The sequence below is a fragment of the Perna viridis genome, chromosome 13, assembly GCF_037379345.1.
Source record: "Perna viridis isolate PV_CMFRI_1.1 ecotype Kerala chromosome 13, ASM3737934v1, whole genome shotgun sequence".
NCBI lineage: Eukaryota > Metazoa > Mollusca > Bivalvia > Mytilida > Mytilidae > Perna > Perna viridis.
This window is the reverse complement of record NC_142457.1, coordinates 22,219,832-22,364,010: the sequence shown is the minus strand read 5'-3', so window position 1 is coordinate 22,364,010 and position 144,179 is coordinate 22,219,832. Positions and strand designations below refer to the sequence as shown.

Here is a 144,179-nt window from a genome sequence, read left to right as displayed (position 1 = left end):
TCACCAACAAGATGGCATCAAAGCTGATTCCGTATCCATGACTGACAGCTCACAGGTGGTAAAAGAAGATGGAAGTGGTGTGAATAAATCCAGTATGATCCTGCGGCCACGGTACCTGAAAGCAGACAAAGAAAAGGTGACATCAAATAATTCTCATATTATTGAGAGTGAAAAGATGTTTGACATGTTCAACTTGGCATACCAACAGCACAGGGAAACACCAAAAACTTGCAAGAGGCCATGGATTGAGCCACATAGTGACATAAAATGGGGTGCCTGTATCATGTTCAGAGTTCGGTGTGCAAACTGTTGGTTTGCGACTCCAATATTAGCAAAGTTGTACTCAGAATTTGAAAACAACAAGCCAGGGCCAAATACAGCCGGTACTAACATTGCACTAGTTTCAGCAGGACTAGATAGTCCAATAGGAAGCACCAAGACCCAGGAGATTTTAGCGCGTGTAAGTGTTCCACCTCCATGCAAGAGTGGTATGCAGAGAAACACCAATCGAATTTCTAAAGTTATGGTAAAGCAGAACAAGGACAACATGAAAGATAAGTTGAACAAGTGAAAGCATACAACAAAAAGAAGGGACAACCAGAAAATGTGATAGATGTGACCTTAGATGGCAGGTAACCAACTGCAACAAGGTCCAGCAGAAAGAAACCAGGGTTAAATGCATCACAGGCACAGATGCTTGCGATTGAACAAAATACTCCATGGAAGTTTGTAGCCGCAGCATCTTCACTAAACCAGCTATGTTGGAAGGGAGCTTGGCTCAGAGGAAAGGGATTTGATGCAGAGTGCCCAGGCCATGAAGGTTGTACTGCTACCCTTCATAGAACTATACCAATATCAGAATATGCCATGGGAAAAGAAATTGGAAATCAGCTTGCACTGCAAGGTATGCTTATCCATGATACTGAACCAGTTAATGAATGAATATAACAAGGACACAGAAAAAGTTTGTAAAAAACTACCTACCATCCTTTCAACTACAGTCCAGTGTTATGGTGGAGACTGTTCATCTTGCCTTAAGGAGTCTGTGGTATGCAAAGGTACAGTCAGTGGTAACTGGTACATCAGATCCTTTTACCTCAGCACTTACAACATCACTGTGCTGAAAATAGATGAAATTGATGAAATTATACAGCTAGAACTACTGAAAATGATACTTAGAGAGGAAGCAGTTAATAGCATGAGAATGTTCCACACAACAAATAAAAAAGAAGGAGTTCATCGTGCATTGAGTGTGTGTTTACCAAAAAATGTAACTCACTGAAAAAACATGGAAGGATGTTAAAACTGTAGCATTGCATTTGCTCGAAGTATGCTTTCATAAAACTCCGAAGTGGTCGGTTTCAATTTATTATATAAACTTATAAATTTGCCTCAACGGATCGCTTTACACAATTATGACAAATTAAAACAAAAAATCAAAAACAAAAACAAAACGACCACATTACTTTGTACAGAACACCCAATCAAGTTAACAACGAAACTTTATTAAACCCAGTATATTTGTTTAAATTTTGTCATCTGCAATTGTTCTAACATAAAGCATGCAAAAGCTAAATCTTAAAAAAATGTTGCAAGTATCATTTATATTCTCTCCAAAAAGTAGTAAAAGTCTTTTTATACCATATCAGACTTTTTTTTATTTTATATTTTAGAACATTGTTCCACGTATGTGATAAACATGGAAAGACTTTTGTTATAGTGTGATCATGCTAAAACAAGTGTGACCTGTTCGTACGCATTCTGGTATTGGGTTTTTACTTGCTTCGTCTGAAAAGAAAAGAAAAGTGATTCCAACATTCGATCAATGAAGAACTTGATCATTTTTTTTCTGCAAATTCAGTTTCCAACCAATCGCAACTTCTCGGTCAATCTCGCGGATTCCGAGCATAGCCGGGATTGGCCAAAGGTGTACTGATTGGTTTCCAACTTGAGTCGTTTAGACCACATTCTCATTTTCCCTTGGTCGCGTAAGTTACTTACTTACTTTGTACATGAAAAAAGTTGTGTTTATTCAAAAAATATAATACATCGTTGTTTCTCCAAAAAATGGTACACCTAGATATGATTATATAGTTCTTGGTAGAGATTCCTCATACTTTGTAAAAAAATAATCCCAAATCCTCTTCCAAATATACAGAAAATGTTTTCAAAATGCTGGAATTTTTTATCGACAACATATTTGTTCAGTGTGGTGGGCGCGTTTTTCAACAAACGGTCGGTATTCCAATGGGAACAAATTGTGCTCCTCTACTTGTTGACCTATTCCTACACTCTTATGAGGTTGACTTTATAGCTGATCTGATCAGAAAGAAAGAGCATCGTTTAGATAGATCCTTTAATCTCAGTTTCCGCTATATAGATGACGTACTTTCGTTAAACAATCCTAGTCTCGGGGACTTGATACATCGCATCTACCCCAAAACCTTAAGATCAAAGATACTACAGAAACTGTAAAGTCAGCCTCATATCTTGACCTACACTTAGAGATCTATGGTAAAAGAAAACTTTCCTTTCATCCGTGGCAACAGCCCTGGATTACATTCTTTTGATTACCGCTATAACCTTGTTCCTTGATTATTCTTCAGTACCTGCGTATGGAGTTTTCATATTACAACTCATAGGTTATGTCAGAGCTTGCCATAACTACGCAGACTTTTGGAACGCGCTACGACTCTTACAGTTAAGCTTCTGAAACAAGGTTATGTTGCTATAGGATTGAAGTCATAACTATAGAAGTTTTATGGCCGCCATCATGTACTCGTGGACCGTTATCTTGTATCCATCTGCACCATGAAAACTGATTTGTTCATCAGTCATAGTTTTCTTTTCCTCTTTCGTCTACCTTGACTTGACTTTTTTATGAGCATCTCGCTTGGTGTTTCTAGAAAAACATTGGACATTTACCCTATCGGTGTACATAGTCCATGCGCCCAGGTTTTATTGGAGTCCGAGTTGCTCATTTGCTTTTGTTACTTGTGTGTATTGTTTTAGTTAATTAATGTTCTTTGTTGTGTATATCTATTTTCCATGTTTGGTCTTTGTCCCTGGATTATTTCCTTTGATTTCAGTAGAAATGTTTATTGAGGTTGATAATATATGAATAAGAATAGAGACACGAGAAGAAAAAAATCGGTTCTGGTTTAATCCGTAAAACATCAGAATTGTGTTTTTTTACTAGTTTGATAGAATCAAATTTTCTCATAAAACATTTCAATGTATTAAAACGGAATAGATTTTACTCGTAAGGGTTTACACAAAACGGAACTTCTGTCGTTTGTCGTTTTCCGTAATCACCTATTTTCACTGCGTTTCCTTGCTTGCATAAAATAATTCGATATGGTCACATTTGTCAGCAAATAAGATATTTCCACCATAGAGTCATGATTCTCTACATCATATAAATTTTTGTGTTTGATGACCCTTGTTATCATTACGTTAAAATCAGAAATAATACACAACCATCGCACTGTTTCCTACGACTCTGGTTCTTGTTTTGCTGATAAGCGTGTATAGTCAGTGGCGGATCCAGAAGGGGTGCAGGAGGTTACTGCAGAATTTGTCATTTTTTGTGTAAAATTGACAGAAAATGGCATATAATGTCCTAGCACCCTCTTTTTCTGAGGAACCCCGACTAGCACGCGTCTTTTGGACAAGTCTGAATCCAGCCCTGACAGTACACATTTGTACCAAAAATTGCATTGTATTTATGATTTGTATTCTTTTAATTGTCGATAACACTGCTCTTAAGATCATTAGAATGAAATCAGTCTACATTACTTTGATGCTTAGATGAGATTAATACAAACGTTCTAATGATTTGTTAGAGTTGTGTCCCTTACTCTACGGGTACCCTCTTCAGTTATTAGCTTCCTCCTCGTTTGTATTGACCCATTTTGTTATATCATTCTCTCATTTCGTTTTTTTACCTTAGGCCATGAAGTAAATGTAATTCCAGTTCTATGCTTTTGGTGGCTCCTTTTGTGAAAAAAAATGTTTCTCTCTATCATTGGTTTTAAGGTATTATAAATTGTGGCAATAACTCTTAATACATTTCATACAACTTCTTAAGACTAATGAAATATAAAGGAATCATTTGACCAACTAAAAGGTTTTTTTTCCCTATAATTTATGGTTTTTAAGATATTAGGTTAAAACTGCAAAAAGCATCATTTTTGCTTGTCAAGAGCACTTAATAAGGAGTCATCCAGCAACTTCAGCCCAAAGAACCTTGCAGGCCTTACCAAAGGTACCATTTACTCAATTCCATGTTTCTATATAATATGAGTATCAGTTTGAATTTGCTTTTCAATATATTAGCATATAAAATGCTTCAAAGACACAGCTTGATATATCTACAACTGAAGATGTGGACCCTTAAAGAATAACAACAGAAAAATGGTCAAAGAACTTAAAATTTGTAATACTTAACTTGGTCATGATTATATTGATAAGACAGACCAATGAACTAAATGCTTTCTAGATTCCCATTAGTTTTTCTTGAGGTCAGCATTTTTCTATAGTTTGAAACATGCCAGCAAAATATTCTTGGTCTCTTTTGAGGCCTACTTATGAAAACATTCTAGTCTATACCTAAAATCAATCCAAACCTACCTTTTGTCTTATAGAACCTTGTGATACCATTTCACAGATTTGATAAGTTATTGTGTGGATACAAGGGAAACGTTTTATGGCCCCTACAAACTAAACAATTCCAGTCTCAACCCCAAAAATCAATCCCAGCCTTGCTTTTGAAGTCTTGTGCTTTGACCCTTTGCCTTACAATTTCAAGGAGATCCATACCCTTTTATTTCAGTTACTCTCCAGACTTCAGGAAAATGTTTGTTTCTGACCACTTACATGTATTCCTAATTGGTTTCTCCATATATCAGGAAAATGTTTGTTTCTGACCACTTATTCCCAATTGGTTCAAGTATAGACCTGTGATTTATTACAGATCTGGTTCAAGTATTGACCCTAAAAATCAATTCCAGAATTCCAGCAGCACACCATTTATATGTTGCAAGTTTTTGGGAGTATAAAACTTGTGAACACATCATTCTTGCCTTTCAAGGCAATAATCTTATGAGTCTACCTTAAACTCGGAAACGTAAAATGGTAGGAAATCTCTCGCAGAAATTTAATTTAAAAGCCACGTACATTTTTAACAATCGGCTTACCTCTTCTAAAACTTGAATTATATGAGCATGATCAAGAATTACATGCTTGGCTTCTAACAATTCATTTTTGAGTGTTTTTGTGGTCTGACATTATTTCAGATGTAAAAGTACTGATATTGCACAAAAGAAGCTCTATGCCTTTGCTAATACCGTTCATATCTCTTTGTTGAGGAGTTGAATCGTTTATGAACATCTTTCCTACAAAAGAAACAGATTTTTATTGCCGAAAATTATTGATTATCATCACTAGATTTCAATATGCACTCTTGTTCCGACGCAATCGGTATTGAATTCGATTTGACATTACGTTATATCTATGATGTGTAACCATGGCAACGTAACCGATTGAGTTTCAATAGACATAAGTGATAGCAATCGTGAAATTCGAATGCTCCGTTAGGGGGCGTTTGTGTCCGGAAGATCAGTTTTAGTCTCGTTTATATATTGAATTATGTATATTGAATAATTGAACCAATAGACCTTTCTGTGTTAAGTTTATTAGCATGCCCAATATACACTTCCGCGAGTTAGGACTTGGGTAGAACAAAAGGATACAAGAGTGCAGTTATTTGTAATGCATTTTCCACAGGGTACCTATGTAATTAATCTCAAGAAAACCACACAAAGGAGGAAATGGGTTGCAGTTCCTGAAACTAGAAAAGCACAGCTTTCATTTGCACAAAAACATTATGGTCATTCATCAAAAGTTGACCTAAATTTAAGTTGTTATGGACTCTTAAAATTCAGCACAAAATGCACTGGAAAAAAAAATGAAGCATCTAGATTTCATTTATGAGAAATAATTTCAACCCTATAACATATTAGTAATTATTACTAAAATAAAAAATAATCATAAATGGGTAAGCTATGAAATGAAAATAAATTTCAAGCCAGGTACCACCTTGTATTCAATACTCAGTACCATGTTGGGGTAAAAAAAGTTACCGGTAGAATGTAAACAAATAATTGCACTATTGTATCCAAAATAATTTTCATTATTAAATAAAGCGAGACAATGCGTCATTATTTTTTTCTCAAATATAACGTCGTTTACAATTTACAATGACTCACATGTATTTAGATTCTAACATTTTACAATCAATATACAAGTACGCTATGTTTTAGATCATTCGAAGGGAATCGAGTATGATTTCACGCTAATAGCCATTCCGTTTTTTTTTTTCTTTTTTTTTTTTTTTTGCATTGGTATCCTACATAGTAACATCTAAATGAACTGTCCCATACTACCATACATCGTGTACTAAGTTACAGCCTTAGATTAATCCTACGAGGAGAAATGACCCGGCCAGCGAAAGCTATACTTTATATAGCCTAGCTGGCCGAATGGTCTAGGGCGCTGGACTTTGTGCAGGCGGTGTTGCCATAGATGTTACAGCAGTACGAGTTCGAGTCCCGTGGAGGGAACGACCAAAACTTTGCATCGCAAATTTGACAGTTCTAACATCGTTGGGAATTTTTCAGACCTTTATATACGTTTATATATCTTCCTGTATAAATTCGATCCGATGGAGCAGTGTAGCAAATAGAGTCGTCACATTCTGAGACGTTTGTATATATATATATGTATATATATATAAATATATATATGGACCTGTTGAATTACGTTGGCCTCGGACTTCGTCCGCTGTTAATATAATCTGAACAGGTTCATATATAACGCACTGACTTCGTTAAAGTCCATAATTGATAATTAACACATAAGTCATAGCTATCTGTGATTGGCGTATTGATATTCGCGTTGTGACGATTTGGAGGGAGAATATCCGAAAGTGAAATTATCCAATTTATTTCACGGTGTGAATTGTCGATTTATTTTACACTGGGAACAATCGTTAAATCACCACTGTCTGAAGAACTATGTATGGGTACCAGATTACCATAAATGATCCAATGATAATGCTGACAACATGTTTCATTTTCGATTGTTTTCTGTAGCCGAATGATTTGGCCAGTTCTTCTATCAATTTCATGCATTTCAAATATTTATCATCGTTCCATTCCGTAAAGTTACAATGGACCCATGGGTTTTGTGCATCTTCTCTTAGCTAAAGTAAAAAGTCATCATTGTGCTCTAAAAAATCCAAAAATACTGACTATATAGAAATGACAAATTTCGGTATATTGTTTGCTCTCAACTGTAGCAATAGAACCAAATACGTAGGTAGTTCAAGATTCAAAATTAATCATTTACAAAAAGAACTCAAAACTGAAAATATCGAATAAGCCTATAGGGTATGCAAGTCTCGTCATGTGACTCCATGATTTCACGAGAACAGTTCCTAGTCTGCCATTCAAAAGCATGGAGATAAGTCATTTAGAAAGCGTTGAATTCAGTGTTAAGGGCAAACATCGTTTTGTGTAAAAATGCCGATGAAGACATAATGATATATATATATTTCTACATGATAAAGGTATTTAGAAAAATCATAAAATGGAAGATTTTGCATGTTAATACAGCGTTTCGAGTACCCGGAAGTAAACAATTAAATGCAGCTCGGTCTTCGGTTTTTAATACGTTCTACGTCGGACATTGTGGTAAAGAAAATGAAACTAGAACGATACTTACTTACCCTATTCCAGTCTCTGTAAGTTCTATTTTAGTATGTCAAAGGAACAACATGGATGTAGTGCCATGTTTAATTCAAGGAATGCACACCCTTGGTGTTTAATGGTAATCGAATTTTGTTCAACGACAAATATCGGTAAATAATTATGATAGTTCGATATCAGTCAAGTTGATACGTATACTTTCGGGAATCTTCGGTACACCAACAATGGAATCGACCCAGTGACTAAGGGCAATTAGTTTGCAAAAATATCGCTCATAGTCGACGTCCCATAAATGTAGCATGCTGAAACATGAATTGGGTAATGATGTATGTTATTCGAACGTGTTTGCAAATGCAATATTGACGCAATAAGTCTCGTATTTCTTGCACCTGTTCCAAGTCAGGAATGCCAGGCATCTATGATATTGTACATGTACAGTGTATTGTTTCGTTTTCACTTTCAGTTTACTTTAATGCTGCTGGTGTTTATGTGGGCAACTACTAATACTTCGCTGTACTTGTCTAAAATGTTGTTTTTGGAGCCAGTTGCAGCCAATCCTGGTGTGTGATGGTTTCCTTGTCATTCAATGAAGACCCATAGATTGCTTTGAACTGATATTTTTCGTCCCATTGAGGTTATTAACTCTTTGACATATTCACCATATCCATTTTCGTTATATCCAATACTCTTTTTGATCGAGACAGCACCCATAAAAAAAAGCGGTGCATCATCAAGAAAGTCATTATGAGAGTACAAAGTCTTACGTCACTTATAGGTAAAGCTACGTTTATCAACTTAAAAAAAAATAAATTGAAGATCAGAGGGTACAATGTGTAAGACTGATACTTTGAAAAATGTGCAGACTGGGACTTCTTCGATTATAAAAGTTATTGAACCGCTGGTTTTCCAACATTATGTCTATGTTATAGGGGAAATTGGAATCCATGACGACCCGGAATCCTCCTAAGATGATCGAAATCCTTTCAATTTGTCCTAGTAGAAATTGGATTTCCGATTTGCCCTAGGAGGATTCCAATTTTCCCTGTAATATCTACAAACAATATTGTGCTGCTTCTATAAAAATCACATACCTGAGTCACAAGTGCTCTTACAGGCCCTGGAAATTTGTCAACGTTTATTATTAATCCTAGCATTGCGGACAAATCGCACGTGTTATCAAATGCCGTAAATTGTGCCATAAGTGACTGTAAAAACAGCTTAGACTGGTCCACCGGATTTTTCATTTTCACTTTAAAGTCACATTTCTTCAAATCTTTGCCGTATTTGGTTTTATTGTCGTTAATTACATCAAAGCTCAAAGTTCTGGAAGACCTGGGAGACAGCTTTTTGAGGTAATTTGGATACTGTTGACCGCCAATGTTGTGAATGGTTTTCAAAGACGACCACAATTTGTGCATGACTGTCTCCACGTATTTTCGTAATGTTGGTAATATCATCGATTGAAGAATAATGCCAACCAGAATCCATCTTTTCTTCTCGTCGTCCATCATAAAAAGTTTGTCTAAGAAAAACATTATAAACCACAATCCAGAGTCCAAACTTATGTTCATTATTGTATTTATCTGATGCATATTTCATGTTCGCGAAAATGTGGCTTTTGCATGGATCAAATCGAATACATGTACATGTAAGGAGAATATGTCATACTTAGAAAGTAACAAAAGCAAATGAGCAACTCGGACTCCAAAAAAAAACTGGGAGCATGGACCAGTTGCACCGGTAGGGTAAGCGTCCTCTGCTTGAACCTGTACAATACTTCCGAAGGACATAAACATAACATGAAAGATTCTGTGGTACTGGGAAAATAATGAAACATCCCGAGTTGGGTTTTAGGCGGATCATCAACTCTATGACCTTACATCTTACACAATTAAGAATCATGCACATTTCTTAAAGTTTACCTGTGACTTTTGGCCATTTTGTAGGTATTTCTGTACCCTTTTTCCTTATTTCTTCTGACAGAGACTGCTTGTAGATAATGGTACTCGACATCATGGTGTCTACATTCATTTAACATTCATATCATGGTTTAGAGGAACGAATCCAACGTGCCGTGTCATAAGTGACTGGCTTGAACCCTAAATGCTATATAAAACAGAGACTTCCATTAAAAAATAAGATAAATTTTCGTTCTTTTTATTTGTAATTTTCTACAATTCAATATAAGATAATTATGCACAATACGCCATTTCATTCCAAAACACTTTTTCGGTAGCCATTAAGTCACCGGTATTTAGCCAATTGGGAAAAAATTGCCAGGTAACTCGCGCTGACATAGAAGATCATGTTTTAAAAATGTCAAGGCATAAAATGAGACACTATACATTCATCATCTGCGCACTCTACATGTGAGGTATGGTAGTAGGACAGACCGTCAACACAACAGCCCAGCCACTAGTAGGACATACTCTGACCGAGTTCTTCACTACCACACCAGGTGGTTCTACTAACCACTAACATCAACCGTGAGAGGCCTGCATTGATATTCAAGGTCAAAAACCCCAATCATCACTTTATCATATGCAAGTTCATAATCCACCCACTTTGTGTGAGGGTATTGAGTGATAGTCCTTCCGTTGCGTAGAAGGTCACCTAGTATATCCTATCCGTTTCTCTTTCTACACCACTGACTGTAATTGAATGTAACTTTCACAAAATCTTTAGTCTCATTGCATTGTACACGTCCTATTTCAGATTTCAATTCATATCAATTAAGATGTCGAACGGTACCTGTTTCAAATTGGGAGTGTGGGGTATTATTATAAGTTAGTGAGAATAACGTACAGTTTTATCAAGTTAGTGAGAACAACTTTTGAAGTTTTTGAAATTTTGTTCCTTTCTTTGTCTCTTCACTCAACGATGGGCTTCCGTGATAAGTTTATAGGGGAAATAAAATATGTTTAACTAGAGGATATTGAAATACCAAAGCTTAAAACGCGGTGAAATCTGTAGCTGTTACAAACTTCAAAAAAGGCAACAGAAGAAACTTAAGCACTTTTCTGTATAAGAATCAGGCAAAATGTGTATAAGGTGTGGCAAATTAAGAAAAATGCGCAGAAATGTTATTGTTTTGGTCGGGTATTTATACATCATAACCTACAGAAATAAGCATAAAAGTGTTAGTAAATTTTATTCTTTTTAAGATATTGACAGGTTACATTGTTGATATGTACTAAGGACAAATGGCGGAAAAATAGTACCGCACTGTTTCCCTGTAACCAATCCAAAAAAATGTTTACGTCACAGATGCTTCAGTATTACTTTAGATAGTTATTTGTTTGGTTTCTAGTATTAAATGCGTTTTAAGCAAATGAAGGGCCAAATGGAGAATCATGATGTGCAACCCATTGCCCTATTCTGAGACAGAATAGTACTTGAAAGCGAGGGTGAACTCTGGCGTTTCGGATTAATGAAGAGTGCATGTTGCGCGTTCTGTAATATACAATATTGGAACGGAACACTCCTAGATAAGATTTTGGTCGATCAGGTCATGACTATTGGAATTACGATCTAATATATCGTCTATATGACATATAATAACATTTTCCAAGCAGCTTGTGCGCCGTAAGTTATAATTGCTCGTATGCAAAATGAATCCTTGGTTACGCTGACATATAAACTGATATTAAAACAGCTCACTGAAAGTAAATATCGCTTCAGCTTTAAAGTCATAAAAATTCTTATCAGACTGAATATTTGAAAAATACGGCTTTCACTTTCTTCCCTGTAGATACATGGCGATGTTAGAAATTCTTCATTATATTTCAGAAAGTGAAATGGCCGTTGATTATAACTTGGGTCATTATAATAACCAAAAATAGATAATTCACCAAACATGTACAACCTTACTTGAGCTATGTATCGGTAATTCAGAAAATGCCACTGTAAAATCGAATGTCATGAACAATGTATTTAGTGATTAATGTTAAAAACGTACGTCTTCATAAATCTGATCGTTCGAAATGCAGGATACGTATAATTATACTCAAATCCGATCACCTTTATACAATGCGCAGACGCTTTATTCCGGATTGTCCCACTTCTGAAACAAAATCATAGTTATGACTGTCCCACACAAAAAGTTCTGATTACCCCACAAGTAATTCAGGGTAGAAAATTGCTAGACAAACACATTAAATATTTTTTTTCAAATGATTGGTAGACTCAGATTTTTTTCTTGTCAATTTTTAAAAGTTTTAAATTTGAACATATTTTAATTTATAATTCCCTTAATAATAAACAAAACTGCAACAAAATACGTTTAGGACACTAATTTTACGAAATCAAATATATGTGCACGTATAATACAGAGGACATTAAAGATTATAATTCAACAGTCAATAATTAATCACTCATTGGCTACATTAGTATATAATGGATCACGACAAAACCATTAACCAAAGGACCCAAAACAGTATTGTGACGTCATAATTTACGATCAATTTCACACTTACGACTTTTTGTGAAAACGGCGACAGAACTATAACTATTACCTGGATCGGAGGAGGACACGATTGCTTAAAGAATATGATTTAGCACCCACATCAAAATATCTACACCATGAGCAAGTACCACGAAGAAGAGCAAATTGCCTATGAAGTTACCATAAATTAGTACCAAGCCGATGGTATCAGACTAGCAAACCCCAAAAAATACACACTGATCAACACTAGACTTCAACAATACAGAACTATGAAGTTGCAGTGACCAAATACACAAACATGGCTGCATATGTGTTACATTATTTTGTAAATACTTTATGTTTATGACTTAACTTATAGTGTCATAAATGTGATATTGACATTATGAATTTAAAATAAAAATATTAAATATTGAAAGTGTTATATAAAATTTGTCATTACTACATGCAGCAAAATGACAATCAAAACAGTTCCCGATCGTTCATCATTATAAATTCTGATTGTCCCACATACCGTTCCCTCAATGACCCACAAAAAATCTTACCTGAATTACCTGCAATTTTCCAATGTGGGACAATCAGGAATACCCCATGCAGACAGTGGTGGGTGTAGGGGGTTCCAGAAGTTTAGCTCACCTTGCCAAAATTCTCATGAATTAAGCACATATCATTTTCTTCTCGTGGGGAAGGGGAACTGGGATATTTTCAGTCAGTTTTTTTTTTTTGCGCCAGCGCAAAAATAATTGATTTTTTTACAGCAGCAACCGGAAGTTAAAAGAAAATATTTGAAAATCTAAATTGTTCAGTATTAAGTAACTAGGGAATTATTGAATCATTTTAGTTTTTTCTGTTCAAGTAAATGTAAGTGTATAAAATACACCATACCCATGTACCGTTGATACGTAATACATACTGCAGAAATATCCTCAAACTTCAATACCAGACACCCCCCGGCCCTGGAGCACAGTCCATTTGGCACTTGTTTCTGTTCAATATCTTCATACATTTTGTAACTCAGGTATAGCTAGTCAACTCTTTATTAGTTAATTCCTGCTTTTATATGTGTCAAACTAAAAAGAAACAATGTGTTGGTTTAATATTCCGTATTTGCTACTTGTTTGTTTGTTGGACATTTCGCCTTATTCTCTCAAAGATACCTTAATTTCCAAAACAGGGTTACTTTTTTTTAATCTGAGCGTTTACTTATTCTGCATATTAAAAAATAAAAGAACTGGGTTTTTTTTTCCGACGCAGTCGGTATAATTTCACTTTTTACCCTTTGACCTTAATGACGCTCTTCTATGGAAACGCAAGCCACATGATCGCAAATTTGCATTGCGTGTCATATGTTATATTTTTCTTGAAAGAAAAATGTGGAAATTTAGAAATGAAAAGAAAAAAAATTATTGCGTCGGTTATCTTCTTTTTAAGGATAGTACTTGTAAAATTTCTAGACAGCATCCACATTTTGTTTGTTTATGGAGAAAATAATGAAATTCAATATATTATTCAATATATAATTATATATCTCAAAGTGCAGCGGCAAAACAAGGGATCGAGTCTCTGAGGTGGAAACCCTCTTCTGTTAAAAAATGGAAAATGTTGATAATGTGTGCAAAAATTGTAAAACGATGATCAAATGAAAGTTTGGAACAACCCCACCCACCCTACCCCTTATTTGTTTTTTGGGTTTTTTTTTAGACGCCCTGGAGAAGGGGACGAAGTGATAACTTTCAACAAGTTAAATATAAAACGAATTTTATGATGCAAACTTTCTAGGGAGATAAACCAGTAAAGTCAGTTCATGTCTTGTAAATGTTTCATTACGTAATCCAGTGGTGAGAAGCATCTCATATCAGGGAGCATACCCGAATTCATAGGGTGCGAACCCGGCTTATGCCCCCCACCTATAAAATTGGGGGAAAATTCTTTTTGCATGAGATCTAGATTTTTCATAAATTTTGCCAATTTCCATGCTTGCCTTCGCTAGGCCTTTCATTTTATTTACGCCTCCAAAACATGAAATTCTGGATCCGTCCCTGGGGAGCGGTTATTAGGTCTACAGAGAAGACTGCAATTCAAGACCAACAATTTAATTGAACACATCAGTTCTCTCTTTTATATTTAATTCAGACGAAGTTACGATTCAAAAACAACGTATAAATAATGTATATGAATCAATTTGAATTTGGAACACATAAAGCAAAAGACAACCCTATGCCTGTCCTCTTGGTTGTGAGTATGTAAACTAAGTTGATGCAGTTTGATATCTGTCTCCCTGTCCAATGACCATAGAACAACTTACTGGACTCACTGAATAAATGGATCGGGTGTTGCGCGTTTCGGCTTTTCTCCTACATAGAACCTTTACAAACGCACGTTTGATACGGTCGTTCTTAAATCCATAGATCACCCAGTTTACTGAGGAATTCCCCACTGTTAAAAAGCTACTGTAGCTTCTCGCAATTGAAATGTGTTCATTTCCTCCAAAAACACTGCTGCTCTCCAACGCAGACAAAATTGTATACGGAAGCCAAGACAAGACGAAAATGACCAAAACGGTAACAAACATTTTCGCTTTTTCTAGAGATCTTTGAGAGCGAGACGCGGAAACACATTTTGAAAGAGATGCACTGGTACTTTCATTATTGTGCGCCTTTTTTATTGCCGTTCTAACAACCGAGAACATAAGTATGAACGTTATAGTTAATGACGTCACGTATACCAGTGATAACATTGTGTTGTATCCTGTTGCTATAGGTACCAGCCATCCTTCGGTACATTTCTCGGTTTCGTTCCAGGAATTCCAGCCAAAAAGTGGCAAGTGTGCGATTGACGCCGACGCCACCCATGATATAGTTATTAAAACAACAAGGTAGTTCTTCGAAGAGGTTAGGTGAAGAAGAGGCTTTGAGATAGCTAAGAATCGATCTATCGACATTAGCAATAAGTTCAGAATCGAGGCTCCTACAACCCAGATAGCTAACGAATTCCGCAGTAAACAAGTTATTTTGTATTCTTGAAATTGTGGGAAAATGTAGGCCACGATATCGTACGGCATGTACAAAAGTCCGCATAGAAGGTCCGCTACAGCCAAGTTTGCCATCAAAATAAAACTCCTTGTGTGAAGGCTCCTGTTTGCCCGGATGCAATGGATTAAAAGCGAATTTCCAAACACTGTTGGAAACACAAACACAATTTCAAAAATAAACGTTGCAAATAGGTACCGTTGGTGCCATTCAAGACCTTGAGTTGAATTGCTCATTTTTAATTTTGATTATTTCCAATGATTGTTTTACCAGAATGAGTAGTGACTGGCGATGAAGCTAAAACAAGTCCTTCAACGTTTGTCGTCATATTGGCTTTTATACGTAAATATTGCAGTGAGTCGGTTATCATTTTTAATCCAGCTATCCATTTTCCGGATAATTTGATTAAATCGGACTATACAAACCTTTATTTTATGTTGCAAATAATATATTTTCTAAGAAAATATTATTTTAATGGGTTTTTAACAGAAAAGCGGTTTCCAATGCTAGACCTAATTTCCTTGACGGACAATTATTTTATTCTTTTTAATTCTGTCCATGAAAATATATCTACACTTATTACTCCTCATGAAACGGTCATTGTCTGGAGTATCTATTCAACTATGATCTTAGAAATATTCTAACACAATCCTGTTCAGAAATTAATAATCGGGATGTATATATGATTGAAATGACGACTTTTTGTTGAGCTGACTGGCATAACATATGAACGTAGAAAAAAAACATACATTACACACCTTTCATGTATTATATTTTTAACACGATTTTTAGTTAAAATGACAAAACATTACAAGATATCTATCATATACACTCCTTGAAACGTTCACGTTTCCCATTTTTACGTTCGTGCATCGTTTATCGTGCGTTTATGGTGCACTATACAGTTACATTAAGGCGCACTGTTTCGCACACCAAGTTACCCCGGTCTAATTTTGTAAAACTTAAAATTAAAAGTTGAAATTTGGTGGATATATTGTTTAAATGTAGATAAGCATTTATACATAGACAGATGTAATATATGTTATGGGAAACAGGTGTAATTTAAATGAAAAATGCTATGCGGAACGTTTCAGTCCCCTGCCGTATTAGGTTCTCTCCTCAGCATCAGATGGCTGATTTTCAAAATACCTTATTTCGCACGAACTTTTGGGACTAAAATTGTGAGAGAATGAATCGAAAAGGGTCTTATTATTTTTACCTTTTTTCCACCTACTCCATGCATGCTTTCATCCTGTGGTAGTGTCTAAGTGCCTGATATTTTATAAAACATAGTATTTGTCTGTTAGTTTTGGAAAGGCACCTCTGATTTGTACTAAAACTCAGTAATATTTTTTCAGTATGTTTCCATGGCTACTATTATTTATTCATTACAATATTATTATTTTCATCGTTCGCGTATCGTGCATCAGAACGCACGCAATAAGCGTTCATTTATCGTGCGTTTGGTTCAAGCGTTTAGCTTGCGTTTAGGTATCGTGCGTGCGGGAAACCTAAACTTGTCAAAGAGTGCATCTATTTTAGATGAGTACATTTGTCCCAGTCTTCTTATTGCATGCAACAGAAATTTTGCTTGAAAAACATAGTGAGATTTGAGTAACCTCTATTATACCTACCTGTAATAGACCATTTTGTGACAGTGGGATAGTCGATAAGCCTGCGTGGAGCGTGCCCAAAGTATACTTCCGCGAGGAAACTTCTTTTGTTCTACCCAAACCCGTCTTCTCGGAAGTGTATATTGGGCATGCTCATAAACTTACCATAAATGGGTCTATTGGATTGTTCGCTGGCTATGAATTGATCTAAATTCACTCTGGTTATTCATTAGTCATTTAAAGAGTAACAAAGGGACCAAGATTCTAGCGGAAATCAAAAGAATGTTATTCAGGGACAAAGACTAGACATGGACATGGAAAGCAGACAAACACAACAAAGAATATAAAGTAACTAAATTATACATACAAAATAACAAAATTAAAAACTGGGAGTATGGACCGGGTGCACCGGTAGGTAAGTGTCCCTGCTTTTCTAGAAATACCCGCAACCGATGATTATTGTCAATGATTTATGTTAAAGCATCATGTTGCATTCCCTTAGCTCTTGAAAGTAACATATCTGCCATACACAATGCATACATGTAACCCCGCCTTTTATGCAAAGTAGAAGTGTAACCAGTTAAGAGGGAAAAGCTCTGTGTGTATGTCTGGATGAATTGCCACTTCGCGTTTGTTCAGTTGTACAATTTTATCAATTTCAAAAATGTCATCAAAAGTGACTTTGATTAAATCAACACATGAAGTTGATATTTAGACATTCAGAAAACGAAAATTAAAAATCTCTGTAAATTTATCAATTATGCGAACATTTACCAATCAAAATGTTGATAAATCGAAAACATCACGTAACATTAATAAAACGGAAACAAAGTATACTAAATAACATTATATAATTCATTTGAATTATTTTCCTTAAACATACTCACCGATTCGCTCACCTATCACAATTGTTCGGATCTATACTTACACCGATATTCATGTTTTTATGAAGACCATTTTTTTGGTAGAAACAATTAAAAAAAACGGAACGAAAATATGAAAACTGGCTTATGTCTTCTTACACCCTTATTCTTCGCACTAAGCAAACCACAAAATACACACCGGAGCATGCATTCAGAGCTGGTTCCGAGTTTATCCGACAAATTGTTCCTAGGATCGTCATTGGCTATGACTTACCGACGGAGTCAGTTAAAATGTGCAGAATTTTGTTTAAATTCGGAAAAGTGTGTGGTGTTTGCCTTCAGAGCTGATGATAAGTTATGTGCGCTTTATGGAGTCGGTTTTAACAGCAGCACCAGTAACCTTACTAGCGCCACTGGAATGAGGTTTTATTATCTCTTTCAAGGTTGGTATCAATTTTGATAAAAAGAAGCTAAGACAATTTTATCCAGGATATTTATTTTTGTTCAATTTCTTAACCGACATGTCAAAATAAAATCATAATGGTATTATTTTCAACAGGATCAATAGTTTCCTTTTTTTATAACGCATGTGTTACTAATTTGTTTCAGTAGTCATGTGGCCAATTTTAGTTGAAAATTGAAAATTTCAGAATAGCGATTGGTTCTAGAATGTTATTCAGTTAATAGTTAAGGTCTTTCCCATTTGGATGGGAAGATCTTCTTGTATTTCTTCTGATTATTATTATTCTTTTTTTCCGCCAGACATTTTCCCAAAGTTTTGGCAGAACGTATCACGACAAGATTTTGACAATCTTTTGCAATCTGACAGAAGACTTTGGAATTCACCCTGTGAGACGTGATCATTTGTCGGTCCAGAGTTATCTGCCCCGTAGCGGATAAACTAATTTTGTAAAAATTTCTTAAACCGTTTTAGATGAACACAAACCGAAAGCTCCATATTTTTTTAGAAACCCGGGGCAGTACTATTTGACAGAGTTTCGAAAAGATTTGAGGTTTCCCTGGTTACGCGATTTCGCGACCTAAAATGAAATTATTCGGTTGGTTACTAAACTTTTAAACCGTAAGTCCTATAGACTTGGGACCTTCACTGTTGATCTTAAATGATTTGCAGTATTGTGTTTGCATTTCTTGGTTCTTTGTCAAACTTTGATAAGATATTTTACTTCATTTGTATGATCATTTCTGAATCTCTATTAGGAACTTTTTTGATGTAGTTTTTTTGTTTGTCTTTATAGTGTGAGTTATAACTAATGGTAACGCGGTATTTACTGTCTGAATATGTATCTATATAGTAAAAGTCTCCACCGACATTTAGAACTATATTAGTGGTGTCTTTGTCGGTTTTGGTTATTGAAAATCACCTCTTTCTTTGAAAAGTGGTGCACACGTTCAAAACAACAGTTCTTACCGTAATTAATGCATTTTTTATAAAACTAATCTTAAAAAAAAAAGAATATGGATAAAGATTTTTCTAAAGTAATCCAGCAATCATGATTTATGTAATGAAAATGTGATAATGGAGTATGATTGCCTCGGGTAATTTCTTAGCTGCTTTTAATCAGAAACCTTCACTACTTTTATTCAAAGCTTCAAATGAATCCATGAATGCATATTTAGTTGCATAACAAATATTTATTTTATTTATATCATTTTAACATATGCGATCAAAGCGCCGTAACTCCAAATTTTTAAGTGGAAAAATGAATCACGGAAATAAAGAATAATGAAGTTTAAATTTCCTAGTATGTTCTTACTTTTCAAACTGATGACTATCATTTTCTACGGCAAGGATAATTTAATTAGAACTTTATTTTTTGTCGTGACCTCCAGTATTACCTTTTTGTTACCTCTCCCCTTCGTCGATGTGTTCAAAAAGTTGTAGAATGTATTCACCATTTGCGTATCGTTTCGATAAATAGTACAAATTAAAATATTTTATTTTGAAAATATTAGTGAAGTAATAATTCTGCAAACGATTATAATGAATTATGAGCATTTCTAATATTCTCACACTTATCCTTTGAAAATAAAAACAATAACAAAATCAAGTACCATACTTGAGTAACGATGAACCATGGTGCAATATTATAAAATAGCCGCAGTAAGACTTGACATCTCTTAAACAGAAATGCGATAAATCTTCTTATTATATAGTAATAACTATTTCCCTATTCAAATCAATAGAAAACAAAGCATGCAATATATCCCAGTATTTGCACGCAAACTTTCATTCGTAACCGGAAAAATTCGTTCTGAGACGTTCTGAATACGTTTTTAAATTTATTGCACTGTTGTCGTCTGCTTAACGAAAAGGCTGAACGGGATGTATTGACAGGTTGTTACAAAATGCGGAATTTGAAGAAATACGTCAAGAGGAGGCAAATAATGCTGTATTGAATGTTGACAGACAAGGAGTCAAAGACTTTATAGACAAGCAGAAAAAGGAATCTGTATGTGAAGGTCAGCGGTCAGCGCACGGCGAACTTTGAATCGTTACTACCACCCGTAAAAAAGTTCAAGCGAATACTTCCACTGGATTTATCACAGTTCCCACGAATAAAACTCACTTAAAATGTGTTTTGAACTGTTCAACATATTTCTGTGTTTGGTAAAAGTTATTGTGATTCCAATTTTCTTTCAAAAAATACAAACAAAAAATGGATTCCTCTCAATTTTACTACAATTTATCAAACAATCGTAAATTCATATTGCACTAGTTTATATATTTATTATGCATCAGATTTGAGTTAGTGCTATAAAACACATAGAACGTGGTCAAGTGCATTATATCCAACAAATTAGTATAATATTAACAGAAATATTTATTACTATATAATGAAAGGGTTATTCCATGAATACTGGTGAATATTGTCACTCGCAAGCTCGTGCAATATAATATTCTGCCCCGGACGATATTCACCAGTATTCATGCAATAACCCTATATTATAAGACAATAAGTAAATAATGTTAATACATGCGTGAATGTTAGTTTCTGAAAACTGTCTTTAAAAGTATACTTCCAATACATTTTTTTTCAAAAGTGGCCTTAAACCTATCACGGGCACATAAATCGGGGATGTCCAGCTTTTTGTCAGTAAAAACCACTATTTACGATCTTTAAATGCAAAACATCCCCATGTATGGTCTAACAATTAAACAACAGCATAGCGAGAATATCACGATAAATAAACATGTATTAATAATTTTCAATTGTCATTAAAATAGGAAAATCAAAGTACTCATGTACTGAATCAATTTACATTGACTCTTTTAGTTGCCTTAAAGTAGCAAGAACAGAGACCGAATTCTTGGTTATCAAAATATTTAAACAGTTATTGTACAGTAATTTTGTAAAGTCACTTTGTTCCGACATTTTTGTTCCAACTTACACAATGGAGGCACATTATTCACACTTAAACACAATACTCATACTTTTGTAGAGCCTTAAAAGTACGAATTTAGAGTTTACAATCTGAGTTTTATTTTGACCACATTTGTTCAATACACACTCAAATAATACCTTTACAATGCATAATTCTAGGTTAAGTGTGTTTTAGTACTTCATAGAGGGGTGGCCATTTGACCTGGAAGTGACCATTGAAACCTTTTGCTTGGCAATACTTTATAATTATCTCCCTTTGAATTTATCTATTATCATGAAAATCACAAGTTTATTTTGTTCTTAACTAATTGTATTGATGAAATTGACAGGGAAAAATAGTTTATTACAACACAGTTACTACAGAATTCATCTTTCTTATAAGAATCATAACTATTTTGCAAATTTAATAATTGTCAAAAACCTCGCCTTTTAAAATATTCAAAAAAATAAATGCTGTCGATCGCGCCGTCTCCACAGGCTAGAACACAATAAACCATTAACCATGAGGCAAAGGTCATTTCTCATTAACATGATAGTGGTCAGGAGAGAATTGGTGGGAAAAACCTTTCAATTGTTCTGGAACAATTGACCTTTTAATTGTTCTTTTTTTCGAATTCATTACAATCGTACGTTTTTGTTTTGTTTTATTTTCGTTTTTGTTCGCTTGGTACAATATTGTATGGGAATATTACACACTAAACCTTTAGCTACCGAAACTACATTGCGGGTCCAAAATGTCATTAAATGGGATCCGATCCAGAAATTCATAAAATAGGATGATTGGATTGGCCCTTTAATTGAATATGATCAGAGTGCAAGTGATAGCCCAAGGAGTAAAGACAAAAGAGACATTTCCAAAGCATCGAGCGATGATCAAAATACAAAATATTACAACGGAACCTCACAGATATACTTTATGCACATATCAAGGAATTAGGGATGCTAGGGTTCTTTAAAAAAAAAATCGAAAAAAATTCTAGCTCTGATTTGTGGTCAAACAAATTTTACCGGTATCTTGAACGAATGTATAATGTCGCCGAACATGTTGCTCTAGAGAAAAAGTTAATTTCCTGGATAAAAATCATTCCGCCTCCACCCCACCGGCGTAGAAAAATTTAAGTAGCACTCCACATAAGAGTCATACGAAATGTGATTCGTGGTTGGAAAACCTACATATTTTTGTTCTTGATATTTTGTTTAAAATGTCATAGAAAGTAGCATGTGGTTTTTCATATAACCCTTGTTCACAGGAGATAAACATTATATAGAATGCACTGTAGATTTCAAAGTTAAGGGAGATAACTCTGTAAAACTCTGACACTCAAATACAATAGATTTTTTTGGATTTTCAATGCTGATTATCTCCTCAGAGTAAGCAGATATGAATAAATAAATGCACATTTCACAAAATAATTCCATAAAACAACAAAAATAAAAATATGTAGCCTTTTTGGGTGTACCATATTTTTCAGATTTTGCATGATTCTGACAAAGGCTGCTACTCAAACAATCAATGCCTTCAGCGCAAGTACGGCATGCCCTGCCTAAAATTCTTGTCAAAATTTCAAACATATTTGTAACTCTCGCCGTACCAATCGAGATTTTGGTAATATGTCATTGTAGTTTCTACGATTTATAATATTTTTTTAATTTATCACAATACAGCGTATGGAGCATCCAGACTGTCTAAGAGATATTAACTGCAAACATACATTTCAGTTTTTAGTCTGATATGTATTTTCTTTCTAGTTGATGGCAAAATTAAGAGCTGCACCACTCACAGTGGAATGACAGGAAGTTGTTTCAATTACTGCTTCCGGTATTTATACGATCATGATCGCTTTTACTACTCAAAATGGGCGGATATATGTGCGCAAAATTATAGTGAGACAATGATAAAAATCGATTCCTGGGATAAATTGAATTGCATAGAACAAATGATTGGTAAGTACGTTGTAACCATTTACGGTGAGTCGGTGCTCAGGTGTTTGTCTACTGGCTTCGAATGTCGTGGTCGGGCGTTTCATTCTAAAGATTTTCAACATAGCAGTCAGCGCTTCCTCGCTAAGCGCGCGGCATTTAGGAGTAAGAGTAACTTGTTAGGTTTCAAAGTCAGAATAATGTGTCCAAGTGGGTGACATCCCTTCTTGCATGTTGTCGCTTCCATGTGCAAGCAAGTTAAATTCCAGCCTAGAGTCTCAGACAAGTACAAATCAGGATCAAATTTATTGATAATTTTTTTAGTCGCGAAACGCATGAATTGTCTGCCATTAGACGTTAAAAACAATAGGCAATAAGCGACCTAACTGCTAACCATGCACCGTGAGAAACGCAGAATTCTTTTGTCATGTACATTTTACTAACATCCATTTTCAGGGCCGGATCAAGACACTTCGAAAAGGGGGATGCAAGGACATTATATGCCATTTTTTTGTCAATTTTACACACGAAAATGACAAATTGCTTCTGGATACTTCACTTCATTCTTCGTAAGCAAATCTGTATAACGAATAGCAACAATAGACTTTGCAACATAAAAATAAACTATATATGCAACTTCCGTAATTATTATTATCATTTGTCCTTTTTATAAAAACCATGCTTAAGGAGGTAGACCTAGGGTAAGGGACACAAATCATTGGAATGTTTGTATGCAGCATTATACATCCGTCTTATGTAAGCACCTATTTAACTTGGATTGATTGTATTCTGCTTCAAACAAAAGCTAGAGAGGCTTTGGTGAAATTGAATATGGTACAAACATATCATTGATTTCAAGAGAAATGTCCCTTACCCTAGGTCTCCCTCCTTAAGTCAGAAATTTTGGTAATTACTAGGTAAATAGCTTCTGAAATACGTATTCCACAAGACACTCTCAGACTCACAATACGTGGTCATACTCTAACAATTTCTTTATGATTTTTCAGATCCCATTCTCCAAAGCAGTGGCGTGTTGATACAGGGAACGTATAATTTGACGTCATCAATATGGGAGTTTGATGATGGAACACCCATGTCATATTTCAACTGGGATTTAGGCGAACCAAGTGGATTGGAGAAGTACATTGCATTACTCAAAGTCTTTGATTATAAATTTCACTCATTCGGACCTGATGGAGTTGTTTGTGAAATCGAATTAATTAACATTTAAGCAGCTTATGTTATTATACTTCATGTCAATTTGCTGAATTTTGATTGGTTCATTACGAAATTAATATTCTGGGAGATATCACATGGCTCAGAGGGTGATGGTGAAAACTGAACTGCTTCCGGTAAAAATCAGGTACCAGTTCAGTCTTTATTTATGATACTAAATTCACTACGAATCTGTACCTAGTAAACATTTCTAATCATATTGTCAAATTTAAAAGTGCCTGAGGTTGGAACTGAAAAAGAAAGTGTTCAAATGAGAATTTATGCCATTGTTGTCCATACACTGCGTTCTTGACTTTGTTTGTGTTTGTTTGTTTGTTTGTTTTTCTTCTTGTTGTTGATAAATCTGTAAAGATCTATTGTAACAATTGGATTCAATAACTGTATACAAGAAAACTTAAAACAGAAAAAAAAACAACAAAAACAAACAAAAACAAAATAAAAACATAAAGTATCTTATTAACATTTGTGTTTGCGAACAGAATTCTTGACAGAGTTATTGTTCTTTATTTTGAGTGATATTTTTTTTAGCGCCACCTCGTGGATAGAACTACTTTGAGTCGCGTATGACAACAATTGCGTTTTTTTTTTCAGGAAGAAATCTCTTTTCTGCATCCGAGGTTATTTTTATAAGTGTAGCGAAAACAGCCGAGTAGTTCAAATTGGTCCGCCATCGATACATTGAATGTTTCATCCACAGTTTACGCTTACGGTTTCAAATGAATGCAAACTTGGAAGAAAATAAAACAATTTTAATGAAGAAAATAAAGACAAAAGACAAACATAGAAAATTGATTATTAGGACTTTTTTTTGTTTTGTTTCTTTCTGTTTTCTGTTTTAAGTTTTCTTGCATATAATTTAATATTTAATCCAACTGTTACCATAGGTCTTTACAGGTTTAACAACAACAACAACAAACAAACAAACACAAACAAAGTCAAAAATGCAGTGTATAGACAGCAATTACATAAATTCTCATTTGATCAATTTTTTTTTTCCAGTTCCAACCTCAGTCACTTTTGAGTTGACAATACAATTAGAAATGTTTACCAGGTACAGATTTGTAGTAAATTTAGCATCATAGGTAAAGAAAAACAAAGACATCTACTTTCGATGTTATATCATTTAATATGGTCGTTGCATGTATCGATTATCCACCAAACACGAAACTGACTAAGATTGAACTGGTACTTACTTTTTACCGGAACTAGTTTAGCTTTTCACGAGCTGGTAACAGACAAAAGAACTGTCACCCTCTGATCCATGCGATAGAGCAGAATATCACCCTTGTATTCAACCAATCAAAATTGACCAGCAAATTGACATAAAGTATAATAAATTCAAATATTACATATGTAAATAAAGATGTATATAAATCTTTGTTGTTTTTAAGGAACTTTATTCAAATAATATTGTTTTTTTTTATTTTACATATTTTGTAACTCTGTTATTTCAATAGACCCTTTTGTGTTAAGTCACTATGTTGATGAATATGAATATGCTCAATATTCACTTCCGCCAAGTAGGGCTTTGGTAGAACTAAGGAATTTTCCTCACGGAAGTGTTTATTGAGCACGCCACACAAATGTTCATCGACCAACCCACATTTATCACAAAAGGGTCAATTTCTAGGACATAACACAACATCCAGTATACAAACATGAGGAAATGATTGCGTTAAACACAAACACCAGTGGCGGATGCAGGAGAGGGTCCCCCGTTTTACAGAAATCCCCTTTAAAAAGGTCTTGATCCGCCCATGAAAAACACGACTTTCTTCAAAAATTCTGAAAATATGCCTCTACCAGATCGATTACATGGATTTTTATAATAAATTTGAAAAAAAGTTATTGCTCAATTTTGTCACTGCAACACTCAATTCTATTTTCTGTTTGGATTACCTTTCCTCAAAATTATCGGTGATGATTTAAGTTTCTTAACTACCTTTAATACCCTTTCGGGTCTCTCACGGTCGTTATTTAATAGTGAGTTAGTGAACCAAGGTATGTCTGTGCGGAGCTCAGTCCTCAAGATATCAGATCGGAGTATGTCCTTCTTTCGACTGGGCTGTTGTGTTGACACTCTGGCCTACTCCCAGACCTTGCGTGTCTTCACTCTTGTCGCTTTGAGGTACGCAAACTTTGGTGAATTCTCGGTTTTGTCCTTAAATAATTGCCTTAAATAATTTAAACGGCAACGGTGTAATCCCCACATCAAACCCTATAGCTGGAGTGAGATATTACTTCGTGTTCAAAAGTAAGTTAAACCAACGATTGGCTTCCTCACCGCTAGCGTATGTAGAACATAGTAAATTAGGAAGTGCTACTTACGATTATAATTTAGCTAAAATTTCAAAACTTCTACACCTTTTGGTTGAATTTCTTACGCGTTAAATAGCACTCCAGGTTAGAATTATGCAAAATGTGATTCATGGTTGGAAAGCCTACACATTTTTATTTTTGATATTTCGTTTAAAATATCATAGTTAACAGAAAATAACATTTGGGTTCTCATACAAGCCGTGCTCTTATAGGAGACAAAAAGATCACAAGATCTTTTCAACAATTGAAAGTTTCTTTTAATCTATCATAGTTTAAAAGTTTTCAAGATATTGACTAAAAACTTTAAAAAAAAACAATAAAAAGTCGAGGGCAATAACTCTTACAAGGAGTCTGAAGACTTTTGTAGTCCTAATAATATGGATCATTTCAGCTATTGAAAGAATTTGGATAAACCTAACGGTTTTGGAGATATATGCGAACAACTACTGTCTCACCCCTATGTTCTATTTTTAGTAACGACTGCCATGTTTGACGGATCAAAAATCCCCACATCAGTTCTATGCAGGATACACCAAGGAACATTTGTACCAAGTTTGGTTTCAATTGATCAAACACTGTCAAGAGGAGAAGATTTTTGAAAGAAATAACATTAAAAATAGCAAAAATGGTAGAAAAAGGGCAATATCTCCAACAACACTTAACAGTTTAAAACCAAAATTTCACCAGAGATAGACCTCATCATGCTGCACACTTTTTATCCCTGTCAGAATTTAGCTAAACCTAACAGTTTCGGAGATATATATGAAAAACTACTGTCTGACCCCTATGTTCTATTTTTCGTACCGGTGGCCATGTTTTTCGATGAATCAAAAGTCCCTACATCAGTTCTATGCAGTTTACCCTAAGGAACATCCATAAAAGTTTGGTTTCAATTGGTCAAGTAGTGTCAGAGGAGAATATTATTTTTTAAGAAATAACATTAAAAATAGCAAAAATCGTTGACTCTCGGGAGGTCCAAGTTCCACCTACTGACTGCCTAGTCACTTTGCTCACAATAATTTTAAAAAAGAACAATTTTACTTTTAATGGAGACCATTACTTACAAATAAATGGCACAGCTATGGGTACCAAAATGGCTCCGTCTTATGCCAACATTTTCATGGGAAAATTTGAAAAAGAACTACTTGAATCCTCTATAGAAAAGCCTCTGTCCTGGTATAGGTTTATTTACGATGTGGATATGAAGTGGACACATGACGCAGAAGAACTAAACAATTTTATCGCTCGTGCCAACAATAAACATCTTTCAATTAAGTTCACTCACGAAACATCTGCTACTAGCATCTCGTTCCTTGATACCTCCAGCACCTTATCGGGGGGAAAGCTCTCTACGGACCTATACTCAAAACCAACTGACACACATCAATATCTTATGCCTAAGAGCTGTCATCCATCTCACCTGACTAAGAGTAAACCATTCAGTCAAGCTCTTAGGCTAAGACGCATTTGTTCAAATGACGAATCCTTAAAGAAACGCCTAGGTCAACTGAAGAACAATTTAAGAAGAAGGGGATATAGATACAAGACCATCAAAGAAGGGTTCCAAAAAATTCACAATATCCCAAGAAGTAGTCTGTTACAATACAAGGCAAAGAAACAATGTAAAAGAACCCCTTGTACTCTAACATACCACCCCTGCCTTAAAAACAGCCACAACACCATTCGTGAGCACTGGGCCTCTGTCGAGAGAAACTCAACATTATCCAAAGTCTTTCCCGAACCACCTATGATTGCTTTCAGACAGCCAGACAGTTTGCGTAGTCTACTTGTGAGGGCTGAAATATCTAAGCCCAACTTGACTCCAGGCGAGGGTCTCTTCTGTGGTGACAAAAGGTGTAAATGTTGCAACCAAATGCACCACTTGTCATCATTCACCAGCACAGTCACGGGGAAACGCTACAAAATATTTTTCAACGTGCACTGCAAGAGTGCTAATGTAATATATTTGCTCCACTGTCCCATTTGTGGCCTTCAATATGTTAGTGAATCTAAACAGCCTTTTCACAAGCGCTTGAACGGACACAGGAGCGACCTAACAAAAAAGCCTTTACTCCCAGTCAGTCAACACTTCAGATTACCTAACCACTGCCTCGATGATTTCAACAAAATGAAAATCTTAATCGTGGAACAAAACACGATATGGAGCGATCTACAGAGAGTGAAGCGGGGGGGATTTTAGATAAAAGAACTCCGTGTTTTACACCCACACGGAATTAACAAAAAACATTAAGTTCTTCCAATTTTGTATAGTTTTTTATAACAGTGTATGTAAATATTTTTATTTTTATAGTTCAGTATTCAAGATCAACACACAACGTGTGACTATAGCACAATGTTCAAGATCTTTGTTACTGTCGGTAAAAAAAAATTATACGTCACAGGTATTCACATGATTAGGTAGTGAGTTGTGTTCACAGACCATTTACTTTCATACACACTCAGTTTATTTAAGGCACTGAAGAAGGTCATTTGTTGACTGAAAATTTTGCCCATTATATACTTTATTGTAGTGTGTTAACATCTTTATCGGTATCGTTGTACAATCCTTTAGACTTATATAATTTATTTTTGTTTGTGCTGTATCGTCATGATACCCATTACGTTTGCTGCTTGGCAGATTCCTTTAGACTTTATATACTTTATGGACCTGCTGAATTACGTTGGCCTCGGACTTGGTCCTCTGTTAATATAATCTGAATAGGTCCATATATAACGCACTGACTTCTTTAAAGTCCATAATTAATAATTAATACATAAGTCATAGCTATCTGTGATTGGCGTATTGATATTCGCGTTCTGACGATTTGGAGGGAGAATATCCGAAAGTGAAATTATCCAATTTATTTCACGGTGTGAATTGTCGATTTATTTTACACTGGGAACAATCGTTAAATCACCACTGTCTGAAGAACTATGTATGGGTACCAGATTACCATAAATGATCCAATGATAAAGCTGACAACATGTTTCATTTTCGGTTTTTTTCTGTAGCCGTAGTGATTTGGCCAGTTCTTTTATCAATTTCATGCATTTCAAATATTTATCATCGTTCCATTCCGTAAAGTTACAATGAGCCCGTGGGTTTTGTGCATCTTCTCTTAGCTAAAGAAAAAAAGTCATCATTGTGTTCTTAAAAATACAAAAATACTGACTATATAGAAATGGCAAATTTCGGTATATTGTTTGCTCTCAACTGTAGCAATAGAACCAAATACGTAGGTAGTTCAAGATTCAAAATTAATCATTTACAAAAAGAACTCAAAACTGAAGATATCGAATAAGCCTATAGGGTATGCAAGTCTCGTCATGTGACTCCATGATTTCACGAGAACAGTTCCTAGTCTGCCATTCAAAAGCATGGAGATAAGTCATTTAGAAAGCGTTGAATTCAGTGTTAAGGGCAAAACATCGTTTTGTGTAAAAATGCCGATGAAGACATAATGACATATATCTATTTCTACATGATAAAGGTATTTAGAAAAATCATAAAATGGAAGATTTTGCATGTTAATACAGCGTTTCGAGTACCCGGAAGTAAACAATTAAATGCAGCTCGGTCTTCGGTTTTTAATACGTTCTACGTCGGACATTGTGGTAAAGAAAATGAAACTAGAACGATACTTACTTACCCTATTCCAGTCTCTGTAAGTTCTATTTTAGTATGTCAAAGGAACAACATGGATGTAGTGCCATGTTTAATACAAGGAATGCACACCCTTGGTTTTTAATGGTAATCGAATTTTGTTCAACGACAAATATCGGTAAATAATTATGATAGTTCGATATCAGTCAAGTTGATGCGTATACTTTCGGGAATCTTCGGTACACCAACAATGGAATCGACCCAGTGACTAAGGGCAATTAGTTTGCAAAAATATCGCTCATAGTCGACGTCCCATAAATGTAGCATGCTGAAACATGAATTGGGTAATGATGTATGTTATTCGAACGTGTTTGCAAATGCAATATTGACGCAATAAGTCTCGTATTTCTTGCAGTTGTTCCAAGTCAGGAATGCCAGGCATCTATGATATTGTACATGTACAGTGTATTGTTTCGTTTTCACTTTCAGTTCACCCATAAAAAACAGCGGTGCATCATCAAGAAAGCCATTATAAGAGTACAAAGTCTTACGTCACTTAAAGGTAAAGCCTACGTGTATCAACTTAAAAAAAAATTAAATTGAAGATCAGAGGGTACAATGTGTAAGACTGATACTTTGAAAAATGCGCAGACTGGGACATCTTCGATTATAAAAGTTATTGAACCGCTGATTTTCCAACATCATGTCTATGTTATAGGGGAAATTGGAATCCATGACGATCCGGAATCCTCCTAAGATGATCGAAATCCTTTCAATTTGTCCTAGTAGAAATTGGATTTCCGATTTGCCCTAGGAGGATTCCAATTTTCCCTGTAATATCTACAAACAATATTGTGCTGCTTCTATAAAAATCACATACCTGAGTTAGTGGTGTTGGTAGTGAAGAACGCGGTCAGAGTATGTCCTACTAGTCGCACCGGATTTTTTATTTTCACTTTAAAAGTCATATTTCTTGAAATCTTTGCCGTATTTGGTTTTATTGTCGTTAATTACATCATAGCTCAAAGTTCTGGGAGACAGCTTTTTGATGTAATTTGGATACTGTTGACCGCCAATGTTGTGAATGGTTTTCAAAGACGACCACAATTTGTGCATGACTGTCTCCACGTATTTTCGTAATGAAAATTTCTGTGGTACTGAGAAAATAATGAAACATCCCGAGTTGGATTTTAGGCGGATCATCAACTCTATGACCTTACATCTTACACAATTAAGAATCATGCACATTTCTTAAAGTTTACCTGTAACTTTTGGCAATTTTGTAGATATTTCTGTACCCTTTTTCCTTATTTCTTCTGACAGAGACTGCTTGTAGATAATGGTACTCGACATCATGGTGTCTACATTTATTTAACATTCATATCCTAGTTTAGAGGAACGAATCCAACGTGCCGTGTCATACGTGACTGGCTTGAACCCTAAATGCTATATAAAACAAAGACTTTCATTAAAAATAAGAAAAAATTTTCGTTCTTTTTATCTGTAATTTTCTACAATTCAATATAAGTTAATTATGCGCAATACGCCATTTCATTCCGAAACACTTTTTTGGCAGCCATTAAGTCACCGGTATTTAGCCAATTGGGAAAAAAAAATTATTACCAGGTAACTCGCGTTTACATAGAAGATCATGTTTTAAAAATGTCAAGGCATAAAATGATAAACTATACATTCATCATCTGCGCACTCTACATGTGAGGTCTGGTAGTAGGACAGACCGTCAACACAACAGCCCAGCCACTAGTAGGACATACTCTGACCGAGTTCTTCACTACCAACACCAGGTGGTTCTACTAACCACTAACATCAACCGTGAGAGGCCTGCATTGATATTCAAGGTCAAAAACCCCAATCATCACTTTATCATATGCAAGTTCATAATCCACCCACTTTGTGTGAGGGTATTGAGTGATAGTCCTTCCGTTGCGTAGAAGGTCATCTAGTATATCCTATCCGTTTCTCTTTCTACACCACTGAATGTAATTGAATGAAACTTTCACAAAATTTTTAGTCCCATTGCATTGTACACGTCCTATTTCAGATTTCAATTCATATCAATTTAGATGTCGAACGGTACCTGTTTCAAATTGGGAGTGTGGGGTATTATTATAAATTAGTGAGAATAACGTACAGTTTTATCAAGTTAGTGAGAACAACTTTTGAAGTTTTCGAAATTTTGTTCCTTTCTGTGTCTCTTCACTCAACGATGGGCTTCCGTGATAAGATTATAGGGGAAATAAAATATGTTCAACTAGAGGATATTGAAATACCAAAGCTTAAAACGCGGTGAAATCTGTAGCTGTTACAAACTTCAAAAAAGGCAACAGAAGAAACTTAAGCACTTTTCTGTATAAGAATCAGGCAAAATGTGTATAAGGTGTGGCAAATGAAGAAAAATGCGCGGAATGTTATTGTTTTGGTCGGGTATTTATACATCAAAACCTACAGAAATAAGCATAAAAGGTTAGTAAATTTTACTCTTTTTAAGATATTGACAGGTTAAATTGTTGAAATGTACTAAGGACAAATGGCGGGAAAATAGTACCGCACTGTTTCCCTGTAACCAATCCAAAACAATGTTTACGTCACAGATGCTTCAGGATTAATTTAGATAGCTATTTGTTTGGTTTCTAGTATTAAATACGTTTGAAGCAAATGAAGGGCCAAATTGAGAATCATGATGTGCAACCCATTGCCCGATTCTTAGACAGAATAGTACTTGAAAGCGAGGGTGAACTCTGGCGTTTCGGATTGATGAAGAGTGCATGTTGCGCGTTCTGTAATATACAATATTGGAACGGAACACTCCTAGATAAGATTTTGGTCAATCAGGTCATGACTATGGGAATTACGATCTAATATATCGTCTATATGATATATAATAACATTTTCCAAGCAGCTTGTGCGCCGTAAGTTATAATTGCTCGTATGCAAAAGGAATCATTGGTTACGCTGACATATAAACTGATATTAAAACAGCTCATTTAAAGTAAATATCGCCTCAGCTTTAAAGTCATAAGAATTCTTATTAGACTGAATATTTGAAAAATACGGCTTTCACTTTCTTCCCTGTAGATACATGGCGATGTTAGGAATTCATCATTATATTCCAAAAAGTGAAATGGCCGTTGATTATAACTTGGGTCATTGTAATAACCAAAAATAGATAAACACCAAACATGTACAACCTTACTTGAGCTATGTATCGGTAATTCAGAAAATGCCACTGTAAAATCGAATGTCATGAACAATATATTTAGTGATTAATGTTAAAAACGTACGTCTTCATAAATCTGATCGTTCGAAATGCAGGATACATATAATTATACTCAAATCCGATCACCTTTATACAATGCGCAGACGCTTTATTCCCGATTGTCCCACTTCTGAAACAAAATCATAGTTATGAATGTCCCACACAAAAAGTTCTGATTACCCCACAAGTAATTCAGGGTAGAAAATTGCTAGACAAACACATTAAATATAAATGATTGGTAGACTCAGATTTTTTTCTTGTCAATTTTTAAAAGTTTTAAATTTGAACATATTTTAATTTATAATTCCCTTAATAATAAACAAAACTGCAACAAAATACGTTTAGGACACTAATTTTACGAAATCAAATACATGTGCACGTATAATACAGAGGACATTAAAGATTATAATTCAACAGTCAATAATTAATCACTCATTGGCTACATTAGTATATAATGAATCAAGACAAAACCATTAACCAAAGGACCCAAAACAGTATTGTGACGTCATAATTTACGATCAATTTCACACTTACGACTTTTTGTGAAAACGGCGACAGAACTATAACTATTACCTGGGTCGAAGAAGGACACGATTGCTTAAAGAATATGATTTAGCACCCACATCAAAATATCTACACCATAAGCAAGTACCACGAAGAAGAGCAAATTGCCTATGAAGTTACCATAAATTAGTACCAAGCCGATGGTATCAGACTAGCAAACCCCAAAAAATACACACTGATCAACACTAGACTTCAACAATACAGAACTATGAAGTTGCAGTGACCAAATACACAAACATGGCTGCATATGTGTTACATTATTTTGTAAATACTTTATGTTCATGACTTAACTTATAGTGTCATAAATGTGATATTGACATTATGAATTTAAAATAAAAATATTAAATATTGAAAGTGTTATATAAAATTTGTCATTACTACATGCAGCAAAATGATAATCAAAACAGTTCCCGATCGTTCATCATTATAAATTTTGATTGTCCCACATACCGTTCCCTCAATGACCCACAAAAAATCTTACCTGAATTACCTGCAATTTTCCAATGTGGGACAATCAGGAATACCCCATGCAGACAGTGGTGGGTGTAGGGGGTTCCAGAAGTTTAGCTCACCTTGCCAAAATTCTCATGAATTAAGCACATATCATTTTCTTCTCGTGGGGAAGGGGAACTGGGATATTTTCAGTCAGTTTTTTTTTTTGCGCCAGCGCAAAAATAATTGATTTTTTTACAGCAGCAACCGGAAGTTAAAAGAAAATATTTGAAAATCTAAATTGTTCAGTATTAAGTAACTAGGGAATTATTGAATCATTTTAGTTTTTTCTGTTCAAGTAAATGTAAGTGTATAAAATACACCATACCCATGTACCGTTGATACGTAATACATACTGCAGAAATATCCTCAAACTTTAATACCAGACACCCCCCGGCCCTGGAGCACAGTCCATTTGGCACTTGTTTCTGTTCAATATCTTCATACATTTTGTAACTCAGGTATAGCTAGTCAACTCTTTATTAGTTAATTCCTGCTTTTATATGTGTCAAACTAAAAAAAAAAACAATGTGTTGGTTTAATATTCCGTATTTGCTACTTGTTTGTTGGACATTTCGCCTTATTCTCTCAAAGATACCTTAATTTCCAAAACAGGGTTACTTTTTTTTAATCTGAGCGTTTACTTATTCTGCATATTAAAAAATAAAAGAACTGGGTTTTTTTTCCGACGCAGTCGGTATAATTTCACTTTTTACCCTTTGACCTTAATGACGCTCTTCTATGGAAACGCAAGCCACATGATCGCAAATTTGCAATTGCGTGTCATATGTTATATTTTTCTTGAAAGAAAAATGTGGAAATTTAGAAATGAAAAGAAAAAAAATTATTGCGTCGGTTATCTTCTTTTTAAGGATAGTACTTGTAAAATTTCTAGACAGCATCCACATTTTGTTTGTTTATGGAGAAAATAATGAAATTCAATATATTATTCAATATATAATTATATATCTCAAAGTGCAGCGGCAAAACAAGGGATCGAGTCTCTGAGGTGGAAACCCTCTTCTGTTAAAAAATGGAAAATGTTGATAATGTGTGCAAAAATTGTAAAACGATGATCAAATGAAAGTTTGGAACAACCCCACCCACCCTACCCCTTTATAAAAAAAAACTTGATCTGATCACCTTGTTTGTTTGTTTGTTTTGTTTGTGGTTTCTTTGCTTTCTTTGTTTTGTCGGTTTTTGTTTTTGTTTTTGTTTTTTTTTTTTGTTTTTGTCTTTGTTTTTGTTTTTATTTGTTTTTTGGGTTTTTTTAGACGCCCTGGAGAAGGGGACGAAGTGATAACTTTCAACAAGTTAAATATAAAACGAATTTTATGATGCAAACTTTCTAGGGAGATAAACCAGTAAAGTCAGTTCATGTCTTGTAAATGTTTCATTACGTAATCCAGTGGTGAGAAGCATCTTATATCAGGGAGCATACCCGAATTCATAGGGTGCGAACCCGGCTTATGCCCCCCACCTATAAAATTGGGGGAAAATTCTTTTTGCATGAGATCTAGATTTTTCATAAATTTCCATGCTTGCCTTCGATAGGCCTTTCATTTTATTTACGCCTCCAAAACATGAAATTCTGGATCCGTCCCTAGGGAGCGGTTATTAGGTCTACAGAGAAGACTGCAATTCAAGACCAACAATTTAATTGAACACATCAGTTCTCTCTTTTATATTTAATTCAGACGAAGTTACGATTCAAAAACAACGTATAAATAATGTATATGAATCAATTTGAATTTGGAACACATAAAGCAAAAGACAACCCTATGCCTGTCCTCTTGGTTGTGAGTATGTAAACTAAGTTGATGCAGTTTGATATCTGTCTCCCTGTCCAATGATCATAGAACAACTTACTGGACTCACTGAATAAATGGATCGGGTGTTGCGCGTTTCGGCGTTTCTCCTACATAGAACCTTTACAAACGCACGTTTGATACGGTCGTTCTTAAATCCATAGATCACCCAGTTTACTGAGGAATTCCCCACTGTTAAAAAGCTACTGTAGCTTCTCGCAATTGAAATGTGTTCATTTCCTCCAAAAACACTGCTGCTCTCCAACGCAGACAAAATTGTATACGGAAGCCAAGACAAGACGAAAATGACCAAAACGGTAACAAACATTTTCGCTTTTTCTAGAGATCTTTGAGAGCGAGACGCGGAAACACATTTTGAAAGAGATGCACTGGTACTTTCATTATTGTGCGCCTTTTTTATTGCCGTTCTAACAACCGAGAACATAAGTATGAACGTTATAGTTAATGACGTCACGTATACCAGTGATAACATTGTGTTGTATCCTGTTGCTATAGGTACCAGCCATCCTTCGGTACATTTCTCGGTTTCGTTCCAGGAATTCCAGCCAAAAAGTGGCAAGTGTGCGATTGACGCCGACGCCACCCATGATATAGTTATTAAAACAACAAGGTAGTTCTTCGAAGAGGTTAGGTGAAGAAGAGGCTTTGAGATAGCTAAGAATCGATCTATCGACATTAGCAATAAGTTCAGAATCGAGGCTCCTACAACCCAGATAGCTAACGAATTCCGCAGTAAACAAGTTATTTTGTATTCTTGAAATTGTGGGAAAATGTAGGCCACGATATCGTACGGCATGTACAAAAGTCCGCATAGAAGGTCCGCTACAGCCAAGTTTGCCATCAAAATAAAACTCCTTGTGTGAAGGCTCCTGTTTGCCCGGATGCAATGGATTAAAAGCGAATTTCCAAACACTGTTGGAAACACAAACACAATTTCAAAAATAAACGTTGCAAATAGGTACCGTTGGTGCCATTCAAGACCTTGAGTTGAATTGCTCATTTTTAATTTTGATTATTTCCAATGATTGTTTTACCAGAATGAGTAGTGACTGGCGATGAAGCTAAAACAAGTCCTTCAACGTTTGTCGTCATATTGGCTTTTATACGTAAATATTGCAGTGAGTCGGTTATCATTTTTAATCCAGCTATCCATTTTCCGGATAATTTGATTAAATCGGACTATACAAACCTTTATTTCATGTTGCAAATAATATATTTTCTAAGAAAATATTATTTTAATGGGTTTTTAACAGAAAAGCGGTTTCCAATGCTAGACCTAATTTCCTTGACGGACAATTATTTTATTCTTTTTAATTCTGTCCATGAAAATATATCTACACTTATTACTCCTCATGAAACGGTCATTGTCTGGAGTATCTATTCAACTATGATCTTAGAAATATTCTAACACAATCCTGTTCAGAAATTAATAATCGGGATGTATATATGATTGAAATGACGACTTTTTGTTGAGCTGACTGGCAAAACATATGAACGTAGAAAAAAAACATGCATTACACACCTTTCATGTATTATATTTTTAACACGATTTTTAGTTAAAATGACAAAACATTACAAGATATCTATCATATACACTCCTTGAAACGTTCACGTTTCCCATTTTTACGTTCGTGCATCGTTTATCGTGCGTTTATGGTGCACTATACAGTTACATTAAGGCGCACTGTTTCGCACACCAAGTTACCCCGGTCTAATTTTGTAAAACTTAAAATTAAAAGTTGAAATTTGGTGGATATATTGTTTAAATGTAGATAAGCATTTATACAAAGACAGATGTAATATATGTTATGGTAAACAGGTGTAATTTAAATGAAAAATGGTATGCGGAACGTTTCAGTCCCCTGCCGTATTAGGTTCTCTCCTCAGCATCAGATGGCTGATTTTCAAAATACCTTATTTCGCACGAACTTTTGGGACTAAAATTGTGAGAGAATGAATCGAAAAGGGTTTTATTATTTTTACCTTTTTTCCACCTACTCCATGCATGCTTTCATCCTGTGGTAGTGTCTAAGTGCCTGATATTTTATAAAACATAGTATTTGTCTGTTAGTTTTGGAAAGGCACCTCTGATTTGTACTAAAACTCAGTAATATTTTTTCAGTATGTTTCCATGGCTACTGGATTTTATAAGAATAATCATTAAACTACTTATAAATGGCTTGAACCTCCACACACCAAGGATTTAAAAAATATGCACTTTTTTATGACAAAACACTAGAAATTTCTGTGTGGACTGCCTCAAAACAGCTGTTTTTCAACAAAATGAGACAAAATTTTCAGAAATGACCTAACTGTATTGTACTACATTATACATCGTTTTACGTTCGTTTAAAAGCGGGATAAACGCACGATAGAAGCGTTCGTTTAAACGCACGTTAGGAGCGTTCATTTAAACGCACGATAGAAGCATTCGTTTAAACGCACGATAGAAGCGTTCGTTTATTTTTGCACATGTACATTCATTGTTTCCTTTATTCAACTGTTGTTATGATTTTTTTTGCTATTATCATTTTTTGCGTTTTCATTATATCTATTTACTATTTTTATATTTACTATTATTTATTCATTACAATATTATTATTTTCATCGTTCGCGTATCGTGCATCAGAACGCACGCAATAAGCGTTCATTTATCGTGCGTTTGGTTCAAGCGTTTAGCTTGCGTTTAGGTATCGTGCGTGCGGGAAACCTAAACTTGTCAAAGAGTGCATCTATTTTAGATGAGTACATTTGTCCCAGTCTTCTTATTGCATGCAACAGAAATTTTGCTTGAAAAACATAGTGAGATTTGAGTAACCTCTATTATACCTACCTGTAATAGACCATTTTGTGACAGTGGGATAGTCGATAAGCCTGCGTGGAGCGTGCCCAAAGTATACTTCCGCGAGGAAACTTCTTTTGTTCTACCCAAACCCGTCTTCTCGGAAGTGTATATTGGGCATGCTCATAAACTTACCATAAATGGGTCTATTGGATTGTTCGCTGGCTATGAATTGATCTAAATTCACTCTGGTTATTCATTAGTCATTTAAAGAGTAACAAAGGGACCAAGATTCTAGCGGAAATCAAAAGAATGTTATTCAGGGACAAAGACTAGACATGGACATGGAAAGCAGACAAACACAACAAAGAATATAAAGTAACTAAATTATACATATAAAATAACAAAATTAAAAACTGGGAGTATGGACCGGGTGCACCGGTAGGTAAGCGTCCCTGCTTTTCTAGAAATACCCGCAACCGATATCTGCCATACACAATGCATACATGTAACCCCGCCTTTTATGCAAAGTAGAAGTGTAACCAGTTAAGAGGGAAAAGCTTTGTGTGTATGTCTGGATGAATTGCCACTTCGCGTTTGTTCAGTTGTACAATTTTATCAATTTCAAAAATGTCATCAAAAGTGACTTTGATTAAATCAACACATGAAGTTGATATTTAGACATTCAGAAAACGAGAATGAAAAATGTATGAATGAAATCAACAAATGATTTTTAACGGATATCATATTGACTCTCTGTAAATTTATCAATTATGCGAACATTTACCAATCAAAATGTTGATAAATCGAAAACATCACGTAACATTAATAAAACGGAAACAAAGTATACTAAATAACATTATATAATTCATTTGAATTATTTTCCTTAAACATACTCACCGATTCGCTCACCTATCACAATTGTTCGGACCTATACTTACACCGATATTCATGTTTTTATGAAGACCATTTTTTTGACAGAAACAATTAAAAAAAAACGGAACGAAAATATGAAAACTGGCTTATGTCTTCTTACACCCTTATTCTTCGCACTAAGCAAACCACAAAATACACACCGGAGCATGCGTTCAGAGCTGGTTCCGAGTTTATCCGACAAATTGTTCCTAGGATCGTCATTGGCTATGACTTACCGACGGAGTCAGTTAAAATGTGCAGAAGTTTGTTTAAATTCGGAAAAGTGTGTGATGTTTGCCTTCAGAGCTGATGATAAGTTATGTGCGCTTTATGGAGTGGGTTTTAACAGCAGCACCAGTAACCTTACTAGCGCCACTGGAATGAGGTTTTATTATCTCTTTCAAGGTTGGTATCAATTTTGATAAAAAGAAGCTAAGACAATTTTATCCAGGATATTTATTTTTGTTCAACTTCTTAACCGACATGTCAAAATAAAATCATAATGATATTATTTACAACAGGATCAATAGTTTCCTTTTTTTTATAACGCATGTGTTACTAATTTGTTTCAGTAGTCATGTGGCCAATTTTAGTTCTTTTTCTGGTCATTAGTTAAACCTTGCCTTTTCAAGTTTTGTAGATGAATCTAAAACTTATTTTTGTGCTAAATTGAAAATTTCAGAATTGCGATTGGTTCTAGAATGTTATTCAGTTAATAGTTAAGGTCTTTCCCATTTGGATGGGAAGATCTTCTTGTATTTCTTCTGATTATTATTATTCTTTTTTTCCGCCAGACATTTTCCCAAAGTTTTGGCAGAACGTATCATGACAAGATTTTGACAATCTTTTGCAATCTGACAGAAGACTTTGGAATTCACCCTGTGAGACGTGATCATTTGTCGGTCCAGAGTTATCTGCCCCGTAGCGGATAAATTAATTTTGTAAAAATTTCTTAAACCGTTTTAGATGAACACAAACCGAAAGCTCCATATTTTTTTAGAAACCCGGGGCAGTACTATTTGACAGAGTTTCGAAAAGATTTGAGGTTTCCCTGGTTACGCGATTTCGCGACCTAAAATGAAATTATTCGGTTGGTTACTAAACTTTTAAACCGTAAGTCCTATAGACTTGGGACCTTCACTGTTGATCTTAAATGATTTGCAGTATGTGTTTGCATTTCTTGGTTCTTTGTCAAACTTTGATAAGATATTTTACCTCATTTGTATGATCATTTCTGAATCTCTATTAGGAACTTTTTTGATGTAGTTTTTTTGTTTGTCTTTTTAGTGTGAGTTAAAACTAATGGTAACGCGGTATTTACTGTCTGAATATGTATCTATATAGTAAAAGTCTCCACCGACATTTAGAACTATATTAGTGGTGTCTTTGTCGGTTTTGGTTATTAAAAATCACCTCTTTCTTTGAAAATTGGTGCACACGTTCAAAATAACACTTCTTACCGTAATTAATGCATTTTTTATAAAACTAATCTTAAAAAAAAAAGAATATGGATAAAGATTTTTCTAAAGTAATCCAGCAATCATGATTTATGTAATGAAAATGTGATAATGGAGTATGATTGCCTCGGGTAATTTCTTAGCTGCTTTTAATCAGAAACCTTCACTACTTTTATTCAAAGCTTCAAATGAATCCATGAATGCATATTTAGTTGCATAACAAATATTTATTTTGTTTATATCATTTTAACATATGCGATCAAAGCGCCGTAACTCCAAATTTTTAAGTGGAAAAATGAATCACGGAAATAAAGAATAATGAAGTTTAAATTTCCTAATATGTTCTTACTTTTCAAACTGATGACTATCATTTTCTACGGCAAGGCTAATTTAATTAGAACTTTATTTTTTTGTCGTGACCTCCAGTATTACCTTTTTGTTACCTCTCCCCTTCGTCGATGTGTTCAAAAAGTTGTAGAATGTATTCACCATTTGCGTATCGTTTCGATAAATAGTACAAATTAAAATATTTTATTTTGAAAATATTAGTGAAGTAATAATTCTGCAAACGATTATAATGAATTATGAGCATTTCTAATATTCTCACACTTATCCTTTGAAAATAAAAATAACAAAATCAAGTACCATACTTGAGTAACGATGAACCATGGTGCAATATTATAAAATAGCCGCAGTAAGACTTGACATCTCTTAAACAGAAATGCGATAAATCTTCTTATTATATAGTAATAACTATTTCGCTATTCAAATCAATAGTAAACAAAGCATGCAATATATCCCAGTATTTGCACGCAAACTTTCATTCGTAACCGGAAAAATTCGTTCTGAGACGTTCTGAATACGTTTTTAAATTTATTGCACTGTTGTCGTCTGCTTAACGAAAAGGCTGAACGGGATGTATTGACAGGTTGTTACAAAATGCGGAATTTGAAGAAATACGTCAAGAGGAGGCAAATAATGCTGTATTGAATGTTGACAGACAAGGAGTCAAAGACTTTATAGACAAGCAGAAAAAGGAATCTGTATGTGAAGGTCAGCGGTCAGCGCACGGCGAACTTTGAATCGTTACTACCACCCGTAAAAAAGTTCAAGCGAATACTTCCACTGGATTTATCACAGTTCCCACGAATAAAACTCACTTAAAATGTGTTTTGAACTGTTCAACATATTTCTGTGTTTGGTGAAAGTTATTGTGATTCCAATTTTCTTTCAAATAATACAAACAAAAAATGGATTCCTCTCAATTTTACTACAATTTATCAAACAATCGTAAATTCATATTGAACTAGTTCATATATTTATTATGCATCAGATTTGAGTTAGTGCTATAAAACATAGAACGTGGTCAAGTGCATTATATCCAACAAATTAGTATAATATTAACAGAAATATTTATTACTACATAATGAAAGGGTTATTCCATGAATACTGGTGAATATTGTCACTCGCAAGCTCGTGCAATATAATATTCTGCCCCGGACGATATTCACCAGTATTCATGCAATAACCCTATATTATAAGACAATAAGTAAATAATGTTAATACATGCGTGAATGTTAGTTTCTGAAAACTGTCTTTAAAAGTATACTTCCAATACATTTTTTTCAAAAGTGGCCTTAAACCTATCACGGGCACATAAATCGGGGATGTCCAGCTTTTTGTCAGTAAAAACCACTATTTACGATCTTTAAATGCAAAACATCCCCATGTATGGTCTAACAATTAAACAACAGCATAGCGAGAATATCACGATAAATAAACATGTATTAATAATTTTCAATTGTCATTAAAATAGGAAAATCAAAGTACTCATGTACTGAATCAATTTACATTGACTCTTTTAGTTGCCTTAAAGTAGCAAGAACAGAGACCGAATTCTTGGTTATCAAAATATTTAAACAGTTATTGTACAGTAATTTTGTTAAGTCACTTTGTTCCGACATTTTTGTTCCAACTTACACAATGGAGGCACATTATTCACACTTAAACACAATACTCATACTTTTGTAGAGACTTAAAAGTACGAATTTAGAGTTTACAATCTGAGTTTTATTTTGACCACATTTGTTCAATACACACTCAAATAATACCTTTACAATGCATAATTCTAGGTTAAGTGTGTTTTAGTACTTCATAGAGGGGTGGCCATTTGACCTGGAAGTGACCAATGAAACCTTTTGCTTGGCAATACTTTATAATTATCTCCCTTTGAATTTATCTATTTTCATGAAAATCACAAGTTCATTTTGTTGTTAACTAATTGTATTGATGAAATTGACAGGGAAGAATAGTTTATTACAACACAGTTACTACAGAATTCATCTTTCTTATAAGAATCATAACTATTTTGCAAATTTAATAATTGTCAAAAACCTCGCCTTTTAAAATATAAAAAAAAAAATAAATGCTGTCGATCGAGCCGTCTCCCCAGGCTAGTACACAATAAACAATAAACCATTAACCATGAGGCAAAGGTCATTTCTCATTAACATGATAGTGGTCAGGAGAGAATTGGTGGGAAAGACCTTTCAATTGTTCTGGAACAATTGACCTTTTAATTGTTCTTTTTTTCGAATTCATTACAATCGTACGTTTTTGTTTTGTTTTGTTTTCGTTTTTGTTCGCTTGGTACAATATTGTATGGGAATATTACACACTAAACCTTTAGCTACCGAAACTACATTGCGGGTCCAAAATGTCATTAAATGGGATCCGATCCAGAAATTCATAAAATAGGATGATTGGATTGGCCCTTTAATTGAATATGATCAGAGTGCAAGTGATAGCCCAAGGAGTAAAGACAAAAGTGACATTTCCAAAGCATTGAGCGATGATCAAAATACAAAATATTACAACGGAACCTCACAGATATACTTTATGCACATATCAAGGAATTAGGGATGCTAGGGTTCTTTAAAAAAAAAATCGAAAAAAATTCTAGCTCTGATTTTACCGGTATCTTGAACGAATGTATAATGTCGCCGAACATGTTGCTCTAGAGAAAAAGTTAATTTCCTGGATAAAAATCATTCCGCCTCCACCCCACAGGCGTAGAAAAATTTAAGTAGCACTCCACATAAGAGTCATACGAAATGTGATTCGTGGTTGGAAAACCTACATATTTTTGTTCTTGATATTTTGTTTAAAATGTCATAGAAAGTAGCATGTGGTTTTTCATATAACCCTTGTTCACAGGAGATAAACATTATATAGAATGCACTGTAGATTTCAAAGTTAAGGGAGATAACTCTGTAAAACTCTGACACTCAAATACAATAGATTTTTTTGGATTTTCAATGCTGATTATCTCCTCAGAGTAAGCAGATATGAATAAATAAATGCACATTTCACAAAATAATCCCATAAAACAACTTAATTACAAAAATAAAAATATGTAGCCTTTTTGGGTGTACCATATTTTTCAGATTTTGCATGATTCTGACAAAGGTTGCTACTCAAACAATCAATGCCTTCAGCGCAAGTACGGCATGCCCTGCCTAAAATTCTTGTCAAAATTTCAAACATATTTGTAACTCTCGCCGTACCAATCGAGATTTTGGTAATATGTCATTGTAGTTTCTACGATTTATAATATTTTTTTAATTTATCACAATACAGCGTATGGAGCATCCAGACTGTCTAAGAGATATTAATTCCAAACATACATTTCAGTTTTTAGTCTGATATGTATTTTCTTTCTAGTTGATGGCAAAATTAAGAGCGGCACCACTCACAGTGGAATGACAGGAAGTTGTTTCAATTACTGCTTCCGGTATTTATACGATCATGATCGCTTTTACTACTCAAAATGGGCGGATATATGTGCGCAAAATTATAGCGAGACAATGATAAAAATCGATTCCTGGGATAAATTGAATTGCATAGAACAAATGATTGGTAAGTACGTTGTAACCATTTACGGTGAGTCGGTGCTCAGGTGTTTGTCTACTGGCTTCGAATGTCGTGGTCGGGCGTTTCATTCTAAAGATTTTCAACATAGCAGTCAGCGCTTCCTCGCTAAGCGCGCGGCATTTAGGAGTAAGAGTAACTTGTTAGGTTTCAAAGTCAGAATAATGTGTCCAAGTGGGTGACATCCCTTCTTGCATGTTGTCGCTTCCATGTGCAAGCAAGTTAAATTCCAGCCTAGAGTCTCAGACAAGTACAAATCAGGATCAAATTTATTGATAATTTTTTTAGTCGCGAAACGCATGAATTGTCTGCGTTTACACGTTAAAAACAATAGGCAATAAGCGACCTAACTGCTAACCATGCACCGTGAGAAACGCAGAATTCTTTTGTCATGTACATTTTACTAACATCCATTTTCAGGGCCGGATCAAGACACTTCGAAAAGGGGGATGCAAGGACATTATATGCCATTTTTTTGTCAATTTTACACACGAAAATGACAAATTGCTTCTGGATACTTCACTTCATTCTTCGTAAGCAAATCTGTATAACGAATAGCAACAATAGACTTTGCAACATAAAAATAAACTATATATGCAACTTCCGTAATTATTATTATTATTTGTCCTTTTTATAAAAACCATGCTTAAGGAGGTAGACCTAGGGTAAGGGACACAAATCATTGGAATGTTTGTATGCAGCATTATACATCCGTCTTATGTAAGCACCTATTTAACTTGGATTGATTGTATTCTGCTTCAAACAAAAGCTAGAGAGGCTTTGGTGAAATTGAATATGGTACAAACATATCATTGATTTCAAGAGAAATGTCCCTTACCCTAGGTCTCCCTCCTTAAGTCAGAGATTTTGGTAATTACTAGGTAAATAGCTTCTGAAATACGTATTCCACAAGACACTCTCAGACTCACAATACGTGGTCATACTCTAACAATTTCTTTATGATTTTTCAGATCCCATTCTCCAAAGCAGTGGCGTGTTGATACAGGAAACGTATAATTTGACGTCATCAATATGGGAGTTTGATGATGGAACACCCATGTCATATTTCAACTGGGATTTAGGCGAACCAAGTGGATTGGAGAAGTACATTGCATTACTCAAAGTCTTTGATTATAAATGGCACGATTTCACTCATTCGGTCGCTGATGGAGTTGTTTGTGAAATCGAATTAATTAACATTTAAGCAGCTTATGTTATTATACTTCATGTCAATTTGCTGAATTTTGATTGGTTCATTACGAAATTAATATTCTGCGAGATATCACAGGGCTCAGTGGGTGATGGTGAAAACTGAACTGCTTCCGGTAAAAATCAGGTACCAGTTCAGTCTTTATTTATGATGCTAAATTCACTACGAATCTGCACCTAGTAAACATTTCTAATCATATTGTCAAATTTAAAAGTGCCTGAGGTTGGAACTGAAAAAGAAAGTGTTCAAATGAGAATTTATGCCATTGTTGTCCATACACTGTGTTCTTGACTTTGTTTGTGTTTGTTTGTTTGTTTGTTTTTCTTCTTATTGTTGATAAATCTGTAAAGATCTATTGTAACAATTGGAGTCAATAACTGTATACAAGAAAACTTAAAACAGAAAAAAAAACAACAAAAACAAACAAAAACAAAATAAAAACATAAAATATCTTATTAACATTTGTGTTTGCGAACAGAATTCTTGACAGAGTTATTGTTCTTTATTTTTAGCGCCACCTCGTGGATAGAACTACTTTGAGTCGCGTATGGCAACAATTGCATTTTTTTTCAGGAAAAAATCTCTTTTCTGCATCCGAGGTTATTTTTATAAGTGTAGCGAAAACAGCCGAGTAGTTCAAATTGGTCCGCCATCGATACATTGAATGTTTCATCCACAGTTTACGTTTACGGTTTCAAATGAATGCAAACTTGGAAGAAAATGAAACAATTTTAATGAAGAAAATAAAGACAAAAGACAAACATAGAAAATTGATTATTAGGACTTTTTTTTGTTTTGTTTCTTTCTGTTTTCTGTTTTAAGTTTTCTTGCATATAATTTAATATTTAATCCAACTGTTACCATAGGTCTTTACAGGTTTAACAACAACAACAACAAACAAACAAACACAAACAAAGTCAAAAATGCAGTGTATAGACAGCAATTACATAAATTCTCATTTGATCAATTTCTTTTCCAGTTCCAACCTCAGTCACTTTTGAGTTGACAATACAATCAGAAATGTTTACCAGGTACAGATTTGTAGTAAATTTAGCATCATAAGTAAAGAAAAACAAAGACATCTACTTTCGATGTTATATCATTTAATATGGTCGTTGCATGTATCGATTATCCACCAAACACGAAACTGACTAAGATTGAACTGGTACTTACTTTTTACCGGAACTAGTTTAGCTTTTCACGAGCTGGTAACAGACAAAAGAACTGTCACCCTCTGATCCATGTGATAGAGCAGACTATCACCCTCGTATTCAACCAATCAAAATTGACCAGCAAATTGACATAAAGTATAATAAATTCAAATATTACATATGTAAATAAAGATGTATATAAATCTTTGTTGTTTTTAAGGAACTTTGTTCAAATAATATTGTTTTTTTTTATTTTACATATTTTGTAACTCTGTTATTTTAATAGACCCTTTTGTGTTAAGTCACTATGTTGATGAATATGTTCAATATTCACTTCCGCCAAGTAGGGCTTTGGTAGAACTAAGGAATTTTCCTCACGGAAGTGTTTATTGAGCACGCCACACAAATGTTCATCGACCAACCCACATTTATCACAAAAGGGTCAATTTCTAGGACATAACACAACATCCAGTATACAAACATGAGGAAATGATTGCGTTAAACACAAACACCAGTGGCGGATGCAGGAGAGGGTCCCCCGTTTTACAGAAATCCCCTTTAAAAAGGTCTTGATCCGCCCATGAAAAACACGACTTTCTTCAAAAATTCTGAAAATATGCCTCTACCAGATCGATTACATGGATTTTTATAATAAATTTGAAAAAAAGTTATTGCTCAATTTTGTCACTGCAACACTCAATTCTATTTTCTGTTTGGATTACCTTTCCTCAAAATTATCGGTGATGATTTAAGTTTCTTAACTACCTTTAATACCCTTTCGGGTCTCTCACGGTCGTTATTTAATAGTGAGTTAGTGAACCAAGGTATGTCTGTGCGGAGCTCAGTCCTCAAGATATCAGATCGGAGTATGTCCTTCTTTCGACTGGGCTGTTGTGTTGACACTCTGGCCTACTCCCAGACCTTGCGTGTCTTCACTCTTGTCGCTTTGAGGTACGCAAACTTTGGTGAATTCTCGGTTTTGTCCTTAAATAATGGCTTACACGATCATGATGACAAAATTTGATTGGCTGAAAAGACAAGTACATGTACCTCAATAGAAAGTAGAGGTAAAGTTTTTTCCGATAAATATATCTAAACATTCCTGATAAGATCAATAAAAACAAACACTGGACCATTTGATTTATCACGGAAGATACGTGCCAGAGCCCATTGTGCTCACTTTCGTCAATACGGATTCAAAGACCATGAAACATCTATAAATTGTTGTATTGACATTACTGAGGTAAAGTATTGCTAATGGGACAAGTTTCCGAAATAAAACGTAGTTTCCTTTATACAACCAAACCTCGTAATTCTGTCCGGAAATTGGAATTCGAACAGTACAAAACAAATATATTTCGAATTGTACCTCATGATTGAAAAAAAAGACAAGAAAGCCCCAACCGATTGCATCGTAATCTATAACACGGATACGGAAAATGATTACGAAACTATTATTTATTGAAACATTGATTATCTGTAATTCACAAAAGACGTTTCGGAGTATGTAATCTTACATTATTCCGCATTTATACGGTATACTTTTACCAGGATCGTTAGAAGTTACCAACAGAAGAAGTTTGTTAAAATGTGGAGATAGTTGTTTTAAATCTGAAGATTGTGTAATGTTTGGCTTCGGAACTGTTGATAAGCTTTGTGCGCTGTACGGGGCCGATTTAAACGGCAACGGTGTAATCCCCACATCAAACCCTATAGCTGGAGTGAGATATTACTTCGTGTTCAAAAGTAAGTTAAACCAACGATTGGCTTCCTCACCGCTAGCGTATGTAGAACATAGTAAATTAGGAAGTGCTACTTACGATTATAATTTAGCTAAAATTTCAAAACTTCTACACCTTTTGGTTGAATTTCTTACGCGTTAAATAGCACTCAAGGTTAGAATTATGCAAAATGTGATTCATGGTTGGAAAGCCTACACATTTTTATTTTTGATATTTCGTTTAAAATATCATAGTTAACAGAAATTAACATTTGGGTTCTCATACAAGCCGTGCTCTTATAGGAGACAAAAAGATCACAAGATCTTTTCAACAATTGAAAGTTTCTTTTAATCTATCATAGTTTAAAAGTTTTCAAGATATTGACTAAAAACTTTAAAAAAAAAACAATAAAAAGTCGAGGGCAATAACTCTTACAAGGAGTCTGAAAACTTTTGTAGTCCTAATAATATGGATCATTTCAGCTATTGAAAGAATTTGGATAAACCTAACGTTTTGGAGATATATGCGAACAACTACTGTCTCACCCCTATGTTCTATTTTTAGTAACGACTGCCATGTTTGACGGATCAAAAATCCCCACATCAGTTCTATGCAGGATACACCAAGGAACATTTGTACCAAGTTTGGTTTCAATTGATCAAACACTGTCAAGAGGAGAAGATTTTTGAAAGAAATAACATTAAAAATAGCAAAAATGGTAGAAAAAGGGCAATATCTCCAACAACACTTAACAGTTTAAAACCAAAATTTCACCAGAGATAGACCTCATCATGCTGCACACTTTTTATCCCTGTCAGAATTTAGCTAAACCTAACAGTTTCGGAGATATATATGAAAAACTACTGTCTGACCCCTATGTTCTATTTTTCGTACCGGTGGCCATGTTTTTCGATGAATCAAAAGTCCCTACATCAGTTCTATGCAGTTTACCCTAAGGAACATCCATAAAAGTTTGGTTTCAATTGGTCAAGTAGTGTCAGAGGAGAATATTATTTTTTAAGAAATAACATTAAAAATAGCAAAAATCGTTGACTCTCGGGAGGTCAAAGTTCCACCTACTGACTGCCTAGTCACTTTGCTCACAATAATTTAAAAAAAGAACAATTTTACTTTTAATGGAGACCATTACTTACAAATAAATGGCACAGCTATGGGTACCAAAATGGCTCCGTCTTATGCCAACATTTTCATGGGAAAATTTGAAAAAGAACTACTTGAATCCTCTATAGAAAAGCCTCTGTCCTGGTATAGGTTTATTTACGATGTGGATATGAAGTGGACACATGACGAAGAAGAACTAAACAATTTTATCGCTCGTGCCAACAATAAACATCTTTCAAGTAAGTTCACTCACGAAACATCTGCTACTAGCATCTCGTTCCTTGATACCTCCAGCACCTTATCGGGGGGAAAGCTCTCTACGGACCTATACTCAAAACCAACTGACACACATCAATATCTTATGCCTAAGAGCTGTCATCCATCTCACCTGGCTAAGACGCATTTGTTCAAATGACGAATCCTTAAAGAAACGCCTAGGTCAACTGAAGAACAATTTAAGAAGAAGGGGATATAGATACAAGACCATCAAAGAAGGGTTCCAAAAAATTCACAATATCCCAAGAAGTAGTCTGTTACAATACAAGGCAAAGAAACAATGTAAAAGAACCCCTTGTGTTCTAACATACCACCCCTGCCTTAAAAACAGCCACAACACCATTCGTGAGCACTGGGCCTCTGTCGAGAGAAACTCAACATTATCCAAAGTCTTTCCAGAACCACCTATGATTGCTTTCAGACAGCCAGACAGTTTGCGTAGTCTACTTGTGAGGGCTGAAATATCTAAGCCCAACTTGACTCCAGGCGAGGGTCTCTTCTGTGGTGACAAAAGGTGTAAATGTTGCAACCAAATGCACCACTTGTCATCATTCACCAGCACAGTCACGGGGAAACGCTACAAAATATTTTGCAACGTGCACTGCAAGAGTGCTAATGTAATATATTTGCTCCACTGTCCCATTTGTGGCCTTCAATATGTTGGTGAATCTAAACAGCCTTTTCACAAGCGCTTGAACGGACACAGGAGCGACCTAACAAAAAAGCCTTTACTCCCAGTCAGTCAACACTTCAGATTACCTAACCACTGCCTCGATGATTTCAACAAAATGAAAATCTTAATCGTGGAACAAAACACGATATGGAGCGATCTACAGAGAGTGAAGCGGGGGGGATTTTAGATAAAAGAACTCCGTGTTTTACACCCACACGGAATTAACAAAAAACATTAAGTTCTTCCAATTTTGTATAGTTTTTTATAACAGTGTTTGTAAATATTTTTATTTTTATAGTTCAGTATTCAAGATCAACACACAACGTGTGACTATAGCACAATGTTCAAGATCTTTGTTACTGTCGGTAAAAAAAAATTATACGTCACAGGTATTCACATGATTAGGTAGTGAGTTGTGTTCACAGACCATTTACTTTCATACACACTCAGTTTATTTAAGGCACTGAAGAAGGTCATTTGTTGACTGAAAATTTTGCCCATTATATACTTTATTGTAGTGTGTTAACATCTTTATTGGTATCGTTGTACAATCCTTTAGACTTATATAATTTATTTTTGTTTGTGCTGCATCGTCATGATACCCATTACGTTTGCTGCTTGGCAGATTCCTTTAGACTTATATATATATATATGGACCTGCTGAATTACGTTGGCCTCGGACTTCGTCCTCTGTTAATATAATCTGAATAGGTCCATATATAACGCACTGACTTCTTTAAAGTCCATAATTAATAATTAATACATAAGTCATAGCTATCTGTGATTGGCGTATTGATATTCGCGTTCTGACGATTTGGAGGGAGAATATCCGAAAGTGAAATTATCCAATTTATTTCACGGTGTGAATTGTCGATTTATTTTACACTGGGAACAATCGTTAAATCACCACTGTCTGAAGAACTATGTATGGGTACCAGATTACCATAAATGATCCAATGATAAAGCTGACAACATGTTTCATTTTCGGTTTTTTTCTGTAGCCGTAGTGATTTGGCCAGTTCTTCTATCAATTTCATGCATTTCAAATATTTATCATCGTTCCATTCCGTAAAGTTACAATGAGCCCGTGGGTTTTGTGCATCTTATCTTAGCTAAAGAAAAAAAGTCATCATTGTGTTCTTAAAAATACAAAAATACTGACTATATAGAAATGGCAAATTTCGGTATATTGTTTGCTCTCAACTGTAGCAATAGAACCAAATACGTAGGTAGTTCAAGATTCAAAATTAATCATTTACAAAAAGAACTCAAAACTGAAGATATCGAATAAGCCTATAGGGTATGTAAGTCTCGTCATGTGACTCCATGATTTCACGAGAACAGTTCCTAGTCTGCCATTCAAAAGCATGGAGATAAGTCATTTAGAAAGCGTTGAATTCAGTGTTAAGGGCAAAACATCGTTTTGTGTAAAAATGCCGATGAAGACATAATGACATATATCTATTTCTACATGATAAAGGTATTTAGAAAAATCATAAAATGGAAGATTTTGCATGTTAATACAGCGTTTCGAGTACCCGGAAGTAAACAATTAAATGCAGCTCGGTCTTCGGTTTTTAATACGTTCTACGTCGGACATTGTGGTAAAGAAAATGAAACTAGAACGATACTTACTTACCCTATTCCAGTCTCTGTAAGTTCTATTTTAGTATGTCAAAGGAACAACATGGATGTAGTGCCATGTTTAATACAAGGAATGCACACCCTTGGTGTTTAATGGTAATCGAATTTTGTTCAACGACAAATATCGGTAAATAATTATGATAGTTCGATATCAGTCAAGTTGATGCGTATACTTTCGGGAATCTTCGGTACACCAACAATGGAATCGACCCAGTGACTAAGGGCAATTAGTTTGCAAAAATATCGCTCATAGTCGACGTCCCATAAATGTAGCATGCTGAAACATGAATTGGTAATGATGTATGTTATTCGAACGTGTTTGCAAATGCAATATTGACGCAATAAGTCTCGTATTTCTTGCACCTGTTCCAAGTCAGGAATGCCAGGCATCTATGATATTGTACATGTACAGTGTATTGTTTCGTTTTCACTTTCAGTTCACCCATAAAAAACAGCGGTGCATCATCAAGAAAGCCATTATAAGAGTACAAAGTCTTACGTCACTTAAAGGTAAAGCCTACGTGTATCAACTTAAAAAAAAATTAAATTGAAGATCAGAGGGTACAATGTGTAAGACTGATACTTTGAAAAATGTGCAGACTGGGACATCTTCGATTATAAAAGTTATTGAACCGCTGATTTTCCAACATCATGTCTATGTTATAGGGGAAATTGGAATCCATGACGATCCGGAATCCTCCTAAGATGATCGAAATCCTTTCAATTTGTCCTAGTAGAAATTGGATTTCCGATTTGCCCTAGGAGGATTCCAATTTTCCCTGTAATATCTACAAACAATATTGTGCTGCTTCTATAAAAATCACATACCTGAGTTAGTGGTGTTGGTAGTGACGAACTCGGTCAGAGTATGTCCTACTAGTCGCACCGGAATTTTTATTTTCACTTTAAAAGTCATATTTCTTCAAATCTTTGCCGTATTTGGTTTTATTGTCGTTAATTACATCATAGCTCAAAGTTCTGGGAGACAGCTTTTTGATGTAATTTGGATACTGTTGACCGCCAATGTTGGGAATGGTTTTCAAAGACGACCACAATTTGTACATGACTGTCTCCACGTATTTTCGTAATGAAAATTTCTGTGGTACTGAGAAAATAATGAAACATCCCGAGTTGGATTTTAGGCGGATCATCAACTCTATGACCTTACATCTTACACAATTAAGAATCATGCACATTTCTTAAAGTTTACCTGTAACTTTTGGCAATTTTGTAGATATTTCTGTACCCTTTTTCCTTATTTCTTCTGACAGAGACTGCTTGTAGATAATGGTACTCGACATCATGGTGTCTACATTTATTTAACATTCATATCCTAGTTTAGAGGAACGAATCCAACGTGCCGTGTCATACGTGACTGGCTTGAACCCTAAATGCTATATAAAACAAAGACTTTCATTAAAAATAAGAAAAATTTTCGTTCTTTTTATCTGTAATTTTCTACAATTCAATATAAGATAATTATGCGCAATACGCCATTTCATTCCGAAACACTTTTTTGGCAGCCATTAAGTCACCGGTATTTAGCCAATTGGGAAAAAAGAATTATTACCAGGTAACTCGCGTTTACATAGAAGATCATGTTTTAAAAATGTCAAGGCATAAAATGATAAACTATACATTCATCATCTGCGCACTCTACATGTGAGGTCTGGTAGTAGGACAGACCGTCAACACAACAGCCCAGCCACTAGTAGGACATACTCTGACCGAGTTCTTCACTACCAACACCAGGTGGTTCTACTAACCACTAACATCAACCGTGAGAGGCCTGCATTGATATTCAAGGTCAAAAACCCCAATCATCACTTTATCATATGCAAGTTCATAATCCACCCACTTTGTGTGAGGGTATTGAGTGATAGTCCTTCCGTTGCGTAGAAGGTCACTTAGTATATCCTATCCGTTTCTCTTTCTACACCACTGAATGTAATTGAATGAAACTTTCACAAAATCTTTAGTCCCATTGCATTGTACACGTCCTATTTCAGATTTCAATTCATATCAATTTAGATGTCGAACGGTACCTGTTTCAAATTGGGAGTGTGGGGTATTATTATAAATTAGTGAGAATAACGTACAGTTTTATCAAGTTAGTGAGAACAACTTTTGAAGTTTTCGAAATTTTGTTCCTTTCTGTGTCTCTTCACTCAACGATGGGCTTCCGTGATAAGATTATAGGGGAAATAAAATATGTTCAACTAGAGGATATTGAAATAACAAAGCTTAAAACGCGGTGAAATCTGTAGCTGTTACAAACTTCAAAAAAGGCAACAGAAGAAACTTAAGCACTTTTCTGTATAAGAATCAGGCAAAATTTGTATAAGGTGTGGCAAATGAAGAAAAATGCGCGGAAATGTTATTGTTTTGGTCGGGTATTTATACATCAAAACCTACAGAAATAAGCATAAAAGTGTTAGTAAATTTTACTCTTTTTAAGATATTGACAGGTTAAATTGTTGAAATGTACTAAGGACAAATGGCGGGAAAATAGTACCGCACTGTTTCCCTGTAACCAATCCAAAACAATGTTTACGTCACAGATGCTTCAGGATTAATTTAGATAGCTATTTGTTTGGTTTCTAGTATTAAATACGTTTGAAGCAAATGAAGGGCCAAATTTAGAATCATGATGTGCAACCCATTGCCCGATTCTTAGACAGAACAGTACTTGAAAGCGAGGGTGAACTCTGGCGTTTCGGATTGATGAAGAGTGCATGTTGCGCGTTCTTTAATATACAATATTGGAACGGAACACTCCTAGATAAGATTGTGGTCGATCAGGTCATGACTATTGGAATTACGATCTAATATATCGTCTATATGATATATAATAACATTTTCCAAGCAGCTTGTGCGCCGTAAGTTATTATTGCTCGTATGCTAAATGAATCCTTGGTTACGCTGACATATAAACTGATATTAAAACAGCTCATTTAAAGTAAATATCGCCTCAGCTTTAAAGTCATAAGAATTCTTATTAGACAGAATATTTGAAAAATACGGCTTTCACTTTCTTCCCTGTAGAAACATGGCGATGTTAGGAATTCATCATTATATTCCAAAAAGTGAAATGGCCGTTGATTATAACTTGGGTCATTGTAATAACCAAAAATAGATAATTCACCAAACATATACAACCTTACTTGAGCTATGTATCGGTAATTCAGAAAATGCCACTGTAAAATCGAATGTCATGAACAATATATTTAGTGATTAATGTTAAAAACGTACGTCTTCATAATTCTGATCGTTCGAAATGCAGGATACGTATAATTATACTCAAATCCAATCACCTTTGTACAATGCGCAGACACTTTATTCCCGATTGTCCCACTTCTGAAACAAAATCATAGTTATGACTGTCCCACACAAAAAGTTCTGATTGCCCCACAAGTAATTCAGGGTAGAAAATTGCTAGACAAATACATTAATTTTTTTTTTTTCAAATGATTGGTAGGCTCAGATTTTTTTCTTGTCAATTTTTAAAAGTTTTAAATTTGAACATATTTTAATTTATAATTCCCTTAATAATAAACAAAACAGTAACAAGATACGTTTAGTACACTAATTTTACGAAATCGAATACATGTGCACGTATAATACAGAGGAGATTAAATATTATAATTCAACAGTCAATAATTAATCACTCATTGGCTACATTAGTATATAATGGATCAAGACAAAACCATTAACCAAAGGACCCAAAACAGTATTGTGACGTCATAATTTACGATCAATTTCACACTTACGACTTTTTGTGAAAACGACGACAGAACTGTACCTGGATCGAAGGAGGACACGATTGCTTAAAGAATATGATTTAGCACCCACATCAAAATATCTACACCATAAGCAAGTACCACGAAGAAGAGCAAATTGCATATGAAGTTACCATAAATTAGTACCAAGCCGATGGTATCAGACTAGCAAACCCCAAAAAATACACACTGATCAACACCAGACTTCAACAATACAGAACTATAAAGTTGCAGTGACCAAATACACAAACATGGCTACATATGTGTTACATTATTTTGTAAATACTTTATGTTTATGACTTAACTTATAGTGTCATAAATGTGATATTGACATTATGAATTTAAAATAAAAATATTAAATATTGAAAGTGTTATATAAAATTTGTCATTACTACATGCAGCAAAATGACAATCAAAACAGTCCCCGATCGTTCATCATTTTAAATTCTGATTGTCCAACATACCATTCCCTCAATGACCCACAAAAAATCTTACCTGAATTACCTGCAATTTTTCATTGTGGGACAATCAGGAATACCCCATGCAGACAGTGGTGGGTGTAGGGGGCTCCAGAAGTTTAGCTCACCTTGCCAAAATTCTCATGAATTAAGCACACACCATTTTCTTCTCGTGGGGAAGGGGAACTGGGATATTTTCAGTCAGTTTTTTTTTTGCGCCAGCGCAAAAATAATTGATTTTTTTACAGCAGCAACCGGAAGTTAAAAGAAAATATTTGAAAATCTAAATTGTTCAGTATTAAGTAACTAGGGAATTATTAAATCATTTTACCTTTTTCTGTTCAAGTAAATGTAAGTGTATAAAATACACCATACCCATGTACCGTTGATACGTAATACATACTGCTAAAATATCCTCAAACTTTAATACCAGACACCCCCCACCCCCCGCCATGGAGCACAGTCCTTTTGGCACTTGTTTCTGTTTTATATCTTTATACATTTTGCAACTCAGGTATAGCTAGTGAACTCTGTTAGTTAATTCCTGCTTTTATATGTGTCAAACTAAAAAAAAAACAATGTGTTGGTTTAATATTCCGTATTTCCTACTTGTTTGTTTGTTGGACATTTCGCCTTATTCTCTCAAAGATACCTTAATTTCCAAAACAGGGTTACTTTTTTTTAATCTGAGCGTTAACTTATTCTGCATATGAAACAATAAAAGAACTATTTTTTTTCGACGCAGTCAGTATAATTTCACTTTTTACCCTTTTACCTTAATGACGCTCTTCTATGGAAACGCAAGCCACCTGATCACAAATTTGTAATTGCGTGTCATATGTTATATTTTTCTTGAAAGAAAATGTGGAAATTTAGAAATGAAAAGAAAAAAAAATTATTGCGTCGGCTATCTTCTTTTTAAGGATAATACTTGTAAAATTTCTAGACAGCATCCACATTTTGTTTGTCTATGGAGAAAATAATGAAATTCAATATATTGTTCAATATATAATTATATATCTCAAAGTGCAGCGGCAAAACAAGGGATCGAGTCTCTGAGGTGGAAACCCTCTTCTGTTAAAAAATGGAAAATGTTGATAATGTGTGCAAAAATTGTAAAACGATGAGCAAATGAAAGTTTGGAACAACCCAACCCACCCTACACCTTTATAAAAACTTGATCTGATCACCATGTTTGTTTGTTTGTTTGTTTTGTTTGTGGTTTTTTTGCTTTGTTTTTTTGTTGGTTTTTGTTTTATTTGTTTTTTTTTTTGTCTGTGTTTTTGTTTTTATTTGGTTTTTTGGGAGTTTTTTAGACGCCCTGGAGAAGGGGACGAAGTGTTAACTTTCAACAAGTTAAATATAAAACGAATTTTATGACGCAAAGTTTCTAGGGAGATAAACCAGTAAAGTCAGTTCATGTCTTGTAAATGTTTCATTACGTAATCCAGTGGTGAGAAGCATCTTATATCAGGGAGCATACCCGGATTCATAGGGTGCGAACACGGCTTATGCCCCCCACCTATAAAATTGGGGGAAAATTCTGTTTGCATGAGATCTAGATTTTTCATAAATTTTGCCAATTTCCATGCTTGCCTTCGCTAGGCTTTTCATTCTATTTACGCCTCCAAAACATGAAATTCTGGATCTGTCCCTTGGGAGCGGTTATTAGGTCTACAGAGAAGACTGCAATTCAAGACCAACAATTTAATTGAACACATCAGTTCTCTCTTTTATATTTAATTCAGACGAAGTTACGATTCAAAAACAACGTATAAATAATGTATATGAATCAATTTGAATTTGGAACACATAAAGCAAAAGACAATCCTATGCCTGTCCTCTTGGTTGTGAGTATGTAAACTAAGTTGCTGCAGTTTGATATCTGTCTCCCTATCCAATGACCATAGAACAACTTACTGGACTCACTGAATAAATGGATCGGGTGTTGCGCGTTTCGGCTTTTCTCCTACATAGAACCTTTACAAACGCACGTTTGATACGGTCGTTCTTAAATCCATAGATCACCCAGTTTACTGAGGAATTCCCCACTGTTAAAAAGCTACTGTAGCTTCTCGCAATTGAAATGTGTTCATTTCCTCCAAAAACACTGCTGCTCTCCAACGCAGACAAAATTGTATACGGAAGCCAAGACAAGACGAAAATGACCAAAACGGTAACAAACATTTTCGTTTTTTCTAGAGATCTTTGAGAGCGAGACGCGGAAACTCATTTTGAAAGAAATGCACTGGTACTTTCATTATTGTGCGCCTTTTTTATTGCCGTTCTATCAACTGAAAACATAAGTATGGACGTTATAGTTAATGACGTCACGTATACCAGTGATAACATTGTGTTGTATCCTGTTGCCATAGGTACCAGCCATCCTTTGGTACATTTCTCGGTTTCGTTCCTGGAATTCCAGCCAAAAAGTGGCACGTGTGCGATTGACGCCGACGCTACCCATGATATAGTTATTAAAACAACAAGTTAGTTCTTGGAAGAGGTTAGGTGAAGAAGAGGCTTTGAGATAGCTAAGAATCGATCTATCGACATCAACAAGAAGGTCAGAATCGACGCTCCTACAAAACAGATAGCTAACGAATTCCGCAGTAAACAAGTTATTTTGTATTATTAAAATTGTGGGAAAATGTAGGCCACGACATCGTACGGCATGTACAAAAGTCCGCATAGAAGGTCCGCTACAGCCAAGTTTGCCTTCAAAGTAAAACTCCTTGTGTGAAGGCTCCTGTTTGCCCGGATGCAATGGATTAAAAGCGAATTTCCAAACACTGTTGGAAACACAAACACAATTTTAAAAATAAACGTTGCAAATAGGTACCGTTGGTGCCATTCAAGACCTTGAGTTGAATTGCTCATTTTTAATTTTGATTATTTCCAATGATTTTTTACCAGAATGAGTAGTGACTGGCGATGAAGCTAAAACAAGTCCTTCAACGTTTGTCGTCATATTGGCTTTTATACGTAAATATTGCAGTGAGTCGGTTATCATTTTTAATCCAGCTATCCATTTTCCGGAAAATTTAATTAATATCGTACGGCATATACAAAAGTCCGCATAGAAGGTCCGCTACAGCCAAGTTTGCCATCAAACTGCCCGGATGCAATGGATTAAAAGCAAATTTCTATACACTGTTGGAAACACAAACACAATTTCAAAAATAAACGTTGCAAACAGGTACTGTTGGTGCCATTCAAGGCCTTGCGTGGAGTTGCTCATTTTTTATTTTGATTATTTCCAATGATTTTTTTACCAGAATGAGTAGTGACTTACGATGAAGCTAAAACAAGTCCTTCAACGTTTGTCGTCAAACATAACAATGCACTAGTTCATAAAGTTATGATAGATCAACTTATTATTCGATATCGTTTTTTGGTATGAGCCACAAAACCTTAGACGAACGAAGTATATCACAACTTCCCCTTTAGGTGCACCTGGTCCATGGTCCTGACCTGATTTATTTTTGTTATTTTGTACCAGTTGCATTGCTTTTGGTTGTTTCTTGTTTTTCGTTGTGTGTACATGTTGCCCTGTCTTTAAGCCTTGGAATGTATGCTTCTACATTACAGAAAGAATTTTTGATCCCGTGGTTGGTTACTCTTCCATGGTAACCAAAATACATTTTGACATTAATGTAATAACAAATAACAATCTATGGCTAAGGGTTTTAGCAATGTTTGTGGGCAGGATTCACACTGACTTGGGGACTGTTTTTTCATGAAACATTCGAATAGTTTAATCCTCGTGTTCACAAATATGTTTCAAAATATTTGAATTTTATTTCATTCTTACCAATGTCAATTAATTGGGTATGCTTTATTCTTTATTTCTTTATAAACATTGTTTAATTAAAAGATCACGAGGGTATCCGAAAGTCAGTAATAAACAATCTCAGATTGTACAGGATTAGTCAATGGAACAAAGATCAGAAGAATTTAATCCCAGGGATAAAGCCAAACATGGAACACAGACACACACAATAAAGAGAATACGATAGCAAAGAAAATACATACAATATAATAAAAATAAATAAGGAACCCAGACTCCACTACAATTACCTTTTTTAAACGCTAAAAAATATATTACCCGGTCTTCCTACCGCTTGTTCATTTAGGCACAAACATCAATGTTTTTTTTCTCATTATATTAGAATATAAAAAAAATCTATCCGAACTATATTTATTTAAAACTATGCTAGCAAATCTTTATTAAAATGAGTATAACATTACATGTATAACCCGCCCCCTCTCTCCTCCAAAAAATCATCCAGGAATTATATCTGCAGTAAAACCGAAATATTCGGAATGTTTGCTATTGTAATTAATCTAAAATCTTTCTTTTTTATAGCGTACATTCTGAGTTGGTCATCTATTTTCTGCGGATCTCTTCTGTATCTTTACAATATCATCACCAGTCATGGATGGATCAGTTTATGGCACGCTTTGGCTCCTCTAAACAGCCTGGCTAATCCGTTGATATTTCTTATCTTCAACTGAAAAAAGTTTCTAAATAATAATAGTAGAAGACGAAAAAGTAATGTACTGCTGTTACGCGATAAAGAAATTATGTTCAGATCATGTTCTTCAAGTTATGACAGAATTGTGCGATTTCTTCTACCTACTTATTGATACCAGTTTTGCTTAAAAGCAAATTGTGTTGATTCGGTTTCAATCGTCAAATCTTGGTTCTTTTGAATAACAAAATAATGACCGAGTGGTTATGTTTGTCAATAATGAAAATCAGGTAATGAACTCACGACACATACTCCAATCAGTCCGAACTCCTTTGGACTGTCCAAATTCTTCGTTGTAGGTTGAAGCTGTATTTTACCAAGATTTAAAATAACTCTAAATTTATACGAAGTGATTTTATTAAACACTTCCGGTTACACAGGGTTCGCTTATGATAGTTTACACTGTGCTATATTGTCTGCACTCGACTTTAAATATGTAATCGAGGTGTTGCTAAAAGTGACACATATAAAGAAGTACCTGGATACAAATATATTGTTCTTGGTGGTACAGATTCCTCAAACTTCGTAAGAAATAATTCTAAATCATCTTCCAAATATATAGAGGAAGATATTTACAAAATGCTAGAATTTTTAATCTACAACATATTTGTCCAGTGTGGTGGACGTGTTTTTCAACACACGGTCGGCATTCCATTGGAAACAAAATGGGCTCCTTTACTTGCTGACCTTTCCCTTCACTTTTATGAGTCTGACTTTATAGCTGATCTGACCCGAAAGAAAGAATATCGTTTAGCTAGATCCTTTAGTCTCAGTTTCCGATATATAGATTACGTATTATCTTTAAATAATCTTAATTTCGGAGATTTGGTGTATCGCGTCTACCCCAGAACGTAAAAGGATTATACATTATACATCGTTGTTTTTCCAAAAAGATGGTACACCTAGATACAAATATATAGTTCTTGGTAGAGATTCCTCATACTTTGTAAGAAATAATTCCAAGTCATCTTCCAAATATACAGAGGAAGATGTTTATGAAATCCTGAAATTTTTATTCAACATATTTGTCCAGTGTGGAGGACGTGTTTTTCAACTTACGGTCGGCATTCCAATGTGAACAAATTACTTGCTGACCTATACCTTCACTCTTATGAGACTGACTTTATACTGATCTGATCAGAAAAAAAAGAATATCGTTTGGTTAGATCCTTTAATCTCAGTTTCCGCTATATAGATGACGTATTATCTTTAAACAATCTTAATTTCAGAGATTTGGTACATCGCATCTACCCCAGAACTTAAAAGGATACTACAGACACCGTGAAGTCAGCCTCATATCTTGACCTACACTTAAAAATCGATGGTAAAGGAAAACTATTGACCAAACTTTACGACAAACGTGAATACTTTTCATTCAGAATTGTCAACTTTCCTTTCTTCTGTGGCAATATCCCTTCAGTACCTGCGTATGAAGTGTTCATATCACAACTCATACGTTATACCAGAGCTTGCCGAAATGACGCAAACTTTTTCATCGCGTTATAACTCTAACAAATAGGCTTAAGGAACAGGGTTATTTTGCTACAAGATTGAAGTCATCACTACAGCAGTTCTATGATCATCATCATGAACTCATGGATCGTTATGGTAGAGAGAGTAATCAATGGTACCAAGGTTATAGCGGCAATCAAAAGAATGTAATCCAGGGACAAAGACCGGAGATGGAAAACAGACATACACAACAAAGAACATAAAGTAACTAAAATCATATATACAAAGTAACAAAAGTAAATGAGCAACTCGGACTCCACTAAAACTGGGAGCATGGACCAGGTGCACCGGTAGGGTAAGCGTCCTCTGCTTTTCTAGAAACACCCACCGAGTTGCTCGAGGTGTATCCATTTGCACCATGACAACTGATTTATTCAACGGTGTCAAAGTTTTCCTTGCCTCGTTTGTCTACCCCGGACTTGACTTTTTATGAGCAACTCGACGGGAGTCGAGAAAAGCAGCGTGCGTTTATCCTACCGGTGCACCTGGTCCAATGCCCACAGTTTTTAGTGGAGTCCGAGTTGCTCATTTGCTTTTGTTACTTTGTATGTGTGACTTTAGTTACTTTATGTTCTTTGTTGTGTATGTCTGTTTTCCATGTCTGGTTCTTTGATTACCGCTATAACCTTGGTTCCATTGATTATTCAATTTAAAAAATATTGTGCAAATGATCAAGTGGAACATCCCTCATTACCATATTACATTGAAATCGCGGTGTACTGCTGACGGCATTGTTGCTGATAAGCAAGAGTTATTACAGGTTTGGTAGTCCAAACTCAAATTATAAGATTGTCCTTTTTTTCGTTAGCTTTTCACGCAGTATATCGGTTTTCGGTCTCATGCTTATTCGAATAAGGTTACCTCATGCAGACTGATGTCGGGCAAGACCTGGAAGGCAGTGTTTATAATACTGTATTGTTATTATTTATTAGTTTACTCCAGATTCCTTTTTCAATACTATGATAGTTTTGAATTGCAAAATCTGATTTTCAAGTCCGAAGAATAAATGGAATAGAGTTATCTCTCTTAATACACAAAAGAGTGTATGATATAACAGGGTTCATGAATCTGATTTTTTTTACTCCAGATTCCTTTTTCAATACTATGATAATGTCTAATAGTTATTTTTTTTATCCTTGTTTTTTTGTTTTTATTATTTTGTTTTTATTATTTTTTTTTCATTTATTTTTTTTTAATTTATTTATTTTTTTGCCTTTACACCGGTCTACTAACAACTAATAATTTTGCTAAACTTAAAAGTATAATGTTCATAGTATCCAAAGCGATTATCCTGCCGGTGCTCTTAGACTTTCAACCAGATGAAGTATGTCGTAGATTGATATTTTCGCTGTATTGTTTTCTTAGTGTAAATGTTGTATCTTTTTTTCGCAATCTTTGTATTTTTGGCTTGTTTATTTAGCCGAGCAGCGGATATTAAGGGATCCAACAAAGTTAATTTATGGGTTGTTATTTCCGAATTCGAAAAGTGTTTATTTTACTGATTTACCGATTATGTCATTTTCCTCATAATGGTACTGTTTGTGCTTAAGATACATCTTTTGTTACCGCACTCTAATATAATAAATGGCCCAGTGAACCATCAAAAGTATTTTGGTCATGACCTTAGAACTATTTTGTTCAAAAAGGGACCACTTTCCAAACTTTAAAGACTTTATAGACTTAAAGTACAGAGTCAAATGTGCCACATATGATAATCATATGGTGCCCGATTCATATATATGATTCTCATATGTTAATTTTGTTTTCAAAACGTATGACAATCACATTTTGTGAAAAACATGATTATGATACGATAATTATGCGATAATCATATATAAACCGAAACATATGAGTATTATATGGTGCTCGATTGATATGATAATCATATGATGCAAGCCATAGGTTTCTCATGTGTATCACATTTGCCTGTGTACATGGCTGTTTTAACCCTACATAACTTCCAGGCTACTAAAACTTTTAAATGTTACCTTTTAACAACACACTTATTTGTACTTTGGTGTCTGTTCAAAGGCAAAAACTATTACAATGTTACAATTGTTTTGCAAAAGAACTGTTTCACCTTGTTTAAAGAAGTTGTAATTTTATTCAACAAATCTGGCACTAATCCATTTTAATGTGGATAAATGGTTTTTGTGGTATGTTTTAGAACATTTATAGAAGAAACAATTGCAAAATATAGGAACTGAAAAATATCAAAAATCTCAGTCATCAAGTAAAAAGTTCTCTAATTCTACAGAAAAACTCAGTCGAGTCGGGGGTCAGAGCAAATTCACTCTTAAATGTCCATTTTGTTTTATTTTTGCTTATCCAGAATTTGTAACTGAAGGTTTTTGTCATAGTTAAAATATTAATATTGTAAGCTAACAAACTACAACATAGTTCTTCTACATTTAAAAGACGCAAATACACGTGTTGTTGTCACGTCACAAAGATGAGTTTAATATCTCAACTGAAATAAAAGTGTAGAAAGAACTCTTCTACAAATAAATACATGTAAATCCTTGTCGCCCCCCCCCCTCCAATGTACAAGACTCACCCAAATGTAGTAAACAATACTCATGAATTTGTTTTAAGCTATAGACATATTTCTGTATTACTATGTTGCCTAACCTTCTTGTTTCATTGTATTTATTTCCTCTTTATTGTGATTACAAAATCCAGAATTAAATTTAAGGCAATGGGTAAAAAGTTGACTAAAAATATAAAAAAGACTATCTTTGTGATATTAAACATTCTAAGTGTATTTACAAAATCTACTCACGTCAATATCATAGTACTTCCTAAAAGATAAATAATATAAATGGTACACCGTTTTTCAATGTTGATTATATCTTTATAACTATAGTTATGCATGCATTCGTAAGAAGATTGAAGATAATTGCACGTTCTTATAAATAAAACATCTTATTTTATAATTCTATGAATACAAATTTATAGTAATACTATTCCATCCACTAATACAGGATTGCTTAATGAAAGAAATATAAAACAATATACTAATTTTGCATATTTTCATGTACGTTTTGTAACATATTTAAATAAAGAAATGAAAACAAAAAAACAAAAAAAAAAAAAAACAAAATGAACTGCCTTTTGGCAGTGTAACTGTTAGACAAGCAAGCGTCTTATACTACTGTTTCGTCCTATTGTTTTGATATAAGCGATGAATCTGTGTCAACTGCCTGTGTGTCATTAAGAAGCATGTCGTTATCATGGTTATTATCTACAATTATTTCAAAGATTGAGACAAGTATAAATGTGTTTTATTCATTTGCTGTATACGTTTAGCACAATTGTTGACTTTTAATGTAGGAAATTACCCTTGCATTTAGAAAAGATAAAACATCAGCATTTCTTTCATAAAATGATCAAAACATTTACATGTATGATTTCAATAGGCAACTTCACATTTACATTTGAAGGCATCTCTTAACAAATGTTATCATAAGAACAGGCTATATAACAAAAGCCAGTGGTGAAATAAAATTTCAAGATCCCCGCGGAAACCAATGAACATTCAGCATTTGTCTTAACTTATTTCAATTTTGAGTACATTTAAACCGAGGTCGTGGTAAAAACGGACAATATAATTCACGATTTTTTTTATTTTTGTTTTTTTTTTTGCAAATCTTAATTGTATAATTTACCATTTCCTACAGAGGCTTCAACATAACCTGAAAAAAGTATCAAAAGAATCCTGAATATTTAGGGTGTCACATTTATCTTCGACATACTAGATTTTGGTTATTTATACCAAAATATATGAGCATATTTTTTAAATTCATATGCATATATTTTATTTATTTATTTCGCAAAATGAAGTATACTGAGTGGTGAGCTCAATAAATATCTTTTGTTGTTTTTAAATGTTTAATACGCTGTCATGATGGTATGTCTAAAACTTACCATCTCATCATAATCATTCAATTCAATACAAATTAGTTGCTTTGATGATATTAAAGCGGTCATTGTCAGTATATGAAGAATTGTTTTTTTGTATCTTATATGACTAAAATTATTACAATGTCAATTATTAAGCGTTTAAACGGTCATATTTGATACCTGCATTGGATTACCGTGTATATATAGATCAAAACCAAGGATCTGTTTTGATATAAAAATAACGGATGATGTTCGCCATCTACCTGCACATTTTCTAAAATGTATTAGACAAAAAAATCAAGGAATCGGAAAGAAGTAAAATATATTTAAAAGCTCATAGAACAAAGTCTGTCGTCAAATTTTCCCGTAATGAATAATTCATTTTTTTTTGCGGTCTGTCCAATGACGATAAAACAAGTGTTTTATTGTTACAATATTTTCTCATTGTTTTATTAAGACATTTTCCCGCAGACTGCAGCAGTCAGAATATTTTTTTGTGTCTTCTCAGTGATGAAATATTCCAATCTTAAAATATCCAAGAATGCTGAACGTTGCATGTACGTCAAACAAAAAAGGGGTGCCATGTAATCGTACATTCACAGATTAAGCTTTTAAATAATATAAATTCTAATAGACCCTTTACCATGAAACACAATACTATTCTTTCTCGACCAGCTAGGCTATATATAAAAATATAGCTTTCGCTTGCCGGGTCATTCCTCTTCTTTGAAGGATTAATTTAGCGTTGTAACTTGGTATACAATGTATGGTAGTACGGGACAGCTCATCTAGATGTTGTTATGTAGGATAGAGGATCAAATTAACGATGCATGTCACAACCAACAATATTATACAAACGTTTCAGAATGAGACGACTCTATTTGCTACACTGCTCCATCGGATCAATTTGATACAGGGAATGTAACGTAGGCATAGAATGGTCTGAAAATTATATATATATATTTAATTTATAATGATTTTAATAATTTTTACAATTATTGAAGTGTGACTGAGCTATTTCTGCCTACACTTACAATTACTGTTAATATTTTAGTGAGTGGAACCAACCATGTCTCTATCTGAGTCATGAGACAGTTAAAGGTTGAATGAAAATGCATATTCTGTATTACGCTGTATTCTCCCTTATACACTTAGATCTGGTTGCACTTTGGAGCGTATGCCTTTATGAGTTGTGTGTGTTTATTTCAGCGTTAAGTTTGAATGCAAACTAAATTGCCGAATCAAATAGTTCATTTAGTTTAGTCTTCTGTCTTTTTCCTTTGTTCTAAATATTAATTAAGTAATCGGAAATTTGAATCAGAGTTTGATTGAATATATATTTGAATCGATTCTATCGTTTATTGATTCTAACCAAAATCACTTCAAATTCGGATAAGAGAAAAATTGGTTTCATTAACATTTTTTTTAACTTTTTTGCAAGTGCTACGTAGAATTTTAATTTTACCTCTCATTTGTCTACACTTTTCAAAGGACTGCAAGTTCGATCAAACTTTATTTTTTCTCGGTGTTTACGCATAGTTATTGTAGAAAGCAGCGAGTTATTGTTATACTACCAATCGTTAGTATATCACCCGAGACAAAGTCGTGGATAATGTTTTTTAGTGTGGAATTCGGTTTAACAATCCTGCTACCGTCATTTAGTGTCAACGTACCTAATACTGAATACAATTTGCGATGACATATTAAGAAATAATTCCAAGAACACAGGATGATGACACAAGGTAAAATACATCATGGAAAAGGGTTATATTGTGGGGATCGATCTGTACGCATCAATATTTATGCATGTTTCTCATTGAATTGAAACTGTTGATTTTTTTTTTACATATTTTTTGACAATATTCCTTCATCCCTGCATTTGCGTGTTTAATATCACCGCCCACATATTATGGCAGAGCCTGTCGAAGCGACATGGATGTTTCGACTGTAAATAACTTCTTGAAAATAACCTATTGGAAACTAAATTAGGTTCCCACAAGACTAAAGTTTTCACTTCAAAAATACTATGATCAATATTATGAACATAGTGATAGTAATTAGAACAGATTTGTTCACAGTTTCGTTTCAAATAAGCAATTTTATTGTTGTTTAACTCGGATTTTATTATAAATGTTTCTCCTAGTATACATTAATTAACTAGTTGTTTGCCCGTTATTTTGTTTTAATGATCAGTGCTGTTTTCATCCACAAATTTTACATCTTTTGAACCTTTTACAATGGAGACGAAACATATCCACAACTCAAGCTTGAAATCATAATAAACTGAATTTAATGTAGGATTGTTAGTGCTAGCAGTACATTATACACGACTGCGACAAAATTATGAAATTATATGAAAACATTATGTACTACAAAACGACGTGTTTGTGAAATCATGCTCTTTGAAATCTGCCATATTAAACATAGCACAAAAATCATGTCACTCACAAAAGATGAAATTCGCAAAACATTACGGCCACTTAATGCAGTAAGATAAAGGACAGATCAAATTTGGTAGATTAAAACATAAATGCAATATTAAAAAGTTCTTTTTTACATTCATGCGTACAAACTAAAACCCCTTAAAACACAAAGCGCATATGAAAATTTAAGTTTAAAAAAACAAAATAGCTATAAGGACCACTACTAGATCACGCTCTTATTGTCCGGTTTTGTGTTTTGTACTTTCGTCTAAAAATAAGCTCCATTTTTACAACGTTAATGATGCACCAGGATCATGTTTGTTTGTTTGTTTGTTGGGGTTTAACGTCCGAGCAGCAATATTTCAGCTATATTCAGAAAATGAACATGAAATGAAAAAAAAGGATGGGTCATAAGGATAATAGGGTCGACAAATTTTGATTGCCACTGGAAAAGGGGGGGTGGATAAGGTCGGGCAATTTAGCCTCCTCTGGCGGAGCGCAAATGTTCCTACTCCTATCGAATACCACAGCAGGGTTCTTTAACGTACGAGGAACGTGGCATCTTTCCTAACACGGTGCACCACTATGGTTTGCGGTCAGGTTTTCCGTATTATAGCCTGACAACCCCAGCATGTAACACGCCAGGGGTACCCCATTCCACCACCTGGGGCACACATCCCAGTTGCTCTATGGGCACAGCGCCTAGACCCCGGGTAGGTTTCTGGGCACTATTTAGTCGCCTTATACGACAAGCTTAGCGCTGCTGCAGGCCTATTCTTTTAACACCCGGACCTGCACGGGGCCACCAGCATCATGACGATAAAACTAATAATAAAAAAACAAAAAGTAAACTACATGTATATTTACAGACTAAAATAGTATAAAGTACAATGCATTATCATATGTTCATTGATGTATTTTCAAATGATAATTGTAGTCGTTAAAAGCAATGCTAGTTCTCCGACGTGTCAAACAAAACGGCGCAAGATTTTTGTTTATTTGTTTGTTTTATTATTTTATTTGTTTTATTTTTTTTTCTTTTGTTTTTTTTGTTTTTTGTTTTTTGTTTTTTGTTTTTTTGTTTTTGTTTTAAAAATATCTGAATGTATTGAAATAAAATAATAAATAGCTTTAACAATGCAAGTATAAATTTCATCTTGTATCGCCTCATACATTTCATTAATTAAAATGTACAATTGAAAATGAACACTTGTCTCGGCTCGTTATTTAGCATATTCATACAAAAAAAAAATAATTGAAAAGATCCGAAAGCTATACATAGTCTATCTTTTCCCAGTTTACAAGGAGTAAAACGATATAATTGATCACTTTTGTCGATTCCTATGCACTTTTATCGACAATTTTGATATCATTGTATCGTTAATCAAAATTTTGTATGTCTAGGTATCATTGATCAAAGTTAAGGTTCCAATGTATTTGAAACAGGAAACATGATTTGACTCGCAAAATTAAAACTCCGCCACCAAGGATTGAATCATGACCAGGTCAATCAAATGGCTATTTAAATCTCACTACCTAACAACGCAGGTAGGTCGTCCTGTTGAATATTGCTGATCAAACGTTTTAATAACAATATATCGTTGGTCAAACTTTTTTATTTCAATGTATCCCTAAACTATTCCACTGCAGCCTTTGAAACGTTGTCTACAAAGTAAGAAAAAATTATAAGAAATACACATCGATTAATTTCAAAGTAGGTTGAAGGGTTTTCACAACCATGGTTCACGCTTTCATACTTCTACATTTCAGTCTGGATTGAATAAATTCTTGTCAAATGTGTGAACACGGTCTGCATTCAAAGTGTGCTCTGCTACTTAATGAGGTTGACATAACAGATGATCTCAGCCAAAAGAAGAGACATCGTTTAGTAGATGACGTTTTGTATTAAACAATCCGATATTCTGGGGTTTAATACATCGAATCTACCCCCCAAACAAATTGAGGTATGTATGCTAAAACTACTATGATGTCACCCATATATATAACAATAATCTTAGAGTTCGATGGACTAAAACTACATGACAAACGCGATTATTTCGCGTTTATTTTCGTCAATTTTCCTTTCAATTGCAACAATATTCCTTCAGCAGATTTCATTCTTTTTCATTAGAGAAAGATTGTCTTTACATTTTTAACGACGTAGTTTTTATTGCCCAACACGTATCAAACTAAGGCAAAATCAAATTTCTTTTTTTTTTGACTTTTTAAGTCATAAAATTGTGATACTAAGTAAAACACCTTTGATATCTGTCCATTCATGTGAATGGAGGTAAATGTAAAAAATAAATGTAAATGTTTGTCTGTATTAGGTTTACGAATCCTGAACACCATTCAAGCCTAAAGTAGTGGGAAACAGGAAGAATGAAATTGTCAACGGCAAAATAGAACGGAATCAATATCGCTACAATTTGTTATGACTTAAATTATTCGACTTCTCTCTGTTGGATCATTGTCTTTCTGGTTAACACTTTGCAGTTTGTACGTTTGTAGCAAGTCAGAAAGGCATGGAAAAATGTAAACATGCTACGTTTTCGAAATCGAAAAAAATATTTTTGTTTGAAATTTAATCAAATCTTGGAGCGATTTTAAGCAAAATGTAAACCCTATTACTTACCGCTTGTTCTGTTTATAGTTTGAATTGAAACAGATCCATCTAAAAACATAAATGCAAAGTGTACGTAATGTTTAAAATATGAGATTTCACTGTGGAAAAAAATGTACATGTACAAGGTCCAAAGGGTCTAAAATAAAAGGTCATTTCACTTCAAAATAATAATATCCAATCAGATTTTTTTTCTGATTTTCGTTCTTACTGCCTAGTTCTTTGTGTTTTAATACTTGATAATACCAGTAAATCGATAAAATTAATAAATCATTTGTTATTTGTGTCGTTTCGTTAGTAGAAATAATTATTCAGTCATGCCCGATGATATGTCACAAAATTGAAAACATTGCTACTTTTACAGAGGGTAAAACGTCGAATTAATTACAAATAAGCAAACAATACATTTATGAAATTAACATAAAATGTTTCGGCACTTTTCAGTCAGCCCTGAGTATGCAGGTTTTATATCACATTGAATACATTAAGTTAGATCTGTCTGATACTATGCGAATGTTTTTTTTTGTTCACAATTGTTTGTCGTAATGGTATAATCAAGTCCACCATGCATCATACTAGAACATGATGTTACTTTAATTCAGGTTTCAAAACCTTGGCTGAATTAACGAGCAACAGTAATCTCAACAAAGAGAGTAAATTGCTACTAGAGAAGTTCATCGTATGTAACAGTGATTCTTTACAGTGAGAAGTGGAAAACTTTGACATTTGTCAAAATAACTATATCAAAACAAACGTTCAGTAGGCTGCATTTAATTTATATATTTATACCTGAAAACGGCTAATCATGGGGACGGTTGATGTTTCAGACCTGAAAAACGGCTAATCATGGGGACGGTTGATGTTTCAGACCTGACAAACGGCTAATCATGGGGACGGTTGATGTTTCAGATATCCTTTCACTTGTTTGATCTAAAAGATAAATAATGAAATAAGATACAACGACAAAAGGCTTCACACTGTTATCAAACAAAAACATGATCTTCCCCGGATTATTTATTCCTTAACTGAATGAGTTCCTGTTTTATTATTAATTTACTATTCTTATATTTTAATTAGTTTCGGATAAACTGTACATCATAAAGCAGGGAGTGAACAATTGACATATTTTTTTAATGTATGATCTATCCTAATAAAATCTTAAAAAGAAATTAATCTGGAAGTCTGAGAAAATAAGTAAATATCAGCTTTATTCAGCTTTTAGTCGTTTGATAAAAGAAAAAGCCTTATATAGTTAAGTTGGGCGAATTTGTCGACAGTTTAGATTTGATTCGATGATTCAATTCATTACTAACTATTGAATGGGTTACGTTTTAATACTAATTTATATGCTTATTTTTTTTGTGCTACATTAAAAACTGTACTCATTTTATTTTGGCGTTTTCGGTCATTTTTTTAACCTCCTCCTTAAGGAGGTAGGCCTATGGTAAGGGACATAACTCTTTAAAAAATCATTAAATTATGTTGTCGATGAAAATTCCAGCGTGTTGAAAACATTATCATAGGCATATCTTAACGATGATTTGGAATCGTTAACGTTGTCTTACAAAGTACGAGGTATCTCAACCAGGAACTACGATTAGGCGATGATGTTAATAAATAGGAAATGTTCCATCTTAATCCGTTAATTGGAAAATGATATGTCCGAAATTGGTATGAGGGAAGGGGAAGGTAGTGAAAGAGTTATCAAGGGAACCAAGTTTATAGCGCTAATCAAAAGAACGTAATGTAGGGACAAATACCATACATGGAAACAGACATACACAACACAAAACACAAAGTTGCCAAAAATCATACATACAAAGCAACAAAAGCATATGAATGACTCGGAGCATGGACCAGATGCACCGGTAGTTTAAGCGTCCTCTTCTTTTCTAGAAACACCCGCAGAGTTATTCATTAAAAGTCATATCGGGGTAGACAAACGAGGAAAGGAAAACTATGACACGTTGAATAAATCAGTTTTCATGGAGCAGATGGATACACCATAACCATCCACGAGTTCATGATGACGACCATAAAATTTTAATAGTGATCACGTCAATCTTATAGCAATATAACCCTGTTCCAGAAGCCTATTTGTTAGAAGACTAGCGCGATACAAAAAGTAAGCGTAGTTTCTGGCACAACGTATGAGTTGTGATATGAACACTCCATACGCAGGTGCTGAATGTTACCACAGATGAAACGAAAGTTGACAATTTTATCAAGCTATTCCCCTGTTTTATACATAAACATAAAATGCAGTTATGATTAGTAAATTAGACCATGAGCCAGCTTACCCCCTCCCCTTACAGAAATTTTTGTAGGCATATAAAGTCTGCATAATTTATTTCTTTGAAATTTCTGTCTTTTGGAGAAAAAAATAAGTGCAGCGGTAGCTCAGGATTGAAAAAAATGGTGAAGGCCGTGACGTCAAAATGACGTAATGTATTGAAAACTGGGTTTCCAATAAAGAAAAAAAAACAGATCCAAAAAAAATTGTACGATACCATATATTAAACAGTTCAGGTTTCAACTTTTAGAATAAGTTTATGATTCGCAGTTTTAATTGTAAGATATAGCCAAAAAGTAAACAAATATCCTCCTCCCTGCATTTTTTTTTCCATTGAATACTCCTGGAATTTGGAGATCACCAGAGAACATTTTTACCGGACAGCATGTCCTTAAAAGTTATTTTTGCAAGAAGGCATAGTATGGTCGTGATCATGAACTCGTTGATCGTATCGGTGTATCCATCTTTACCATGACAACTAATTTTTTCAACTTGTCATAGTTTTCCTTTTCTCTATCGTCTACCCTGGACTTGACATTTCATGAGCAACTTGGTGGGTGTTTGTACTAGAACAGAGAATGCTTACCCAATATGTATGTTGCAAGCAAAATTGCATTTTCGTTTTACAGTACATTAAATAGAATTGATTTTTTTTTTATTTTATTGTGTTGTGGTTGAATGCAATTCAATGTTTAAATATTTTGAGTTTGTATTGAACGATGCCATGATAAACTGTTTTACTAACATATTTAGCTGTCTGTTTTGTTTTGTTTGTTTGTTTGTTTGTTAGTTTGTTTTTTTTTTCTTTTTCTTTTTTTTTCTTTTTTTTTTCTATTACTCTGATTTTATTAACAATCGTAGGAAGATAACGTTTGGCTGATATATTCCTACGACTATGAAGTTTTTACTTTTATTTGAAATATACATGGATAATAACGATATTCTTATCTTTTATACTTTTGTAATTTCTTTTGTCAATTGATTTCTAAAGGTAAATTTGAATAATTGGAAAGAAAACAATGCTTTAAAATGCATATAATCCTTTTAGCATTTTCATTTATTTTTGTTTCTTGATGAACTTCATTTTAATAGACTTATAAGTCTTTTTAAATGAAATAATTCAACTTAAGTTTATAATCAATTTCCTCTTAAACTGCATGGAAATACCCGTGTCCAGAGCGGAGAGTTTGAGCTTGTACGGGGTAGAGATAGTCATTTAAGAAGGTGACTTATTTTAAGGTGATTCCTTGTCATTTATAGAGATAAACGGATTTTGATGTTTCAACATTTGGATACGAGCTACATTTTCCCAAATATGAGATTTTGGCGTAACTTCTCTCTTCTCATCTGTGTTTTAAGACTTCCCGAGTATTCAATATCCATTTTAGATGCTTTTGATTGGAATCTTGTTATTACGAAGCATACTATATATATTCTCTTCTCGTAATATTTCTCAATTATTTGCTTTTACATATGTTGTAAATGAAGAAATTCTAGTTTGAGGAAATTTTAAAACATTTTAAAAATTACGAGGTTGCCAGTTGATAAGGAATTCCGTAAAAACCGAAATCAAGTAACTTATGGTAAATTTTAAAGTTGTTAGTTGATAGCTATAACGAAATGAATTAATTTGAGATAAATACTGTAATCTGATTGGTTAAAATAATTTTGTTATATCTCAATGGATAAAAAAATATTGACACGTCCCTATTCAATGAAATTCAGAGCTACTTTTCTCATGTTTAAAAAAAATATGCTTAAAAATTAATTTATAAGAATTGGCAATAATAAAAAAATTGTCTATTGAAAAACAACATAAATTTTCCATGAGCATATTTTGTTTATTGCATTTCGCGCAATAAATAATATGCACATGGAAAATGTATGTTATGTTTCAATAGACCTTTTTTATTGCCTTTTCTTTAATAAGCTTAAGAACAGTTTGAAATGCATTGTTGGCATTGTGGTCTTTATGATCATATTTTAAGGGGATTGGGGTAATATTTTGAGTGTATACTATTTTTTATATCTTGTGTAATGAAAAGGACTAGCTTGGCTTTCTTTTTGATGCCATTTGTACTTACAAAAACAACTTGTTTTTTTAAAAGTTACATTTTGGACTACTGTTAGACCCTGGTATCCATGACAACGCTGCACTATTTTGACAAATAAATGGATTTATGTTTCTTGTGTACAAATTTATCCACCTATATTTATCTGAAAAAATCTCTCAGCTGCAGTGCAGGTCCCGACATCGATTGGTTAAGCTTGTTCAAATAAGGAAATTCGCTTAATCAAAGTACATAATGTACTAGTAACGGTTACTTATTACATGTATTTATGTATTTTATAAACAAATCACGTTTATGTGTTCCACTTACCATTAAAATATCAATTTCTTAGCATCGTTTCCTTCACATTTTAGCCCTTCCTTAAAACATCAATATTTGTTTTTCGTGATTTTTCTGCGTTTGCTAACTTCTTTACTTGGATTCGCTCTTAACAGAAGATTGGCAATCCATATTTGGTGTTGTTTATAATAATCAAACCATAATTTGTATTGTTTGAATATTTCTAATGCGGGTATTGTAGAAAACTTTTTACACTTAAGTAGCAGAAGGTGATTCATGCGTGTCAAAAACCCACGAAGTCGGTTTTATTTCTTGTTCAGAGACTGTTATTGATCAAACAACCAGTCTGTGTTTTTCATTTGGTTGGTGCGCGTTTGAGAACAAAATTATATAGATAGTATGTGAAATTGGCACTTTGCAAGAGTTATCATTCTTGATTTAGCTACATTTGGTAGATTTTAGTTTGAGATGAATGCATGATTCATAAAAGTGCAGATAAAAAGTTTATAGTAATATGAAAGTATAGCGTATATAGACTGGAAATCGTTTGTTTGGTGTGTTTTTTCTCACCATGAATCACTTTACCATTGGCAGTGTCTCAATTTTATATGGGCTGGTCCTTAAAACACCGCGGACGTATTTCTCTCCACTCAACATCGCATGCACTAAAATTACGTCAAATAACCATGCAAACTTTTGTTTAAAAATCGCACACTTTTGTATATATGAGATACATGTCTGCAAAATTTCATAATTTAGGGTTTCAAAAATTGTTTTGAAAAGCATATTTCACATTTGTCTGTTAGGAATGTGTAACTCCATTAATTAAAGATATCTAAAACAGTAATCAAGGGAACCAAGGTTATAGCGGTAATCAAAAGAATATAATCCAGGGACAAAGACCAGACATGGAAAGCATGACATTCATTAAGACCACGCTCGAATTGGTTAAAATATAGCGGTGGACATTTTCTTTAGAATTCGTAAAAATTGTAAAATTTTTGTCATGCAGTTAATATTTCCCTGATTGTTCTTGTCCTCGGTTCTATATTAGATGCAAATTTATAATATTTTCATTTCTTCTTTTTCTGTGTATAGAAATTCAGGTTTACCGTTCGTGTATTGCTAAATTTTCCTATGATGTTCAGCGCCTACACCAATAACTCTGTCTGGAAAGTGATCGAACAGAATTAAAAACAACGTACACTAACATATGAGAAATGCACTGACTTTTGCGTCGCTACCTGTGAAATTAGGGTACATATCGCGCATCTCGTTTTTTTTGTTAGAACACTCTACCCGTTCTGTATGTATTATTTAGGTTACGCGTCTACAGTCATTTCAACGGTTTTGGTGACATTTGCGTGTCAGAATCCAAATTAAGTATTGTAATGTGCCGTTGTTAAGTATAAAAATGTTAATCTATGCAAAATATCAAATATTTTGATATATAATAATTCTACTATGGTTTACTGTTTAGGACTCGCGCAAATTAAAATAATTAAAAAAAAACTAACCAATATCAAGTTCATTTGTACCAGTGAAAACAAAAAAAAATGATGCTTTGCTTTTATTGCTGAATTGTATGAAGTAGGTAGACCTAGGCTAAGGGACATAATCTTGAGAGACCTAGGCTAAGAAACATGCGTCTGAAAGACGTAGACAAAGGCATAATTTTAAAGGGCCTAGGCTAAGGGACGTAACTCTTGACAATCCAAGGCTAAGAGACATAACTATTGAAAGACGTAGGCTAAGAGACATAACTTGAAAGACCTAGGCCAAGTGACATAACTCTTGATAGACCTACCTTAAGACAAATAACTGATGAAAGAACTAGCCTAAGGGACATAATTATTGAAAGACCTAGGCTAGGGGACATGACTCTAGACTGAAAACTCTTGAAAGACTTAGGCCATGGGACATACATCTAAAGATTTATGCTAAGATTTCACAGTATAAGTATACTATCTCAAGACCACCGCTGCAAGACGTATCGTTTGATATTTCAAGTGCAACTTAATACATAATGTATACACACAACATGTAAAACTTTCTATGAGCAAATCGGGGGGTGTTTCCAGAAAACAGAGGACGCTCACCCTACCAGTGCACCTGGTCAATGCTCCCATTTATAGTGGAGTCCGAGTTGCTCATTTACTTTTGTCAATTTATATGTATTATTTTATTTATTTTGTATTCTTTATTGCTTTTGTCAGTATTCCATGTCTGGTCTTAGGCCTTGGATTACATTCTTTAGATTTCCGCTAAAACCTTGATGCCCTTTATTACTCTTTATTTATCAGAACTCTAAATACCTCTCTACACCAAATTGTTATAATCCTTTAATATTAATTAACATGTATTCATAACCTTGTCAACTGCACACCTTTCTAAACCAAACCATATTCAAAGTCTAAAAGGTGTCTTGTTTAGACAGATTTCACTGTACGTTTTTGGCAAGAGTAAAGCCATACTGTATCAAACATCGACATATTAGTCCGGTTCATACCCGATATTTTAACATCAAACATTTATGGATACAGTTATCAATTATTACATATGAATTTAATCCTGTCTTAACCAATCTCAATTTAAACTTAAAATGGTTAAGACAGGTGTTTGGTTAAGCATTGTTCAAATAGTCGATTAAAAGGACTGTTTAAAGTTTTTGATTTATACAGATTTTCGGATATTCAGAGTGTGATTAAGACAAGTTTTACTGTATATGAAACATCGTTGATGATAATAAGCTTTCACATTACATATCCGGGGTAAAGGGTATAGATATGTATATATATTTGGTATCATGTGTCAATTAAATTTGCCTTCAATTCAAAATTACTGTGAAACATGATCAAGCCATTGCAGTCCTCCATAGATAGTCTGATTTTTTTTAACATTAGAAGAGAAGAGTTATTCCTTTTGAATTTTTTAAATATCAAGAATTTTACTTCTAATTCAAGCAAATCTGATAATTTTTTTGGGTAAATTGTTTGGTAATATTATACATACTGCTGATGTAAACAAAAAAACACATATTTTACGAAACTCTCTTTCTGTTTGTCCTCAGTTGCTTGTTGTAATGTCCTTTACTGTCTCTGGTCGTTTTCTTTAGGCTTTCTCATTAGGGGTTGACTTTGCGCATTGCTTGCACAATGGCGTGATGCCACGTTATTTCTGGCTTTAACTCTTTAAAGGTGGTCTTGTTGATGTTTCCAGTTTATTTTGAAAATCTTCTTCTCTAAAACCATATAAGATCAGTTAATTGAAATAAAGCAAGTCAAAAATTGATATGTTATTTGTATTTGACCATGAGGTCAAAAGTCAAGTTCAAATGTCAACCAATCTAGTACGAGGCGCCTCGCCTTGAGAAAACATAATCACATACCAAATATCAGATGTCTAAGTAAAAAGACAAAAGAAAATTATAGCCCAGACAAAATTTTGTATGATATTTGGTCAAAATTGTGTATGTCATTTGACCTTAGAACATTACACTCTAACTTGATGTGATTTATTTAAATGTCAAACAGGTCAAATATCTAAGTAAAAAGACCAAAAAGTAATGGCACAGACAAAATTGTGTATCATAATTTGCCAAAATTTGTATGTTATTTCACCTTGAGGTTAAAGGTCAAGGTCAAACGTCAACCACTCCGGTACGTGACACTTTGCCCTGAGAGGATATACTAACATACTAAATATTAGAAGTCTAAGTCAAAAGACAAAAAAGTTATTGTCTGGACAAAGTTTGTATGAAAAGAGTTAAGAAGAAAAGTCTTTATGGGGGTGATTTAAGGTCCAAATGAGCAAAAAACAAAGATATGCTACATATTTTTTATTTTTGATATGTTCCAGTGGAGAGCATGAACTTTACATCCATGCATACATTTGTTAAATATCCTCTTGCTTTTGTTAGGAAAACAGGTATGAACATAGCCTATTTTTGTATATTTCAAATTGTCAGACCCCGTGCAGGTCCGGGTGTTTAAAAGAATAGGCCTGCAGCAGCGCTAAGCTTGTCGTAAAAGGCGACTAAATAGTGCTCAGAAACCTAGCCGGGGGTTAGGCGCTCTGCCCACAGAGCAACTGGGATGTGTGCCCCAGGTGGTGGAATGGGGTACCCCTGGCATGATACATGCTGGGGTTGTCAGGCTATAATACGGAAAACCTGACCAATCCATAGTGGTGCACCGTGTTGGGAAAGATGCCACGTTCCTCGCACGTTAAAGAACCCCGCTGTGGTATTCGATAGGAGTAGGAACCTTTGCGCTCCGCCACAAGAGGCTAAATTGCCCGCCCTTACCCATCCCCCCTTTTTCTAGTGGCAATCAAAATATGTCGACCCTGTTGTCCTTGTGACCCATCCCATTTCATGTTCATTTTATCATCCATTTCATGTTCATTGTCTGAATATAGCTGAAATATTGCTGCTCGGACGTTAAACCCCAACAAACAAACAAACAAACAAATTGTCAAAATTTAAGAATTTTGGTTGCTATGGTAAACAGATCTAAACAAATCAGATTGCTTTGTACTTTATTGTAAATTGTTTTCCATAAGATACACTTCATTAATAAAAGTTTTGTTTGGTAAAATTCTACCATCAGATATAAAAAAAACATACATTCAAATTGTGACATTTTTGTGATAATAAGGCCCTAAATTGGTGGTTGCTAAGGAGTGGTTGTTGCTATGGTAACGGTAAAAACATGTTTCATTTTTTCATTATATTCAGTTTCGTCATTGATGTCTGCGGTGCAATAATGGTATCATGCTATCTTCAGTTTCGTCATTGATGTCTGCGGTGTAACAATGGTATCATGTTCTGCTCAGTTTCGTCATTGACGTCGTCTGTAGATATTTCATGTCTGAATAAAGCAGCTTTGTCTTTTGACCTAAAAATCGAAAATCCCATTTTTTGCATATATTGATATATTCTGACAACAAAAATGGTAAAACTGAGACATTGGACTACATGATAATACTGTAAAAATTAATTTTTGCCTCTTTGAGATATAATCAGTAGCCAAAAATACAAAAATGATTCAGTTTATTATGTGGCGACAAAAAGATTCGTAAATAAGAGATATAAGGGTACCTGAAAATCATATTTTGGTTGATGAGTGGAGGGGGTGCACGGGGGTATCTCAGCCCACGTATTAATAGTTTTCCTATAACAAAATAAATCTAAAGTTTTGGTTTCTACAAATCGAAACCCCTTAAAATCTAAACAATGAGATATATAGAAATTGATCTCAATAAATTTAACTATTCAATATAAGGGTAACGAACAGATCATTTATCTATTTCATTTGACATTGTAAATTTTGTTACGTTTAAACTAAAAATGAGTCATGTGATAACTTAAATGTTATGATTGGGAAATACTACATGAACACGAATTCATAACAGACACGACAGGTCTTCGATTCTACCAGTAAGTTTTTTTTTATTTGTTTACATTGCTCATGTAAACTATATTATGATTTAACAATTGGCCAAAACCCTTACACTTTTGATATTTAAATATACAACAAAGCAAACACACACAGAACGAAAGAAGAAAACATAAAGAGATGATCCACAATTACGTACTAAAATTAGTAGGAGAATAACTTTACTTTACACTTTACTTAAAATATTATCAAATTATATGCAACGACCACTTTATTTCATTTATGATTTCATTCAGTCCAAAATCTGTTTTTTGTTTATTTGAATTATTGATTATCAAATTTCGTTTTTAGAATTATGTTTCACCAATTTTATTATTGGTTGCTTTATTTACATAATGATACATTTTTTGAATTACATGATATTACAATAGTTTAAATCTCCTCGCTTTTTTTTATTGTTGAGACACATTTGTGATTGAATTGGACAGCTTCATTGTTTTTATTAGACATTTTCCGGATTTTAATCACTAGCTGAATGAAAGGTTACACTGAAAGAGCAAGAAATACTTACACTTATACATTTTCTTGTGAATTTCTACTGCTACTACTATACTTTTTTCAGTTTCGTTTTACTTGTTGTCTATTTTATTCGGTTCGTGTCATATGTAGATTTATCGGTTGTACTGAATTGCCGTATTATTAAAGCTTCGGAATTTTTGCCGAAATAAGTTCGAGACAAATGTCATAAAAGTCTAATATTCTGTTTGTATGTTGTTTTCTGTACCACTATATAGCTACACCTTCCTTCACTCTTATGAGGCTGACTTTATAGCTGATCTGATCCGAAAGAAGGAATATCGTGTAGCTAGATCCTTTAATCTCAGTTTCCGCTATATGTATGACGTATTCTCTTCAAACAATCCTATTTTTGGGGATTTCATACATCGCATCTACCCTAAAGAACTTGAGATAAAGGATACTACAGACACTGTGAAGTCAGCCTCTTATTTTGACTAACACTTAGAAATCGCTGGAAAAGGAAAACTACTGACCAAACGTTACGATAAACGTGATGATTTTTCATTCAGAATTGTCAACGTTCCTTTCATCTGTGGCAATATCCCTTCAGCACCTGCGTATGGAGTGTTCATATCACAACTCATACGTTATGCCAGAGCTTGCCGAGATTACGCAGACTTTTTGTGTCGCGCCGCTAAAATTCTAACAAGTAGGCTTATAGAGCAGGGTTATATTGCTACAAGATTGAAGTCATCACTTCAAAAGTTTTATAGCCGTCATGATGAACTCGTGAATCGTTACGGTGTATCGATCTGCGCCATGAAAACTGATTTGTTCAATGTGTCATGGTTTTAATTTCCTCTTTCGTCCACCCCGGGCTTTTTATGAGCAACTCCTACCGCTGCTCCTAATTCATGCTCTCAGTTTCTTTGTGGCGTCCGTGTTGCTCATTTGCCTTTGTTACTTTTGCATGTATGATTTTACTAAATCTATGTTCTTTGTTGTGTATGTCTGTTTTCCATGTCTGGTCTTTGTCCTTGGATTACATTCTCTAGATTACCGTTATAACCTTGGTTTCTTGATTATTCTTCCATACATGTATCAAATGATTTTGTTGATTGCGAAATAAAGAGCTTCATTATAGATATTAAAAATACAGCCGCGATACAGCGTTTTCAATGGATTTAAATACCCATAATTAGAGATAACAACGTTCTAGTTCTTCCTTAACAACTTTGAATAGAATTTTACATGGCTAGCTAACAAAACATTTTAAATTATCAACAAACAGTAATAAAATGTTGTACTTTAGTAGATTTGAGTACCCATAAGTAGAGATAATGATAAAAGTAAATATTTCTTTTTTAAAATGTCAACGGAATCGTGTTAACTGTTTTTTGGAGTTCATTTACTAGGGGTTTAAATGTTCACACGTGTTGTGCCAAATATTCTTCTATTTAAGGTCACACTATTCTCCTACATGTAGATATAAATTCTTGCATGACATCGTACTTAATTTAAAATCATTACAGCTGGTGCATAGTTTTAGTTTTTTGAATCATTGTTGTATAGTACGATATACGGCTGTTTATAGTAGAAAAACACACGTCCATTTTCTTTTTCATATAACTCCTGAAATCAGTGATATATTTACATATATTCAATTTCACTAAAGCCTATCAAGCTTTCGTATTTACTGTACTGGTTTCTTATCTACAGGTTTTATTTGTTGTTTTATTAATTGATTGGTTCTTATGGTGTGTGTAACATCTTATTGGAGATATTAATTCACCATTAAACAATCGCGGACACCAGCCTTTGTATCAATTACACAAGGTGAACCAGATCTTTATTCACGTTGGCAAGCAACCCAAAATCGGACAAATTATTACAACACCAAATTGTTTTCTCACTCTATCTTGTAAGCATAACTTTGATTATTCTATAATCTAGAGAAATAATTTATATTGGTACTAATGCTCGATCTACCAAAACAAAAACATTATTACAATAACCTGGTATTTGATCCGCAATATATTCACGCTTTGGTAAAGCAATGAATTCTTTTGTGATTGCGTGATGACAAAGAATATTTATGTTGATGACTATAAGAACACCATCAAATGAAGTAATATTATACTGTGTTGATTCTTTATTAGTACAGATATCTAGAGTTACAACAGTGTACTAAAAGGGAATGCAGGAAATGCTCTTTTTGTACTTTAGAAAGTACTGCTCTTAATTTATGGTTAACTTGTTTGATCTATTTAGGGTAATGTTTCGCCATTTCTATTTGTTTCTGTATTTACATCATGATACAGTGTAATCGTCAAACATTTTATCGCTCCGTTGTTTTAAAAGGGACCGTCTGTAACTAAAGTCGGGAAACAGCATTTGCTACACCACTGCTTGATAAATATCACTTGCAATATGTGTCGGTTACAGCTGGCGGACCACGACATGCTGACACTACCGTAGCATTATATCTTATTCCGTTATTCCCATTTGTTTTTTTTTTTTTTTTTTGTGTTTGCTTTTTGTTTTTGTTTTTGTTTTTGTTTTTTTGTTTTCGTTTTTTTGTTTTTTTGTTGTTTTTTTTTTTTTTTGGTCTTTCCTTTTGTATTTGTTCTTTTTATTTGTTTCTGTTTGTGTGTGCGTTTGTGTACTATGGCTATATTTTGAGTCTCAAATGTTAATATGGGATTAAGGGAGACAATTTTTACAACGTAATGAAATTTAGACGTTCTGTTTGAAGTTTGTTTTTCTGTACTCCTCATTCCATCCAATACTCAGTTGATCTGGTTGATTACAAAATGTACATCTTTTTAATAGCTATCTGAAATCAAGTAAACGGACACGACTCAACGTTTTTGTTCTTTATCAGCAGAACTGAATACACGTTTAGTCGGCTACCTGCTAAAACCAACGTCTTAACTTTTTATGTGAAAAAATCCATTCTTCATGATTTTAATGATGTACATAAAAATACAGGCATTACTTCGAATGCCCTTGAAGTATTGCAGTTGATATTTGGGAAAAGGCTTACTGTTTCTTTTTTTACTGGTTTATGATGTGACAGTTAAATATAGTGGTATAAAATTCCGCTGTTCTGTTTGGACGCAGCTTTCATGTTTCCTTAATTAAAACTTCCACTCGTTGTTGAGTTCTAGATATTGATTTCCTTGTTAATTCAATTTTCACATGCGTTTATTGCTATATAAATATTCCATAAACATTCTCCACCTAAACAACATTATTGGTGGTAATAGTGTGTATATCCATCTTATTTATACTGGTTTTGGCGCATGACTGAACAGTCACATGCAGGTATACCAATTTGGTATCCTTGCAACTAGTATTAAATTTCCAATAACCGAAATTAATGGCTAAAATCATATTAGTAAAGTATTGAATATATAGGTTACCTAGCAATAAATTATGATGCCTTATATAAAATAAAGAAATTTGCCGAACACAGAATGATTCAAAATAATGTCACATAAATATCTACAAGCTTTCTGCTTTAATTATATAGATATATTGTGCATATTACTCTATCAAGCATATAATTGAGTCCATCATATATGTTGCCTAAAAAATAACCTCTACCGGAAAAAATATCTGTTTGACTTTTTTTTTTATAACATCACGATATTTTCATTACGGTAAACATATCTGACGTTCAAGGTTTACATATATCCCCATTGGCAATGAATTAGTTGAATGAATTGATAAAAGCTGCGTCATGATTTCTATCTGGAATAAAGCCAATGTCTTTTGTTTCCTGTACACTTTTTTTAAAAACGTCCATTCATTATTCAAATGATTTGATTGATTAGAAGTTTTTAAAATTTTATTTGGAACCACGCAAACAGACAAGTAGATATAACGTTTGTATTCCTTTTCAACAACCTTGGAAGCAAATTTGTAAACTTAATCAAAAACTCACTAAACTGTTTACTGCACTTCAATCAGTGAAAACCTAAATTCAAGGAAAATCTATAAAAAAAAATATTCATTTTTAATTTGGTTAATTGTTAGGTAAGAGCTTCTTTCAAATTTTTAAACGATTCGGTCTGAAATAAAGCAAAGGGTGAAGTATGCAGGTATAAAGCAACATTCTTTACTTGGCTACATAACAAATCAATTACAGTCCAAGCAAAGAGTTCGACTTTAGTTTGTATTTCAATACATTTAAATATTCACAATTGAAGATGTCAAAACAGATATTTTATCTCTTTAATTAACTTGTTAAAAGCGTCTGGCGATTGATATCAGTCCACTATATATTATATCTAATAAGGAGACTAATAACCACACGTATAACGTTGACAAATAGCCCACGGTAAAAGTACAATACTGTCCCTAATGTAGATATACATACAAGCATGAGTTCGTACTACATGTAAAAGCATTATATTTCCCCTTGGGTAAGGGCAATTGATATTTAATGAAAGGCGTCTATTTTTACCTTTTGGTTCATAGTAAGATAACGATAGACATCAGATTAATGCTACACATTTTTACACGATGGTATAACTATAAAGATCTAACCTTCAGTCTGGATGTAGTTTTATGTTGTCTTATCACACCGTGCATTCATTTTTTAACCAATTTGAATGCAAGATGAAAAACTACTTATTAGATTTCAATATTTCTATCCTGAATCAAGCCAACAGACATATAGACAGACACAATTAATATTTCAAGGATAACACACGATATTTTCACTTAGATTTAACGTTTCACGTGATTGACAACCTGTCGAACTTGACGCTTTCCGGATTTCACTCACTCACGTATATAATCATGTGGCGAACGATATTGTTGAAAAAAACTGGTAACGCAGTTTTGACCACTTTTAAAACGTTATACAATCACCATTTAGTAACTTACCCATCTCTATTAAAGGTGGAGATGGTAGTAGTAACTGAAGAGCATAAAAAAGGTTCTTAAAAGTGTTTTCAAATTCACAAAACAAGATAATACGCGTGCTAAACTCGCTTTATAATGTATAGAAATTCGGTCTATTTTTTTTTCCATGCTGACCACTTGAGAAACTTTTGACAAGGCAAAAACACTACATCTCTATCTATTATTGAATCTTTGACATGTAGTAAAACACATGCTAAACAAAACGTTTCAAAGACCTACATGTTATTTAATGATCAGAACTGCTCGGACATTATATATTCAAAGGGAACCTACTAAAAGCTTTGCTTAAATTTAAGACAAATACCTTCTTCATATTGTTTATATTTCAATATAACATAGAGATTCTAGCTTTTTTATTACGACAAATTATAAACTTTTATTAACAAAGTATAAAAAGTTATATTTATAGATTTCTGTCATCTGTTTTTTCAGGTATTTTCCTTAACGATCCATTTTGAATAAGCATTGGTTTAAACTTCAAAGCGGAAAAAAACAACGGTAAGTTATTAGACAGACCTTATCGAACATAAGGGCATGCTCCCAAAATATGTAACCTGGCTAATTTGATTTAACCTGTAAACCAATTCACGTTTTCTTTTGTGAACGTCGTGTATACAAATTGTGGTTTAATTGTTATCTCCATAATAGACGTTTTTGAGTACAATGCTGCTAACGAGTCTTACTCCTTGAAACATGTGTACAGCATACCGACGTTTACAATATTAATATGATTGCATGATATTTCTTTTTGTTGCTTATAGTTTTGTTTTTCGTTATCTAATTGACTCTTGCTTAAACATTGTATGCAGGACTTATACTTGCTATTAACTATAGATTTTCTGCCGTCTTACAATATGTTATAAACCATTGGTATCAATCCTTACTCGGACGCCACAAACCATACTGAGTGTATTTGCCTCTTTTTTGTTTGCAGAATTGAAGCTGTTTTTTTTTCATATTTCTCTAAACCAAGGCCAGCGTCTTCCTGTTGTTATTGACGCGTGCCATCACTGCAAAATACAAATGTCATAAAGCGTATTTACTTCTTCCGGCCGGTTTTAAATGACATCATAAAGATCCACGTAGTTAGCCATGAACATTTTCTCAAAAGGCATGGTTAAATGAGGTTCAATATAAATCCCTTCTCGTGAATGTGCGAACTATATCACACAAAATGATGTTTGTAGGAGCTTCTCTTGTGCGTGAGTTAGTGGCCCCTATACGGGCAATATTTGTTTTGTATTATTCCAAACAGTAGTTTAGTTACTATCTAGAAATCGCATTTCTGTAGCGGTTACTATAGGCTTTTCGTCGTCATAGCACATGGCTTGATTGCTCCTTAAGCAGGTTTTATGAGAGAACTGAAATTTAAATAAATCAAAGATATTAGTAATTAAAAACGTATGAATTAGGGCCGACCCAATGTCAAGTGCAGAATGCCCCTGGAACCTGTGCCACAACAAAAGTTTTATGGTCGTCATCATGAACTCGTGGATCGTTACGGTGTATCCATCTGCGCCATGAAAACTGATTTGTTCAACTTGTCATAGTTTTCCTTTCCTCTTTTGTCTACCCTGAACTTGACTTTTTATGAACAACTCGGTGGGTGTTTCTAGAAGAGCAGGGAACGCTTACCCTACCGGTACACCTGGTCCATGCTCTCAGTTTTTAGTGGAGTCCGAGTTGCTCACTTGCTTTTGTTACATTGTATGTATGATTTTACTTACTTTATGTTCTTTGTTGTGTATGTCTGTTTTCCATGTCTGGTCTTTGTCCCTGGATAACATTCTTTTGATCACCGCTATAACATTGGCTCCCTTGATTACTCATTCACTTGTATAATAATATTATGTTGTCGTCGCCTTCTTAGATATATTGTGTCAAAACAATAACTGGAGTATTGGAGAATATAATTATTTTAGTTTGAACCACAAGGTGCCATAACAAGAAAGAAACCCTTAAAAGATCGAGGAGGTTCTGGCGGAAACCATTTAATAAAAAGGGGGCTTCTTCAATTGCATTATATTCGACATAACATACAGCACATTTTCGATTTGAAGCTATATTTGTTAAACTGTCGGGACATATCGCTAGAGTTGTCTCTCTTTTATTTAATCTGAAGATAGTTCGCATATATGCATGACGTTATAGTTCCAACGAGTCGTTTATTGGCTGAAATCGTGCGTAACAAATCCTTTCCGGAAAATCCTATACTAATATCCGCCATGTTGGTTTCTACGGGACGATTTGTTGACAAACGAAGTTCGTAAATTCCCGTCGAACATCAGTGACAATCGTCTGCTTGATCAACTTCTCGGTGTTGTACGATGTTCGCGTAGAATAAATCCGAGATATCCGAATTAGCGCCCAAATGCATTATGGATTCTTTGGTTTTGGACAAACCATTTATACGTAAACAACATCTCCTAGCAACCCGATCACTGTAAACATGGCCGACTCTTGACAATATAAATATTTGGGTAGGGGTAATATTTTTGAAACGTCATTTTTGAAAATTAGTTTTTTTTTTGTGGTTCATTTATGTAGAAAGTTGAATTAACTATCGAATGATACCAAATTTCAGACGTTTTAGTAATGTAATAACCTATAGAATCGAATTTATATGAATTTTGACCTAAGACTCGGAAATCCCACTTTTTGCATTTCTTGATATATTCTGACTACGAAAATCGTAAAACTGAAACATGGGGCTACATGATAATACTGTAAAAATTAATTTTTGCCTCATTGAGATATAAACAGTAGCCAAAAATACAAAAATGATTCAGTTTATTTTGTGGCGACAAAAAGATTCGTAAATAGGAGATATAAGGGTACCTGAAAATCATATTTTGGTTGATGAGTGGAGGGGGTGCACGGGGGTATCTCAGCCCACGTACTAATATTTTCCTATATCAAATTAAATCTAAAATTTGGTTTATATATATCAAAACCACTTAAAGTCCAAACAATGGAATATATAGAAAATTGATCTCAATAGATTAAACTATTCAATATAAGGGTAATGTCAACAGATCATTTATCTATTCCATTTGACATTGAAATTTTGTTACGTTTAAACTAACAATGAGTCATGTGATAATTTAAATGTTATGATTGGGAAATACCACATGAACACGAATTCATAACAGACCAGACAGGTCTCCGATTCTACCAGTAAGTTTTTTTTATTTGTTTACATTGCTCATGTAACCTATATTATGATTTAACAATTGGCCAAAACCATTACACTATTGATATGTAAATATACAACAAAGCAAACACAGACAGAACGAAAAAAGAAAACATAAAGAGATGTTCTCAATACACAGGCAAAATTATTCCACATGATTTTCACACGAATTTTACATGATTTTCACCTAAATTGAGCACATAAACTAAGTGAGAGAGTTCACGTGAAATTCGGGTGAATGGAGCCTTCAAAATCATGTTAATTTCATATGCATTTCACATGAATTTCATGTAAAGCTCGATTAACATGAATTCCAGGTGAAAAATATTTGCCTGTGTAGTACAAGGAGTCTTGTTGTTTGATTTTGCTCCATTCTTGAACAGTGGAAAGTCTGATCCACAATTATGTACTAAAAACAGTAGGAGAATAACTTTACTTTACACTTTCCTTAAAATATTATCAAATTTTATGCAACGACCACTTTATTTCATTTATGAACACGTGATTTCATTCAGTCCAAAATCCCCGTTTTATTGTTTACCTGAATTATTGATTATCAAAATTTCATTTTTTGAATTATGTTTTACCAATTTTGTTATTGGCTGCTTTATTTACATAATGATACATTTTTTTTAATTACATGATATTACAATAGTTTAAATCTACTCGGTTGTTTTATTGTTTAGACACATTTGTGGTTGAGTTGGACAGCTTCATTGTTTTTGTTAGACATTTTCCGGATTTTAATCACTAGCTGAAGTAAAGGTTCCACTGGCGGAGCAAGAAATACTTACACTTATACGTTTTCTTGTGGATTATACTGCTACTATTATACTTTTTTCAGTTTCGTCTTGTATTTCGTTGTCTTGAGTTTTTACTTGTTGTCTATTTTATTCGGTACGCTTTATATGTAGATTTATCGGTTGTACTGAATTGCCCTATTATTAAAGCTTCGGAATTTTTGCCGAAGGAAGTTCGAGACAAATGTCATAAAAGTCTAATGTTCTGTTTGTATGGTGTTTTATGTACCACTTTATATATACACCTTCCTTCACTCTTATGAGGCTGACTATAGCTGATCTGATCAGAAAGAAGGAATATCGTTTAGCTAGATCCTTGAATCTCAGTTTCCGCTATACAGATGACGTATTATCTTTAAACAATCCTAATTTTGGGGATTTGATACATTGCATCTACCCCAAAGAACTTGAGATAAAGGATACTACAGACACTGTGAAGTCAGCCTCTTATCTTGACCTACACTTAGAAATCGATGGCAAAGGAAAACTAATGACGAAACTTTACGACAAACATGATGACGTTTCATTCAGAATTGTCAACTTTCCTTTCATCTGTGGAAACATCCCTTCAGCACCTGCGTATGGAGTGTTCATATCACAACGATATGCCAGAGCTTGCCAAGACTACGCAGGCTTTTTGTATCGCGCCGTTAAAATTCTTACGAATAGGCTTCTGGAGCAGGGGTATGTTGCTACAAGATTGAAGTCGTCACTTCAAAAGTTTTATGGCCGTCATCATGAACTCGTGAATCGTTACGGTGTATCCATCTGCACCATGAAAACTGATTTGTTCAATGTGTCATGGTTTTCATTTCCTCTTTCGTTTACCCCGGACTTTCATGAGCAACTCCGCGGGTGTTTCTAGAAAAGCAGAGGACGCTTACCCTACCGGTGCACCTGGTACATGCTCTCAGTTTTTGTTTTTTTTTTTTTTTTGTGGAGTCCGTGTTGCTCATTTGCTTTTGTTACTTTTGCATGTATGATTTTAGTAACTCTATGTTCTTTGTTGTGTATGTCTGGTCTTTGTCCCTGGATTACATTCTTTAGATTACCACTATAACCTTGGTTCCCTTGATTACTCATTCACTTGTATAATAATATTATGTTGTCGGCGCCTTCTTAGATATGTTGTGTAGACAATAACTGGAGTATTGGAGAATATAATCATTTAAGTTTGTACCACATACCAAGAAAGAAACCATTAAAAGATCTTGGAGGTTCTTACGGAAAACATTAAGTAAAAAGGGGGCTTCTTCAATTGCATTAGTATTCCCAACGGTCTGTGTACCTAGTACCAATTTCAATGTACATTGTACCATGTTTTATGTTCATACCGTGTATTATGTCCAATCCACGTACCTTGTCTATTCCATGTACCATGTCAAGTCAATGCACAGTGTTCAATGAAATTCCGTGCTCCAATTTATGTAATTATATCATAAGCCCAAAACATATTTCATTTACCTGTATCAAGCATTGATGTTTAAGTTTTGAAATATTTTAATAAATTCATTCTGATCCACACATTCAGTCTTGTAAACTGAACTAATCACAAGGAGCTGTCAGTAATGTATACGATTTGTCGAGTTTCCTGTTCTAAATTTTCACGGTCCTTTTCGGATAATCGCACTATAATCGCTCCAAGAATCATAATCCCTTTATAATTAGCTGTGTGCATTTTTTATATTCACCGGAATGAGGTCGGTCTATTTCAGTCCAATTTTGTGAAGCACTTTGATTCCAGCAAGACAACTCATCGTGTCTGCCATTGCAGGGATGACGACGTTTCTCTGTTGAGAGGTTACGACGTTAAATCCTAGCTGGTTATAATCATCCTCAACGACTTTAACAGTGCTATTGATGAATGGTTGTGGTTGTGAATGACGTTTGTCCCATGTATCTGACATTTGGGAATATAGGTGATGGTCAAGGTGTATTACCTTCTTTCCTTGTTGTGAAACGGTTGCGGCACACAGTAAATCAAATACTGCACTTTCACTTTCCTCACTATGTTTTGTCTTTGTGATCTTATTTTCAACTTTTTGGTATCCTTGGTCATATTACCAATTTTCCTCCTGCGATATGTGCTCGAGGTGGCTTCTGCTCCCTGAGTGTCAAGAAGACGTGATGTTGAATGTTTGCCAGATTCCTTTGCTTGGACAAATTTAAAGCGTCATATCCTGATTTTTATCCCCAAGAGCTCTATTTGTATGTCTTGGTCACTTAGTCAACGAGTTAGTACGTCTCGTAAAATGGCTTCAGTGTAGTCAACATCACGATCACATCCTGGGCATGTCCTTGTGAATTTACATACCCCCGCCTGACTTCGAAGTATTGCACCAAACTGTCTCATCGCGATCCTGAGCCATGCCATGGAGAGCTACACTTGCACCATCGTATTTTCTTCTCTCACTGCTAGTGTGCGCGTGGCTATAATGATGTCTTGTTCAGGTTTATCGACAAGTAAACCACCAGCAGCTCTTGTGCGGTCTCGACGCAAAGATTTATCATAACTCTCAAGAAGCTGTATTTTAGTGGCTTCAACATAGTTTTTCCACCGAGAAAGGAAATAAGTCCAATCTTCACTAGAACCCACTGCAGAAGCAGTTGGTGTTTTGACCTTTTCAACTTTTGCTGATATGTTGCCGCCAGCGTTTGCGGGGTGTACTGTTGCGTGAGCTGTGAGTAAAGCTGCAATGACAATAGCATCGAGATCGGCTGTGTCATACTCGCAATCTGGTACCGGGCAATGAACTGCAGGCATGTTTATAGCTGAAAGTGTTCTGTAAGTAAGTCCTCAGGCGTGGTAGTAAGATATCCCCATCATAAATGAGTATAACACTGTTTTTTTCATATCTTTATATTGACATCATAAATGATGGAGATCTGAAACAATACAAAAGGGAATTAACAATAACCATACTGATATTCCTCTAGTTTAATCATTATATTCATAATCTAAATTGAAAATGATGACTTTTTTGTCTAAAAGTAACTTTTAAGATCATTAGCACCGGCAATAAACAACATGATTCACTTTTCCGCCTCGGCTAAACAAGAGCGCGACTTCTATTGTTCTCGTCGCGGTAGGTTTCTGGCTGCATATATTGCATATCGAGTTTACTTTACAACCTAACCTTGATATACATGTAGCTATCTGTTATGTGGATGGTAAGAACAAAACAAGGTAAGAATTTAATTGCATTGGCAAAAACGTTCTGCAGTAAAAACTGTGCATAAAGCAAGAGTTAACAAATTATTTTGCGGATCAAGGGTATATCAAAAGATTCATGTTTCCCTATTCTCATAAGATTAAAGTTGCATTAGCTGCCACATTTGTTCAGTTTTGATTCTACTGCATTTTGCTGAATCAATGAAATAAGTTTGTAGTAATGCAACTGATGCAATAAATGTCGTTAATACCTACAGAATAGTGTGAGAACAACGTTTTTTAATCAGAGAAGATCGATAGCTCTGGTCTAATTATTTTTCGACATTACGTCCGAAGATTGCCGACAGGATATACACCTGGGCTAAAAATACTTTATCCTTTGCAAAAAAATAACAATAACTGATGCAGAGGTCAGCACGTGTTTGTTTTCATTTCATTTCATCTATTTCTTGATTAGTTTTCAAAGAAATGATGACCATATTTCGACCACATTATATCACAGTACGTAAATTTCAAAAGGATCTTTGCGTTATATTCGATTATTTTTTTCTTTTACGGCTTGAGTTCATCGGTCTTCCTTGCCGTTGAATAACTACTTTCGCTTTGCAATCAGATTTGTTACTGAAGAAGCGACCATTACAGCACATGCGCGGATTAAGATCACCAGAAATAAAATGCATACGAATTTATCCAGGTCGATTTTTTTGTCTTGCAAGACAATAAATATATAAACACCTATTTCATGTATTTAAAGCATTTTATTTGTGAATATCAAATAAAATCATACAGGAAAAGTACAATTGATAATTGATAAATAATTCAAAATTTAGGCATATTTTGACAGAAATACATTTTACGAAAATGACAGCTAATTCAGCTTTAAGTTTCCCTTTTAAAAGTCAACTACATGTAAGGACTCTGTTATTGTTATGTATCGATGGTAACTGATCTTTGTTATTGTCCAAATTTCTGTTTCAAGTGACTTTTTTCACTATATCAACAAAAATATGTTTAAAAAAACAAGAAATTTGTGATACACACTCGTGATTTCAATCAGGATATGAAGAAAATAAAAAAAGACCTTGGTAAGCAGTCAGTTATTGTTGATTTTTTTTCCAAAATAGATCCCACCATACAACATACATATGACTGTACCTACAGGAAGAATGTGTTTAATTTCAAGCCACTGCGATGATCTAGTAGCTGTGAAAACTATGGTGGAAAAAAATGTTATGGTAACACGGACAAGGGTAAAACAGTAAACCCTCCTCTTACATGACTTGACGACAGAACTTTTTAAGTGTACAAAAAGAATTCACATTGAAGCAAACAGACTCCCCCCTCAAAATATGATAAAAACAAAACAAATGCTAGCAAACAAACAAAACAAACTATCTTTGTTGCAACATGGATAATACTGATTCAGGGGTCGCGCTGGGCTTCGCCAATGTCGCAATCTGCGACTTTTTATTTTACCTACGTTTTGTGTATCAAAATTGATAGGAAGTTTATCAGCAACAGATATTTTCTCTAATTAAACAATTGTGTTGAGACCTGGGCAGAGTTAATTTACCGTGACCAATTTACGACTGAAGGCAATTAAAGGTAATTAGACCAGACGACCGTGTGTGACAATTTATTCCTTCTGTTTATTTATACTCATCGCCATATTAGATAGGTACAGATATATTATGGATAATATGTACAATATTTACTGTATTTACAACAAAGCGTATGTGTTTAGCCAGGAGGGCACATATTCTTAATAATAACACGTATAAACTTACATATTTGGACCAATTGATCTTTGTTACATGAAGACATTAATTCATTAAACAATAACACATTTGGCCTAGTATAACATTTTCTATAAATAAACTTTTTTCGATACTCTAGAAAAAAAGAACACGTCATCATATGATGATATTCATCACCTACATCTTTAACATCACAAAATGTACATAATCTGTTTTCTCTTAAAATGTTGTTCCATCGACCTTGTTTTATAGGCAGTCTGTGATTAGTGGTCCAAAATTTGCAAAATAAAAAATAATCTTTATCTTCCAAAATATCAAAGTATTTCTCAAATACAAGATCTCCCTTAAAAATTCTATAATTTACAGCTTTAGCACTTTTATGAACCATATCATGCCACTCCTTGTTGAAATTGATCTGATAAGCATGTTTTAACCACAGCCTATAACTAAGTATCACTACGAAAAGTCTAAGTATCCATACATAAGAAAGACCACATTCACCGAGTACCTTTTTAACATAAAGAAGCCATGGAAATGAAATACCACGGTTTGATTGTATCTTGTACAATAATTTATACATTACATACGACATTTTCTCTGCTTTCCAGACACAAGTTTAGTCCAGTATGTTACAGTTCTATGTTTTAATTCTTAAAGTAATAGATGGCGACCCAATTCACCATAATCCATAACACTTGAAGTTGAAGACTTTACGCGTAGCAAACCTTTGCAAATTTTTAGGTGAACCTTTTCTTTTGGTTCAGTATTTCCGAAGCCCCAAACTTCTGAACCATATAGTAATATAGGTTTTACAACCTTATCAAACAGATCTAGTTGACAAGAAATCAATAGGCTATGGTGTCTACCTCTCTTGAGTATCTCATACATAGCCTTCATTCCCTTTTATGCCTGTGATTGTATTGCTTTCGCAAATTTCCACTCTTTGAAAGGATAACACCTAAATAATTGAAATCTTTGACAATATCGATATTTTCGTTACTAAAATTAAATGTTAGATTGTTGGGCAATCCAACATTACAAAAACAAAGAACCTTAGTCTTGTTAACATTAACTTTAAGTCTCCAAGTTTCACAGTACTGGAGAAAAATATCTAATTGATTCTGTAGGTCCTTTGGCATTTCAGCCATCAGAGTTGAGTCATCTGCATATAATAAAATAAAAATTGTCATATATAAATTTAGCTAATTTTCTATCTCATCACATATTGTTGACAACCATGGTGCATCATATCTACCAATAAAATCTTCTACATCATTAAGAACTTTATCGAACGCCTTCTCAAAATCAATAAACGCGCAATATAATTTTCGCTTTTTTGTCTTAAGAATTTCGAAAAATGAACATAAAGTAAATATGTTATCAATGATAGAATGTTTTGTCTAAAACCTGTCTGGTTCTCATTCAATATCAGAAAGATATCTGAAAAAGTGTTCAGGCGTTCACTTAGTATAGCTGTAAAAATTTTACCCAAGCAGTTTACAATCGTAATGGGTCTAAGATTTTTAGGGTCATTGCTACCTCCCTTACTCTTATATGTTGGAATAATATTACCAATTAACCAGGTCTCTGGCATAGTACCTGTATCAAACATCAGGTTAAATAACTTTTCATAAACATCTATAAATTTCAATGAATTTGTGTGATCCCATTCGCTTAGGTTGTCTGGCCATGTCAGCTCTATATTGCTCTCAAGAGTCTTCTTATATAACGGCATTTCTTAACTGTTCCTTGTTTGCCAGTGATCTTGACTTTTTAAATTTTCTATAATTTATTCTTGCAAATTTGAAGTCTATATTAACCCAAGGCTTATCATTCATGGTACACCTATGGTTTGCCTTGTTAGAATGCCGAGGTACATGTATATAAGTTCCTAAAGTGTGCTAATGAATACATCACATATCTTTCCTACAAGATCGTTTAAAATATTCGAGTTAATATTTTCTCTTGGTAATTCTAAAATTTGGGTGATTTCATTCAGCTTAGCCTGATCTATATTACATATAAAATAATTTTCTTTATTTTCATTCCATTTCTTAGCTTTCTATGTTTCATGTGACAGATCTAGTACATTTGTAACTTTCACTACCCTGTCTTTCTCACTATTATACATACTCATGGAAATACGCAAAGGACAATGCACATCTGAATATAGTTTCGAAAACTCTAGAACTTTGAAACTAAGAAAACTACTCAAACAATCAACAGAACCGATGTAATAGTCAACAATGCTCGCGTTTTTACATGTAAATTTATCCTGTTGGTCACCATTCACCCTTCCGTTAAGTATAAACATGTTGTTATATTTATAAAAATCAAGTAACTGTGTACCAAATCTGTTTTTGTCTTTATCACTTTTAATCCTATCTCTGGGGATATTAAGCTCGTCTAAAAAAAGCAAGTTATCATCTACGTATTCAACGGATCCTTGTCATCGAATTTGAAATACTCTAATTCATCTGAGGTTCTTGCATTTAAATCCCTAATAAAGAGATATACTTATACCTGTAAGAGAGGGTCAAATATTCATTTTCTATTTGACAAATTGCATCAACGGAAGTATACCTTGTATATTCCGGAGGAATATGCACGATACCAAAAACTGCATCGCTATCTTTATTTACGAGTTTTGTATTTGGAAGTACAATACAGTTAGGTCATTTCTTAACATTTAGTCTCATTTTGTTAAAAAATAAAGCTGTTTTGAGGCAGTCTGCACAGAAATTTCAAGTGTTTTGTCATAAAAAAGTGCATATTTTCTAAATCCTTTGTGTGTGGAGGTTCAAGTCATCTATAAGTAATTTAGTGATTATTCTTTTAAAATCGAGTAGCCATGGAAACATACTGAAAAAAGTATTACTGAGTTTTAGTACAAATCAGGGGTGCCTTTCCAAAACTAATAGCCAAATACTATGTTTTATAAAATATCAGGCACTTAGACACTACCACAGGATGAAAGCATGCATGAAGTAGGTGGAAAAAAGGTAAAAATAATACGACCCTTCTCGATTCATTCTCTCACAGTTTTAGTTCCAAAAATTCGTGCGAAATAAGGTAATTTGAAAATCAGCCATCTAAGGTAGTATAATACAATTAGGTCATTTCTTAACATTTGGTCTCATTTTGTTGAAATAAAGCTCTCTTGAGGCAGTCCACACAGAAATTTCGAGTGTTTTGTCATGAAAAAGTGCATATTTTCTAAATCCTTGGTGTGTGGAGGTTCAAGTCATTTATAAGTAATTTAGTGATTATTCTTATAAAATCCAGTAGCCATGGAAAACATACTGAAAAAAAATATTACTGAGTTTTAGTACAAATCAGAGGTGCCTTTCCAAAACTAATAGCCAAATACTATGTTTTATAAAATATCAGGCACTTAGACACTACCACAGGATGAAAGCAGGCATGGAGTAGGTGGAAAAAAGGTAAAAATAATAAGACCCTTCTCGATTCATTCTCTCACAATTTTAGTCCCAAAAGTTCGTGCGAAATAAGGTATTTTGAGAATCAGCCATCTGATGCTGAGGAGAGAAACTAATACGGCAGGGGGCTGAAACGTTCCGGATACCATTTTTCATTCAAATTACACCTGTTTACCATAACATATATTACATCTGTCCATGTTTAAATGCTTATCTACATTTAATCAACATTTCCATCAAATTTCAATTTTAATTTTAAGTTTTACAAAATTTGACGGAGGTAATTTGGTGTGTGAAACAGTCCGCCTTAATGTATAGTGCACCCTTATCCTGAGGAGAGAATCTAATGCGGCAGGAGACACAATCGTTCCTGATACCAGGTCTATGCTCAAAGTTTTTAGTGGAGTCCGAGTTGCTCATTTGCTTTTGTTACTCTGTTAACCCGTAGCAGGATATTCTGACTTTACTCAGAATTCTGAGCTTTAAGTTTGGAATTCCGAATATATTATTCGAAAATCTGGACTTAATTTCGGAAATAGTTTGGAAAGTGAGGACTTAGGCATTTTTCCCTCAGAAAATGTTTGGAAAATATGGACAGAATGTTTTTTACTCGGGAAATGTTCGGAAAATAGGGACTTGGAATTTTTTTCAATCGGAAAATATTCGGAAAGTAGGAACTTAGAATTTTTCCCACGGAAAACATTCGGAGAGTTGGACTTTAGAATTTTTTTTTCCAATATAATAGAAAAGCTGGATTTAGATTGTTTGCTCTTAAATGGTTTAAACAAGACTCCATACATCAAATTGTACAGTATAATTTGTAAAGTTTATTGCAATAGAAACATAGCATGTATAATGGTTTGAAAAAAATTCTACATTTACGCTGAAGGGTCTGAACTAGTACAATTTCAAATGTTCTCAATCAAAGCACTATACTACAGTACATGTATCTGCATTTGTGTTTTAGATCACAGTATCAAGCTTAAAACACATAGAGTAGCGTCCACATTATACAAGGACATTAATCTGGTTTCAATTCTTCTGACAAACTGTAAACGACTCATCTGAAATCACACGTTAGAATAGATATACAATGTACCCTTGTTTGGGTTCTGATTGCTCAGTGATACATGAATGATAATGTACAAGTACATAGGTAGTATTATAAAAATCATTTTAAGTTTAATATTTTGACTGATTACATAAAGAAAGTTATTGTTCATCTTTTTTTTCTACATGTGTATGACAGTGACATCACAAACTTATTATTAAATGCTAAGTTATTGTATTTTGAAGTTACAAGGATGTAATGCTCTTTTAGTTTACAAAACCTCAAAACCTGTTGTGTGCATCACATAATTGAGGATATTACTGCACAGACAGCCATTCCTGAATTACTACCATTTTATTTAAATTTGCACACTTTAACTTGAGGGTAATTAAAGAAATATTCAATATTGTATACCCATCACAATCCAGAATTTACATGAGAAAATGTCAACATCTTTCTTTAGAATGCATGAAATATATACCACACATATGTATGTTACCACTTCCATAATTAGTTAACCTGTTTTGATAATGACCAGTATTATTTAAGTAATCTAATTAATTTTGCAGACTGGACAATAACAGTCTGCAACTCACCATTGATTATCTTTGTTGGTACAAATATATTCTCAAAACCTCCATGTTTACAATTAAAAAATTCACCATTTCTGTATACTGCAACCCATACCTTAAAAAGAATGAATGTATGAAATTAAATTGTTGGGTTTCACTATGTAATGAAGTACAGAGAAACTGCCATTCAGTATTTGACTGTCGTGGAGAATTTGTCGAGGAATTTACGTTACTTAAATTACAAACCACCAATTTAATATTTGTGAAGCCAAAATACATTTGCCCATAATAATCATTAGCGAGCGCCGCAAGCTCTATGGTTATTATGTGTACTTTCTAAATTTCCCTTAAGGTTTCCCAATACACTAACAAAAAAAGTCATGTCCCGGAAGTAACGAAAAGTGACTGTCCTTACGGAGAAAATACGTCATTTCCTTCAGTCAAACAAATAAGACAATATGGGTTAAGATTGCGTTTCAGTAGAAATAAATTCATCTTTTCTGATAGTTTTCAAGGCTTTTTCTAATTTGTTTTAATTATTTAAAGAAGTGAATGCTATGTTTATAAAAACTTCGGGAAACACGTGGATTTACGTACGTGTATCTCCGCTGTTCCGCTGTCTTGTTGTCAAGAACCTAACCCGCCTCGGAAAAAATATAACTCTGATTATATTATCAAAAACGCAGCATAGCTTTTCTAAGATAGGAAAGGCAATAATTTTCTTGTTTGGAATTTGCAGCTGTCATCTGAACTTTGTTTATGTCAAATGTAAAATATTCCAACCTTCCGTGGAGAACTGTAATACTTCCGGTATCTGTACAGATTGAAACTAAAATTGATGTTGCTAGAGATGCCCTAAAGGGATAAAAAATGTTAAGTATTGCAAAGTGCTGTAAAGTTATTGACCATTTTGAGAGTGAGAGGAAAGGGGGTATGGGGTTGGATTTTTTTGGGGGGGATGTTCAAGTTATTCATTTATTGAAAAAAAAATATATTAACAAGACAGTTTTTTTAAATAGAAACATTGATTTTGCTTGCTGCTTAAATGTTAATAAAAATACTGAACTTGCCAAACAAAAATTTTCATCCGGGTCGACCCCCACCCACCCCCCCCCCAAAAAAAAAAAAAATCATTGTAATGTCCTTTAATATTTTTACGAGTCTCGCACAGACGGTACATATATGGTAAAGCTCATGGTGCTCGTTGGTTTAGGCAATGCCTACCCAATATTAGAAAAAACTTCATGAACTTGACGAAGTTCGGGCGTGCTATAAATTAACCTGTGTACAGTAACTGTGTGTGGTTTGAATTTGTTGGCACCTCCGTCAAAACCCCGCTTCAAGCATCATGGTAATATTGTCGTTGTATATTTCTCTTCTTGGTATATAACTTCGCTTCTTCGACAGATACCTACCAAGATATCATTGTTTTCTCGTCGCACATCGATTTCAAGCATTCCGCCGTTGATCGTATTTACATACGGGCATTTTCGAGATACGACGAAAATCGTAAATTTAAAATGAAACTGAATTAAAATAGTTTGAAAAGAGGATTTCTTTAAATGATTTAATTAAAAAACGTAATTTTAAGCAATTATTTCTCAAGTGAAGTATTATTTAAAAAAAATCATTTTAATGTCGACAAAGTCCTTTACGTAGCTCGATTTTGATTGGCAGATATATCCGGTCCTACTTAATTACGACTGCATACGCCTGCCAGGTTAAAATACGCCTGTGGGAGAAAAGCATACGCCTGTAGCATTAATATTGTGTTTTCTGTAGAAATAATATTATATTAGCTTAGTATGATGTATTTTGTTCAGATAAAGTATCTTTCAGCAAATTATTTGTTGATGGGAAGTAGAACTAACCATGTAAATAACGATCTGACAGGCGTTCGACATTCGTGATTGCGCATGCGTAATTATGTATTGAAATTAAACATGTGGACATGTGGTTTACAAAGCTGACAAAAACAAGCCGCCATGATACATGTATAATGCACACACTTCTATCATTTGAACTAGAAAAAAAACCGAGAAATAATTTATGATAAAAGTCGACATGTTTGTTTATAAAACAGCATTCTGACCTTTGAAATGTCGACAAGACGAGTTTTAACCAATTATTCTGGCTTATTTTGAAAAAAAAACTAGGAATCGGTTGTACCCTATGAGCTTCCATAACTAATCGTGTGTAATGTGTGGTTATAACGGGAAGTAAAAAGATAACATTCCATACTAAACCAACAGGGCGTTTTCCTGGCTAACGTTCAAATAAGTTAACTTCGTGCTAATTGGGAATACTGACCAGTAAAGAGTAAGATTTACTTTTCCATTCAGCATTTACTTCAGTTCATTGTACCATCTTCTTATATTGTCCGTACTTTTTTATTTCATAATTGTTGATAAATATGTCAAGGGTCAAACTTTAAGACTAAGACTAGTTTGTTTTTGTTTTTGTTTTTGTTTTTGTTTTTGTTTTTTTTTTTTGGAAATATCAAAACAGAATGAGGTCTGCCACATACAATGTACACACGTTAAATCCATATATATCAAGTATTAATACATGTATATTCAAGTACCAATCCACGTAGAATTCAGGCACTGCCAATGGTAGAGGTGATTCATGCTGTAGAATCAAAGTACTCATGTACTAAATCAATTTATATCGAAACTGTCTGCTAAAAAATTCAAATTTAAGGAGGTAGATATAGGGTAAAGGATATAACTCTTACAAATCATCATAACGTTTGTATTCTGCATTTGACATCAATCTCATGTAAGCATCAAGTAACTTGGACTGATTTCATTACGTTTCAAAAGAAAGCGTTATATGCTCTGGTGAAATCGAATATGATGCAACCATATCACTGATTGAAGAGGCGTCCCTTACCCCAGCTCTAACTCCTTAAGCGACAAATCATTGAAATAAATCATATTCTTAGAAACGTGTTACACTCAACTATCTTCATTTCTCAGTTGATAAGGTTAACAGCTGCTACAAGTTGTTTCATAGACACCTATGTGTAATGTGAAAGCGCTTAGTTTCTGGGCACCTAATCCAGAGACATGTACAATAACATAAACGATAAAACGATTAAAATACTATCACATGGGCTTGGTCCCACTCCCAAATATGCAGTCCGAATAGTATATAACAAGAAAACGGGGATACCAGATTTTGGGGTAACTCGATTCAACTCAACCCCACCTCCCCCCGAATAAAATCAAATATAATTATTACTTATTACTGCCCTGCAAACAACCTAATAAATAAACACAGGTATCACCACCAATATTTATTAATATATAGAGTCGGGCTGCATATTTGATAGTAGGAGCAAGCCCCTGTGATATAATTCCACCAATCATGGCCAAAATAGCAAAATATAATGATTAATATTGCAAAAAGCAATAATACCAGACCAAAAAATGGCACAATTCCCAAGAAATGCATTATCGAAATTCCTATGCCATCGTCTATGCAAAGTTTCATTTTTATTTGCCATCTCGTAGCTTCCGTTGTCATGAGGCGGTAATCGTAATAAAAATATATTTATGATACAGTTGATGATACGTCAGGATGGTTTCGGGGGTTATGCTACCTTTTTGTAACAAAAATGGGCAAACAATGAGCGGAAAATAAAAGCATGACATCCCTTTCTTTATAATGTTTCTTGACTGGAACCACTGCCTCAAGCCCTGCATAAGACAGTTTTCCCAATTAGTACTCGGCATTCCTTTTATCATTCCTTTTCTATGATTGAAGACTATTTACAATCTCGCTGGGTTTTCATTTCTAGTTAAACATCAAATGGTTTATTATGCATTTAAAAATGAATAGGTAACTTGAATATACTCGTATGTAGGTCCTTTTTTACCTTTAAATGTGACTATTGTTAACTTATTTATTATTGTTATGTATGTTTAACTGAGCCACTTCACAACGTATAACATTTTCAAATAGTTTGTCCTTCCTACCCAAAACATAATTAATTGTTTTAACGGAGCGTCAGCGACCTATATACATGTATGTGGAATGTAAGACTAGAACTATGAATGGCTAAAATGTTCTGACGGAAGTAGACGATTGCACAAGTGCTCCGTCCATCATTGGCATAGACTAAAATCCTATTAATTATAATGATTATTGGGACAATTTCATTATAATTCAATTTCTATATTTAAATAATGGATCTGGTTTGATTGGTTTTGTTATATTTCATTTCTTTCGATTTCGTTCTTCGTTTCGTTTGATGTTATATTGAGTTCGTTTCGGACTTTACATGTACTTCTGATACTCTGTATTATGATTGAACTGATTGAACCAGGAAGCTTTAACACAAACTGCAACAAGTAGCTATCTTACCGTGACTCAATGTCACATTGTTTGGAAAACTAATGTATTTTTCTGCGTTTCGCTTGTATAGCGGGAAAATATTGGATTGTCAATTCGAGGTTAATCACATGATATGTGGCCTGACCAATGGTAATTGGTTTTCAGGTGAGTCTGTGTTGTCATTCACTAGCCACCTTTCGCAGTGACAAGTTCAAATATGGACGCCAACATCGATGAAAAAATTCGAATTGAAGTCGCCAGTGCATTGACAGTCGCCCAGAACAACATGATGTCTGAAATAAGATCACTTTTTTTCTACTGAAATGCGTAAAATAAATGCACCGCAGAAAGATGTCGCCAACACTCAGAATCTGCTTAAAGGACACGGTTAGTGATGCAGTCGCCGCCGCCGATATTCAGGATGGGTCATGGATGCACAATTTATCTGACAAGATGACTTCTTACATTGTGTCTTCCAGGAGTGACAATATTATCAAATCTTATTTCAATTGTTTTAAAAAATGGGAAGGGTTTATTAAAAAAACAGGGGTTTTCAGCATTACCGGCCCAGCCCATACATGTCGCATTATATATCACATATTTATTAGAGTTCGGTTCCACCTGTAATACCATAAACTCCGTCGTTTACAGTTTGAAATGGGTTCGTCAAATTAATAACTTACCCGATCCCACGTTAAATTCTTTCATTGTATCTCTTCAAAAGTCGGCAAAGAGAATCGCATGTCCTCAAAAACAGAAGAAAGATCCCGTAAATACGGATTTATTGATAAAACTTTGTGGAAATTTAAGGATTCAGAAGATTTATTGGTCATTAGGGATCTAACCATGATTCTTTTGAGTTACGCTGGGTTCCTCAGATATGATGAAATAAGTTCTTTACTTTGCAGAGATGTTAAGGTTTTTGATGATTACTTAGTCATTTATATAAACAAATCTAAAACTGATCAATACAGACATGGTAATGAGGTTGTCATTGCGAAAGGTTCAACGGTGGCTTCCACTTTAAATATGTTTAATAGGTATGTTAAATGCTCGGACATAAATTTGTTTTCTGATGGTCATCTGTTCAGGCCCATATTTAGGAGCAAGTCCGTATGCAAATTGATTTACAAAACAAGAAACTTAGTTATACAGCTGCACGTCACAGTATTCTAAACAGGTTGAGGATGATTGACAATAGTTTGAATTTAGGTTTACATTCCATGCGCTCAGGTGGTGCTACAGCAGTTGCTACTTCCAATGTAAATGATAGGTGTTGGAAGAGGCATGGAAGGTGCAGGTCAGATACAAGCAAAGATGGGTACATTGCCGATTCATAAGAGAATCGATTAGAAGTCACACAAAAAAACTAGGTTTATAGACGCTCTACTTTTTCTTCGGCTCCCCCTATCTTTGTAAGTCTATCTTCTGCGGTTGGCTGGTCGGCAAATTAATATTGTCTTAATTTGTGTTTTTAGCCCATTTATATATACGAGTATGACTTTACACTTGGAGTGTTAAGGAGGTATTGCTTTGCTGAAGGCAAATAAAGGTATTGCTTTACTGAAGGCAAATAAAGGTATTGCTTTACATAATTTACATGTAAAGATACGGATTTAATTTTGCTTTACATTTACATGTAAAGGAATGGATTTTGATGCTGCTTTACATTTGCATGTAAAGTTTTGGATTGGAGTACAGAGAATACTAACAAAATGTTTCCTATAGAAATTTATAGTTAATTAGTGACAAGACGTGTCAAGTGGGGACAAGAAAGGTCAAGAATTCGAGAAATTCAAGCGACAATATTTTTTTTTCATTTATAGGCAAAATAAAGTGACATAGGGAAAAAAATGAGATAATTATTGAAAAATGAGTTAATTATTTTTAGGAAAATTTAGAAAAAAACGGAAGTCAATTGATACAAATTTAAAATTAAAAAAAAAACATATTTTCTCAATTTGACCAATGAACAGTTAGAACAAATTAGATACTACAATTCATAAATAAACTATATCTCTATACATATTAGATTTGATTTGATGTGTTTTCAAATTGATAAAAGTATGGAAACATGTTTTATGTGAAATAACAAAAAGGAAATTATTTGGAAACAATATTCAGTGGTATGATTAAAAGAAAAGCTGTTTTTTTTTATTCTTTAATGGAAGAAAAAGATAGCAACATGCATTGTTATAGAAGAACTTAGTTCAAAATATATTATAAAATAGGTTATTATCTAGAGAGATATGAAAACTTGAAAATACCAAGATTAGCAATATGCCTTATTCTAAAAAAAAATTGTATGATCGGAGCTGAGAGGTCGAGGGCATGGCATTTTGATGACATATTTTGAAGTCAGATTTCACGGCCTATTGGAATATCAATGGATCAACAGCAGAATATTTTTGTGTGATCATAACAAACATAATTTATTACTAATTTCAAGACAACAAACTTAGTTAATATTGAGGTAGCATTTATAATGCAAATTTTTTTTTAGCATTTTTTTATTTACTTTTCTGGGGGGAGGGTTTTACAGTATTTCTAGTTGATCATATAAATTCATTAAAACATAAGGACAAGTTAAAAGGGCAACGGGCATATCATGCGCTTTAAAGCGCAGTTGTTTATATATTTTCTTTAATGAAAAAAAAAATATGGCAAAAGCATTGTTATAGAAGAAATTAGTTCAAAATATATGATAAAATGGGTTATTATTTAGAGAGATATGAAAACTGCAAAAATAATACCAAGTTCAGCAATATGCCTTATTCTAAAAAATGAGAGAATTGAATCTTTATAACATATTTTGAAGTCAGTTTTCCTGTAACTTTATTGATTTATCTCTTTCTTTTTTATTATTTTTCTTTAATGAAAACAAACTTCCTGAGGCTACTATCATTTTGGAAATATTTCAAACAACCTTTTATCTTCACATTTTTACCTGAAAAATATTCTTTTCCTGGTTTTTAAAAACAGTATTTTCTTATTCTTTTTTTTTTTTTTTTTCGCTTTAAATCAAACACATAAATAAACAATTGTAATTCTCTGTTTAAATGAAAACAAAATTTTCTTTGCGCTATTCGACTTGTTGTTTCTTGTCGCTTTTTGTCACTTCTTGTCGTCAATTAGTGAGACCCGCAGACATACGTCATCATTGAAACAGAAACTCCGCGTCTGTCTGAAAGGCGTAGGAACACCGCTAATTTAAAGCCCTGACTGTGTTGCATGTCTGTAAGTCATACAAACATATTGTCCCTCAATAACTGTGTGGATTTTCAAACTTGATATATACGGTTGTGCAAAATTAAGACATGACAGTAACCTTTTGAGATTCGGTGCAGGAGATATATTTTTGTTTTGACCACCACCGATCCCGAAAGGGATTATAGTCGGCGTCACATAAATAACATACTGTTAAAATTTGAATAAAAATATTTTCTACGACTTTATTGACACCTACCGTCGTTTAAATTGTCTTAAATGACTTGCTCATTCGTTTAGCCAAACGGCTTCTCCCTAAACATTGAATCGTTAAATTCCGGTCAGATTTTAATTCTAGGTGGCAATATTTACATTGTAAAAAGTCGGCCATGTGTACAGTGATCGGGTTGCTAGGAGATGTTGTTTACGTTTAAATGGTTTGTCCAAAAACCGAAGAACCCAGAATGCAATTCGGCGTTATTTCGGATATCTCGGATTTATTTTACGCGAACAACGTATAATACCGAGAAGTTGATCAAGCAGACGATTGTCACCGGAGTTCGACGGGAACTTACGCACTTCGTTTGTAAACAAGCCAGCACTCCACAGTATTGTAGAACTGCCTAATTTTGGTCTTGTAATCTGATGCTTTGTAACATTTATCACTTTAAAAAAATGTCAAGCATCTGTAAATCTATATATCTAGAAATAGCTCTAGCCAAGGCCTTCAGGATGCAGTAAAAATGTTCTGGAAAAAAATTACCCACAGCATATAGGGTTACCATAGAAACCATGCAAAAATATGCGAAAATTTGCAAAAAAGTTCATAAAATCAGGTTTAAAAATATCAAATTTCCCGCAAAATATCTGCAATTTTTATTTCATCCCCTGAAACTGTTCAAACTTTTTCCTTCGAAAACCCCTTCCTCATATGGGCATCGCCGGTTAGATTTTGAGCTATTTCACCTTGTAATCCACTTATTAAATTTAGCATGGTGAAAAATTGACTTACTTTCACTTTCACAATGAAGTCAAATTGTTATTGAAAAAAAGCCCCTTCAACATTGAAAATATATAAAACATTGCAAAATACTTCCAAAAGTCCCCTTTTTTTCAGAAAATGTTTGATCAACAATAGATTCTTCATTTTTAATCACTATAGCAACCACCGGTTTCCATTTATGTCATTTTTCATCCCTAGCCAAAAGTGGGAAACTAAACTAAACTGTGGAGTGCTGGCCAAATCGTCCCGTAAAAACCAACATGGCGGATATTAGTATGGGATTTTCCCGTAAGGATTTGTTACGCATGATTTAAGCTAATAAGCGACTTGTTTTTGAGAAGCTGTTTGGCTAAACGAATGAGCAAGTCATTTAAGACAATTTAAACGACGGTTGGTGTCAATAAAGTCGTAGAAAATATTTTTATTCAAATTTTAACAGTATGTTATTTATGTGACGCCGAGTATAGACATGCTAGTACTTAAATTTGAGATTCCTGAGAGGTTTAACCTTATTCCTACTACGTAAGAAGTTTGAATTCCGTTCCCCCATACCCCAACTCGTAGGATGGCACCAAGTCAGAAAATAGCTTGCCAGATGGACTCTAGCATTGCTGGAGTAGGTTTAACCTGTGTAATTACAACTTTGGATTTTTTTAACGGAAAACAAGGGCTTAATATACATAAACGCACAGACGTTTGAACATTAGTGACAAATAGCAAGAAAAGAGTCAAATATTGCTATTTGTGGCTACAATTAAAACGACTGATGTACGTATCTGCAAAGTCAGGTCAAGAGGCTTAGTATTTTGACTACTCCGCTCCATGAGGGTTAACCCACAGTATGAATAGTAATCAAGGAAACCAAGGTTCTAGCAGAAATCAAATGAAAGTAATACAGTGATAAAGACAATACATGGAAAACACATACCAAAAAAAAAAAAGAACATGAAGTACATGTAAATAAAATAATACATACAAAGTAGGTTAAGTGTCCTCTGCTTTTCTAGAAACACCCGCCGAGTTGCTCATAAAAAGTCCAGGGTAGTTGAAAGATGAAAGGTTTATATAAACTCATTCTAAAGTCGATAAAAAAATTGGTAATAAGCTGAATCCACCGCCGTCAAAAGAAAAAAATATCCCCAGTGCCAAATCACAAAATAATAGTTAAAGCTACGTTTCACAGCACAGCGATATGTAACTGATTTTAACCGGTATGAAAGGTCTAAACTCATTCAAAAGTCAATAAAAAATACATTTTGTAACAAGCTTTATCTGTTTTTGGATTCGACGCTGGAGAAAATTTTTTGCTTTGACCACCACCGTCAAAACAAAAAAATAAAACCAATGCCAAATCCCAAAAATACTAAGCAATATATAATTGATTTTAAGAGAATTGTCTGTACGTAGCTGATTTTAACCCAAGTCCCATGTAATCACAACTTTGGATTAGTTTTTGTAAAGAAAAACAGGGGCTTGATATACATGTACTTAACCAAGGTAATATCTAGAGCTTTAGTATTTTGTATTTTGACCACCAGTATGGGGTTTAACAATATATGATGATGTAACTCCTCCCTTTACACTACGCTCCGTGAGGGTTAACAAACTGTATGAAAGGTCTGAACTCATTCAAAAGTCGATAAAAAAAATATAACCAAGGTAATATCTAGAGCTTCATCCGTTTTTGGATTCGGTGCTGGAGATATATTTTTTTTTGTTTTGACCATCACAGTCAAAACATAAAAAATATAACCAATGCCAAATCCAAAAATGGATTATATTAAGCTATATTTAACTGATTTTAAGAAGTAGGAATTTAAATCCTATAGTTCTCTATTTATATTACAGAAAAATGGCATCTGAAAGCTGCAGCATCTGTCTGTTACTAGAAAGGACCAGCACTCCTGAAGTATGGTGTCCACAATGTGAGGAATCCCTCTGTTCAACATGTAGTGAGCAACACAGAGTAGGCAAAGCAACAAGGGACCACAGCACCATACCTTATGAAGATTACCTAAAATTACCATCTTTTATCCACAAAATTCAACTCGACTGTGAAGAACACAAACAAAAATATCAATATTACTGTAGGTCTCACGATTGTGTTGTCTGTTATATGTGTTTATTGCAATCTCATAAAAAATGTGAAGACACTCTACCTATAGACGATGTGATCAAAAAAGTAAAATCTTCAGCCATGTTCGAAAATGTTTGGATATCATTAAAAATTACTCATCAAACGTTTTTGACAGCGATCACTGAAAAAGAAGAAAATGTGAAAATACTGAAAGCTAAGAAGGAAGAATTATCAACAAATGTAAAAAAAAGAACACAAAGACTTATTGATCAAATTAAGAAACTAGAAAACAAAACACTATCAACGTTAGAGTCAGTTGTAAATGAAAATGTAAATGAAATCAAAGCCACCACAAAAATCCTGGAATCAAATAAAAGAAAACTTGGTGAATTATTGGGACAAGAGGAACTCATTAAGAAACATGCATCAAATTTCCAAGCATTTATTGCAACAAAACAAATGGAGAGAAAAGTTCAAGAATCAGAAGAAATCTTACAAAAAATATCTGAAAAAGGAGCCATGGATAATACAGACATAGAAATGAATGAAAACATCACAGCAGACGACACAATTTTTGGAATTAAAACTCTGTGTGACATTAAAGTATCAAGAGAAAAAAATGCAACCTCCATAGACATAAACAAACCAAACATAGGTCAGGCAGAGATGAAGACAAGATTCCCCAGACAACTGACACTTAAACAACAGTTTACAGTAGATCAAGGTTTGTGTACTGGTTGTTGTACGCTGCCTAATGGACTCCTGGTGTTGACTGATGTGTCCAATGGTGTAGTAAACATACTACACAGTAATGGTCAACACAAATCATCAGGCAGATTTAATGGAGGATACAATGCAGTATGGGATGTAACAGTCATCAATGAGAACCATGTTGCTGTTTCTAATCCTGACCATAAAACAATCTCCATCATAGATGTAGACAGGAGTAAAATCATTAAAACACTTCAGATAAAGAGTCCAGTCTGGGGAATTACACATAGTGATGGACATTTATACTTCTGTGTACATCAGGTAGGAATCCGAAAAATTAATATAGATACAGAAAAAATAGACAAACTCCATGATGACCAGACTGTTGATGGTAGTTCATATATAGACACAGATGGCAACAGAATATGTTATACCTGTTCTAGGAACAACAACGACACAGTTACTGTCTTAGATTCTGACCTCAGAGTTATCTTCACATTCAAGGATCACAATACAATGTCACGGCCTAGTGGAATATCAATGGATGAACAGCAGAATATTTTTGTGTGTGATTATTACAACAATAATTTATTACTAATTTCAAGGGATGGAGATAAACATGAAGTTGTAGTCGGTGGAGATGATGGGTTGTATTGCCGTCGGTGTGTACATTATGATAAAGTGACCCATCATCTCACTGTTGTTGATGATAATGTGGTCAGGATATTTACTGTATATTGACTTTTGATGGAGAACCAACACTGAGATAAACAAATTATTGAGATTAATTCAATGTCAAGGTAAGAAAACATTTCCACCTTTTTCTTAATTGTCAGACATAAATAAACATGTGATAATTAACTTGATTAAAAGAAAAGAAACATGATTTAATTTTTGGACTTTATTTTTTATATGTATACACGAATTCACCTCAGCCTGTTTGCAGTTTTTTTTTATTATCTTTTAAATTACTCATAAGTTCTTTTTAAAAAATTGCCATTTTATTCATGTCGTTCTGTACTACAACTTTCATACAAATATTTTTCGTTCTTACCTCCGAGATCGAAATATTTCCATTTTTATTTTTATGAGAATTTTGCATTGAGCGTATTGTTTGTCCGCCATCTTGTTTCTATGGGTATTTTGAAATGTTCCCTATTATCTCACAATTGAAGAGCTGAAATACCATGATTTCCCGCCACATGTCTGGTTCCCTGCCAATTGAATACTATATGTGGTAAGTTATATATTAGGTACCAGTTGTAACATTTTCATTCGAAACCGGGTTTTTCTTTCATTAAATGTAAATAGCAGAAATATGATATAAGATCATTTAAAAAAATAAAAATTGGCTGAGGTGAATTCGAGTATATAAGGTTTGTTTTTCTAAAGTAATTTTAATCATATCAGACATTTCCACTTTTTTTTAAATTGTCAGACATAAATAAACATACATTTGTTCATATGATTATTAACTTGATTAAAAGAAAAGAAACATGATTTAATTTGTGGACTTAATTTTCAAAAATCTTAACAATATTTGACAGAACTTTCTACTTTTATATTGGCATAAGATTACAAAAATATGATAATTATTAACTTATTAAAAAAATCTTTGAAATAGTACAGAAATTTCATATTGAGTACAGTGTAAAATAAATTTAATTTATATTTTTTTATCAATCAGTGTTGGTCTTCATCAAGATTGTTAAATACATGTACATGTATCTACATGTAGATGTGTCATCATTGAAAATAATTTTTGCCTTTTGTTGTATATATTTGCATTTTCATGTTTCTAAATTAATGAAATTTTCTCGTTTGAAAACTGAAAATAATTAAAATTATAAATTTTAATACTAGTATTACTTTGTGTAAATATCTTACACCATTACAAGTTCCAACATCAAAATATGAATGTGGTAAAAATTAAGTACATGTACATGTACTGTATTAGTGATTTATTCATACCCAGTATTTAGATGTAGGCCTTTAAAAATAACTTTCTTTAAAACAATAATTAAAAAAGTACAGTCATGTAATGTACATGTAGCATTTTTTTAGTCATGGTTAGAATTAATTTAATAGAATTTTTTTTGGCAACATGTGATATCCTTATAAGTCTTCATTGCTTCAACTAAAATGAACATATTTTTTTTAAATGGTTGATTTATTTCAGAACTTTTATTGTTTTTTTCTTTTTGGAAATATCAATTACATGTATATTATTGAAAGATACTACTAAGGACATTAAATTACCCACAACAGTGATTACATGTACTTGCAACTTCAATAATTAAAAGAAATACATGTATCTCCAATTTATTGATTCACATGTAGGTACATGTACATCTACATGTATAAATGTTGATTTTTAAGTCAGTTGTTGTAAATATATATGTACATGTATGTGTATTTGATTTTATATATTTAGCACTAACAGGGGCGGATGGAGAAATTATGAAAAATGGGAGGGGTGCCAGGTTATTATCTGCTCATTAAGGTCCATAGATTACAAAAATTAATAATTATTTTGTGTGTGTGTGTGGGGGGGGGGGGGGCGAGTTACACCTTGAACCCCTGGATCCGCCACTGTAATTATGTTAACACCTATACCTGTATTTTATAATTAGTTCAAATCTAATGAATGATTCATGTGAGGAACAATGCCAGTTCATATTTTTATGACTATACTCAGTATGTTATTTATGTGACGCTGAGTATAATAAGATTATAACATGTATATGTACTTTGAATGGTGCATTCAGATTTAGTTGGTGTTTTTTTTTTCTCTTGATGGACTAAGACAACATTAATTTATTAAACAAATTCAGATTTAAAGATAAATAAAACATGTTTAATCTATAATGATTTAATTTATCAGAAATCTTTATAACAATATCAGAAATAATCTTTTTTTTTCTAAGAAATGTTTTTCAGAAACATGTTTTAATTTATGGACTTAATTATCTTTAATAACTTTTTACTTTTTTATTTACATAAATGTAATACATTTTGCAATTAACTTAATTAAAAATCTTTAAAAGAAATAATACAAAATTAGTTTATATAGTAAAATGATTGATTTTTTTTGGAAATTATTTCATATTTCTTTATTCTTTATTTCTTTAAGTCTTGGTCTTCATCAAGTTTTTCAAATACATGTATCTAGATGTGTCATCAGTGAAAATCTGTTTCTTCGTTGTTGTTGTACATGTATATAGTTGTATTTATCATTTTCATGTTTCTATCTTTGATTTAGTCATACTCAAATGATTTAAGAAATATTTATTTGTTATTTGTCATGAATATCATATATACATGTACATGTATATTCTTTGAAAAGACTCTTTAAAACAATGAACATTTTAGGCACTGTAAACAAATAGTTATAACTTATTGTAGTTATAAATATTATGAATAGATGTACATGTATGTATCCTTTTACTGACTATTTATAAAAACAATACTTTCAAAAAATTAAAATGAAACTGTAAAAGAAGTAGTTATGTAAAAACATGTACTGTACTTTATTTGTATTTTTATCCAGGATTTGAATTTTTTTACAAGACATTTCACCTTCAACTTTGGCAACTTGTGATATCCTTGTACATGTAAGTCAAATTTAGTTTGTTTTTTTTTTAAATTTAAATACATTTCTTCATGCACTTTACATTTATAAATCCTTCTGAAGTTACATGTATATTCATTTGTTTTTCTTGAAATTTTAAATATTTTTAACTTTAAGTAAATAAACTGGAAATTATTTTCACTAATTATAAATACATGGAGATTTCTTCAATACTTACCATGTGTACAGTACATCATCTACGTTTAAATGTAATTTTTATCAGTATATAAATGTACATGGCATGAGTAGAATGCACATTTATTTATTTACAATATTTGTTTATTTTTCATTTTTATTTTTTTTGTAAATATATATGTTTCGTTTTCGTGTGTATGTACAATGTACTACAGAGTTGGATTGAGAAACTTTTAAAAAGGGAAGTCCCCCAAGGGCACTCAGATCATTATTTGCTCATTGGATATTTTGAATGAAGATACATGTAACACAAATTTTCCACCACCCCATGAACCCCCTGGATACCCACTGTAAATATGTTTACATCAATTATTTATAATTCAATTCCACCAAAGTCTGACAATTTAATAGGAAATCTCATGTGACTTGTTAACAAGGCTTTTTCCTGAGATGGATAAACCCAGTTTTTATTTTAGAACTAATGAGGCCTAGCCATATGGAATTACATGTTCATGTACATTAAACAGTAGAATGATTTGGAATTTATCTTCTGATACACTAGGAACAATATTCGTGTATCTACATGTAGATGGCCAAGGCATGGTGGAAGTTGGTTTTAAACACTTAGTGAATTCGGATTTTCCGATAATGGGTGAATCCAACATATTTTATCATGATCAATATGGATATTAATGACAAACCTAATATTTAATGTCCATCAAAAATGTGACACATTCCAATAGAGTCTGTGGAATATGTATTCATCTTCAGGATGCAGTCAACGTGGACTATTTAAAGATTGCGTATAGTTCAAGCGACTTTGCCAATTCACAGAGTCTTTAATTATGTACTCTGCCAATATGGATTATCGCATGAAAGGCAGACTATTTGGATTCTTTTTTAAAGATGGAATTATTTTCTCTAGTGAGAACTTTCGTTTATGTAGAACTAAGCTATCAAAGGTTTTTCATGTATTATACATTGTGTCTTGATTATTTGTTTGAACTTGCACTTCAGCATGTTGAAGAGTGAAGTTAATAACACTTATAAAATACATGTACATGTAGTGTTCATTTGTAATTATTCATTCAGTTGTAGAGATTTCCAAATTTAAAAACATTATGGGTAATTGGCTAAATTGGAAAAAATTGTTATCAGGCAAAAAAAAAAATTACATGTCAATATTACTTGTTTTTTTATTTTAACACCATACCACAGTGCACTTGAAAAGCATATAATTTTGGTAAGGCGAGTTATAATCTCAATGAAATGCGCACAAAATGAACATTTCAAGGGCAGCTAATTCTGTCAAAAATTTATTTTTTCTTACTTTCTCTTAAAAAATTATTCTGAACAAATCTATTGATGTAGAGATCAAAGTATAATCTTTTCAAATAAAGAAAGTATCCTTGAGTAAAATTATTCTGTCATATTTGTGGGTTATGGACATGCATATTTCCTGATTTAAAACTTGCACTTAATTATTTAGTATCAACAGAGATCCAGTCCAATGATATTAATTCTAAAGTACATTGTATTACAGTGTACAGGTCGTTCTAAGGGAGATAATCCATTTTGCTTCCATGCCAATGCTGTCCATCATTCATCAGTAGTAAAATTTTGTTTCTGTGAACAAACAAGAGTTTGAATCATCAAGATTTTTTTCATAGTGGGGACTTTCATTGTTTTTGTTTTGTTTTTTTTTGTTTGTTCTTTTTTGTACACTTTATTACAATATTTTAACAACATTTACCATTTAATTTTTTTGGATTTTTTTTTAATGCTATAGAAGTTAAAGTTCTAAAGTTACTATTGCAATAACTTAATAATACATGTATGTCAATTTTGATCATGTGTAAATTAAATATGCTTTCAATTCAAAATTACTGTGAAACATTAGCAAGCTATTGCAGTCCTCCATATTAGAAGAGAAGAGTTATTGTTCCTGAATTTTTTCAAGTATCCAGAATTTTACTTCTAATCCAAGCAAATTTGATATTTTTTGTGTAAATTGTCATGTAATAGTATTCAGACTGCTGGTGTAAAAAAAAAAATAAAACATTTTACGAAAATCTCTTTTTGTTTGCCCTTAAGGGCTAGTTTTAATGTCTTGGCCTGTCTCTGGCCATTTTCTGAAGATGTTCCCATGAGGGGTTAATTTTGCGCATTTCCAACACAATGGTATGGCGTCATCTTATCTCTTCTTGGCTTTAACTCTAGTGTCAATGGAAGGGCTGTTTAAGTGTGGTCTTGTTGATGTTTTGTCAAGATGTGTCCAATTTATCGCTACCATATGATGATGGTATGTTTCATGCCTTCGTGATTGTATCTACTAAAGAGGTCATGTCTTCCTGATTGTATCTACTAAGGAGATCCATGTTGGAGGCCTTATTAAAGAGGGTTCCTTTCAATTTCACTAGTATAACAACATTTTACACAAGAAAAGTTTGAAACAGATAATTAACTGTGGTGGAATAATGGTATCACGCTGTCGTCAGTTCGTTATTGTCGTCTGCCATCTAATAATGGTATCATGCTGTTGTCCGTTTCTTTATTGTTGTCTGTGGTGGAATAATGATATGCTATAGTCAGTTTTGCCATTGTTGTCTGAGGTGGAATAATGGTACTACACTCTAACCAGTGTCGTCATTGTCGTCTGCGGTGGAATATTGGTATGCTGTCGTCAGTTTCGTCATTGGTGTCTGTGATGGAATAATGATATGCTATAGTCAGTTTCACTATTGTTGTCCGAGGTGGAATAATGGTACCATGCTGTTGCCAGTTTGGTCATTGTCGCCTGCGGTTGAATAACGGTATCGCGCTGTTATCAGTTCCTCTTTGTCGTCCGTGGGGGAATAATGGTATGATGTCGTCAGTTTCATCATTGTTGTCTGCGGTGGAATAATGGTTTAAGCTATAGTCAGATTCGTCATTGTTGTCCTGTGGTGGAATGATGGTACTACGCTCTTGTCATGTCATCATTGTCGTCTGCGGTGGAATAATGGTATCACGCTTGTCGTCAGTTCATCATTGTTTTCTGTATTTGAATAATAGCATCATGCCGTCGTTATTGTTGTCTGCAGTGGAATAATGACATCATGCTATCGTCATTGTTGACTGCGGTGGAATAATGATATGCTATAGTCAGTTTTGTCATTGTTGTCTGTGGTGGAATAATGGTACTACGCTCTCATCAGTGTCGTCATTGTCGTCTGCGGTAGAATAATGGTATCACGCTTGTCGTCAGTTCATCGTTATCTGTATTTGAATAATGGTATCATGCTGTCGTCAGTTTCGTCATTATCGTCTGCGGTGAAATAATGGTATGCTTTAGTCAGTTTCATCATTGTTGTCTGTGGTGGAATAATGGTGCCATGCTGTCGTCAGTATCTTTGTCGTCGGTGGTGGAATAATGGTATCATGATGTCAAGTTTCATCATTGTTGTCTGTGGTGGATTAATGGTTTAAACAATGGTCAGTTTCGTCATTGTCTGGTGGAATAATGGTACTACGCTTTCATCAGTGTCGTCTGTGATGGAGTAATGGTATCATGCTCTCGTCAGTTTCGTCATTGTTGTCTCCAATGGAATAATGGTATCCTGCTATAGTCATTTTCGTCATTGTTGTCTGTGGTTGATAATGTTACTACGCTCTCATCAGTGTCGTCATTTTTGTCTGCGGTTGAATTATGGTATCATCTTGTCATCAGTTCGTCATTGTCGTCTGTAATGGAATAATGATATCATGCTGTCTTCAGTTTCGTCATTGTTGTCTGCGGTGGAATAATGACATCATGCTATCGTCATTGTTGACTGCGGTGGAAAAATGATATCATGCTATAGTCAGTTTAATCATTGTTGACTGCAGTGGAATAATGGTGTCATGCTGTCGTCAGTTGTCGTCTGTAGATTTTTCATGTTAGTATACATTGAGTGTATCGATTTTCATGAAATTAAACAACCAAAGAAAGCCTGGGATTGATTTTAGGGGTTTCAACTTGAACTAATTACGAATAAGGGATCAGAAACAAACATTTTCCTGTTTTGCAGATAATAGCTTGAGTAAAGATGAATGGATCTTATAAATGAGCCTCAAGGTGACATACTTATCATTAAAAGAAAGGCTTTTTGATTGTGGGGGTTGTGCTTATTGAGCAATAAAGGGCAAAACAGGGACTTTGGGGTCAAGTTCTTTTCCTGGCTAATTGCTATTAAAATTGAGATCTGTATCAAGCTTGGAAAGCGCGTAAACTTTTGGCCCAACTGTTCATGATTATACATCTGCATTCTAATCAAGCATTGCCCTGCGAAGCATTTCTTTTGCTTAATATGAAAGTAAGACACAGACCATTTTCTTTTTGAAGGGGCTCGGATTTAATGTTGAGTTAATTTTTGCCCACACACGAAAAGTATTTCTTTTTTTCAGCAGCAGCCGTAGTTAAAAATTGTATTTGAATATCTATATTGTTAAGGGATGGTGGAAATATTAAACAATATTAATATTTTTTTTTAATCAATGACTGAGTAAAATACTTATGGCTAAAATTTGGAGTAATTTTATTTTTTCCATAACAAACCAAGCCTCCCCATCAGTACAAACAAATGTTATGTGCCTAACAATTGGTACAAGAAACAGATTAAAGGGAAATCTATTAGACTAAGAAGACAAAATTATCAAAAGGGTGGCTCACATTGAACTATAGCATGTGAGCTGAGATAGCACCCGTGAACACCCCCACCCTAATCAACTAATGATTTTCAGGTACCCTTATACCTCCCATTTCCGAATCTTTTTGACACCAAGAGATAAACTGAAGTATATTTGTATTTTTTTGGCAAATTTTAATACCTCACTGAGGCAAAAATCAATTTTTAAAATTTTTTTTCTACTCAATTCTTCTTTCTTCTTCCATGTCTTCCTTTTATGCTGAATTGCTGATAAACAATAATCACCTGTCATAATGAAGATTGATTTTGCTAGAAACACAGAGTAAAGTCAAATGCAGTAAAAATAGAAAACACCACATCATTTATCTGCTAGTCTTTTATTATTTTCTGTCCAAAAAAAGGAAAAAAAATTGATAAATAATCCATTACTGGTATAAACATGTATGTGATAAACAGAATATGTACAGCCATTTTAATATCGCCCTTGTTATCAGCCTTTGATTGATATTATCTTTGATCCGCCGATATCAAGATCTCGGGTTGAAAAAAAGGGGAATTAGCAAGGCCACATTTTAATATTTGTAAATTTTCATTGTTAAGTAATAAGGAAATATTGATTTATATTTTTTTTCTGTCAATGCCTGAGAAAAAAAGAAGAGAAACAAGAGTTTCCAGAAGCCTGAATCGCTCACCTTGTTAAATGTTGCCTTTCAAAGGCAATACATTTTAACGAGAAGTTGTCCAACAATTTTGACTCAAGAATTCTTTGGTAGGACTTATCATAAGATCTTCTCAACAATTGAAAGTTTCTTTAAATCTATCATAGTTCTCAAGATATTGACTGAAAACTGTTAAAAAAGGAGTCATTTTTCCCCTTTCAAGGGCAAAAACTCATCAGACAACTTTTATCCCTGAAGACTTTTATAGTCCTAATAATATGAATCATTTCAGCTATCGAAAGAATTTTGCTAAACCTAACGGTTTTGGAGATCTATGTGAAAAAACTACTGTCTGACCCCTATGTTCGATATTTAGTAACAGCGGCAATGTTTTTCGACGAATCAAAAATCCCCACATTAGTTCTATGCAGGATACCCCAAGGAACATTCATACCAAGTTTGGTTTCAATTAGTCAAGTAGTGTCAGAGGAGAAGAGTTTTGAAAGAAATAACATTAAAAATGGCAAAAATCATTGAAAAAGGGCAACAACTCCAACATGGCTTAAGGTCTCACTAACCACTTCTAACGTTTCCATTACTTTACATGTTGAAAAAGTAATTTTCAAAGTCTCACAGTGAATTCCCAGGACAATGACATCTTAAAGTTGCATACCGTTGCGAAGCTTGGAAAATAAGGCTTCCCAAATCATTATGCTAATGGTACGATGATTGTAGAAATTCTTCACAAAATTTACTTGAATAAATAATACTGAAAATCCACATTTTTACCTGTTCTGCTAACTGACAGCATGGAGGCAAATTACTCACACATGTAAACAATATTCATACACTTTTGTAATTAATTGCATTTATGATTTTAAAGTACACATTCTCAGCTTTATTTTGACTACTTTTAATCATAATACACACAATTAATGCACTTACAATGCATATGTCTAGGTTCAGTGTGTTTTTGGCACTACATAGGGGGGTGGCCATTTGACCTGGAAGTAGTTAGTGAGACCTAAGGGATTAAAACCAAAATTTGACCTGAGATAGATCTCATCATGCTGAACACTTTTACCCCGGTCAGAATTTAGCTAAACCTAACGGTTTTGGAGATCTATGTGAAAAAACTACTGTCTGACCCCTATGTTCTAGTTTTAGTAACAGCGGCAATGTTTTTGGACGAATAAAAAAATCCCTCATTTGTTCTATGCAGGATACCCCAAGGAACATTCATACCAAGTTTGGTTTCAATTGGTCAAGTAGTGTCAGAGGAGAAGAGTTGTGTATAATTGTTAACGACGACAACAGACGCCAAGTTATGGTAATAGCTCACATGGCCTGTGGGCAGGTGAGCTAAAAATGGCTTAAATTTTGAAAATTACTTTTCTCCAAATTATCCGACCCCACCCACTTTCCCTTCAGTATTAAAAAGATTCAGTGCCTAAGATGGATATAGTGTTGGTCTTAAGTTTTCTTTGAGTTGTAAAAGAAGTTTTCAAATATTATGACTATAAATATTAAGCGTGAATTTAAGAGAAGCCAAAAATGGTCTAAGGGAGGTAATTCAAGAAAGTTTTCTCTTCACATTAAAAAAAAAAGTTTGACACAAAACTAAGATGGTTTTATATACGGTGAAACCTGTCTATACCAAACACTTTTTTAAAGATCTTTATATCAGTGTAAATGTACATTTTGAAACCTTAGAAAACCAACCACCTATACAAGTCTGAACGGAGCCAGTTTTAAATTTGAAATATATAGGTTTAGATAGATTTCTCACTATGTAGTTTTAATAAAATAATGCTCATAGATAAATAAATATTGTGACATTCCTTAGTCAGTTCATTTTGTGCCTTAAACAGCTTGCCCAAAACCTGAAACTAGTAAAAACTGACAGGTTATTGAAACATGTGGGAGTTTCAGTCGTGTTATCAAGAAAAAATTACTGAAATTGACTGTTCATTTAGTAGCTAATTGAGTTAATGGCACAGATTGTTAGTTGCACTGTTTGTTTGTGTAATATGTGAATTGCAATTTAAATTGTCATATCAAATGGCCTAAACCCTACAGATTTGGAAAGCCTTAATCACTTCTGAGTTTATTACACTGAAAAAATACATCAGAAATGTAACAAGATGATCCTCACTGGTTATACTTCAACCCTCCCCCACCTCCCCCGAAAAAAAGGTCAGGCTGGTCTTAAAAAAAAAAGTGTTAGGCTGGTCTTTAAAAAAGAGGTTTTGGCTGGTCTTTAAAAAACAGGATTAGGGTAGTCTGGTCTTAAAAAAGACGGTTAGGTCGGTCTTAAAAAAGGAAGGTCTAAATATATTTTAGAATACTCAAGAGGTCAAGCTGGTCTTACATTTGTCTTTAGAAAGGGAGAGTCGAAATCCATTCTGGAAGATTGAAGAGTAGAAATTCTATGGTAGGTCCCCAGTTGCTGAATCTACTGATGATGATGAAATGCCATAATCTCAAACAGCCCCATGCACATAGTACTGGAAGATGATATATACACAGTCAAAATGAACATGGAACAATTGAGATGAAAGCAGACTTTGATTCCATCTGACAAATTCTTCAATGCCACTAGAGATACAAAGTCCTGAAAAAGAAGAACAAGAATAAGAATGCTGTACTTCCATGCATAAAATCTGTATCAAGTGAACGAATGACCTTAATATCTAATACTAAACACTAATCTGTTATCAGTGAACTAATGACCTTAGTATTTAACAAAAAACACTAATAAGTTAAAGTGAAATTTTTATTTTTATATCTAAAACAGAACACTTAAACCTGTCTTAACTGAACCTGAATACCTGTCTATAACAGACACTTTTTAAACTCACATACCAAACATCAGCTCAATATGTTGAGAAAAAAAGTCCTGAAAACTGTTGACTTAAAGGAAATTGTTGATTCGAAGGCCTGTAATTTTGGTAAAAGTCAGCGGAGCAGAACAAAACCTATAGATACTCATCATTTTTCAAAAGATAGGGGTTGAATATCTCAAATTTGGACTTTTTTTTTGGTTTTGAGGGGTACCAAATTCTCTTTTTGAGAAATATTCCTACTCAATCTTGCTTGAAAAAGGAACTTTACAAAATGGATGCCTTTTTTCAGAAGTGCCATCAAAAGCTAGAGGAGAAATGTGTCCTTGGGCTAAATGGAGAGTGTTTTATTTGGACAGGGTCATGTACACCAAATGGCAAATATGGGGTCATAAATTGTAGATTTCCTGGTGCCATTGGGTGGAAATTATTATATGTGCACAGGCTTCCATACATGATACAGCATAGGGCTCCACAGTTAGCAGTTGTTGATGTATCACACCTGTGCCACATTACCAAATGCATAAATGTAGCCCTTCTGGTGTTGAAACCACATGGTTTCAACAACAGTAGGCAAACAAGTGTGTCGAAAGGGGAATGTATAGGTCACATTGCCCCTTTTCCGCCCTGTTTAGTGCACCTTAAGATGCCAGATAATAATTTAGGTATTTTAATGGATTTAAAAGAAAATGGGCAGGGGAAAGTGTTCATTTATTCATTAAATTTCATTTTATTCGTATCAATATAAGAAATCTTTTTGAAAGATTTGGGTGGTCCTTAAAAGGACCTTTGATTTTTTTAAGCTGTCTGTCTTTTACTTAGGCATTTTCTTCTTGCAGTATGCATCATGCATCATCTCATCTGGTACAGGATCTAGTTGCCCTTTTACATAGTCTGGTCTCTTTTTGTGGAGCTCTTTATGAATCTTGTGTTCCTCCAGTCTGACAGCTGCCTGTTGTAACCTCCTTGTCTTTACTTCAGGTTTCTGCTCATAAGTCCTTTTGTAAGTATACTCTCTGTCCATTTTATCAAAGAAGGTCTCACAGTCTTCAGACACTTTAAAGTTCAACTCTTTGCTTTTCATCTTGGCTGATGTACCTGGTCTGTTGTTGGTCCTGTGTATTGCAGAATGAAGTCTGCCTTCCATGTTTTTTTCCATGAGTTACATTTTTTGGTACACTCACACTCAATGCACGATGAACTCCTTCCTTTTTATTTGTTGTGTGGAACATTCTCATGCTATTGACTGCTTCCTCACTAAGTATCATATTCAGTAGTTCTAGCAGTATAATTTCATCAATTTCATCTATTTTCAGCACAGGGATGTAAGTGCTGAGGTAAAAGGATCTGATGTACCAATTACCACTGACTGTACCTTTGCATACCACAGACCATTTTTGCACCACTATATTATAATTTTCGTTCTTTGAGACCCAAATGTGATAAATCAATTTTGTTTTCTTTAAAATGTGAAGAAAAAAACTTGCTGTGATGAAAAATTCCTAAAATACCTGTGTAATTATTCACAAATGTTCTTATCTGAAGAACTTTATGTGTGAGTATGCAACCCTGAGCCTTTAGATTATTGGTCATATCGGCACCTGTAGAAAATAATTATTTACACAAATACTTTTCAACTTATCAAGAATCTGTAAATTGGGGCTGTTTTCTGAATCATTAAAGTAATTTATATTTTTTTCTATTTTTTTATGAAGTAGAAGTATTTTTAATTTCAGCTTCATTTGATTCAATTCTATTTTTTTCCATATTTGGAATTTGAAAAAAAAATAAACCACTTTAAAACTATTTTGATAAAAGAAAATTTGTAATTCAAATACTATAATTATCCAAGAGAAAAAAACACTTTGGTTTGTGAAAATATCTCAAAAAGTAAAAAAGTTATTGCAATATTGATAAAAATGGTCATATCTAACTTTTTGAATTTTTCAGATAAGAAAGAAGAGCTGAAAACAGTTTTGGGTAGCTGTCTTTGAAGCTGGTTTGATAATGGACCGATTTGATCGAAACTTTACAGAATGATTGGAAATATGATGAAATAACAGAAGATGTTTTTTTATTACAATATTTAACTTTAGCGCATCTAATAGGTACGAGACCACAAGTATCTGCCCTTAGCTTTTCGTTGTTTTCACGAGTATAGTTCCTATAATAATAGGGGATTTTTCAAAAAAATTTTAGAAACACTTCCTTTCAGAATTTCTCATAATTTTTGTGCTCAAATGGAAGAAGAATAATGAAATTATTTTAGTAGATGTGTTGAAATGAGAAATTTGACATTTAGGTTGTGATTTGGTGAGGTCAAAAAAGGTCAAGTTTGTGACATCCAGGAGCCATTTTGGGTCATTTTTAGGGTATCTCTGTGTTTATGCATAAACTTTGAAAAAATAATGGTAATTTTTTCAATATTTTTTATATAAGTTGTTGGAAGGTTCAAATTAACATCCCTGAAAATCTGAATTGAATTGCGCCAGTGGAATTTTTTTAAATTACAGAAAGGCTATAAAGAAGACAGTGGGAAAATTAATTGTGGTTTCGTGCCTTAAGGTACGAGATCACAATTATCTGCCCTTAGCTATTCCTTGTATACAACATGACATGAACTTGATCTGTAACTGATCATGATACATTGTAAACTCACATACCAAACATCAGCTCAATATGTTGAGAAAAAAAGTCCTGAAAACTGTTGATTTAAAAGAAATTGTTAATTCGAAGGCCTGTAATTTTGATAAAAGTCAGCAGAGAAGAACAAAACCTATTTTAATAGGGTATTTCTTTAAAAATTATTTAGACAACCTTACCTTTAGAATTTATTATTCTTTTTTGGTTCAATTGAAAGAAGAATAAAGGAAATAATTTAATAGATGTCTTGAATTAATAAAAAAAATACATATAGGGTGTGATTTGGTGAGGTCAGAAAAGGTCAACTTTTTGACCTTTGGAAGCCATTTTGGGTCAAATTGAGGGGGTATCTGTGTTCAGGTAGTTAAAATTGAAAAATGATGGTGAAAATTTGTAATTTTTTTTATGGAAGTTTAAGGTAAGATGGTTTATTCAGCTCCCAAAATTGCATTTGATTTGAAGCGGTAGTTTTTTTTAATTTAAAAAATGCTATAATTAACTCGGTGTGAAAATTAATTGTGGCCTTGTAGGTTACAGACCACCAATTCAACCAATGAGCATTTGGAACATACGTAAAAATAGTCCTACGTAGAAATTACCCCTGTTCCTCATAGTGCTGTGAAAAAAGTTCTCATCTCATTTAAAAAATTTAAACAGTTTCTGAAAGGAAAAACATTTCTGTTCATTTTATAGGTGCATTTTGCTTCTTGTGATGTGAAGCCTAATCTCCATAATGATTTCTAAATATACCCCTATCTTGTGAAAACACTGGGATTTCCCATGCTATTTATAGACACTTCACTTCCGGTGACCAGTACTGCACTGCAAGGCTGCTAACCCCACATGCCATTCTGAGGATTGTGAGCTGACATATGTAGAATCATGCTGATATATAGTCCTCTGCAGGTTAAAGTTAAGGTAAAGTCCAGAGAAGCCATTGAATATTGTGAAATTAGCATAGAAGCCTATGGGAAGTGCAATTAGTGGTTTTTAGCCTTAAGCTTAGGCCATGGCAAAATGAAAAGTTTCTTGGAATAGCTTTAAACTACTTGAAGATCTTGTAAACTTTGCTATGAGAGGAATACACTACAAAAATCCTTCAAAATATGCATTTTTTTAAGTTATAGGTCCAAATTATGGAAAATTGGCCTTTTTGGGTGAATTTTATGTCCTATCTTGTGAAAAGTGTAGAAAATTTAGTAAAAATATCAAATTTTTAACTTTGAGGGCTATATTTACCTAAAAATGGTGGTAATCAGCACTTGAAATCAAGTTTTGTGTAAATTTGAGCAAAAATTTGATTAGAAATGAGGAAAAACTCACTTTCATTACTGCTGTTAAGGACATATAAGCATTTCCCTATGGCAACATGGAAAATCCATTTTTGAGTAATTTTTTTGCTTTATGTGCCCTAAACTTGTCATATTTTATTGTGAAAACACTGTATTTACAAATTTAAAGCCAAAGATATCACCTTTTGCGAAAATTTAAAGATTTAGGGTTTTTGACATGTGATCAAGAAAAAGGGGGAGGCATGTCAGACATGAATTTTTAAACATAGACCAATTTTTCAGAAAATGACTACTTTTAAAGGCTATCTCTTTATTAATATTGTTAAAAAAACAAGTTGTGATTGATTTTTTTTATTTGAAAAGTCAGGAAAAGTTCTTTGCAAATATTTAATGCATTTAAGTATGGTAGAATATTGTCACTTTTTTGCTCGGGCAACTTGGTTACCCTATATTTAAAAATCACATATTTAAAAAAGTGCTTGTCACATTTCACTGAAACTTTGCAAATGCATTCAGTATGTGTATAGGAAGATACATGTATAGTTATTTATTTTTTCTAAGACAGAAAGGGACTCTTTATTGTACCTAATAGAGGAGTGTGTTTACATATAAAATCAGCTGTTATTGCTCCAGTACTGATTATTTTTGTATTTTTATTTTTATATTTCTGTGTAGATAATGCCTTTGGGTACTGAAATTCTGTGAAGTTCTGGCTATTTTGGGGGGGAAATTGGATTAGATTTCTATTTTTTTCAAATCTTTTTGTCAAAGGGGGTTTCAAATTGAAGTTTAGGGGTAAATTCCTACACACCCATGCTGAAAAAGTTCATTTTAGCAAAATGGAGGCATTTTACCAAAAGTACAGAACAAAGCTACAAGATCAATCAGCCCTTGGAGAGAACAGGGAATGTATTATATGGACAGGAACTTCAACACCCGATGGCAAATATGGGATTATAAATTGTAGATTTCCTGGTGCCATTGGCATTGAGTGGAAATCAGTTTATGTGCACAGGCTAGCATACATGATAGAGCATCAATCTGCTTATTTACCTGCAGTTGATGTTTCTCACTTGTGCCATAACACGAGGTGCATTAATGTTGCCCATTAGGTGTTAGAGCCTCACGGCTTTAACAACAGTAGGCAGACATGCGTGTCAAAAGGGGAATGTATTGGTCACATTGCCCCATTTCCACCATGTTTAGTAGCCCTCAGGATGACAGACAATGATTTAGGTATTTTTGACAAAATTAAGGGAGAGGGAGGCCAGGCTAGGGGAAGGCAGTTTTTATTTATTTTATTTTTTTATGTTTTTTTGCATCAACTAAGAATCTTTTTGAAAGATTTGGGTGGTCCTTAAAAGGAATTTTATGTCTGATTTTCTTCTTTCATCACTGGGGCATCTTCTTCTTGCAGTAATTGCTATGCTGCAGCAATCCTCTTTTTGTAATCAGGTCTCTTTTTGTTTTACTCTTCGTAGGCCTTGTGATCTTCCATGTTTAGAGCTATCTATTGAAGTCGTGGTTTTTTTTACCTCAGTACGTTTTTCATATTGCTGGTGGTAAACAAAGTCTTTGTCCATCTTTTCGAAGAAAGTATTACATTCATTTGAAATCTGTATTCCCAAATTCTTGCTCTTTTTTATGGCTGATGTACCAGGCCTGTTGTTGTTGCGATGAACTGCAGAATGTAACCTCCCCTCCATATTTTTGCTATGGGTTACATTTTTAGGTAGGCTTACACTCAGTGCACGGTGGAAACCTTCATTCTTGTTCGTCGTGTGATACATTTTCATACTATTGATTGCTTCTTCACTTAGCATCATCTTTACCAGTTCAGTGGCTAATTTTTTGTCTGTTTTGTCCATTTTTAGCACAGTGATTTTATAGCAGCTGATGTAGTAGGATCGCAACCACCAGTTACTTATTTCTGTTCCACCACACACCATGGAATCCCTGAAGCAGGATGAGCAGTCCCCATCATAGCACTTTAGTGTAGCAGTTACAATTGCAGGTAAAATTTTACCAATTTTTCTATGTTTCTTTCAAGATCATTCATAAGTTGGTTTAAAATCATCGAACATCGACATCTCAAATCAAGGCTAAATTTCTGTTTCAATTCTTTAGTTTCCATCTTTGTTTTACTGTGGAACATTGTCTCACTAAACTCGGCATGTAATCCTGTATGAAACTGATGTTGGCTCAGGTGCACCGGGTCAGCAAGTCTCTGCACTTCCCACAAAGGTACCAAGGCTTGGATAGCATCTTCAACTCTTTGCGCCGACCTGGCTTCTCCATCAGTAGTAGCATACCGAATAAGTGCTAGTTGGCTTCCTGCATCCTTTCCCATCTCATATTCTGACACAGGTGCCAATCTTTTGTGAGATGCAGTACATCCTTCATGGCCTCTAGGACACACTACTTCAAAACCAAGTCCTCATAACCATGTTCCCTTCCAACATAATAGGTTTTGGGACACTGCAACAGTTATATATTTTTCTGTGTTTTGCTCTATCCCCAACATCTGTGACTGAGAAGCGTTAAGCCCTGGTTTTTCTCGGCTTGACCGACTTGAACCAGGATATCGACCATCTAGTGTCAAATCTACAAGATTTTCAGGCTTTCCCTTACTTCTGTTATCAGCTTTTACTAGTTCCGTTTTCTCCTTCATGTCTTCTATATTCAGGTCTATCATCTCCTTTGCTACTCTGTCTGAATTTCCCTGCATGCCACTTCTGCTAGGTGGTGGAACATTCAAACAGGCCAAAATCTCTTGTGTCTTCCTGTTTCCTATTGGACTGTCTAAGCCCACTGATGCCAATCCAACATTTGAATTTAAAGGATTCGGTCCCAGCTTGTTGTTTTCAATTTCTTTGTAGAGCTTCACTACTCCATTGGACACAAACCAAAAGTTCTTGCATTTAATTTTGTACATAGCACCACAACCCCATTTCTTAATGGTATGGGATTCCATCTGAGGCTTATTGCAGGTACGTGGAGTTAATCTGTGTTGCTCGTATGCTGAGTTAAACAGAGCAAACATCTGTTCTTCATCAATGATGCGAGAATTTGAACTTAATGTTGTCCGTGTTTCATCTCTTTTCAGGTGAAGTGGTCGCAATATCATCTTCTGAGAATTATTAACAGCAGGATCATCATCATTTCCAAACTGGGAACAGCTGTCACTGCCAATGGTATACGGTTCTTCTGTATCAGCTTCAACATGCTTATCGTCTTGTTGGTGACCTTGGAAATTCATTCGGATGTAAGTTTTTGAATTATCTTCATCTGGTGAAGCTGCGTTCTCAGACACAAGACCTTTCAACCATAGAGTATGACTTTTCTTGTACCATCCAGCAGTCTTAGGTGTAGACCTCCTCTTTAGACCAGTTTTACCTTTGTTGTGTGGAGGATTGCCAGGAGCAAACATCTTGGAATATTTTTGCAGTCAGTCTTGGCAGCAAATTTTGATGTGATTTTTGCTTTCAAATGGCCACATTATATACTTTTCAGTTCTTTTACTAATTTAGATTGTATTTTTTTTTATTCTGTTTATGTTTGTTTAGTCTTAGAAAGGCTCAGGTTGAAGTCTTTTATTTCCTTTATCAGATAAATTAACTGTAATAGGATTCTGGGATAACCCCTCTGAGTGCAGGGGGGGGGGGATCAAAGAAACATCAATAGAAATCAAATATGGTGTGCAAAATCTGTGAAATGGAAGAAATAAATTTGATTTAGAAATTTTCTTAGTGGTTTTATTAAAAACATGTTCTTGATTTGCCTTCCTGAATTTTCTTTCCAAAAAATAAATGATTTTGGCATTTTTTTTTTACTTTTTTCATCATTTTTCTGTCTAAATGTAACAAAATGTGATAAAACTATCTTTTATTTTTAAAAAAACATAAAGAAAAAGTCAATTTCTTTTCATTTTGTCAAAAAAAAAAATTGTCAAATTATGCAAATGTCCTGTAGAGCAAGCCAACAAGTTGTGAACTTCTATATCCTGAGCCTTTGAGTATTTGGTTAAATCAGCTGTTGTGAAAAATATTTATTTACACAGGGGATAATCATTTTGTCCCCAATTTGTGAATTGTTTCTAGTTTTTGTATCATTTCTTTATTTTATTATTACAATTTTATATTTTTTCATATCAAAGAAGTACTTCAAAAATTGCTTTTATTTGTTGTAGTTTTTTTCCATATTTTTACCATATTAAGAATTAGATGATTCATACTTATTTTCTAATAAGTGTTTTTTGTTAAAGCAGCTTTTATTACTGATAACATAATTATCTAAGAATAATTACCACTTTAGTTTTTGAGAAAATCTTTGTTTATAAAAAAGTTAGAGAAGTTTTTAAATAAATGGTCATTTTCAGATTTTTGCTTTTTTCTAGTATAAGAAGGTGGTTAAGCAAGGCTCACAGTGGGTGTGTTGGAATCCAATTTGCCAGATCAAAAGTTGTTGGATATAACCGAAACTTGTCAGAATGATGACACATATATAAAAATTGTCAAAAAACTTCTTTATTTTGAATTCTAGAACTTGACCGCAACTAATAGAGGAGTGTTTTTACATATATAATCAGCAGTTATTGCTCCAGTACTGATTATTTTTGTATTTTTTTTATATATCTGTGTAGATAATGCCTTTGGGTACTGAAATATGTAAGAAGTTTATTTTTCTGAACTTCTGTGAAATTCTGGCTATTTTGGGGAAAATTGGATTAGATTTCTGAAGTTTAGGGGTAGATTCCTACACACCCATGCTGAAAAAGTTCATTTTAGCAAAATGGAGGCATTTTACCAAAAGTACAGAACAAGGCTACAAGATCAATCAGCCCTTGGAGAGAACAGGGAATGTATTATATGGACAGGAACTTCAACACCCAATGGCAAATATAGGATTATAAATTGTAGATTTCCTGGTGCCATTGGGTGGAAATCGGTTTATGTGCACAGGCTAGCATACATGATAGAGCATCAATCTGCTTATTTACCTGCAGTTGATGTTTCGCACTTGTGCCACAACACTAGCTGCATTAATGTTGCGCACTTGGTGTTAGAGCCTCACGGCTTTAACAACAGTAAGCAGACATGCGTGTCAAAAGGGAATGTGTTGGTCACATTGCCCCATTGCCACCATGTTTAGTAGCCCTCAGGATGACAGACAATCATTTAGGTATTTTTGACAAAATTAAGGGAGGGGGAGGCCAGGCTAGGGGAAGGCAGTCTTTATTTATTTTATTTTTTATTTATTTTTTTTTTCATCAACTAAGAATCTTTTTGAAAGATTTAGGTGGTCCTTAAAAGGACCTTTATGTTTGATTTTCTTCTTTCATCACTGGGGCATCTTCTTTTTGCAGTAATTGCCATGCTGCAGCAATCCTGGTACAGCATCTAGTTGGCTCTTTTTGTAATCAGGTCTCTTTTTGTTGTGCTCTTCGTAGGCCTTGTGATCTTTCATGTTTTGAGCTATCTGTTGAAGTTGTGTTTTTTTTGTTTACCTCAGTACGTTTTCATATTGCTGGTGGTAAACAAAGTCTTTGTCCATCTTTTCGAAGAAAGTGTTACATTCATTTGAAATCTGTATTCCCAAATTCTTGCTCTTTTTTATGGCTGATGTACCAGGCCTGTTGTTGTTGCGATGAACTGCAGAATGTATACTCCCCTCCATATTTTTGCTATCGGGTTACATTTTTAGGTAGGCTTACACTCAGTGCACGGTGGAAACCTTCATTCTTGTTCATCGTGTGATACATTTTCATACTATTGATTGCTTCTTCACTTAGTATCATCTTTACCAGTTCAGTGACTAATTTTTTGTCTGTTTTGTCCATTTTTAGCAGAATGATGTTATAGCAGCTGAGGTAATAGGATCGCAACCACCAGTTACTTGTTTCTGTTCCACCACACACCATGGAATCCCTGAAGCAGGATGAGCAGTCCCCATCATAGCACTTAAGTGTAGCAGTTACAATTGCAGGTAAAATTTTACCAATTTTTTTCTATGTTTCTTTCATGATCATTCTTCAGTTGGTTTAAAATCATCGAACATCGACATCTCAAATCAAGGCTAAATTTCTGTTTCAATTCTTTATTTTCCATCTTTGTTTTACCGTGGAACATGGTCTCACTAAACTGGGCATGTAATCCTGTACGAAACTGATGTTGGCTCAGGTGCACCGGGTCAGCAAGTCTCTGCACTTCCCACAAAGGTACCAAGGCTTGGATAGCATCTTCAACTCCTTGCGCCGACCTGGCATCTCATTCAGTAGTAGCATACCGAATTAAAATATCCTGTGGTGCTAGTTGGCTTCCTGCATCCTTTCCCATCTCATATTCTGACACAGGTGCCAATCTTTGATGAGATGCATTACATCCTTCATGGCCTCCAAGACACACTACTTCAAAACCAAGTTCTCGTAACCATGCTCCCTTCCAACATAATAGGTTTTGGGACACTCCAACAATGATATATTTTCTGTCTGTGTTTTGCTCTATCCCCAACATCTGTGACTGAGAAGCGTTAAGCCCTGGTTTTTTTTTTTTTTTTTGGCTTGAGCGACTTGAACCAGGATATCGACCATCTAGTGTCAAATCTACAAGATTTTCAGGCTTTCCCTTACTTCTGTTATCAGCTTTTACTAGTTCTGTTTTCTCCTTCATGTCTTCTATATTCAGGTCTATCATCTCCTTTGCTACTCTGTCTGAATTTCTCTGCATGCTACTTCTGCTAGGTGGTGAAACATTCAAATGGGCCAAATTCTCTTGTGTCTTCCTGTTTCCTAATGGCCTGTCTAAGCCTACTGATGCCAATCCAACATTTGAATTTGAAGGATAATCATTTTGTCCCCAATTTGTGAATTGTTTCTAGTTTTTGTATCATTTCTTTATTTTATTATTACAATTTTATATTTTTTCATATCAAAGAATTACTTTAAAAATTGCTTTTATTTGTTGTAAATGTGTTTTTTTTTCCATATTAAGAATTAGATAATTCATACTTATTTTCTAATAAGTGTTTTTTGTTAAAGCAGCTTTAATTACTGATAACATAATTATCTAAGAATAATTACCACTTTAGTTTTTGAGAAAATCTTTGTTTAGAAAAGAAGTTAGAGATGTTTTTAAATAAGTGGTCATTTCCAGATTTTTGCTTTTTTCTAGTATAAGAAGGTGGTTAAGCAAGGCTCACAGTGGGTGTGTTGGAATCCAATTTGCCAGATCAAAAGTTGTTGGATTTAACCAAAACTTGTCCAAATGATGGCATATATATCAAAATTGTCAAAAAACTTCTTTATTTTGAATTCCCTTTGAATGTCTTAAAAATGTAAAAACAACCATGATTTTCCATTCTTTTACATATATTTTGAATAAATGTGCCACTTAAACCCCTACTGAGTTGAGAAAAAAACACTTATTTTGGAGCTGGTCATACACTAAAAAGCCTAAAAGCAGAAAAAAACCTGACTTGATATGAAAAAGAAACATCCAGATGAGTTCATATGTACCACATAAGCATCAAAACATGCATTTTAAAATATCTTTTCACTGTTTTGTGGCTGTAGGGGTAAAATCTTAGTATAAACAGCAGATTTATTAAAACCCGCAGTTTTACAACCCTGGTCCTGGCTTGATTTTAATTACCCCATCTGGTTCATTCCACCTATTCCAACATTTTGAAATTTAAGTTAAAAAAACAAAAATTTCATGTTGGAATAGGTGGAATTATTGTGTAAACATTGGACAAACAATCGGATTAGCTTGTAAAAACATTATTTAATTGGTGATGTTAATTACAGGTAAAAAGGTGATTTTTTGTAAGAATGTTGGAATTAATATGTTTTGTAAATGTATCCTTTGCTTACTTCAGTACAGTTATTTTTGATTTTTTTAATGTTTATTGGGAAACTGTGCTATAAAAACTGATTTTGTCTGATATTGTATTGTTGTATTCTGTTATATTTGTGATTACTTTGTCTGAATCATGCCTCCTGGTATCTTCATGGAATAAATGATTTGAACATGAGAAAAAGAAATTAAAACTAAATAAATTCATTTTTTTATTTTGTACATTTGATTATATATAAACAACATATTGAACAACTAAATTATTTAGCACTAACAAAATTCATTGATCAGAAAGAAGCACAAATATAAACAAATTACTAAAATCATACTGCAATATTGCAAAAGTTAATTCAAGACAAAAAGCACAAATATACTGTTGAAACACAAATAAAACATAGTAAATTTCAGTCAATGTGTAACAAGTAAGATGCGGCATCAGCATACTGGACTTGTGTGAGTTCCTGGTTTTGAAGTCTGGTTTTCAGGTTGGCGAGTCTGTTGTCTATCTCTCTGTATTTTCTTTTCTTTAGTACTCGTTTACCACCAGCTGAATACTGTATTAGAGTCAATGCGTGTATTGCTTCTTCTTTTTTGAGTAGTCGAATCATGTTGAAAATGTTCGGGTGTGGTGATTTTACAAGTTTCTTCAACTTCCCATGCCAACCTTCAAGGTGATTTGTAGTTCTGGGTCCCTCTGTGGCGTAATGGTTCCAGAGGTTGCGATGGCCTTCAACCCAGTAGCTGGTGACGTAGTCGGTGAAACCTAAAGTGTCAGTGTTGGTGTCAGCATCGTTGATGTCCTCAAGTGCATTAAACCATACGTCTTCAACAGTGTTTGGTGGTAGTAGTGGTAGTACAGCTGCTCTACGAACTAGTTAGTGGACATACTCATCATCTTTGTATGCAGTTTGAAGGCCATGTTTCTGTGCATTTCTCCATATACACCGGGTGTAGTGGAGGAAACAACCTTTGATGTTGATGCCAGGGAATACTGCGTAGGCGGCATTGTGTACTGCTGTTTCGTAGTCTACAAACATGGTTGTCGGGTGAAGAGGAGTGTTGTTGGTGTTACATAGATCTTTGAGTATACTGAGTAGTCGAATATACATTGGTTGTTCTTTACCGGGTAGTAAACTGTACACCAGTGGAAACATAGTTCCATCAACCATAGCGTGAAGAGTATATAACTGGTAAAAGTAGGTAGGGCATGAGTAAAATGTACCATAAATAGTAGTAGCTGCAGCTAAGTGAGTAAGGTTGGTTGGTGTACTAAATATCAACATGCGGCCATGTGTGTTGTCATCTGCTAAAAGAAATTGTTGTCGAACAGTTGTTTCAGCCCATTCACCCTCAATATTAATATCAGCTACTGAGTTTGGTAGTGCGGGTAGTAGTTTGTGTCTCTCGTTGTATAGGCTGCCTTTACAGGACTGGAAAGTTGGTATGACTTTGTGTGAAACGAGATTATGTGTGTCATCATTCCACTCATTTTCACTCAAAATTTATTTTGTAGGAAAATTTATAAACAGTAATTTTTCATATTTAATTCTCAGGTAAATTTTACCGGTAAAACTAATTAATTACTAATTATTGTAACAACATATTAGGCTATAATAACATCTATTGTTCTCTGCATGTTGGAATAGGTAGAATATGTAATTTCAAAATGTTGGAATAGCTAGAAGACACCCCCCTCTGATAGTTTACTCTAAAACACTGCCTCTGGTTGTTTTTAAAGTACATTTAATGTGTCTATAGCACTTTGGAAGTAAGTTTGGGTTGATTCATTCTTTTTAGCTTCTAAAAATGAGTTTTTATATAAGTACTCCAGCACTATGTGAAAATGCTCTAACACTGCAGTGTCATGTATGAAAACACATATTTCTGTTTTAAATCAGATGGAAAGCTAACTAGCTGGTGTTTTCTACTTCAGAAACATGCAATGCAAATAGAAATAAAGAGAAAAAAAAGAGACAATCTGTCAAATATTTGAATTGAGGCTATTTAGAGGACACTTCTTCACCCAATCTGCAAAAAGTTGAAGTCGCAACATATACCATTGATACAAAATTTGCCATTAATCATTTATTTTTCAACAAATCTCTGTAAACTTTGCAGTTAGACTTAGAAATGAATAGGCTTTCCACAGATGAAGCCTTCACTTGAGTTTCAAAATAAGCCGATCTAATAAGAGAGGTCACATTTTTGTAAAACTTGCTATTTTTATATGTTTTGAGGGTTTATTTCTCAAAATTCTTGGAATAAACATGAAATGTGGCAAAAAAAAAACTATTTCTTTTCTCATTTTTTTTGCATTTTGGTCCAAAAATGGGTTTCTGTGGGATTTTGAATGTAAAACTCATAATTGCTTATGGCATCAGGGTAAAATTGGGCAAATGAGCTAATTATTGTCTCATTTTGAGTTTTTTGCACACACAGTGTCATAATAATAGCAAATAAACACTATTCATCAGCAGTAGACAGGGTAAAGGTAAAAATTTTAACATTTAGAATTTGTTTTTAACCTGCGGCAAAGGTCATTTGGCAAAATTACAGTGTTAGTCAATTGTCTCAACCTCTTGGAATACTCCCTTGCACTGCGTTGGTATGAAATTCTGGATTATGGGAGAGAAATGTCTTAAAAATGTAAAAACAACCATGATTTCCCATTCTTTTACATATATTTTGAATAAATGTGCCACTTAAACCCCTACTGAGTTGAGAAAAAACACTTATTTTGGAGCCGGTCATACACTAAAAAGCCTAAAAGCAGAAAAAAACCTGACTTGATATGAAAAAGAAACATCCAGATGAGTTCATATGTACCACATAAGCATCAAAACATGCATTTTAAAATATCTTTTCACTATTTTGTGGCTGTAGGGGTAAAATCTTAGTATAAACAGCATATTTACCAAAACCCGCAGTTTTACAACCCTGGTCCTGGCTTGATTTTAATTACCCCATCTGATAGTTTACTCTAAAACACTGCCTCTGGTTGTTTTTAAAGTACATTTAATGTGTCTATAGCACTTTGGAAGTAAGTTTGGGTTGATTCATTCTTTTTAGCTTCTAAAAATGAGTTTTTATATAAGTACTCCTGCACTATGAGAAAATGCTCTAACACTTTGACTTAGAAATGAATAGGCTTTAGGGAGTAACAAGTGTTGTGGTAGGACTGCAGACCCTCTTTGACAGTTGTGAGTATAGAAGTTAAAAGTTTTGAAAGAGGTTTGATGGTACATTTTGCAGATCCGGCTATGAAATGTTGTTTGTATGGATTCTTGCGGAGTTAAGAAATCCAGTACATAGACAGTAAATCACAATTATCGTCCTTGGTAGAGAGACCAAAAGAGGATATCACAATCTGTTCTTTGGAGAGTGTGGTAGCAGTATAGGTCTTATCACTGCTTTTATTTTCTACATCTACCTCTGATAATAAACATTGGATGTAAAACGTTATGCAGACAAAAACAATGTTGTTTTGGGCTTTGTCTGCTGGTATGACAACATATTTGTCATGTAAAACCTTGCCAACAGTACACCTTACTCAGAATGTTACAAATATTTGAAGTCCTTTTCCATCTGCCAGTTTTTGCAGCTGATGAAAAATTCCTAAACTACATATGTAACTTACATAACTTGACAAAATGATAAATGGCATTAAGTCTAATACATCAAAAAGGGAACCTGAAACTTTTGAGTCGGACTTCGCTCGCACATACCTGATAAGGCCATTGCCCTCCTCATATTAACTTCTGGGCCTTTGCCTTTCAGTCCTTCTGAATAATTGACCGTCAAGCCAAAACTTATACTCTTGATTTGGACAATGTACTACCCACACTACTTCGACTGTGAGGTACATGTAGCTAAAATATTTATGCCGTGTAGTTTTTTGTTGTTGTTGAAAAAACATGGCTTCTGAATGTTTACAAAAATGTAGCTGTCTTTGTAAGAATTATACAAATTCTGTAAAATATGATATACCCTAAAAAGGCTACATATTTTTATTTTTGTTATTAACTTGTTTTATAGGTCTTTATGATGAAATGAATAATTATTCATTCCAATCTGTCTGCTCTTTGTAGATAATCCACATGGAAAATCCAACAGTTTCGATTATATTTTACTGTCAATTACAGAGTTATCTCCCATAACTTTGAATTCTACAGTATATTCTATATAATTTTTATCTCCTTAGAGCATGGGTTATATAAAAAACCACGTTAATAATTTATTTCTGTTAACTATAACACATTAATTAAAATATCAAAAATAAAAATATATAGGCTTTCCAACCATGCATCACATTTTGCATGGTTCTTATCTGGAGTGCTACTTCATGTTTCACCTTACAGGCGCTTTGTAAAACCTAGTTTTAACCAACCATTTATACATGTAATTATTTTGAAATGCCTGAGTATTCCAACTCTTAGTCAGGACCATTGCAGTGTCAGAGTTTCTTTTAATTGACTTGATTATGGATTGGAGAAGTGTTTGGTAATTTTGTTGGTACCCTTACTTAATAGGGTATGTAAGTCTCGTCACGTGACTCCATGATTTTATGAGAATGGGTCCCCATTCAAATGCATAGAGACTTGTCATTAACACATCAATGGGTTCAATACTAAGAGCAAATTTTTTTTGTGTAGAAATACTGATAAAAAATGACAAATACCTTGTTCTAAATTATAAAAAATATTATGAAAAGCATAAAATATAAGATTTTGCATTGTGATTCTGCGGACACCGCTTCATGGCGTAAACAAGCATTTACACTTGCAGGACTTAATATAGAAGTTTTCAAAGTAGATGCACACTTATTATGTATATTTGAATGTAAGAATCACTCACCTAATGTATTTTTTCTCCTTTCAATTGATATTTTTTCTAAAAATAATGTTTTATGCAGTTCTTGAGGATTTTGAGAAAAAAAAGTTATTTCCCCTGACATATGGTCACTTAATATCAGATTCATTCATGTTGACCACTTTCTTGAAAAGTTTTGGTGCAAATTACTGTTACGATACATATTATAGTTTACGACAAGTCTGGAATAACAATTTTTTATCATACTTTAGTGATATTCTTTCTGTAAACCTTGAATTGTCCGTGACGCAGTCCGAGGCCTAATTTTCATAGCATAAAACATAAGAATTTCATGTATTATGGTAATATTGTGACAAATTGTACTTTTTTCATGTAATAAATACAATATTCTGTCTTATATAGGTATAAGCAATCAATAATAGATGTCAATGGCCAGGTTTTAGAGGTTTGACTGAACAAAGTGCCCTGCCGCAGCACCACAGCCATATGTATTTGAACACTTGATTTGAAAATAACCTTCTTAGAAGATTCATGTAAGTATTTTTATTTGATAGCATACACTGCACAATCATATTGTGTAGTTAGAATGCTGATTTTATCCTTTACCAGAAAAAAAACTGCATTTTAGTTGAAAAAATGTGTTTTTCAATACCTAATTTCCCTCGGCCAATAGCAAGAAATGGATAAAAGAAGCTAATTTTACAGATTTTCATGTATTAGAGCTATGTTTCTGTCAAACTAATGATGAAACAATGTTGTATTTTGTTCATCTTTCATTATTTATGGAATGAACAGCATTGAATTTATTTTTTTTTCAGGAGGGAAAAAAGCTGTCTTGCATGATGTGCACAGTGGTTCTAATATGCCCTGGCAAGGATCAAAACAATGTACCAGAGCTCTGTAACTTCTTATTTGTGTCATAAAATGGATGTACTTAGTGAAAAAACACTTTTCCTGTTTGTTCATTCAGATGAGTGGAGGTACAGGGAAAAGAGTAATATTTATTTCCCTGCATTAGGTTGACCAATCATGTACCCTATTCAGATGAAGGCACGAAACCAAAATTAATTTTCCCAATGTCTTTTTTATAGCCTTTCTGTAATTTAAATAATTCCACCAGCACAATTCAATTCAGATTTTCATCGATGTTAATTTGAACCTTCCAATAACTTATATAAAAAATATTAAAAAAATTACCATTATTTTTTCAATTTATATACATAAACACAGAGATACCCTAAAAAATGACCCAAAATGGCTTCCGGATGTCACAAACTTGACCTTTTTTACCTCACCAAATCACAACCTAAATGTCAAATTTCTCATTTCAACACATCTACTAAAATAATTTCATTATTCCTCTTCCATTTGAGTATAAAAAGTATAAGAAATTCTGAAAGGAAGTGTTTCTAAAAAAATTTTGAAAAATCCCCTATTATTATAGCAACTATATTCGTACACAATGAAAACCTAAGGGAAGATAATTGTGGTCTTGTACCTATTAGATGCGCTAAAGTTAAAATATTGTAATAAAAAAAAACAACATTTTCTGTCATTTCATCATATTTCCAATCGTTCTGCAAAGTTTCGATCAGTCCATTATCAAGCCCGCAAACCAGCTTCAAAGACAGCTACCCAAAACTGTTTTCAGCTCTTCTTTCTTATCTGAAAAATTCAAAAAGTTAGATATGACCACTTTTATCAATATTGCAATAACATGTTTACATTTTGAGATATTTTCACCAACTAAAGTGTTTTTTTTTTCTCTTGGATAATTATAGTATTTGAATTACAAATTTCTTTTATCAAAATAGTTTTAACGTGGTTTATTTTTTTTTCAAATTCCAAATATGGAAAAAAATAGAATTGAATCAAATGAAGCTAAAATTAAAAATACTTCTTCATAAAAAAAATAGAAAAAAATATGAATTACTTTAATGACTCAGAAAACAGCCCCAATTTACAGATTCTTGATAAGTTGAAAAGTATTTGTGGAAATAATTATTTTCTACAGGTGCCGATATGACCAATAATCTAAAGGCTCAGGGTTGCATACTCATACATAAAGTTCTTCAGATAAGAACACTTTTGAATAATTACACAGGTATTTTAGGAATTTTTTATCACAGCAAGTTTTTTTCTTCACATTTTAAAGAAAACAAAATTGATTTATCACATTTGAGTCTCAAAGAAAGAAAATTATAATATAGTGGTGCAAAAATGGTCAATTTCATTTTTTTTTTATTTTTTCTAAAGGCATTTTATTTTTTTTACTAATATCTACTTAAAACTACAAAAACAACCCCAAATCAAATATTTGTTATCAATAAT

At 33.9% G+C, this 144,179-nt stretch overlaps 1 protein-coding gene, 1 long non-coding RNA gene and 1 pseudogene across 8 annotated transcripts; 1 reads left to right on the top strand and 2 right to left on the bottom strand.

Annotated features, from left to right (window-relative positions):
* Positions 1–82,485: 82,485 nt before the first annotated feature.
* LOC148600004 (uncharacterized) lies at positions 82,486–143,545 on the top strand. 7 transcript variants are annotated; one of them, XR_015917579.1, is made up of 7 exons: positions 104,169–104,275; positions 127,181–127,338; positions 131,040–131,179; positions 132,272–132,430; positions 135,011–135,150; positions 142,251–142,381; positions 142,667–143,543. XR_015917579.1 is itself a non-coding variant. In XM_088556986.1 (3 exons), the coding sequence occupies exon 3, from the start codon at positions 112,360–112,362 to the stop codon at positions 114,034–114,036; it is 1,677 nt and encodes a 558-aa protein (XP_088413112.1). In that variant the 5' UTR covers positions 82,486–82,558; positions 88,404–88,469; positions 112,356–112,359; the 3' UTR covers positions 114,037–119,133. The 7 variants fall into 7 exon arrangements, 4 of the variants coding, with proteins under 4 accessions (XP_088413112.1, XP_088413113.1, XP_088413111.1 ...); XR_015917580.1 differs by lacking the exons at positions 132,272–132,430; positions 135,011–135,150 and having other exon boundaries at positions 142,667–143,545; XM_088556986.1 differs by lacking the exons at positions 104,169–104,275; positions 127,181–127,338; positions 131,040–131,179; ... (2 more) ...; positions 142,251–142,381; positions 142,667–143,543 and adding exons at positions 82,486–82,558; positions 88,404–88,469; positions 112,356–119,133.
* On the bottom strand, positions 101,148–103,730 carry LOC148600006 (uncharacterized). The gene is made up of 3 exons (XR_015917585.1): positions 103,372–103,730; positions 101,981–102,071; positions 101,148–101,397 (listed from the first exon to the last, which is right to left on the bottom strand). It is a non-coding gene; the product is annotated as an uncharacterized LOC148600006 (long non-coding RNA).
* On the bottom strand, positions 137,321–138,230 carry LOC148600005 (uncharacterized; annotated as a pseudogene).
* Positions 143,546–144,179: the final 634 nt, after the last annotated feature.

Bases quoted from the DNA above. Each gene is read 5' to 3' on its own strand.
- LOC148600004 (XM_088556986.1), top strand. From the start codon at position 112,360: ATGGCATCTGAAAGCTGCAGCATCTGTCTGTTACTAGAAAGGACCAGC.